Source organism: Pristiophorus japonicus, chromosome 20, assembly GCF_044704955.1.
Source record: "Pristiophorus japonicus isolate sPriJap1 chromosome 20, sPriJap1.hap1, whole genome shotgun sequence".
Taxonomy (NCBI): Eukaryota; Metazoa; Chordata; class Chondrichthyes; family Pristiophoridae; genus Pristiophorus; species Pristiophorus japonicus.
This window is the reverse complement of record NC_091996.1, coordinates 39,698,591-39,842,769: the sequence shown is the minus strand read 5'-3', so window position 1 is coordinate 39,842,769 and position 144,179 is coordinate 39,698,591. Positions and strand designations below refer to the sequence as shown.

Sequence of the window (144,179 nt, the reverse complement as noted above, 5' to 3'; positions counted from 1 at the left end):
CATTAAAATCAGAGGGAGCGTTAGACTCTATGGAGTGGCGAGAGATAGAGGAGCGGGAAGATGCGGCAGGTTTGGTCCCCTCCACCGGTACAGATGTTGCTGATGCTGGCAATTGGGGTTGGACTATTTGTGCGAGCCCCACAGTCGATGCAGCTCAGTGCATCTTGCATCATTTGCCCATTAAGTTGCTGCAGAAGCCCCACCCTGTTTGTTATTCATTACTTTTGAGCCCGATATCTCTTAGATACAATCAAAAGAAATAGATTTTCCGATCAATGAAAATCAATCTTAATTGATGGCGTTAATATTTTACAATATTAAAAAATGCATAATAATAAGGCGAGCCTCAGGGAATTGCTGTTAAAACCACGGGAGAAAGACTGGTTTTCTGATTGTTCACTCGATATTCTACTCATCCTTCAAGGTTTAAATGTTCTGTGCTTGTTTTCTTTTGGCTGTTCTCCATGGCAACCAGGAACGCAAACATTTTGATTTTAAGCTTCTGACAACAAAGGCAGAGACAGAGTTATGACCTACAATATCCCTCAGCACACAGGAACCTGAATATGCCGTAAAGAAAAAACTGAAGAACGAAACTCTATACATTAATATATCATCATCACAGGAGGTCCCTCGGAATCGAGTCCTCTTAAAAGTGAGTCCTTGGGTGGTTGAACAGCCCAATACGAGAACCACAGTCCCTGTCACAGGTGGGACAGATAGTCATTGAGGGAAAGGGTGGGTGGGACAGGTTTGCCGCATGCTCCTTCTGCTGCCTGCGCTTGGTTTCTGTATGCTCTCGGCGACGAGACTCGAGATGCTCAGCGCCCTCCCGGATGCACTTCCTCCACTTCGGGCGGTCTTTGGCCAGGGACTCCCAGGTGTCGGTGGGGATGTTGCGCTTTATCAAGAAGGTTTTCAGGGTGTCACGGTAATGTTTCCTCTGCCACCTTTGCCACGCTTGCCGTGAACGAGTTCCGAGAATCAGTGACGGGCAACTTCTCAACTATTGATTCCCTCAACTTTTCACCAAGCACACCTTATTCTCTTTAATTTCATTTCTGCTCCAGAACGTTTCCTTGTACGGGTTTCTTCCTTGCACCTTTCCTGCCTCGTGTTTCTCTGTTATGCATAAGTCTCACCTTATTCTTGTTTCTCCATCCGTGTTTCTTGACACTGCTCTTATGTCTGCCTTCTCTCTGTTTTTTTCATTTCTTTCTGTTGCACTTTGTGACTTTTCAATGGGAACCTATTTCAGCATAGGTTTCTGGAAAATATGTGAGCAGCAGATATAACCATGGAAAGAAGTTAGAAAGCCTGCTCTGGGAAGAGCGGGTTCCTGCACCTAGTGCTCCCAGACATAGAAACATAGAAACATAGAAAATAGGTGCAGGAGTAGGCCATTCGGCCCTTCAAGCCTGCACTAACATTCAATGAGTTCATGGCTGAACATGCAACTTCAGTACCCCATTTCTACTTTCTCGCCATACCCCTTGATCCCCCTAGTAGTAAGGATTACATCTAACTCCCTTTTGAATATATTTAGTGAATTGGCCTCAACAACTTTCTGTGGTAGAGAATTCCACAGGTTCACCACTCTCTGGGTGAAGAAGTTTCTCCTCATCTCGGTCCTAAATGGCTCACCCCTTATCCTTAGACTGTGACCCCTGGTTCTGGACTTCCCCAACATTGGGAACATTCTTCCTGCATCTAACCTGTCTAAACCCGTCAGAATTTTAAACGTTTCAATGAAATCCCCTCTCATTCTTCTGAACTCCAGTGAATACAAGCCCAGTTGATCCAGTCTTTCTTGATATGTCAGTCCCGCCATCCCGGGAATCAGTCTGGTGAACCTTCGCTGCACTCCCTCAATAGCAAGAACGTCCTTCCTCAAGTTAGGAGACCAAAACTGTACACAATACTCCAGGTGTGGCCTCACCAAGGCCCTGTACAACTGAAGTAACACCTCCCTGCCCCTGTACTCAAATCCCCTCGCTATGAAGGCCAACATGCCATTTGCTTTCTTAACCGCCTGCTGTACCTGCATGCCAACCTTCAATGACTGATGGACCATGACACCCAGGTCTCGTTGCACCTCCCCTTTTCCTAATCTGTCACCATTCAGATAATAGTCTGTCTCTCTGTTTTTACCACCAAAATAACAGCAGTGTAGAATACTCGATTCCTTTTTCAGAAGTTTGAAGATGTTAATCAGTCACATTGAAAGGCAGCTCATATAACATAATAATAGACCTGCTAATGTATATAGGTAACTGCAGGTAGACAGGTACTAAAATATTGATTAAATGCACATATTTATTTTTATGCAGCTAACATTGGTGTACAATTTTTACTTATAATGAATAACAAAATAAGTAAATGTTGAAAATTCCTGAGAATGTGTGACTTACGAAACCATAAAAACTCAAACTGTAATACTGCTGTCTTGGAATAAACGAGAACATAGAATTTTAAAGCACAGAAGGAGGCCCTTTGGCACATCAGAAAACTCTGAAACAGCTACCTTCCAAATTCCCCTGCCTCATACATATTTGAAAAATAAAAGTTTGGAAGTGTATTAAGTTTGCTTTTAAAAACTGTAATGGATTCTGCTTACACCACTCTATCTGGTAGGGCAATGCATGTCCTAATCTCTCCCCTCATTCTATTAGTGATAACCTGGCAATTATGATCTCTAGTTATAACCGATGGAAATAATTTTTCTCGATTTACCTTATTAAAGCCCTGCATACTTTCTTCATGACTAGCTAATATATGCCAATATATTACAAGCAGATTGTTCAAGATATGAATTACCCAGCATCAAAAGAAGTAAATATAAAACATAGGAGACTGCAGGGTGACTTGGACAGGTTAGGTGAGTGGGCAAATGCATGGCAGATGCAGTATAATGTGGATAAGTGTGAGGTTATCCACTTTGGTGGCAAAAACAGGAAGGCAGATTATTATCTGAATGGTGACAGATTAGGAAAAGGGGAGGTGCAACGAGACCTGGGTGTCATGGTACATCAGTCATTGAAGGTAGGCATGCAGGTACAGCAGAGAGTAAAGAAAGCAAATGGCAGGCTGGCCTACATAGCGAGAGGATTTGAGTACAGGGGCAGGGAGGTCTTACTGCAGTTGTACAGGGCCTTGGTGAGACCACACCTCGAGTATTGTGTGCTGTTTTGGTCTCCTAATCTGAGGAAGGACGTGCTTGCTATTGAGGGAGTGCGAAGGTTCACCAGACTGATACCCGGGATGGCAAGACTGACATATGAAGGAAGATTGGATCGACTAGGCTTATATTCACTGGAACTTAGAAGAATGAGAGGGGATCTCATAGAAACATAAAACATTCTGACGGGATTGGACAGGTTAGATGCAGGAAGAATGTTCCCGATGTTGGGGAAGTCCAGAACCAGGGGTCACAGTCTAAGGATAAGGGTTAAGCCATTTAGGACTGAGATGAGGAGAAACGTCTTCACTCAGAGAGTTGTTAACCTGTGGAATTCCCTACCACAGAGAGTTGTTGAGGCCAGTCAGTGAGTTGTTGATGCCAGTTCGTTAGATATATTCAAGAGGGAGTTACGGCTAAAGGCATCAAGGGGTATGGAGAAAATGCAGGAATGGGGTACTGAAGTTGCATGATCAGCCATGATCATATTGAGTGGTGGTGCAGGCTCAAAGGGCCAAATGGCTTACTCCTGCACCTACTTTATATAGAAAAAAATATAATGTTTTGTTGTTATTTATCCATTTCCTTTAAGATTGGTGTATAATTTATGCTTCAATACTCTGAGCTACTTTTTCTAGTGACAGTTCACATCAACATCATTTTATCCTAGTCTTGATATATTGCAGAGCCCACAGTAGCTGTTGTGATTCTGGTGCTGTCCCTCATTCTTACTGCTTTATTTTTATATGTTTTGTTGAGAATAGTAAAATGGCACATGAACAAGAAAGTACCATATCATACAGACATCAACTAGGAAATAGGAATAAACAGTTACTCAAAAAGAGCGACAAAGTGCAGTGGGAAGAGACTCTACAGGAATGAATTATATTTCCAGTGTGTCATGTATGTACTGTTGGGATCACTAGCCACTAGATGGCGTCACTGTTGGAGGCCATTGGGCTGCACGCACGTGTGTGCAGCCCAAGTATAAAAGACCAGCCATTTTGTATATGTGTCACTTTGGGCATTAATAAAGCAGATCCAAGGTCATACCTCTTGGAGTTAAACAGTACTCAGTCTAACAGTTATTGCATTTACAACATTTGGTGACGAGGCAACAAGAACCTTTGCATGCAAAATAAGCACAATTGGATTGTTGGAGCGATTTGTGGAAGGAGAAGATTGGGCAGACTTTGTGAGCTGTTTGAGCCAGTTCATCGTGGCCAACAAAATGGAGGAGGCCGGCGACGCAGATTGGTGCCAGACAGTGTTCCTCACGGTTTGCGGTCCAAAAATTTATGGTTTGATAAAGAATCTACTCCTGCCTGTGAGTCCAACAGAGAAGACATGTGAATAATTGTGTACACTGGTACAGGACCATCTTAAGCCAGACGAAGGCATCATCATCTCGAGATACAGATTTTATATGCACGTTCGCTCAGAGGGCCAGAATGTGGCGGAATTTGTTGCCGACCTGAGATATCTAGTGGGACCGTGTAAGTTCTGGGCTGTGTTGGCAGACATGCTGCGGGACTTCTTTATAATCAGCATCAACCACGAGGTGATCCTGTATAAACTACTGGCAGTGGAGACGTTGGACTTGAACAGGGCCATCATGATCGCTCAGTCATGCATGACGACGGATAGAAGTCTTAAAGCAGATATCAGTGAAAAATCGAAACTCGGTAAGTACTATAAATATGATTGATTCGGCATTGGGCACAGCGGCACATGGCAGGGCCTACCCGACTGCATATGCGAAACTTGTAGCTGCCCAAAGTCTGCCAGCGGGAATGCATCCGATTTCTCCATGTTGGTATTATGGGGTAAATGACCGGCACCAGCAGTGCTGATTTAAGCAATATAGTTGCATAGGCTGTCTGAGAGTGGGGCATCTCCAGCGCATGTGTCGACAGATGAGCAAGCGTGCTGCGACACACCACGTGGAGGGTGATGGTCAGACTAGCGCGGATCTGGATATGCAATCCGAGATACCAGAGGAGGAAGTATATGGACTATACTCGTTCCTAACTAAGAGCAAACTGATAATGATCAACTTGAAATTTAATGTGGTGCCTGTATCGATGGAACTGGACATGGGGGTGAGTCAATTGATAATGAGCCAGAGTGCATTCGACAAGCTGTGGGATACTAAGGCTGTGAGGCCCAGGCTGAGTCCTGTCAATGCCAAGTTGCGCACGTACACCAAACAACTCATAACAGTGATTGGCAGCACCACAATTAAAGTGTCGTATGACGGTGCAGTTTACGAGTTACCGCTAGGGATTGTCCCAGGCAATGGCCTAACGCTGTCCAGCAGAAACTGACTTGAAAAAAATCAGATGCGACTGGAACGACAGCGGAGGAAGATACATGTGCCCAAGTACTGAGCAAGTTCCCCTCGCTGTTCGAGCCAGGCATCGGCAATTTCATGGGAGCCAAGGTGCGGATTCACGTTGACTCGGATGCAAGACCCATCCATCATAAAGCCCAAGCAGTTCCGTATATGATGAGGGGGAAGGTCAACATCGAACTGGACAGACTCCAGTGTGAAGGGATCATATCACTGGTTGAATTTAATGAATGGGCCAGCCCCATTGTTTCTGTGCTGAAAAGTGATGGCACAGTCAGAATCTGTGGAGACTACAAGGCTACAATCAACAGGGTTTCGAAACAGGATCAGTACCCGTTACCAAAGGCTGATGACTTGTTTGCAATGCTAGCCGGAGGGAAGTCATTCACCAAACTGGGTTTGAGGTTGGCCTACATGACACAGGAGCTGGTCGAGACGTCGAAGAGACTTATGTGCAATAACACACATTAAGGACTGTTTATTTATCACAGGTTCCTTTTTGGAATTCGCTCGGCTGCAGCAATATTTCAGAGGAACATGGAGAGGCTACTGAAGTCCGTTCCCAGAACTGTCGTGTTCGAAGATGACATCCTGATCACAGGTCGTGACTCCGCGGAACATCTGAACAACCTGGAAGAGGTTCTATATCGTCTGGACAAAGTGGGACTCAAACTGAAACGCTCAAAGTGCGTCTTCATGGCACTAGAGTTCAAATTCCTGGAGAGGAAAATTGCTGCTGATGGCATCAGGCCCACGGACGCGAAAACCATCAAGAATGCACACAAGCCACAGAATGTGACGGACCTGCGTTAGTTCCTGGGTCTACTCAACTACTTCGGTAACTTCCTACCTAAATTGAACACCTTATTAGAACCACTGCACATGCTTCTAAGAAAAGGCAACAGCTGGGTGTGGGGTGCGTCTCAAGACAGAGCTTTTGAGGAAGCCACTAATCTGCTTTGCTCTAACAAGTTGCTGGTACATTATGACCCATGTAAATGTTTAGTTTTGGCTTGTGATGCTTCGTCATATGGAATTGGTTGCGTACTCCAACAAGCTAATGAGTCGGGTAAACTTCAACCTGTCCCGTATGCTTCAAAAAGTTTGTCTAAAGCGGAAAGAGCCTACAGCATGGTAGAGAAAGAAGCACGAGCCTGTGAGTATGGGGTTAAAAAGATGCATCAGTATCTGTTCTGTCTCCACTTCAAACCGAAGACCGATCACAAGCCGCTAATTTCACTGTTCTCTGAAAACAAAGGTATCAATACCAATGCTTCATCCCGCACCCAGAGGTGGGCGCTGACATTATCCGCTTATGATTATGTCATTCGCCATAGACCTGGCACTGAGAATTGTGCCGATGCTTTGAGCCGTCTGCCGTTGCCCACACTGGAGATGGAAATGCCACAACCGGCAGACCTATTGTTAGTTAGGGATGCTTTTGAGAGTGAAGGAACCCCTGTCACGGCTCAACAAGTTAAGACCTGGACCAGCCAGGACCTGATTTTATCAGTGGTGAAGAGTTGCATCCTCAAAGGTGATTGGTCTGCCATACTCAAGCAAATGTGCGAGGAGACCAAACCTTACATTTGTCGCAAAGACAAACTGTCTATTCAGTCAGATTGTATACTGTGGGGCAATCGTGTTGTTATGCCTAAGAAAAGGAGAGAGAAATTTGTATGTGAGCTACACAGCACACATAGCGTTATTGTGTCAAGTGATATTTCTGTAAATGATCCTATATATGTTCTGAATTATGGTCAGGGTCCCAAGTGGATCGCTGGTACTGTCATGGCCAAGGAGGGCAACAGAGTATTTATTGTCAAGCTCAAAAATGGGCAAACATGCAGGAAACATATGGATCAGACAAAGCTGCGGCACACAGACGAACTGTCAGAGGAAGAGACAATCGACAACCAACCAACCTACCCCAGTCATCAGAGGACTCAGTGGTCATCAGTGAATTGGGACTTTCAATCACTGACATGTTCAATGAAAATGGACTTTCAATCCCTGACATGGCCATTGCCACTCCCACCAGGCCAGCCACCCAGCCACCAGTCACAACAGACTCTGAACACTCACCCAAGGCTGGAATTGAACTGAGACGGTCAACCCGGGAGCGTAAAACACCGGACCGTCTCAATTTGTAAAAGACAGTGTTAATATCTCAGAGGGGTGTATTGTCATGTATGTACTTTTGGGATCACTAGCCACTAGATAGCGTCACCGTTGGAGGCCATTGGGCTGCATGCACGTGTGTACAGCCCAAGTATAAAAGGCCAGCCATTTTGTATATGAGTCACTTTGGGCCTTAACAAAACAGAGCCAAGATCATACCTCTTGGAGTTAAACAATGCTCAGTCTAACAGTTATCGCATACACAACACAGTGGATGGTTGAATTATAATTTCTCCCAAATGGAAAAAAAGCAAATGGTACTTGGGAACAGTTACAAGATCCCAGAGGTTGATACAATGTTAATGGGTTTAAATGAAGAACATAAGAATTAGGAGCAGGAGTAGGCCATTTGGCCCCTCGAGCCTGCTCCACCATTCAATGAGATTATGGCTGATCTTCTACCTCAACTCCACTTTCCTGCAATATCCCCATATCCCTTGATTCTCTTAATATACAAAAATCTTTCGATCTCTGTCTTGAATATACTCAAAGACTGAGCCTTCACAGCTCTCTGGAGCAGAGAATTCCAAAGATTCACCACCCCCTGAGTGAAGAAGCTTCTCCTCATCTCAGTCCTAAATGGCCGACCCCTTATTCTGAGACTGTGATCTCTGGTTCTAGACACCCCAGCCAGAGGATACATCCTCCCAACATCTACCCTGTCAAGAATTTTGTATGTTTCAATGAGATCACCTCTCATTCTTCTAAACTCTAGAGAATATAGGCCTAGTCTGCTCAATCTCTCCTCATAGGACAATCCCCCCATCCCAGGACTCAGTCTGCTGAACTTTCATTGCACTCCCTCTATGGATGTATATCCTTCCTTAGATAAGGAGACCCACACTGTGCACACTACTCCAGGTGTGGTCTCACTAGGGCCCTATATAATTGCAGTAAGACATCTTTACTCATACTCAAATCCTCTTGTAATAAAGGCCAACATACCAGTTCCTGTATCTGCATGTTAACTTTCAGTGATTCGTGTACAAGGACACCCAGGTCCCTCTGAACACCAACATTTCCCAATCTCTCACCATTTAAAAAAATACTCTAATTTTCTATTTTTCCTACCAAAGTGGATAACTTCACATTTCTCCACATTATATTCCATTTGTCATGTTCTTGCCCACACACTTAGCCTGTCTATATATCCCCTTGAAGCCCCTTTGCATCCTCCTCACAACTTACATTCCCACCTAGCTTTGTATCATCAGCAAACTTGGATATATTACATTTGGTCCCTTCATCTAAATCATTGATATAGATTGTGAATAGCTGGGGCCCCAGCACTGATCCTTGCAGTACCCCACTAGTTACAGCCTGCCAACCCGAAAATGATCGGTTTATTCCTACTCTCTGTGCTCTGTCCGTTAACCAATCCTCAATCCATGCTAGTATATTACCCTCAATCCCATGAGCCATAATTTTGTTCAATAACCTCTTGTCTGGCACCTTATCAAATGCCTTTGGAAAATGCAAATACACCACATCCATCATCACCCACGCCCTCCCCACCACACTTATCTATTCTGCGAGTTACAACCTCAAATAACTCTAACAGATTTGTCAACATGATTTCCCTTTCATAAATCCCTGTTGACTCTGCCCAATCCTATTATCATTTTCTAAGTGCCATGTTACCATATCCTTAATAATAGATTTTATCATCTTCCCTAATACTGATGTCAGGCTAACTGGTCTGTAGTTCTCCATTTTCTCTCTCCCTCTTTTCTTAAATAGCGAGGTTACATTTGCTACCTTCCAATCTGCGGGAACCGTTCTAGAATCTAAGAAATTTTGGAAGATGACAACCAATGCATCCACTATCGCTATAGCCACCTCCTTCAAAACCCTAAAATATAGCCCATCAGGTCCAGGGGATTTATCGGCTCTCAGTCCCATTAATTTCTCCAGTACTAATTTTTTACTAATACTAATTTCTTTCAGTTTCTTATTCTCATCAGACCCTTGGTTCCTCACTATTTCCGGGAGGTTTTTTGTGTCTTCTTCCGTGAAGACAGTCACAAAGTATTTGTTTAATTTCTCTGCCATTTCCTTATTCCCCATTATAATTTCTCCTCTCACAGCCTGCAGGGGACACACATTTACTTTTGCTAATCTTTTCCGTTTTACATATCTATTGAACATTTACAGTCTGTTTTTATGTCTCTCACCAGTTTACTCATATTCCATTTTCCCTTTCTTTATTAATTTCATGGCCATCCTGCAGATAGCAGATAGCAGTTAACGGATACAATGTGATTGGCATCACAGAGACATAGGTCCAGGGAGACAAGGCTGGGAACTCAACATCCAAGGGTATTCAGCATTTAGGAAGGATAGACAGAAAGGAAAAGGAGGCAGGGTGGCGTTGCTGGTTAAAGATGAAATCAATGCAATTGTAAGGAAGGACATTAGCCTGGATGATGTGGAATCAGTATGGGTGGAGCTGCGGAATTCCAAAGGGCAAAAACGCTAGTGGGTGTTGTGTATAGACCACCAAATAGTAGTAGTGAGGTTGGGGACAGCAACAAACAACAAATAAGGGATGTGTGCAATAAAGGTACAGCAGTAATCATGGGCGACTTTAATCTACACATTGATTGGGCTAATCTAACTGGTAGCAATGCGGTGGAGGAGGATTTCCTGGAGTGTATTAGGGATGGTTTTCCAGACTAATATGTCAAGGAACCAACCAGGGAGTTGGCCATCCTAGACTGGGTATTGTGTAATGAGAAGGGACTAATTAGCAATCTTGTTGTGCGAGGCCCCTTGGGGAAAAGTGACCATAATATGGTAGAATTCCTTATTAAGATGGAGAGTGACAAAGTTAATTCGGAAACTAGGGTCCTGAACTTAAGGAAAGGTAACTTCGACGGTATGAGGCGTGAATTGGCTAGAATAGACTGGCAAACGATACTAAAAGGGTTGACGGTGGATAAGCAATGGCAAACATTTAAAGATCACATGGATGAACTTTAGTAAATGTACATCCCTGTCTGGAGTAAAAATAAAACTGGGAAGGTGGCTCAACCATGGCTAACAAAGGAAATTAAGGATAGTGTTAAAGCCAAGGAAGAGGCATAAAAATTGGCCAGAAAAAGCAACAAACCTGAGGACTGGGAGAAATTTAGAATTCAACAGAGGAGGACTAAGGGTTTAATTAAGAGGGGGAAAATAGAGTACGAGAGGAAGCTTGCAGGGAATATAAAAACTGACTGCAAAAGCTTCTATCAATATGTGAAGAGAAAAATATTAGTAAAGTCAAACGTAGGTCCCTTGCAGTCGGATTCAGGTGAAATTATAATGGGGAACAAAGAAATGGCAGACCAATTGAACCAATACTTTGGTTCTGTCTTCACGAAGGAAGATACAAATAAGCTTCCGAAGGTACTAGGGGACAGTGGGTCTAGTGAGAAGGAGAAACTGAAGGATATCCTTATTAGGTGGGAAATTGTGTTCGGGAAATTGATGGGATTGAAGGCTGATAAATCCCCGGGGCCTGATAGTCTGCATCCCAGAGTGCTCAAGGAAGTGGCCCTAGAAATAGTGGATGCATTGGTAATCATTTTCCAACAGTCTATCGACTCTGGATCAGTTCCCAAGGACTGGAGGGTAGCTAATGTTACACCGCTTTTTAAAAAAGGAGGGAGAGAGAAAATGGGTAATTATAGACCGGTTAGCTTGACATCAGTTGTGGGGAAAATGTTGGAATCGATCATGAAAGACGAAATAGCAGCGCATTTGGAAAGCAGTGACAGGATCGGATCAAGTCAGCATGGATTTATGAAAGGTGCTTGACGAATCTTCTGGAATTTTTTGAGGATGTAACCAGCAGAATGGACAAGGGAGAACCAGTGGATGTGGTGTATTTGGACTTTCAGAAGGCTTTTGACAAGGTCCCGCACAAGAGATTGTTGTGCAAAATCAAAGCACATGGTATTGGGGGTAATATACTGACGTGGATAGGGACCTGTTGGCAGACAGGAAGCAGAGAGTTGGCATAAACGGGTCCTTTTCAGCATGGCAGGCAGTGACTAGTGGAGTGCCGCAGGGTTCAGTGCTGGGACCCCAGCTCTTTACAATATACATTAACGATTTGGATGAAGGAATAGAGTGTAATATCTCCAAGTTTGCAGATGACACTAAACTGGGTGGCGGAGAGAGCTGTGAGGAGGACGCTAAGAGGCTGCAGGGTGACTTGGACAGGTTAGGTGAGTGGGAAAATGCATGGCAGATGCAGTATAATGTGGATAAATGTGAGGTTATCCATTTTGGGAGCAAAAACACGAAGGCAGAATATTATCTGAATGGCGGCAGACTAGGAAAACGGGAGGTTCATCAGTCACTGAAAGTGGGCACGCAGGTACAGCAGGCGGTAAAGAAGGCAAATGGTATGTTGGCCTTCATAGCTAGGGGATTTGTAATTAGAAGCAGGGAGGTCTTACTGCAGTTGTACAGGGCCTTAGTGAGGCCTCACCTGGAATATTGTGTTCAGTTTTGGCCTCCCTAGTCTGAGGAAGGACATTCTTGCTATTGAGGGATTGCAGCGAAGGTTCACCAGACTGATTCCAGGGATGGCTGGGCTGTCATATGAGGAGAAACTAGATCAACTGGGCCTTTATTCACTGGTGTTTAGAAGGATGAGAGGGGATCTCATAGAAACATATAAGATTCTGTCGGGACTGGACAGGTTAGATGTGGGAAGAATGTTCCCGACATTGGGGAAGTCCAGAACCAGGGGACATAGTCTTAGGATAAGGGGTAGGCCATTTAGGACTGAGATGAGGAGAAACTTCTTCACTCAGAGAGTTGTTAACCTGTGGAATTCCCTGCAGCAGAGAGTTGTTGATGCCAGTTCACTGGATATATTCAAGAGGGAGTTAGTAATGGCTCTTACGGTTAAGGGGATCAAGGGGTATGGAGAGAAAGTAAGAAAGGGGTACTGAAGGAATGATCAGCCATGAGCTTATTGAATGGCGGTGCAGGCTCGAAGGGCTGAATGGCCTACTCCTGCATCTATTTTTCTATGTTTCTATGTTTCTATCCTTTGCTGAATTCTAAAATCTTCCCAATCCTCAGGCTTACTGCTCTTTTTGGTAACATTATAAGCCTCTTCCTTTGATTGAATACTATCTTTAACTTCTCTTGTGGGGTTTTTGTGCCTTAAAGGAATGTATGTTTGTTGTAAATTATGTATATTATGTATTAATTATTTAAATGCTAGCCATTGCTTGTCTACCATCATACCTTTAATGTAGTTTCCCAATGTACATTAGCCAATTCACCCCTCATATCTAGCTAGCTTGCTTTGTTTCGATTTAAGACCCTAGTTTCAGATTTAACTGAATCCCTTTCAAACTTAATATAAAATTCTATCATATTATGATCACTCTTCCCCAAGGGCTCCTTTACTACAAGGTTATTAATTAACCCTTTCTCATTGCACAATACTAGATCTAAAGTAGCTTGTTCTCTATTTGGTTCCCCAACATATTGATCTAAAAAACCATCTTGTATACAATCTATGAATTTGTCCTCCACACTATTACTGCAAATTTGGTTTGCCTAGTCTATATGTGGATTAAAGTCCCCCAGGATTATTGTATTACCTTTGTTACATTAACCTGTCACTTCCTGATTTATATTGTGCACTACATTACCACGATTATTTGGGGATCTATACACAACTCCCACCAATGTTTCCTGCCCCTTGCTGTTTCTTAGCTCTACCCAAACTGATTCTACTTCTTGATGTTCCGAGCTAAGATCCTTTCTCTCTATTGTCGTCATCGCATCCTTCATTATCAGGGCTACATCTCCTCCTTTTCCATTTTGCCCAACTCTTCTAAAAGTTAAGTATCCTGGAATATTTAGTTCCCAACCTTGGTCACTTTGCAACCACGTCTCCGTAATGGCTATTAGATCAAATCTATTTGCGCTATTAATTAATCTATTTTATTGCAAATGCTTAGCGCATTCAGATATAGTGCCTTTAGCTTTGACATTTTTGTATTTTTCCTTGGTGTCACCTTTGTTACTCTCTCTATCCCTTCCTCACCCACTCTGTTTATTTTTAGCCAAACTCGGCTCTGCTCCAGAGCCTTGGCATTTCTCTTGCTGCTTTTAGATTTACTCTTTCCTGAATCCTCCCCCCCCCCTCATTAGTTTAAAGCCCTGTCTACAATAGTTACACTGTTTTTACTGAGCTTCATATAGTTATTGAAACAGATCATGTAACAATTCAACTCTTAGTACTGTTATTCTGTGGACTTTGTTATAACTGTGGTGGATTGATTTGTTTAAAACCAAGACTTTGGGGGACAGTAAATAGTCATTAATCCCAAGAAGTTTGGACTTTTTAGTAGATCGCAAACCTTCAGCTGCCTTTTCACCATCCTCTCGGGGACAATTATCCCCAATAGCACTCCTGGCGCAGTCTCATCCACCAACATATGTCATGAAAATGAAGCACAGTGATGAGAATAGGAAAGGAGAAACAACATGAGAAATATGAACTAAATGATGATAGCCTACACAATATAACACGGTAAACTGTTTTGTGGGTATTGGTGGAAAGATCATTGAAGCCATTTATTATCAGTAACTAAGCAAACCAGATCTTGGATCGTGGAATAGAACACAAATCACAAGACATGAGGTCAAGCTATACAGGGCATTATTAGTTTGGAGTTCTGGTCACCATCTTCCAGGGAGGACATCATAGCACATGGAAAATGTGCAGCAAAGGACTACCCATCTGATACCTGCCAGCAGGCACCTGAACTACAATAAGAGTTTGTTCACACGAGGGAAGAGAAGATTGAGAGGGGATCCTGTCGCAGTATTCAAGATCTTTAAAGATATTAACAAACAAAATGCTGAGAAACTGTTCACCATGGCTCCAAGAACAAAGAACAGCAAGAGGCTTGTGATTACAAAATATTTATGCTGTTTTTACATTTCAACAAATATCGGCATGTTTTATATTTGCTGTGAAAAAACACAGTGACCCAGTTTTCTGTAGGAATGATTAATGTGCTGCATTATTGAGCCAAGATTCTTCAGTAAATGTAGCACATCAAATGATTTATTAATGCTATTGTAACCTGGCTCTGCTTTATTGTATCTACCATCTTTCTGACACTGGGGGTATTGAAGTGGATGGTAGATAGGTGGGTGGGGGGTGGGGGGGGGGAGGAATTATTCCATCATTTCTGAGACGGCCCCAAAGCACAATACTTTGGGCTGATACCAAGCCCACTACTGAACACTTCAACTATGGAAAATTCTCTTAGGACATTTATTGAGTCCTTGAACTCATGCAAGATCAGTCAGAACAATAATACCGGGTGTTTAATCAAGGGATTGGCAGCCTCTCAATGTATAATTATCATTTGGAGAATATTACACTCTCCACATGAGCATATGGTGTCATTACATTCTCAATGGTGCGCCCTTACAATGACAATTATTACATGATAGAGTGAGAGAAGGGTAGATGTGTATGTTAACAGCTGTACACAATACAGGAAGATAAAAGATTCAAGAGAGTTTGGTGCTAGACAGTTGAGAGTAGATCAAGTACTGAGAGATGGGACTCATCTCATGTACTAATGCTTTATATATTTTGGAATGGCAAATCACCGATGGCTTCAAGAAGAGGGTGTATCTGACCTGTCCTATGGTGCATTGTTTTATATCTGGACTCTTGGCCTACGGCTTGCGTTTGCTTTAATTTGGTAAATTGAACACGAATGAACAAGGACATTCAATAAAGTTGTGCAAGTAGAAGCTGCTTGCACCCTTTCAGTGCATTTATTGTACATGTCATGCCTTGTTATTATTTTTGGTGTTATGTTCCGTGCATTGAACATATCATAGAAACATAGAAATATAGAAAAGAGGTGCAGCAGTAGGCCATTCGGCCCTTTGAGCCTGCACCACCATTCAATAAGATCATGGCTGATCATTCCCTCAGTACCCCTTTCCTGTTTTCTCTCATACCCCTTGATCACTTTAGCTATAAGGGCCATATCTAACTCCCTCTTGAATATATCCAATGAACTGGCATCAACAACTCTCTGCAGTAGGGAATTCCACAGGTTAACAACTCGGTCCTAAATGGCCTACCCCTTATCCTTAGACTATGTCTCCTGGTTCTGGACTGCCCCAACATTGGAAACGTTCTTCCTGCATTTAACCTGTCCAGTCCCATCAGAATTTTATATGTTTCTATGAGATCCCCTCTCATCCCTCTAAACTCCAGTGAATACAGGCCCAGTCGATCCAGTCTCTCCTCATATGTCAGTCCTGCCATCCCGGGAATCAGTCTGGTGAACCTTTGCTGCACTCCCTCAATAGCAAGAATGTCCTTCCTCAGATTAGGAGAACAAAACTGAACACAATATTCCAGGTGGGGCCTCATCAAGGCCCTGTACAACTGCAGTAAGACCTCCCTGCTCCTGTACTCAAATTCCCTCACTATGAAGGCCAACATACCATTTGCCCTCTTCACTGCATGCTGTAGCTGCATGCCAACTTTCAATGACTGATGAACCATGACACCCAAGTCTCGTTGCATCTCCCCTTTTCCTAATCTGCCACCATTCAGATAATATTCTGCCTTTGTGTTTTTGCCACCAAAGTGGATAACCTCACATTTATCCACATTATACTGCATCTGCCACTTGTTTGCTCACTCACCTAACCTGTCCAAGTCGCCCTGCAACCTTTTAGCATCCTCCTCACAGCTCACACCGCCACCCAACTTAGTGTCATCTGCAAACCTGGAGATATTACACTCAATTCCCTCATTCAAATCAATAATGTATATTGTAAAGAGCTGGGGTCCCAGCACTGAGCCCTGCGGCACCCCACTAGTCACTGCCTGCCATTCTGAAAAGGACCCATTTATCCCGACTTTCTGCTTCCTGTCTGCCAACCAGTTCTCTATCCACGTCAGTACATTGCCCCCAATACCATCTGCTTTAATTTTGCACACCAATCTCTTGTGTGGGACCTTGTCAAAAGCCTTTTGAAAGTCCAAATACAGCACATCCACTGATTCTCCCTTGTCTACTCTACCCGTTACATCCTCAAAAAATTTTAGAAGATTTGTCAAACAGGATTTCCCTTTCATAAATCCATGCTGACTTGGACTGATCCCGTCACTGCTTTCCAAATGTGCTGCTATTTCATCTTTAATAATTGATTCCAACATTTTCCCTACTACTGATGTCAGGCTAACTGGTCTATAATTACCCATTTTCTCTCTCCCTCCTTTCTTAAAAAATGGTGTTACATTTGTTACCCTCCTGTCCATAGGAACCGATCCAGAATCGATAGACTGTTGGAAAATTATCACCAATGCATCCACTATTTCTAGGGCTATTTCCTTAAGTACTCTGGGATGCAGACTATCAGGCCCCGGGGATTTATCAGCCTTCAATCCCATCAATTTCCTTAACACAATTTCCCGCCTAATAAGGATTTCCTTCAATTCCTCCTTCTCACTAGACCCTTAGTCCCCTAGTATTTCTGGAAAGTTATTTGTGTCTTCCTTCGTGAAGACAGAACCGAAGTATTTGTTTAACTGGTCCGCTATTATAAATTCACCTGAATCTGACTGCAAGGGACCTACGTTTGTTTTCACAAATTTTTTTCTCTTCACATATCTATAGAAGCTTTTGCAGTCAGTTTTTATGTTCCCAGCAAGCTTCCTCTCATACTCTATTTTCCCCCTCCTTTGTCCTCCTCTGCTGTATTATAAAATTTTCCCAGTCCTCGAGTTTGCTGCTTTTTCTGGCCAATTTATATGCTTCTTGCTTGGATTTAACACTATCCTTAATTTCCCTTGTTAGCCACGGTTGAGCCACCTTCCCCGTTTTATTTTTACTCCAGACAGGGATGTACAATTGTTGAAGTTCATCCATGTGATCTTTAAATGTTTGCCATTGCCTATCCACCGTCAACCCTTTAAGTATCATTCACCAGTTTATTCTAGGCAATTCACGTCTCATACCATCGAAGTTACCCTTCTTTAAGTTCAGGACCTTAGTCTCTGAATTAACTGTGTCACTGCTTCATTGTGGCAATTTACAGAGGAGTGCAGTATATGCGCAAGAACTAGTTTAAAGGAAAATGTACCATTTTAAAACTTGGGATATATTTTTGTTTTAATCAATACAACCAGGTGATTGAATCAGTGTTTAAAGACAGCAAATTGTTACATTTTGCTAAACAAGAAAAACTAACTCTGGAAGTTGCAACACAGGCCCCAAAAGAGACTGTGCACAATGCACAAAAATAGCAACTTAAGGAGGTAGTGAGTTCAAGAAATGCATTTATTTTGTATCAGTTTTGTAATTTCCCCACAATGTATAATTTTTCTTAGTTTTAATTTTGTCAATTGCTTTTCCATGTGCCAAAACAGATAAGAAATAAACACACATGTTGGAGTTTATTTTTGGCACCAAATTAAAGGGTTATGAAGACATGTATTTGATTAAAAACAGTATTCACAAAGGAAAACTTTGATAGGCTAAGATGCTGTTTAAACCTATAATAAAGTGCCCTTATTAAATATTTGGGAACCCATTCAACTCCTTGAATTTTAAAGCTGACATTATCTTGGAAGTAAAACCACCACAATTGTATTTATGATAAGTTATGATTGTTTTATTAAAGTTATCAATCTTCATTAAGTGAGGTACTATTGTTTCAAATAAATCTACTTAAAAATATTACCTTAGCCTTTTTCATGTTATTAACACTAACTTTTGACTGATTTTCTTAATTTGTTTACTTTAGTGAAAATCAGGCGATTGGTTATGTAACTTCTTTATGTTGAGATGAACTGAACTTCGTTAGAATCTGCAAATAAAATATCTTCTTTATCTCTATGTCTATGTTAATGTCCAGCACCAGCATATTAGGCACCAGCCTTAGCTCAGTGGTAGCATTCTTCTGAGTCAGATGGTTGTGAGTTCAAGTCTCAATCCAGAGACTTGAACACATAATCTAGGCTGACACTCCAGTGCAGCACTGAGAGAGTGCTATACTGTCAGAGGTTATGTCTTTTAGATGAGACGTTAAACCTGCCCTTTCAGGTAGATGTAAAAGACGGGAGTTCTTTCTCAAACAGCATTACTAAAACAGATTTATCTGGTCATTATCTCACTGTTGATTAAGGGAGTTTGCTAAGCACAAATTAGCTGCCATGTTTCCTACCTTACAACAATGACTACACATCAAAAGTACTTCATAGCACTTTCGGGCATTCTGAGGTCTCAGGACACATGATATAAATGCAAGTTTTTATATTATATCCCAGTTTAACAGGATCAAGAGCAGAGAGTTGTTCCAGTGCTCCAGCAACTCAACTAAAGCGTTGTGCAAGGTTCAAGAGGACCAGAACTTGTCCAAATCAAAGCTGTGATACCCAGCATGAATGCATAGAATTATACTATGACTAAATTAAGAAGCGTGCTCCATTGAATGGATGATATGACAGTACCTTGTATTGTTGTGGAACTGGAATATAATTTGTTATGGGAAGGTCGTGTCTGATTAACTTACTTGAATTTTTTGAGGTGGTAACATGGAGGGTTGATGAGGGCAGTGCATATGATGTAGTGTATATGGATTTTAGCAAGACTTTTGATAAGGTCCCACATGGCAGACTGGTCATGAAAGTAAAAGCCCATGGGATCCAGGGCAAAGTGGCAAGTTGGATCCAAAATTGGCTCAGAGGCAGGAAACAAAGGGTAATGGTTGATGGGTGTTTTTGTGACTGGAAGGCTGTTTCCAGTGGGGTTCCGCAGGGCTCAGTGCTGGGTCCCTTGCTTTTTGTGGTATATATCAATGATTTAGACTTGAATGTAGGGGGTATGATTAAGTTTGCAGATGATACTAAAATCAGCTGTGTGGTTGATAATGAAGAAGAAAGCTGTAGATTTCAGGAAGATATCAATGAACTGGTCAGGTGAGCAGAACAGTGGCAAATGGAATTCAATCCGGAGAAGTGTGGGGTAATGCATTTGGGGAGGGCTAACAAGGCAAGGGAATACACATTAAATGGTAGGACACTGAGAAGTGTAGAGGAACAAAGGGACCTTGGAGTGCAGGTCCACAGATCGCTGAAGGTAACAGATCAGATAGAAAAGTTGGTTAAGACGGCTTACGGAATACTTGCCTTTATTAACCGAGGTATAGAATACAAGAGCAAGGAGGTTGTGCTTGAACTGTATAAAACACTGGTTAGGCCACAGCTATAGTACTGTGTGCAGTTCTGGTCACCATATTACAAGAAAGATGTGATTGCACTAGAGGGTACAAAGATTTACGAGGATGTTGCCTGGACTGGAGAATTTTAGCTATGAGGAAAAGATTGGATAGGCTGGGTTTGTTTCCTTTGGTACAGAGGAAGCTGAGGGGAGACCATATTGAGGTGTATAAAATTATGAGGAGCCTAGATAGAGTGGATATCAGTATAAATTATGTGCGCATCCCCACTTTTCATCTTTAAAAATCTTTTTACTCCCCATCATTTTCACCAAGCCATTGATCAGCTCTCCTAATTCACTCCTGGAGTCGGCTCCTTTATTTCTGATACACTTTTTTCTCCCCCTCTGTAAAGCACATTGGAACATAATTCTCAATAATGCACTGTTGAGTTTAAGGATGAATGTTACAGATTCCGACTTCCTGTTTGAATTTTTTCCTGGTTTACACAAGAAATTGCCAAAAGGTGCTGCATGTATCTTGGTCAAAAACCTGACCTCTTTACTCTAAGGATCAGTATGAGTAATCTGTGTCTACCCTGGGAGCTGAGCTGCTTACAGTAATGGTATTTACAGCACAGAAACAGAACATTCCGCCCAGCAGGTCTATGCAGATGTTTACGCTGCACACGAGCCATTCTCCCATCTCATCGACATATCCTTCTATTCTATCCTGCCTCCCTCATGCACTTATTATCTAGCTTCCCCTAAAAGGAATTAACGATGCATTAGAGAACTGTTTGTAAAGTACAAATAAATATTCAAGTGGAGCAGTATCCGCTTAACTCTATATTTCCTGATAAACAACTCCCGAGGAAAATGCAGATCTTATCAATCTATGTTATTGAAAGAAACGGATACGTGTGATTGTTCTTTGTTGGTTACATTCAGTGATCTGATTATAAGGTACAGTAAACCCAAGTTCTTTATCAGCTGAAGCATCTTGTACCTAGAAAAATGTAGCTCCTAAAAAATGATTCTCTTATTGAATATTCTCTGCAGTGGTACAGTCAGCAGTGTAATAGTACCCTGTATGTGAATTTACATGAAAACCACCTTAAATGTATTTGATTTCCATTCAGATTTTGTGCATTGCTGTTTAATGCCTACTGTTAAATGATGATGTTGATAGCCCTGAAATTTATGCTGCACATCATTCATTCACTGTATTTTCAATAGGCTTAGGATTTAATATTTATAACTGGCTAATTTGTTTTCACCCACCAAAGGCCTATCATTTAGATTCAGTTATGACCCACTAAAGCAAGGAACCATCACAAGGAAGAACACAAATACACTCTGGAACCAAAGGTATCTAGCAAACTATCAGAGTAAGGTGCTGGATTTTACTCACCTGTTCAGTGGCTCTCAGATCAAAAACAGTACTTACATGTATTAGTTTGTGCCCAATTAAAATTCAAAAGTTTGTTATTATTAATCAGGGTAATAATGTAAATAACACCAACGTTTCCACTATAAAGAATAATTCTGCAACGTGTAAACACATATATACTGTATGGTGTTGCAAATATAGAAGAGAATAGATATCCTTAGTGAATCTCAAGCCAGTCATCAGTAATCCACCCCACCACAGTAGAAACATCGAAACATAGAAAATAGGTGCAGGAGTAGGCCATTTGGCCCTTCGAGCCTGCACCACCATTCAATAAGATCATGGCTGATCATTCACCTCAGTAGCCCTTTAGTGCTTTCTCTCCATACTCCTTGATCCCTTTAGCCGTAAGTGCCATATCTAACCCCCTCTTGAATATATCCAATGAACTGGCATCAACAACTCTCTGTGGCAGAGAATTCCACAGGTTAACAACTTTCTGAGTGAAGAAGTTTCTCCTCATCTCAGTCCTAAATGGCTTTCCCCTTATTCTTAGACTGTGACCCCTGGTTCTGGAATTCCCCAACATCGGGAACATTCTTCCTGCATCTAACCTGTCCAGTCTCGTCAGAATGATATATGTTTCTATGAGATCCCCTCTCATCCTTCTAAACCCCAGTGAATACAGGCCCAGTTGATCCAGTCTCTCCTCATATGTCAGTCCTGCCATCCCGGGAATCAGTCTGGTGAACCTTCGCTGCACTCCCTCAATAGCAAGAATGTCCTTCCTCGGATTAGGAGACCAAAACTGAACACAATATTCCAGGTGAGGCCTCACAAAGGCCCTCACAACTGCAGTAAGACCTCCTGCTCCAATACTCAAATCCCCTACATATGAAGACCAACATGCCATTTGCCTTCTTCTCCACCTGCTGTACCTGCATGCCAACTTTCAATGACTGATGTACCATGACACCCAGGTCTCGTTGCACCTCCCCATTTCCTAATCTGCAGCCATTCAGATAATATTCTGCCTTCATGTTTTTGCCACCAAAGTGGATAACCTCACATTTATCCACATTATACAGCATCTGCTATGCATTTGCCCACTCGCCTAACCTGTCCAAGTCAGCCTGCAGCTTCTTAGAGTCCCCCCCCGCCCAGCTCACACTGCCATCCAGCTTAGTGTCATCTGCAAACCTGGAGATATTACACTCAATTCCTTCATCTAAAGCATTGATGTATATTGTAAAAAGCTGGGGTCCCAGCACTGAGCCCTGCGGCACCCCACTAGTCACTGCCTGCCATTCTGAAAAGGACCCGTTTATCCCGAGTGCGAGTAGCGGGGAGTCCGGCGAAGTCGGAGAGGCCGATAAAGGCCCAGCAGTTCGTGAGGCGGGAGTGCGAGCAGCGGAGAGTCCGAGGACGTCAGAGAGGACTATAAAGGCCCAGCAATTCGTGAGGCGGGAGTGCGAGCAATGGGGAGTCCAGGGATGTCGGAGAGGCCTATAAAGGCCCAGCAGTTCGTGAGGCGGGAGTGCGAGCAATGGGGAGTCCGGGGACGTCAGAGAGGACTATAAAGGCCCAGCAGTTCGTGAGGCGGGAGTGCGAGCAATGGGGAGTCCAGGGATGTCGGAGAGGCCTATAAAGGCCCAGCAGTTCGTGAGGCGGGAGTGCGAGCAGCGGGGAGTCCGGGGATGTCGGAGAGGCCTATAAAGGCCCAGCAGTTCGTGAGGCGGGAGTGCGAGCAGCGGGGAGTCCGGGGATGTCGGAGAGGCCTATAAAGGCCCAACCGGTGCAGCTGCAGCAGGGAGGCAAAAAGAAGTAGAAAGAAATCGAAAGGTGACGTCACAGCCAAGGGGGTAAGTGATTGGCTGGTGATTGGTAAGTAGTTTTTCTTTTTCTTTTCCATATCAGTAAGTAACATTTAACATTGTTGTTGCCAAATTAAGTTAATCTCGGGGTTAAGTCATGGCAGGATAGCTCGGCCAGGTGTTATGCCCCTCCTGTACTACGTGGGAAGTCAGGGACGCTTCCGGTGTCCCTGATGATTATGTGTGCGGGATGTGTATCCGCCTCCAGCTCCTGATGGACCGCATTGCGGCACTGGAGCTGCGGGTGGATTCACTCTGGAGCATGCACGATGTTGGGAATGACTTAAATAGCATGTTTAGCGAGTTGGTCTCACCGCAGGTAAAGGGTACACAGCCAGATAGTAAATGGGTGACCAACAGGAAGAGCAGTGGAGGCAAGGTAGTGCAGGGGTCCCCTGCGGTCATCCCCCTGCAAAACAGATACACCACTTTGGGTACTGTTGAGGGGGATGACTCATCAGGGGAGGGCAACAGCAGCCAAGTTCATGGCACTGTGGGTAGCTCTACTGCACAGGAGGGCAGTAAAAACATTGGGAGAGCTATAGTGACAGGGGATTCGATTGTAAGGGGAATAGATAGACGTTTCTGTGGCTGCAACCGAGACTCCAGGATGGTATGTTGCCTCCCTGGTGCAAGGGTCAAGGATGTCTCGGAGCGGGTGCAGGACATTCTGAAAAGGGAGGGTGAACAGCCAGTTGTCGTGGTGCATATAGGTACCAACGATATAGGTAATAAACGGGATGAGGTCCTACAAGTCGAATTTAGGGACCTAGGAGCTAAATTAAAAAGTAGGACCTCAAAATTAGGATTGCTACCAGTGCCACATGCCAGTCAGAATAGGAATCGCAGGATAGCTCAGATGAATATGTGGTTTGAGGAGTGGTGCAGAAGGGAGGGATTCAAATTCCTGGGACATTGGAACCAGTTCTGGGGGAGGTGGGACCAGTACAAACCGGATGGTCTGCACCTGGGCAGGACCGGAACCAATGTCCTAGGGGAAGTGTTTGTTCGTGCTGTTGGGGAGCAGTTAAACTAACATGGTAAGGGGGATGGGAACCTATGCAGGGAAACAGATGGAAATAAAATGGAGGCAGAAGCAAAAGATAGAAAGGAGAATAGTAAAAGTCGAGGGCAGAAAAACCCAAGGCAAAAAACAAAAAGGGCCACATTACAGCAAAATTCGAAAGGAGCACAGTGTGTTAAAAAGACAAGTCTGAAGGCTCTGTGCCTCAATGCGAGGAGTATTCAGAACAAGGTGGACGAATTAACTGCGCAGACAGCAGTTAACGGGTATGATGTAATTGGCATCACGGAGACATGGCTCCAGGGTGACCAAGGCTGGGAACTCAACATCCAGGGGTATTCAACATTTAGGAAGGATAGGCAGAGAGGAAAAGGAGGTAGGGTGGCGTTGCTGGTTAAAGAGGAAATTAATGCAATATTAAGGAGGGACATTAGCCTGGATGATGTGGAATTGGTATGGGTGGAGCTGCGTATTACCAAAGGGCAGAAAACGCTAGTGGGAGTTGTGTACAGACCACCAAACAGTAGTAGTGAGGTTGGGGACAGCTAAACAAGAAATAAGGGATGTGTGCAATAAAGGTACAGCAGTTATCTTGGGCGACTTTAATCTACATATTGATTGGGCTAACCAAACTGGTAGCAATGCGGTGGAGGAGGATTTCCTAGAATGTATTAGGGATGGTTTTCTCGACGAATATGTCTAGGAACCAACTAGAGAGTAGGCCATCCTAGACTGGGTGATTGCTAATTAGCAATCTTGTTGTGCGAGGCCCCTTGGGGAAGAGTGACCATAATATGGTAGAATTCTTTATTAAGGTGGCGAGTGACACAGTTAATTCGGAAACTAGGGTCCTGAACTTAAGGAAATGTAACTTCAACGGTATGAGGCGTGAACTGGCTAGAATAGACTGGCAAAGGATACTTAAAGGGTTGACAGTGGATCAGCAATGGCAAACATTTAAAGATCACATGGATGAACTTCAGCAATTGTACATCCCTGTCTGGAGTAAAAATAAAACGGGGAAAGTGGCTCAACCGTGGCTAACAAGGGAAATTAAGGATAGTGTTAAAACCAAGGAAGAGGCATATAAATTGGCTAGAAAAAGTAACAAACCTGAGGACTGGGAGAAATTTAGAATTCAACAGAGGAGGACTAAGGGTTTAATTAAGAGGGGGAAAATAGAGTACGAGAGGAAGCTTGCATGGAACATAAAAGCTGACTGCAAAAGCTTCTATCAATATGTGAAGAGAAAAAGATTAGTGAAGGCAAATGTAGGTCCCTTGCAGTCGGATTCAGGTGAATTCATAATGGGGAACAAAGAAATGGCAGACCAATTGAACAAATACTTCGGTTCTGACTTCATGAAGAAAGACACGAATAACCTACCAAATGTACTGACGGATATCCTTATTAAGTGGGAAATTGTGTTCGGGAAACTGATGGGATTGAAGGCTGATAAATCCCCAGGGCCTGATAGTCTGCATCCCAGAGTACTTAAGGAAGTGGCCCTAGAAATAGTGGATGCATTGGTGATAATTTTCTAACAGTTTATCGACTCTGGATCAGTTCCTATGGACTGGAGGATAGCTAATGTAATTTCACTTTTTAAAAAAGGAGAGAGAAAATGGGTAATTATAGAACGGTTAACCTGACATCAGTCGTGGGGAAAATGTTGGAATCAATCATTAAGGATGAAATAGCAGTGCATTTGGAAAGCAATGACAGGATCGGTCAAATTCAGCATGGATTTATGAAAGGGAAATCATGCTTGACGAATCTTCTGGAATTTTTTGAAGATGTAACTAGCAGAGTGGACAAGGGAGAACCAGTTGATCTGGCGTGTTTGGACTTTTGACAAGGTCCCGCACGAGAGATTGGTGTGCAACGTCAAAGCGCATCGTATTGGGGGTAATGTACTGACGTGGATAGAGAACTGGCTGGCAGAGAGGAAGCAGAGATAAACGGGTCCTTTTCAGAATGGCAGGCAGTGACTAGTGGAGTGCCGCAGGGCTCAGTGCTGGGACCTCAGCTCTTTATAATATACATTAATGATTTAGATGGAATTGAGTGTAATATCTCCAAGTTTGCAGATGACACTAAATTGGTGGCAGTGTGAGCTGTGAGGAGGACACTAAGAGGCTGCAGGGTGACTTGGACAGGTTAGGTGAGTGGGCAAATACAGGGGCAGATGCAGTATAATATGGATAAATGTGAGGTTATCCATTTTGGGGGCAAAAACACGAAGGCAAAATATTATCTGAATGGTGGCAGATTAGGAAAAGGGGACATGCAACGAGACCTGGGTGTCATGATTCATCAGTCATTGAAAGTTGGCATGCAGGTACAACAGGCGGTGAAGAAGGCAAATGGTATGTTGACCTTCATAGCTAGGGGATTTGAGTATAGGAGCAGGGAGGTCTTACTGCAGTTGTACAGGGCTTGGTGAGGCCTCACCTGGAATATTGTGTTCAGTTTTGCTCTCCTAATCTGAGGAAGGACGTTCTTGCTATTGAGGGAGTGCAGCGAAGGTTCACCAGACTGATTCCCGGGTTAGCTGGACTGTAATTTGAGGAGAGACTGGATCAACTGCGCCTTTATTCACTGGAGTTCAGGAGGATGAGAGGGATCTCATAGAAACATATAAGATTCTGACGGGACTGGACAGTTTAGATGCGGGAAGACTATTCCCGATGTTGGGGAAGTCCAGAACCAGGGGACATAGTCTTAGGAAAAGGAGTAGGCCATTTAGGACTGAGATGAAGAGAAACTTCTTCACTCAGAGTTGTTAACCTGTGGAATTCCCTGCCCCAGAGAGTTGTTGATACCAGTTCGTTAGATATATTCAAGAGGGAATTCGATATGGCCCTTACGGCTAAGGGGATCAAGAGGTATGGAGAGAAAGCAGGAAAGGGTTACTGAGGAAATGATCAGCCATGATCTTATTGAATGGCGGTGCAGGCGCGAAGGGCCGAATGGCCTACTCCTGCACCTATTTTCTATGTTTATATGACTCTCTGCTTCCTGTCTGGCAACCAGTTATCTATCCATGTCAATACATTACTCCCAATACCATCTGCTTTAATTTTGCACAACAATCTCTTGTGTGGGACCTTTCGAAAGCCTTCTGAAAGTCCAAATACACCACATCCACTGGTTCTCCCGTGTCCAAGCTACCAGTTACATCCTCAAAAAATTCTAGATTTGTCAAGCACGATTTCCTTTTCATAAATCCATGCTGACTTGGACCGATCCAGTCACTGCTTTCCAAATGCGCTGCTATTTCATCTTTAATAATTGATTCCAACATTTTCCCCACTACTGATGTCAGGCTAACCAGTCTATAATTACCCGTTTTCTCTCTCCCTCCTTTTTTAAAAAGTGGTGTTACATTAGCTACCCTCCAGTCCATAGGAACTGATCCAGAGTCGATAGACTGTTGGAAAATGATCAGCAATGCATCCACTATTTCTAGGACCACTTCCTTACGTACTCTGGAATGCAGACTATCAGGCCCCAGGGATTTATCGGCCTTCAATCCCATCAATTTCCCTAACACCATTTCCTGACTAATAAGGATATCCTTCAATTCCTCCTTCTCACTAGACCCTCGGTCCCCTAGTATTTCCGTAAGGTTATTTGTGTCTTCCTTCGTGAAGACAGAACCAAAGTATTTGTTCAATTGGTCTGCCATTTCTTTGTTCCCAGTTATAAATTCACCTGATTCTGACTGCAAGGGACCTATGTTTGTCTTCACTAATCTTTTTCCCTTCACATACTATAGAAGCTTTTGCAGTCAGTTTTTATGTTCCAGCAAGCTTCCTCTCATACTCTATTTTCCCCCTCCTAATTAAACCCTTTGTCCTCCTCTGCTGAATTCTAAATTTCTCCCAGTCCTCAGGTTTGCTGCTTTTTCTGGCCAATTTATATGCCTCTTCCTTGGATTTAACACTATCCTTAATTTCCCTTGTTAGCCACGGTTGAGCCACCTTCCCCGTTTTATTTTTACGCCGGACAGGGATGTACAATTGCTGAAGTTCATCCATATGATCTTTAAATGTTTGCCATTGTCTATCCACCGTCAACCCTTTTTAAGTATCATTCACCAGTCTATTCTAGCCAATTCACGTTTCATACCATCGAAGTTACCTTTCCTTAACTTCAGGACCCTCGTCTCTGAATTAACTATATCACTCTCCATCTTAATAACGAATTCTACCATATTATGGTCACTCTTCCCCAAGGGGCCTCGCACAACAAGATTGCTAATTAGTCCTTTCTCTTTACACATCTCCCAGTCTAGGATGGCCGGCCCTCTAGTTGGTTCCTCGACATATTGGTCTAGAAAGCCATCTCTAATACACTCCAGGAAATCCTCCTCCACCACATTGCTACCAGTTTGTTTAGCCCAATCTATATGTAGATTAGAGTGCCCCATGATAACTGCTGTACCTTTATTGTACGCATCCCTAATTTCTTGTTTGATGCTGTCCCCAACCTTACTACTACTGTTTGGTGGTCTGTACACAACTCCCACTAGCGTTTTCTGTCCTTTGGTATTCCGCAGCTCTATCCACAGATTCCATATCATCCAAGCTAATGTCCTTCCTTACTATTGTGTTAATTTCCTCTTTTACCAGCAACACTACCCCACCTGCTTTTCCTTTCTGACTATCCTTCTTGAACGTTGAATACCCCTAGATGTTGAGTTTCCAGCCTTGGTCACCCTGGAGCCGTGTCTCCGTAATCCCAATTATATCATATTCGTTAATAGCTGCCTGCGCAGTTAATTCGTCCACCTTATTCCGAATACTCCTCGCATTGAGGCACAGAGCTTTCAGGCTTGTCTTTTTAACACACTTTGCCCCTTTAGAATGTTGCTGTAATGTGGCCCTTTTTGATTTTTGCCTTGGGTTTCTCTGCCCTCCACTTTTACTTTTCTTCTTTCTATCTTTTGCTTCTGCCCCCATTCTACTTCCCTCTGTCTCCCTGCATAGGTTCCCATGCCCCTGCCATATTAGTTTAACCCCTCTCCAACAGCACTAGCAAACACTCCCCCAGGACATTGGTTCCCGTCCTGCCCAGATGCAGACTGTCCAGTTTGTACTGGTCTCACCTCCCCCAGAACCGGTTCTAATGTCCCAGGAATTTGAATCTCTCCCTGCTGCACCACTTAAGGAGCCTGCCACACCACCATAGTCCCAAGATATGGTTAGTGCCATAAATTCATTTTGAGTTATCTTATTTCTGACAGAAGCTAGTTAGTCTCCTTTTGAAATGAACTTTTTATAATCACTGTATAGTCCATTTGTTTGAAGTGGAGATTTTTTGATGATGTTCTAAGATGAAAGTGCCACTTGATTTCATGATGTACTGCATATTAAAGATAGCATATGATGAGGCCTGTAAGATTAGCATGTTATTAATAGTAAATTGTGGGAAAAACATGTTAATGTACAAATATTAAACTAAATAAACCATTACACTTCCCTGCATAACAAGTCGTACAACCTCGTGTGCATTTCAATTGATTCCCAACAAATCAGTATAATCAGTACCATTTTTATCAAATATATAGCATCAATTAAAATTGATCACAACAGAATAAAAAATGTGGAATTAAGGCTCAAATTTAAAAAAAACACCAGATCCGCATGGGGTGCAGATGATCAAACCCTCTGTATGGCAACACTCGCCCTGGTGTACTCTACAGCGGATTACTGTTCTCCGGCATAGCTATCCCGTCTGCATGTCAAATCTGTTGATGTCCAGCTGAACTCTATTATGACCATTATCACCAGTACGCGTTTATCGATATCCACACCTTGGCTCCCCGTGCTTGCAAACATCGCACCACACCTATGCCACGAATGTGCAGTCTCCAGAGAATACAACCACAACCTCACACATACACACTGAGAACTTGCAACAAACTCTTATTGCAGCTGTTGGAAACACATGACTGTTTTAAGAAAAGCTGTTTAGTTATTTATGACGGTTGTAGGATGACAGTTGTGTTCTTACTAAACTCAATTCTGGTTTGAAAATATACTTAATTACCATTGTGTTTAATATTTGACTTGTCGTCTTCTTTCTTTCGTACGGTAGTAGCAAAGCAAATCAGAATTCAATATCTAAGTCGGATATCCAGGTCAAAGCTTTCTGTGTAAAAGCGTGGATATCTTGTCCATTACCTGCGAATTCCCTCTGAGGGCAGTGCTCAATGATGTGCTCCAGGGTCTGATTAGGAGCCCCACAGTCGCATGATGGGGATGCTTTAATCTTCCACCTATGGAGAAGGTGGCAGCATCGACCGTGACCGGTTCTGAGGCGATTGATGGTTGTCCACTGTTGGCGCAGAAGGTTTGATCCTTCAGGTTGTACTGTGGGCTCCTCTTTAGGGAATCCATTCCGTATGTCACAGTTCTTCCATGCATTTCACCATCGGTCATCAAAGCTGAGCTGAGATCGCTGAAGGGCTTCGGCAATGGTCCTAAATGGCCTTCTAGATTTGGGACGGGTTGGTGGTAGGTTGTTGAAGTCGGCCTGGATTGGCATGTCTTTGCTGGTGTTGTGGTTGTATTCTCTGGAGACTGCACATTCGTGGCATAGGTGTGGTGGTGCGATGTTTGCAAGCACGGGGAGCCAAGGTGTGGATATCGATAAAAGCGTACTGGTGATAATGGTCATAATAGAGTTCAGCTGGACATCAACAGATTTGACATGCAGACGGGATAGCTATGCCGGAGAACAGTAATCCGCTGTAGAGTACACCAGGGCGAGTGTTGCCATACAGAGGGTTTGATCATCTGCACCCCATGCGGATCTGGTGAGTTTCTGGATCAAGTTGACCTACTCTTTAGGTTCTTCTCAAGGTTCTGGAGATGTTGTCTATATGGCAGCGTGCAATCAAGTGTGACTCCTAAATTGGAGGGGTTTTTGACATGGTTTACCTCTGCGCCGCAAAAGGAGACTTTCAAAGCTTGTTTGCTTGATGGATGTTGAGGTAGAATGGCAAGATGACAGTCTTTTGCAGGTTTGGTCGGAGACGTCATTGGCAGAAATAGGCCTCCAGCCTCTGCAAATCATTGGTAGAGGTCTCTTCGGTGATGAACAGATTCGTGTTTTGCGTGGCCAAGGCAACATCATCAGAGTATACAAACTTGCGGGACTCTGTTTCGGGCAGATCACTGATAATTTGACTTGTAAGTGTTTAACGTACCGCTGGATTTGTATTAAACATTTCTTTTGTATGCTATACATCTGTCAAATTTGTGCCACTTACAGCCATAGCAGCAAACCATTAGGTTTATCGTGTCTGAGATACACTTTGTTTCACAATATTAATTTGTTCTATTAAGTCCAGAAGATGATCACTGACAAAATTAAGCTAGAGTGCCCCATAGAATTAGTGTACATTTATTTTTATTATGATCATTACGTTCCTAAAATAAAATGGCCTTTAATGCAAGCCAAAGTAAAATGAAGGTAACTATGAAGAAACCACGTAAAAGATATATGTACGACAGTACAGAAAAGATAGAGCCAGAACACTATTCAAATTAAATGCAACAGCAGGATTAGGTGGTATAGGTTGAAGCTTGTGAATGGTAAAATTAAGGACTGATCTCAGGAAGTTCTTGATGCAAAGATGGTCAGCACTTGGAATGGTTTCCAGGTACAATAGTGGAGACAAAAACCTTGGAATCAGTTAAAAAGTAGCAGTATGCTGTGAGAAAGGCGACTATATTTTCTAGATGGATAAGCAAAGGTGAACTCAATGGTCTTTCTGCTCTGTATTTATTTGATGATCTTGACATTAGGATCTTGAAAAACAGCTCCATTATTCCCAAGTCGACATATGCACTCTGACAAGAGAAGCTTTATACAAGTCCCCTTAGGTTGATACCTTCCAGTTACCATTAGCTGGGGAAGGAAAGAGGCGTGAAGACAATAATTAACAGTTTCAAATGCTCCACACGTCAAGACAATAAACTGCACCACATCAGAAACACGCAGATAAAAAGGGCCGCAGCAGGAAGCTGTAAAAAGGGGAATGGAAGCCCAGTAGAAATTGAACCAGTTGAGCTAGATGAACCTAATCATTAAATGATTAGCTGTCAATCTGTCAGTCATGAAAAAAAACAGGAGTGACAGTATAATTGAAAAGAAAGACTTGAATTTATATAGCGCCTTTCACGAACACCGGACGTCTCAAAGCGCTTTACAGCCAATGAAGTACTTTTGGAGTGTACCCAATTTGCGCACAGCAAGCTCCCACAAACAGCAATGTGATAATGATCAGATAATCTGTTTCCATTATGTTGATTGAGGGATCAATATGGGCCAGGACACCAGGTATAACTCCCCTGCTCTTCTTCAAAATAGTACCATGGGATCTTTTACGTCCACCTGAGAGCAGGCGGGATCTCGGTTTAACGACTCATCCGAAAGACAGCACCTCCAACAATGCAGCACTCCCTCAGCACTGCACTGGCGTATCAGCTTAGATTTATGCTCAAGTCCCTGGAATGGGACTCAAACCCACATCCTTCTGACTCCGAGGCAAGTGTGCTGCCCACTGAGCCACAGCTGACGGCTGTGGTAGGGCAAGAATGTGGTTTGCAGTTAAATGTTAGTGAAATTAGGTTAATTCAATGATGAAACATGCCCCCTTTACAACTACATTTTTGGAGGGGAGCGTCAGAGATTTTTCTGATCAAGGTCAGCGCTGAGGAACAGAACATTTATCAATTTTATCACCCAGGACCAAGATCAATCATTCACAGGTCATACTGTGACAATCAAACATAGAGCAACATTTCCTTCACGCTCAAGATTCTCTCCCTCAATAATATGCCTTAGCCTGAAGCACAGAATATCAGCCTCTACTGCACCAGTCGGACACTCCATTTCCCATACTTCCATTCTTGCAGCCTCTCCAAATGAGACTGAATTTTGTTAACTTCACTTTTCTGTGGGAATGAGATATTCTGCTAATAGTTGTCTCACTATCTATGGTAGAAATGTAAAATATAGTCAGAAACCCAGTGGGCAGTAAGAAATCCCCCCCAAAAATGTATTCCAATACTTTTTATGGGTTAAGAATGACCACTATTGTAATGAAAGAAAACAAGGATTATCTGGTCATTTACTTCATTACTGTTTGTGGGAGCTTGCTGTGCGCAAATTGGCTGCCGCGCTTCCGACATTACAACAGTGACTACACTTCAAAAGTACATGATTGCTTGTAAAGCGCTTTGGGACGATCTAAAGTCATGGAAGGTACTATGTAAATGCAAATTCTTTATTTTCCTTGTGTGAAATGAAATAAAAAGAAAAATTACTTTAAGAACTGAAAGCATTGTAAAAATAATTTTTGGTACTTTCTAAAACAGAACTGGAAGTTAGTCACCAAATGACTCAATTTTCAGCATTTTGTGATTAGTGTACCTTTGTGACACAGAGAAAGAGCGCCACACATAACAACAACAACTTTTATTTATATAGCGCCTTTAACAGTGAAACGTCCCAAGGCGCTTCACAGGAGTATTATAAAATAAACAATTTGACACGGAGCCGCAGAAGGAGAAATTAGCACAGGTGACTAAAAGCTTGGTCAAAGAGGTGGGTTTTAACGAGCGTCTTCAAGGAGGAAAGAGAGGCGGAGAGGTTTAGGCAGGGAGTTCCAGAGCTTGGGGCCCAGGCAACAGAATGCACGGCCACCAATGGTTAAGCGATTATAATCAGGGATGCTCAAGAGGGTAGAATTAGAGGAGCGTAGACATCTCGGCGGGGGGGGGGGGGGGGGGGGGGGGGGGGGTGGGGAGTTGTGGGGCTGGAGATTACGAAGATAGGGAGGGGCGAGGCCACGGAAGGTTTTGAAAATAAGGATGAGAATTTTGAAATCGAGGCGTTGCTTAACCGGAAGTCAATGTAGGTCAGTGATTGCAGGGGGTGATGGGTGAGCAGGGTATGATTTGGTGACCATTAAAGAAACGTGGTTGCAGGGTGGCCAAGACTGGGAATTAAACATACAGGGGTATCTGACAATTCGGAAGGATAGACAAGGGAAAGGAGGTGGGGTAGCTCTGTTAATAAAGGATGATATCAGGGCAGTTGTGAGAGATGATATTGGCTCGAATGAACAAAATGTTGAATCATTGTGGGTGGAGATTAGAGATAGCAAGGGGAAAAAGTCACTGGTGGGCATAGTTTATAGGCCCCCAAATAATAACTTCACGGTGGGGCGGACAATAATCAAGGGAATAATGGAGGCATGTGAAAAAGGAACGGCAGTAATCATGGGGGATTTTAACCTACATATCGATTGGTCAAATCAAATCGCACGGGGCAGCCTTGAGGAGGAATTCATAGAATGCATACGGGATTGTTTCTTAGAACAGTATGTTACAGAACCTACAAGGGAGCAAGCTATCTTAGATCTGGTCCTGTGTAATGAGACAGGAATAATAAACGATCTCCTAGTAAAAGATCCTCTCGAAATGAGTGATCACAGTATGGTTGAATTTGTAATACAGATTGAGGGTGAGGAAGTAATGTCTCAAACGAGCGTACTATGCTTAAACAAAGGGGACTACAGTGGGATGAGGGCAGAGTTAGCTAAAGTAGTCTACTTTAGCTAACTCAGATTAAACGGTGGCACAATTGAGGAACAGTGGAGGACTTTTAAGGAGCTCTTTCATAATGCTCAACAAAAATATATTCCAGTGAAAAAGAAGGGCGGTAAGAGAAGGGATAAGCAGCCGTGGATAACCAAGGAAATAAAGGAGAGTATCAAATTAAAAACCAATGCATATAAGGTGGCCAAGGTTAGTGGGAAACTAGAAGATTGGGAAAATTTTAAACGACAGCAAAGAATGACTAAGAAAGCAATAAAGGAAGGAAAGATAGATTACGAAAGTAAACTTGCACAAAACATAACAGATAGTAAAAGCTTTTACCGATATATAAAACGGAAGAGAGTGACTAAAGCAAATGTTGGTCCCTTAGAAGATGAGAAGGGGAATTTAATAATGAGAAATGTGGAAATGGCTGAGACCTTAAACAATTATTTTGCTTTGGACTTCACATGGAAGACACAAAAACCATGCCAAAAATTGCTGGTCACGGGAATGTGGGAAGGGAGGACATTGAGATAATCACTATCACTAGGGAGGTAGTGCTAGACAGGCTAATGGGACTCAAGGTAGACAAGTCCCCTGGTCCTGATGAAATGCATCTCAGGGTATTAAAAGAGATGGCGGAAGTTATAGCAGATGCATTGCGAGAGGGATGGAGTTCAAAAGCGGGGAGGTCCTGCTGCAACTGTACAGGGTATTGGTGAGGTCGCACCTGGAGTACTGCGTGCAGTTTTGGTCACCTTACTTAAGGAAGGATATACTAGCCTTGGAGGGGGTACAGAGACGATTCACTAGGCTGATTCCGGAGTTGAGGGGGTTACCTTATGATGATAGATTGAGTAGACTGGGTCTTTACTCATTGGAGTTCAGAAGGATGAGGAGTGATCTTATAGAAACATTTAAAATAATGAAAGGGATAGACAAGATAGAGGCAGAGAGGTTGTTTCCACTGGTCGGGGAGACTAGAACTAGGGGGCACAGCCTCAAAATACGGGGGAGCCAATTTAAAACCGAGTTGAGAAGGAATTTCTTCTCCTAGAGGGTTGTGAATCTGTGGAATTCTCTGCCCAAGGAAGCAGTTGAGGCTAGCTCATTGAATGTATTCAAATCACAGATAGATAGATGTTTAACCAGTAAGGAAATTAAGGGTTATGGGGAGCGGGCGGGTAAGTGGAGCTGAGTCCACGGCCAGATCAGCCATGATCTTTTTGAATGACGGAGCAGGCCCGAGGGGCTAGATGGCCTACTCCTGTTCCCAATTCTTATGTTCTTATGACTTGGTGCAAGTTAGGACATGAGCAGCCGAGTTTTGGATTACCTTTAGTTTACGTAGGGTAGAATGTGGAAGGCCAGCCAGGAGTGTGTTAGAATGGTCAAGTGTAGAAGTAACAAAGGCATTGTTGAAGGCTTCAGCAGTGGATGAGCTGAGGCAAGGTCAGAGATGGGCAATGTTACGGATGTGGAAATTGGCAGTCTTAGTTATGCCGTGGATATGTGGTCGAAAGCTCATTTCAGGGTCAAATATGAGACCAAGTTGCGAACAGTGTGGTTCAGCCTCAGAGGTTGGGGAGAGGGATGGAGTCAGTGGCTGGGGAACAGATTAAGGTGGCACATTAACTGAGATCAGCCTGGGGCTAATGGGGAAATTTAAACTGTGGCTCTTGATCTGCAGATTGCTAATTAGTGCTAAGTCAAGATGCTCCAGAAATGAAGCCAATTGCAGTCGATTTACCAGTTTACTTGATCTTGCAATAAAACAAATCTAGTTATTGAAATTACGCTGTATTTCTAACGCTTTAAAATACTTTAAAATGTTTGCAACTAGTAAAATCTTAATTTATTCTTCAGCAGGTTCAAATTAGTTGCAATAATTTTCGGTGTTTCTCTTATTTGTTGAGGATGCAAGCAACACCGGAAAAGCCACATTTCCTGCACTTCCCGAGCTGTTGCTGCTGCTCCCACAATGCTTTTGAATGTTGTTACTCCAAGATAATCAGGTCTTAAATAGTTTTTCTTACTGCAGAGTTCTACAATTGCAGGTCATTATATTCATCGGAAATAGAAAGCAGTTTTTACAGATATTACAACAAAACTCATCATTTGGCGAAAGCCCATCCCGTATCTTCAACACTTCACCAACAAGAACTTGCATATAGAACGCCTTTAACGTGGTAAAATGTCCCGAAGTGCTTCATAGGAGCGTTAACAAACAGAATTTGACACTGAGCCACGTGAGGAGATATTAGGACAGGTGACCAAAAGTTTAGTCAACAAGGTAGGTTTTGAGGAGAGAGAGAAGTAGGCAGGTGGAGAGGTTTAGCGAGGGAATGCCCGAGTTTAAGGCAAAGGTTAAATACAGACCACTTGTTACAGTTGTCTGACCCTGTCAGCCAAGCTGTAATGATATTAGCATATGGGATTGTTTCTCTTCCGCTACTAAACCTCACAGCACAGGCGACAAAAATATCCCGATATCCCATTCCCCTAATTGTTTCTACATCAACAATACTAGTTAACAGGACAACGCTGGCTCCATTGTAACTTTCTTTCACTGTCGACATATTAATAGCTGCACGATCACGGAGTGGAACTCTTCATCTAAGCAGGGAGAAGGAAAACCTGACCGTCCGCGTTCCACCCTCCAGGCGCATACCCCTTCCAGGCACAACACGACTCACCATCCTGCCTTTGCAGTAGTACGGTGACAGTGAGGGATCGAACAGGGGCTTTGGTGAACGTACAATTATAAAAAAAAACCACTTCCAAACCAATGTGATTAACCACGTTGTGGATGAGAACCATATTTTCCAAGTAATGTGCAAACAACATCAGAATGCCAATATTTAAACTTTATTTTTTTTTTAAAAAGTAATACAAAGTTTTTAGCCCCTATCTTTTTGTTGCTTTGTTAAATAAGAATTGAAAGATTGGGACACACTTTTTTGAGCTGATCATGTTGAAACAAATACATTTACAATCATTTGTTAAACATTCTATTGTTTGTAAACCATTGGGTCCATGTAATGCAGTACAGCACACAATGTTTCTCGCTTTACTGCTCCGATCCTGAAAGTGACTCCTGTTACTGTACCAGTAAAACAAAATAACTGAACGATCCTTTGTTAAAACAATGTTTTAAAAGATCTAAGATCTTGAATCTGTGCAGTTTCCGAACCGTCCTCTGGTCAGCAAATGAACTACTCCTCTGGGCTGCTAACTCCTAGCAGGATAAACCAAATAGTATTTGTAATGGAGAGACAATGTCATTAATAGTAAAAACAGTTGCAACTTGCATCAAAAGAGAATTGCAGTGATAATAACCTTCAGTAATTCAGCTATAGTTCTTTGAAGTTTGTTATTTGTACTTTGGCAGTTTTGCTACTGTAAGTATTAATCTGCAGCGTATCGCACAGCTATGTGCCCAACATGTAATGCTGCAGCCCAATGGAACAGTTCATTTCAATTTATTTTGTGACAAACGGGAAGAACATAAATTTTAGCAATCGAGTGTACTATGCAGGACTGCTATTTTATGAATACGCATAAGGGTTGACATAACTGAAAAGTATGCAGTTACTGTGCTTCGTGATTCACCTTCAAACAGCAAACACATTTGGTCAATCTCTAACGCACAATAATGCTTCAATCCAAGTAGTAAGCTGGATCTATCAGATGGCAGCTGGTGTAGAGACAGTCCGCAATGGCAGTTCCAGTGGCGGGGTGTCCGCTGTTTGCACAGGGCTCTGTTTAAGGCTTTCTATCTTTTCAGCAAGTTGTGTATACAAGTCCTTCACTGCTTCCGCGCTCTGTGCACAAAGTTAAAATGGAATAGTCATGTAAGTGTCAAGCCAAATATTAATTTTTTTTCTGAACACAAGGTCTATCACGTCCCCTTTTGAAACTCATCCTCTGGTACTAAACTATCCCAAGTCAGGTTCCAATAGCAATTTGAATGTTTTTGTCTCTACCACCCTATCAGGTAGCTGATTCCAAGCATTTATCAGTCTGAGTAAGGACATCTTTTTCCACTCATTTAAATTTGCATTCTCTTTCAAACTTCACAAGCCTACCAGCCTGGCCATAAACCTGTGACGTATACACATTTACACAGCACCTTCCCTTTAGTAACAGATTTGGCTGTCTTATGGCACTGAAAAATGACAGCACCAGCTATTACAATCCAATCAACATTTGTCCCAAAGTTAACCTAGCCAAGCTTGGTTAGACTTGAGCAGTCAGACGTTAAACTTGCTTGAATATCTTGCTCATGCTTAGATATTAATGCTCCTTGTATAATTAACTGAAAAAAATACTATTTATTCATAGTACTGATCTTATCTCATGTCCACTCCCCTCCAATATCCCCTCCTTGCATCACACTTCTAACCTTTATAGAAACGGGCACCTCACCTGTTTGGTAGGTTCCAGTGTCTTCTGTAGTGAAGCCATTTTTGAAGGGATCACTTTATGGTGAAGATGTAGCAGCAGACGAAGGATATGTCTGTGAACATTTTCTTTACTGTAATAGAACGTGAATCAGGACATTATCATTAAAGAGAAATGGAAAATGAAAAGTGGTGTTGCCATTTCAAGAAGCATGGATCTGTATTACCTAAAAATCAACATCACATCTGTTAATTATTTCTGCTGTTTGTGGGAGCTTGCTGTGTGCAAACTGGCTGCCGCGTTTCCCTACATTACAACAGTGACTACACTTCAGAAATACTTCATGGGCTGTAAAGCACTTTGGGGCATCCTGGGGTCATGAGAAGCACTATATCAATGCAAGATTCTTTTTCCTGAAGGATTGTGTACAGCAATCCAATTGTTTGGATGACCTGACGCTGAACACCATTTGTACAAGAGAACTTCAAAAAAAGTACTGCTGCTTAACCCAAGTTGCTGACAAAAAGTACAGAAGCAGAACCTGTTTACTGTCACATCAGCATCCTTGGATTAAATTACATTTTATTGTACTATCGGCCATTTTTGTTTTTACTTTACCAGTTATCTCTCCTTATTTAGTTCATTGATAAAAATTCAAAATATCACCAGAAATATAGTGACCCAGTTTCTCGATTCGTCTCGCTACATTTACCTGGATATTGGGCAGGTAAAGGCACTTTCTGGTTCATGGGGGACTTGAGGTCCTCTTATTGAAATCACTGGTGATGCTGAACCCCAGGAAAATATCTAGTGTAAAAAGCCAAATGCCTAACAGGTGGGTAGGTTAATAAAACAGCACCAATCTGGCTGGCTAGAAGAGGAATATGTGTTAAAAGTTTACTTTCTAATAAGCTCATATTTTACCAAATAACACCTACATTCTTAGAAGATAAAAACTGCTATCACAAATTCATTCCAAGAATGTTTTACATTTCACAGACTTGAATCGATCTGCACAGCTACTAATATAACTGTTCCAGCATATTGTTAGCTACAAGTCAAAATACAGAGTTAACTTTACAATAGGACAAAATGGTTGAACTATCTAAATTAGACAGGCGGTGAAAAATAAGGGTTGAGCAGTGTTGATTTTTAGTCACTAGATTGTATTCAAACACTTGGTTAATACCAAGCTTGCCAAGAACATCTGGTTCAGAAACCTGAACCACACAAATCTTTTCTCACCTCACTCCTGGAACACACTGAAATTGAACACAGGAGTCCTGAATGGATTCAGTTTCAGAACGTGAGATCTATTTGCGCATTTACCAGAATACAAACTTGAGCTAATTGTTCACCTCATTAAATATCCTTAAACATTCATTCATAGCTACAGCCCTTCTTACAATGCATTCAATACAGGGACCGGATGTTCATTTTTTTACCTGGAGAATGTTGTAAGGACAAAACCATCAAATAGTGCAGTACAGAACTCCTCTGTAGCAAATTCCTCCATCAATAATGTTAAGTGGCTGGTGAATAGGTGCAAGAAAATATCACTAAACGCCATATCATTATAGGTTTCCACTGCAAAGAAATACAAAGGACCATTTTGATTCACACTGGAATTTTTTTTTTTTTTTTTTTTAAATGCAGCATTTTCAAAGTCAGGAAGAAACGAGAATCTACATACACAAAATACCAATGACTCTAATTTTTGTTTTAAAAGTCATCAAAAATTCTAAATTATAATAATTCCATGAGCTCTGATATGAATTTAGACAATGACAGTGCAAGTTTCATGATCCACCTTCCTTCCTGTGAATAATGGAAATTGTCACATCAACATTTACACTCGTGTTGCAAAGCTACAGCAAGTCTGGCTTTGCTGTCCAATTCATTGGTGAATGCAAGTCGCCTAATAAATTCAAATTAGAAAGTTAAAAACTCCCATCCCTTTCCCTTAGATTTGAGTTTACTAAGATACAAACTTAATCCTGTTAATACTTGAAAATAAGGATAGCACAAATTATACTTTAAAAATCAACTTTAACACAAGCTCTCACAATTAAAAAGTTTAAAAAATCTTTTGAGGTCTTGCAATGTGTAAAGGCACTCGCCAATATAGCACAAAGCCACAGGGTCTGGATGATCACAGGTTGAATTCCTGGTCTCACCTTGGCCAATGGTTGGGCTGTTCAAATTGGCGCCAGTTCCTGAGATATGGATGAGGGACAAAAAAAAAAAAATCAGCCAGATTTCCACCCTTGAGCAACATCCAGTGTCCGCCTTGGAAAAGTGTGCAAGTATGGACACTGGATGAGAGCAGGTTGGTGGCGAGGTCCTTCATGGTTCAATAGCCTGCCAAGATTTACTGTCGCAGCTCATACATGAGGAACAGAAACTGGTCATGGTGCTCGATGGTGCCAGTGGAACTGTACTGCAGTACGAGTCAGCACCTTTAAAAAAACTGGGAATAGGGTAACCATATCCACCATTAAAATATCCTTCCGTTCCCAATATATTTCTATGCCATTTCTGTCCCTGCATTGTATCTAAAGACTCCATTCTGCATGTTCATCTCTATTACTGAGACTTTAACATCACTAATAGATCTCCAGTCACTTTGTCCAGGGAAAATCTGGATTCAGCAAATTTGGTTCAGAGTAGAATTGTGATGCTGGGTATAGTCATGGGGCTGTGCAGCTTCTGGAACTTGTTGAAACTCTAATGAGACATGTGTGCAGCAGCAGGCATGAGCATCACAGCATGGTACAGATAAACTATCTATATAGGAAATGCATATCATGCAATGCACTGAAACCATGATTTATTTTATCCGCTATTTTAGATGACTGCTAATCTGTGTGCATATAAATTTCTCATGAATTAATTACACTGGGAAAATATTGCTTCTGCGTGCCAAGTGCAGCATATAAAGATGTAGTTTCATAAAGAACAGTTCTATGATTTTGCTAAACCTAGCACACAGCAGAAATTTTCCCCCATCGTTCTTAATTGTCTGTGCACAAATTAGCATGTATACAGATGAATTACTGCCGCATGTACAATGTTACTGCTGCACAAAATAAATGTACTGTGAACAGATGTGTTCTTTTAGAGGGATATCAGTGTTCCCAATGGATTTTGAAACATAGAAAATAGGTGCAGGAGTAGGCCATTCGGCCGCTCGAGTCTGCACCACCATTCGATAAGATCATGGCTGATCATTCCCTCAGTACCCCTTTCCTGTTTTCTCTCCATATCCCTTGATCCCTTTAGCCGTAAGAGCAATATCTAACTCCCTCTTGAATATATCCAATGAACTGGCATCAACAACTCGTTGCGGTAGAGAATTCTATAGGTTAACAACTCTGAGTGAAGATGTTTCTCCTCATCTCAGTCCTAAATGGCCTACCCCTTGTCCCAAGACTGTGTCCCCGGGTTCTGGACTTCCCCATCATCGGGAACACTCTTCCCGCATCTAACCTGTCCAGTCCCGTCAGAATCTTAAGTTTCTGAGATCCACTCTCATCCTTCTAAACTCGTATATAAAGGCCCAGGTGATCCAGTCTCTCCTCATATGTCAGTCCCGCCATCCCCTGAATCAGTCTGGTGAACCTTCGCTGCACTCCCTCAATAGCAAGAACGTCCTTCCTCAGATTAGGAGAGCAAAACTAAACACAATATTCCAGGTGAGGCCCTGTACAACTGCAGTAAGACCTCCCTGCTCCTATACTCAAATTCCCTAGCTATGAAGGCCAACATACCATTTGCCGCTTTCACCGCCTGCTGTACCTGCATGCCAACTTTCAATGACTGACGAACCATGACACCCAGGTCTCGCTGCACCTCCTCCTTTCCTAATCTGTCGCCATTCAGATAATATTCTGCCTTCGTGTTTTTGCCACCAAAGTGGATAACCTCACATTTATCCATATTATATGGCATCTGCCACGCATTTGCCCACTCACCTAACCTGTCCAAGTCACCCTGCAGCCTTTTAGCGACCTCCTCACAGCTCACACTGTCACCCAGTTTAGTGTCATCTGCAAACTTGGAGATATTACACTCAATTCTTTCATCTAAATCATTCATGTATATTGTAAAGAACTGGGGTCCCAGCACTGAGCCCTGCGGCACCCCACTAGTCACTGCCTGCCATTCTGAAAAGGACCCGTTTATCCCGACTCTCTGCTTCCTGTCTGCCAACTAGTTCTCTATCCACGTCAGTACATTACCCCCAATACCATATGCTTTGATTTTGCACACCAATCTCTTGTGTGGGACCTTGTCAAAAGCCTTTTGAAAGTCCAAATACACCACATTCAATGGTTCTCCCTTATCCACTCTGCTAGTTACATCCTCAAAAAATTCCAGTAGATTTGTCAAGCATTATTTCCCTTTCATAAATCTATGCTGACTTGGACCGATCCTGTCACTGCTTTCCAAATGCGTGCTATTTCATCTTTAATAATTGATTCCAACATTTTCCCCACCACTGATGTCAGGCTAACCGGTCTATAATTACCCGTTTTCTCTCTCCCTCCTTTTTTAAAAAGTGATGTTACATTAGCTACCCTCCAGTCCATAGAAACCGATCCAGAGTCGATAGACTGTTTGAAAATGATCACCAATGCATCCACTATTTCTATGTCTACTTCCTTAAGTACTCTGGGATGCAGACTATCAGGCCCTGGGGATTTATCAGCCTTCAATCCCATCAATTTCCCTAACACAACTTCCCGCTTTATAAGGATATCCTTCATTTCCTCCTTCTCACTAGACCCTCGGTCCCCTAGTATTTCTGGAAGGTTATTTGTGTCTTCCTTCGTGAAAACAGAACCAAAGTATTTGTTTAACTGGTCCGCCATTTCTTTGTTCCTCATTATAAATTTACCTGAATCTGACTGCAAGGGACCTACATTTGTTTTCACTAATCTTTTTCTCTTCACATATCTATAGAAGCTTTTGCAGTCAGTTTTTATGTTCCCAGCAAGCTTCCTCTCATACTCTATTTTCCCCCTCCTAATTAAACCCTTTGTCCTCCTCTACTGTATTACAAAATTCTCCCAGTCCTCAGGTTTGCTGCTTTTTCTGGCCAATTTACATGCCTCTCCCTTGGATTTAACACTATCCTTAATTTCCCTTGTTAGCCACGGTTGAGCCACCTTCCACCGTTTTATTTTTACTCCAGACAGGGATGTACAATTGTTGAAGTTCATCCATATGATCTTTAAATGTTTGCCATTGCCTATCCACCGTCAACCCTTTAATTATCACTCGCCAGTCTATTCTAGCCAATTCACGTCTCATACCATCGAAGTTACCTTTCCCCAAGTTCAGGACCCGAGTCTCTGAATTAAATGTGTCACGCTCCATCTTAATAAAGAATTCTACCATATTATGTAATTGCTACAGCTCCATTAAAATAATGTGCAAACATACTCTGAAAGGTAACACAGAAAAATATACAGCACCAGTGTTGCCATTAAGCATATTTTGGTACCAATGTGCTATACCGGGAGAAAATCATGTTGTATGACGGTGTTAGCTCGTCGCCTCAAGTTTCTCCCACCTGTACTTCAACTCGATGTTATACAGCTCAAAATACTCTTTGCCCACACCTCTGCCTGAACCATATCCCCGTACTTCCAGAACCACAATGGGGAACCCCTTGTCCTCACCTTCCACCCAGGCAGCCTCCACATTCAACGGATCATCCTCCATCATCTCCAGCGTGATGCCTCCAGCAAACACATCTTCCCCTCCCATCCCCTTTCAGCATTCCGAAGGGACTGTTCTCTCCATGATACCATGGTCCACTCACATTACCCACAACATCCATTCCCCTTCCCATGAAAATGCAGGAAATGCAACAGCTGCCCTTTCACCACCTCCCTTCTCACTGGCTAGGGCCCCAAACACTCCTTCCAGGTGAAACTGTGCTTTACTTGTACTTCTTTCAATTTAGTATACTGTATTCGCTGCTCATGATGCAGTCTCCTGTATATTGGGGAGACCAAACGCAGATTAGGTGATCCCTTTGATGAACACCTCCAATCAGTCCGTAAGCGTGACCGAGCTTCCGATCGCCTGCCATTCTGACCTCTCTGTCCCTGGCCTCCTACACTGTTCCAACAAAGTTCAACGGAAGCTCGAGGAACAGCACCTCATCTTTCTGTTAGGCACTTTCCAACCTTCCGGACTTAACACTGATTCCAGTAAGTTCAGATCATAACTAATGCTCCCATTATTTCAGATAGCAGGTGCTGATAATGGTTCTAATGTTGCCATTAACAGCTCCACTCGAGACATATTTTGTTTATTTACTTGTTCAATTACCACCCACTTTTGCCTTGCAGCATTATCCTTTTTGCCATTTAATCATTCCTGCCTTCCAACCCAACACAGATCTTCCCTTTAATACTTTCCTCCCCTCCTTTCCCTACCTTTATACTTGCTTGAAAAGTTACATCTCCAACTTCTGTCAGTTCTGACGAAAGCTCATTGACCTGAAACGTTAACTGCTTCTCTCTCCATACATGCTGCTGAACCTGCTGAGTATTTCCAGCATTTTCTGTTCTTATTTCAAAGTGCTCTCTATAGACACATCAATTTTGAAAAGAGAGCGCCTATTTTACTGTTGGGTGCTTTTCCATAGCTGGACTGGACATCCACCCACCATTATACTTTACTTGTAAGCTTTGCAAATATAATAATTCACAATTCATCCCAAGTATTAAAACTCTGAACATTGCAGATGAAGTAAAAGCAATTATTTGGGAGTCTACTACAGTACAGTAATAGCATGGGTACTGAGAGAATAACAAGTCGACACTCGGCCCCTGTCTCTCTGAATCACGTGCACTTGATACAAATCAGGACCCACATATCAAACATCCATTGTTTTAGGTATTCATTTTGTATATCATTAACAAAATAGTGTGGTAGAGCTAAGGAATTTAAAAAAAAAAACTTCCCCAAATAATTGCCCAGTTGTCAGTGCTGGTACTCACCCAATGAAGGTAGTAAACGGAGAATTGCATTCTTGTTCCTTTGTTTCGTAATATGCAGTACGTAGTATAGTGCGATTTCACAAGCTACACGATTCTCCAGAATGAACCTAGCAACGGGAGAAACTTGAAAGTTAGGTTTGACATCCAGTTATTTTGATTAGAATACAGCATGCGTGAGCTGCAGTACTGATAGTTTATCAGAGTTTCTCAACTTCTGTGTCTCAGAAAAAAAATTAATTTTTCAAAACTCTGTATATCTTGTGCTCATAATGGGCCCAGGTTTCCGATGCTGGAGAAAAAGGCACACCTCCGAGATTTACGTGACCTGTCTGGGATAAAAAGCGCGCCGAAATCCTACCGGGGAATTCTCCGGTCATCCTGGAGTGTGGCGTGGCGTGGCGCAGCAGAGTCTCCCTGGGGCGGAGCAAGTCGATCCCAGACTGCAGGGGGGCAGGGCAAAGGCCCTGCGTGTTTTTCAGTCAGCACCTTTGCGCGTGTGCGTTACAGCGTGCGCGCATGCGCAATGGCTCAGCAGGGCGTTTTTCCATGGGGGTGTTTTTCTTTTCAAAATGATGGCTACTCCTTTTGTGGAAGCATCCTTTCACTGGTGAATGTATTTTCACTGGTTTCTGTAGCATACAGTGTAGTATTGAATTCTAGTAATCAGTTCTGCAGTATTGTTTTTCCCCCAGTCTGTCTTTGAATGGTGTGGGGACCGGGGAGGTGATCGGTGGGGGAAAAGCATGGGAAGGGATGGAGGAGCGTGGGTTGGGGGGCACTCGAAATGATCGGTGGGCCGGAGGAGAGAGCAGGGGTGCCTATACCAATTGGGGGGCCGGAGGAGCGAGGGTCCGGGGTTACTGCATATTACAGTAATCATTTGTTCAGCCTCCGTCCAGTCTCTCTCCCCCGCCATCTCCTCTTCAGCCCCTTCCCCCTCCACCCCTGCATCCCCTCACTTTCAGAAACAGAGAGACACACGGAGAGAGAGAGAGAGAGAGAGAGAGAGAGAGAGAGAGAGAGAGACACGGAGAGAGAGAGAGAGAGAAAGACACGGAGAGAGAGAGAGAGAGAGAGAGAGAGAGAGAGAGAGAGAGAGAGAGAAAGACACGGAGAGAGAGAGAGAAAGACACGGAGAGAGAGAGAGAAAGACAGAGAGAGAGAGAGAGAGAGAAAGACACGGAGAGAGAGAGAGAGAGAAAGACACAGAGAGAGAGAGAGAGAAAGACACGGAGAGAGAGAGAGAGAGAGAGAGAGAGAGAGAAAGGCACGGAGAGAGAGAGAGAGAGAGAAAGACACGGAGAGAGAGAAAGGCACGGAGAGAGAGAGAGAGAGAAAGGCACGGAGAGAGAGAGAAAGGCACGGAGAGAGAGAGAAAGAGAGAGAGAAAGGCACGGAGAGAGAGAGAGAGAGAGAGAGAAAGGCACGGAGAGAGAGAGAGAGAGAGAGAGACACGGGGGCGAGAGAAAGAGAGAGACACGGAGAGAGAGACACACACAGAGAGAGAGAGACACACAGAGAGAGACACACGGAGAGGCTGACAGAAACACCTTCCCTTCACATAAAGGTAGGACTTCTATTTTTTTTTAATTTGTTATTGATTGGTTGCTTATTACTTTAGTCTTGGTGCTTTAAGTGCAGAGTTCCTTCTATTTTTTATTAACTGCTTATTACTTTTTGTGCTTCGTTTAATGCTTTGTGCTTTAAATGTACTTTGCTTCGTTAATGTTGTTGTGAAGGTGTTTAGTACTTTGGAAAATCCTCTAACTTCCCTCCCCCCTCCCCCCGTTGTGATGTTAATGTGTCCTTTGTGTTTAATGCCCCTCCCCCCCCGACCCCCGTGTCTGGCTGTGCCTGCACTGAACTTAACTCTCGGTAAGGTTTTTCAGAACTTACAAAAGTGGACACTTACTCCATTCTAAGTTAGTTTGGAGTAAGTTTTCGCTGCTGAAACTTGCAAAACAGGCCTAAGTGGCTGGACACACCCCCTTTTGAAAAAAAATACCTGAACTAAAACAAACCTAAACTAACTCACTAGAACTGGAGCAAACTAAGTGCCGAGAATTGCAATTTCTAAGATACTCCAAACTAAACTAGTTGCTCTAACTCCATCCAAAACTTGGGCCCTATTTAGCAGACACTATGGCCACATATTGGTCCAAAATTTGCGATGCGAGTGGAGGAAATCTAACTGCAACTGCAACTTCTGGAATTTGCACACGCGCAGTTAAAAGCGGAAATTCAGAAGTTGCAATCAGAGGTACTGTGCTCCTCCATAGGGTGGATGGTTGCAGCTCTCGCCGATAGACTAGGCATTGAAATTGCTGCAATGGCATGAACTTGCTGCACTTGCCCACTAGTTCCACACTAAAAATCACTGAAATAGTTAGGGCTGGTGCATTCAGAAGTGCATTTTTTAAACAGTGTGGTAAGTGATAATTACTGCTGACGAATTTCTCTGGCCCTAAAAAATTAATTTTACAAGTGTGGAGTCTCATTCACTCAGAGGAAAATTAGAGTTGGAGATTAAACAATAACTTTTGTTTGTCTCTTTTATCTCTCTCCCTTAATCCCATCTGTATGTTCCAATGTTTATTTTGCTTCCTGTACATCATTTAAATCTAATTTATATTTCCTGCTTTATACTTCCTGGTTTAATCTCTGCGTGACTCAGTGAGGATGCTTCAATCAGATTGGTTGAAGAACCTCTTTGTTTCTTGTCCTGCTCACAGACGCCACAGATCCCCTGTAGAGGGCGCCGAGCTGGAATAGATGCCGGACGAGAGGAAATTTCTGCCGACAAGCCCATGAAAAGTCTGTGGCCACCTGTCAGTGAGGTGAGCGCCGTTCCTTCGCCACTGAGAGCAAAATGTAGGCCAGTACTTCACAAGAGATTTGTAAGGATTATATATGTTAAGTACTATTAGTATTAATGCTCACTTTTTTCTAAAGATGAAAATCCATGCTAGAGATTTTCTCCTCCTTCACTAGTCAGGGAGGGAATCCACCAGTGTCTTCAATCCCATTTATTGAACTGTCATTTGGTGACTAGAAAACAACCATAATTTAACTTCATGCTTTGTTAACTCTGTAACTTGGAACCAAGAAGCTAAATCCAATTTCTCTACATTATTCTGCCCAAATCCTCTGTAAATACAATGAAATACTTTAAGCAGCAACGGTTCTCAGAGATAATAAATGTATTTCTAAAATTCAAAAGGTAAATTTGACACCGGAACAAAGACATACTTGATAAAAGGTTCTGGGAGGTTGGTGGGATACAAGTTGGCAGCCTTCTCTTCAGACGGCAGTTTTTGGTCCACATTGAAGCTGTGATCATCTACCACAAATGCCATCAAATTAGGCAAGAACCTGGTGATCAGTTCTATCTCCTACAGAAAGAAGTGTATTATACTTATGAAGTAACTTCTTATTCTTTGAACATGAATACGACTGTTTTCGACTCTACACACGTTATTTGTCCACCCATACATTTTCATATTTGAAACTATTATAGAAATTACAGGCAATGAATATTATCCCAAGTCTATACATATTGCTGTTGAGGACACCAACATCTTGTACTGTTACTGAGGCTTTTATTTGTCCTGAATGCAAACTGAGGCAGAAGATATTTAGCACCTTATCGTCACAATATAAAGGTTACACTGTGATAAGTAAAATACACTAAATGGCGTGCCACAAAGCTGTGGACTCTCAGCCAGAAAAGTGCGGGAACAACAATTGACCTGTTACCAAGTTAAGAAACACGCAAAAAAATGTCATTTGGTTTGGGTCAATCAGCAAACCCCGCTGGAAGCCTGTGTGTACACGCTGGGCGATGAGAGTCAGGCTTGGATGCCATGGCTCCCAGGGTTTCACGGTTAGCTGGCCAACAATCACCGAGATGCTATACTGGATTTCCCCTGTAATACTGGGTTAGGAAGGACAATCAGAGAAAGGCAAGGATTAAACAAAATGGTAATCTCTGATGAAAACGCTGTCAGATCTGTGCCAGATATTTAGCGGCAATAAAACAAAAAATATGTTTTGAACATAATAATTGTCAAGGCTCCGATGTTGAGCCTTGTAAATCTATTTCCTCTACAAACAGTTGTGCAGACTTGCTGAGTTCACACCGCCCAAGGGAATTCACCTGCAGCATCGGCTTTTTATCATCAATAGATGTTCAGACCAAAAGGGAACAGTCACCTTTTCGAAATCTTACCTCTACTAAAATGTAGATGAAGTTTAATGGAAATGAAGAATTTTAAAAAATAATAAAAAGGAAAACAATTGCATGCTGTCAATCAGTTGGAGGCACTGACTTGAATGGCAGCAACCTGACTTACTAAAGCTGGATCTTGACTGATGGCACCAGAGGGGTCTCATCACCTTTCCTATGAACATTTATTTTTTAAAAATATATATTCATTGTCTACAAATATGGAGAGCTATATGACCAAAGACATCGGTGTATCTCGCTCTCTCTCTCTCTCTCTGTTTTTCAATTCTTTTAGTGTGTCCGGGCATCTGCTGCGCCGATTCCTTAACTCTCCAGAAGGTTTTTTTTGGAGAGGCCACATACGCTGGGCTAAGCACAACTGGGGTAACTCTCAGCTGGCCAAACTTCCCTAAATGGCCAGAATTGGCGCAGGTGGCTGGTTACGCCCCCTTTGCATGAAAAAAAAACTGACCTAAAAAAATCGTAGCTGACTGAGTTACGCTGGTGCAAATTGATCGGGGAAACTAGTTTTTCAACTTATGCCAAAAAGAGCAGCCTGCTCAAAAAACACAGCAAATCACCGGGGAAATTAAGCCCATTAATTTCTGCTCATCTATGGAAGGCATTCAATTCTTTCCTGGAGGCTAAATAATGAAAAATAACAGCTACCATAATCAAGTTGTACACACATGGCAAGTAAAATATAATTCAACTTGTGCATAGAAATATATTTTTCCCAATTAAACCACATTCAAGGTCATTTTAGACAGTTCATCACAAGAAATGCCCTTTCAGCTGCTTTTGATCATCATCATCATAGGCAGTCCCGCGGGGTCGAGGATGACTTGCTTCCACTCGAAAATTGAGTACTCAGGTGACTGATGAACTCATTTTAAATGGTGGAAGATGCCTGTGCGTGAATTGTTTTAACGTGGGGTGGCCGTTGCACACCAGCCACCACACAGGCTTGACGGAGCAAGGTCTTGGTCCAGTGGCAAGGGGGTCCAAGACGACTGGAGAGCAGGTTCCGCTGCCTGTGCCAATACATACACAAAGACTCAAACATACTCCTAATGTCCTCCTTCCTTCCTATAGTACGCAATGTGAGCCTCACAGCCTCGCTATTGGCCGTGCTGCACCTTCCCGTGGTCTTGCCCATGCTGTTCCACCACTTCGCTTCTCCGTGTCTCGTCCGTCCTCTCCTCTTCCGATCTCTGGACCTCGCCCGACCCGGCCTCACCCGCCACAACCTCACCCGTCCCCCGCTCCTCGCCCATCCGACCAACCCACCTCACCCGTCCCGACCTCCGCTCCTCGCCCGCCCCGACCTCCGCTAAACTATCATTTAGCAACTGCATTTCAGCACCTACCATTGATCCAGTAAAGGTAGGGCAGATAAGTAGGATAATTTATACAGAACAAGGTAGTGATATCTGCCCTTGATCTACAGACACTTTTTCTCACCTTCCATAACTGATAACAAACCAATGAATTGGTACTGCAGTGAAGCATCTGCTTGTTAATTGGTTGTTTGACTTAAACTCTTCATTTAGAATAGTCTTGATGATATTAATAAGACCCAGTATTACAATTTTAACCAATCAAACCACTTTGGGTTACAGTAAATCAAAGAGCGATTATAAAATAAATTATAATGCATACATCTTCATATATTTTGAATTTCGCTGTTATGCAGTACACTGCTCCATTTAATCTTCAGATTAATTGAATGTTTATTCTGTACCAGTCCAAGGCTAGAGTAGACACACCTCAGAACATTAATATTCAAATCTTTTAGAGGCATCTGTGGAGATGTTAAGTATTCAAGATAATCAAGACAAGTTTGATGAATGAATTGCAATAAAAGGATGTAATGTGAGAAAAGCAGTCATTTCAGATCAAGTCAGCTAGTCACAAAGAACTTCAATAATCTGTTTCTGTGCAGAATATTAGTGACTAATATCAGAAAACAATGGATTAGGTTTCAGAACTTACCATTTTTGGCTCCTTGAACACCTGGCTGTCAATCATATCCCAGGCCCCCTGACCCAGCGACAGCATACGCAGCAGGAGGAGGAGGTCTGGACTGTCCTGTTGAATGCCACAAATACCAGTCTTCAGTAATACCAGTCTCAAGATAACTTCATTTAATGAAAAGTAGATTTTTGAGAAACATGCATCTTTAAAAAAATAATATGGTACCAAATCATATCAAATACTGCAAGAACACAAAGCAGTATGGAATAATGCAGCCTCTATCTGTAGCAAACAACAAGAATATGAATGTTTGCACATTGCAACAACTTGGTCAAAGAGGTAGGTTTTAAACAGGGTCTTAAAGGAAAGACGGAGAAGTTTAGGAAGGGAATTACAGAGCTTAGAGCCTAGACACAACAAAATCCCCATTGTGAATTAGCACTTTGAATATTAGGGAAATGTTTTGGTCGCTCAGTAAAGAGCTCAAAAGTAACAAGCCTTCACAATTTCTTTAATCAGAGATAAAAATGTGCCTGAAATTACACAAATGGGAATATTATAAATTAGCCACAAAATGGTTCTGAAAAACACATATTTTACTTTACAAGCTAATGTTATGACTACTAGGGTAAATGCAGTGAATACTTTTTGACAACACAATGGACTCAATTTTCCCCAATGCCGTTTTTTGGCGTATTTCAAGTGTTACACCCAGTTCTTTTGGCTCCAACTACTCCAAAAAAATAACTTGCATGTTTCCCCGTTCTAATTTTTGAAACTGGCGCCACGCAGGCTGTCCTTTAGCTTCAGGGGGTGGAGCCTAATATCTGCACCAAAAAAACGATGCCCCCATTTCTGCGCATGCGCGAAAAAAAAATGAAGTTTTTTATGTGACTGCTATGGGCGCGCATGCCCAGTACACCTCCCGGTCTGCATTCAGCCATTTTTATAGAGTCAGTTGTGTGCGAGAACTTTAATTCTCAGCAGAAAAATCAGAGCTGCAATATGCAACGCAGCTCAAGGACCAGGAATTTCTCACAGGATGAAGTGGAGGCACTAGTTACTGTAATTGAGGACAGATGGCACGAGCTGGACACCAGCAGAGGTCACATAAAAGTTACACCAAAAGAAATGAAGAAATGCTGGAACCAACTTGCAGAAGATTACTGTGCAATGGTGACCACCCCGAGGTCTGGAGGCCAGTGCAAAAGGAAGTGGCAGGACCTTGGTCAAGTAGTTAGTGCAAGTAATATTTTCATTTATTCACTGGAATTGCAATTGTAAATGTGACCATCTGTATATGTCCCATCCAGCAGAAAGACACCCTCTCAAAAAAGTTATATTTTCATCTTTGCAGAGGAAGATGGCACATAACAAAAGAGAGAGAACTCGAACAGGAGGAGGCCCGGCAAATCTGCACCCACTGACACCCGTGGAAGACAGGGTCGCTGCTTTGATGGGACCTGGCTGGAGAAAAGCAACCCCACTGCACAAGCTGGGTCTATACTTGAGGGAGAGGGTAAGTCCTGCAAATTCCAGAGTCTGGCTTTGCTAAAAGTCAAGCACTGCGTGGGTTAGCCATGCTTCAGTTCAAGGGGATGTCTCCGTCAGCTACGCTTCAGATGATGCAATGTGCTATCATTCATCGTGTTCCTTCAACTGAGCCTGCTGTCTGCGCTGTGTGAACCTACTCATGCCACCCACCCTGCCCCCTCCTCTGCTGCTAACCATTTGTCTGTTCGGTTATATTTTGCACTTGAGGCCAGCCCCGACGATGCAGAAGAAGATTCAGAAGCGGACGAGCATGAAGAGGAGAACACTTTCCAATCCCACCTTCCAGGCGAAGAGCATGGGGGCGAGGGGGAGAGGGAGGATGAAGCCTCCACTGTTATACTCACCCTGGAGGAGGTGCAGGTGCTGCCCATTGAGGTGCCAGCACCTGAGTGGTACGAGTGTTGTTGGGACATTCCATGGTTTCGCACCGTCCCAGGCTGCAGGTCCCAGAGATGTGGTGCAACGAGGCACACTCAGGGCCCTACCGTCCGAGGCTGCGGATTCCAGTGGGATGCAGCGAGGCACACCCAGAGCCCCACAGTCTGAGGCTGCAGGTCCCAGTGAACAACTCCCAGGGTGAGGAGGGGAAGGAAAGCTCGACAGCGCTCTCCTGAGGTGCAGGATGTAAAAGATGTGGTTCAGATGATGGCAATGAGTGCCGAGAGCATTGACCTTACCCGATCACTCCAGGACACCATCAGTGGGGTGGGTAATGAGGTATCGGGACTGTCAGAAGAATTAACATTCTCACGAGAAATGGGAACACGTCAGTGAACATGAGGGAGGGAAATGTTGGAGTTAGCAGCTGCAATAAAGGAACATGCCCAGACCCCACGCCCATTGACAGAATCAACTGTCACTCCCACTCCAATCCCCAGACCAGCCTCTGAAGAGGCCCAAGCCAGGCCTTCCACATTACTGCCTGCCCACGCCCCCCCATCAAGAAGTGCGCATTACCCGAGATGCTCGAAAGAATAAGCTTGGTGCCAACCCGAGAAATGCTGCCACACCGCCTGCGGGCAGGAGTGGAGTCACCAAGACTAAGTGTAGCGGCGGTCTTAGAATAAGGTGGAGGAGAGATGGGTGCAGTCTTCCTTTGCTGCTGCTGTTATTATTATTGTTGTTACTGTTGTAACTGTTCTCAAATTAAAAGTTTTTTGTAAGTGATATAAATTTACAAGTTTAAAACTTTGTAAGTGATCTTAAAGTTTGTAAGTGATCTTAACTGAAAACTTTAAAGTTTAATATAATTTTTTTATCAAAGTTAAGTACAAACAAATATTAAACTTTTGAATAAAATATATAAATTAATAATAACTGAATCATTTCCATTATTTGTTGCATTATTAACACAATTTTTTGAAATTAACAAGAATCATTTCCATCATTCGTTCCATTAACACAACACAACATTACGGAACAGATCCGAACAGTAAACATGGTCCATGTGGAATAGTTGTCGCTGAGCCTTCAGGCAGCAAAGCATTCACGGATGAGCTGCTGGTGCAAGGCTCGAGCAATCGTTAAAGGGGCATGATGGCCCACTCTCCTCCGCCATCGTGCTCCGGGTTCAGGTAGTTGCATGGCTTCCTCGTCCTCGTCCTCATCCTCATCTGCGTCTTCCTCCTCATCATCAGCCATTCTCACCGCAGGTGGGTCTTCTACTACCAGCTGCTGCTGCCTCATGATAGCTAAGTTATACAACAGTGAACAGACCAACAATCTCAGGGGAGTATAGCAAGTAGCCTCTGGAATGGTCCAGGCATCGGAAACGCTGTTTCAAGATGCCAATGGTCCTCTCTATTATGCTGCGTGTCGCAATGTGCGACATGTTGTATTCCGCTCAACTTCCGTCCGGGTTACGTGTAGGGGCATCGTGAGTCAGGTGGCGAGGTCGTACCCTTTGTCTCCCAGTAGCCAGCTCTGCCCTTCTGGCTGCTGCTGAAACATGGCAGATTTTGCGCTCTCGCATAGGATGAACGCATCATGGGTGCTCCCAGGGTATCTTGCATCAACTGACATGATGCGATGCATATCGTCACAGACGAGTTTCACATTAACGGAGTTGAAGCCTTTTCTGTTCCTGTATATCTCGGAATCCTGCAACGGTGCTTGCAAGGCGATGTGGGTACAATCAATGTAGCCCTGTACCTTTGGGAAGTCAGCAATCCTGGAGAAGCCTACAGCCCTTTCACGTATTGGCTGGACGGTCATGGAGAACTTTATGTAGTCATTCCTCCGGGCATATAGTGCAGCAGTCACCTGCCAAATGCAGATATGTGTTGCATGTTGAGAAATGGCGCACGCATCCCCAGTTATGGCCTGGAATGATCCAGATGCATAGATTGAAAGTGCAGCTGTAACCTTTACTTCAACTGACAAAGCAGTCCTCCTGACGCTTCTAGGTTGTAGGTCTGCTTTTACTAACTCACAGATCTTGGTTACAACTTATTTTTGGAAACGCAGCCTTCTCACACAGTCTGCATCATTCAGGTACAGGTACAGACACCCGTCTCGATATACCAAACGTGGGTAAGGCCTCCTGCCCATCATCCTTCGTGCTCGGAGGTTCCTCATGTGATGACGTTGAATCAATTGTCTCGTTCGCAGCACCATCATGCAGAAGCCTTGCACGAGGTATGGCATCGTCAATATTGCCTCCATAATAAAATTGTAGCTTTGCAAGCTCAAAATAGCAGGGCAAAGCCCTCAAACCTTCTTTCCTCTCCCTCTCCCCCCAAAGTTGACACCCTAGAATGGACCACAACCTGGTCTGCGCATGCGCAATAGGCTTGCTTAGAACAGGAAGCTTGGCATTCAATGAAGACATTTGGGGCAATGACGTCTAATGCAATTCTTTGAATTTTTTTCAAAGTACCACCCCACCACCGACCGAACATCTCCTTACTGGGATCGAGGGTCGGCCAGCAGAATCACTCCCTCACCCGGAGCTCGACGTCCACCTCCCACCCCCCCCCCCCCCCCCACCCCCACACGCATCTTTGGAAGCTGCTGTATAGTCTAAGGGTTCTCATCCCTTCAGTTCAGATTCCAGCCCACCACACCCCACACCCATGGGCTTCTTTTGAAGCCGAGCTCCGAGCCCGTGTCCGGGCGAGGGAGCGATTCTGCCGGCCAACGTTCTGACCCTCGAGCCCGATGAGGAGACGTTCGGTGGTGGCATGGTACTTTGAAAAAAATCTAAAATTAAAGAATTGCAATAAACTTCCATTTTCTCCCTTTTGACTCCCTCCAAAATTGCGCCTAAAAACAATGGCGTCTTTCTGCGCTGATTTTTTAATGTGCGCTGGTTTTTTTTTTAAGTGCCCAGAAGGTTTTTTGGAAGAGGTCATATACGCTGTCCGAGGAAAAATGTAAGTTGGCCAAACTTGCTTAAGTGTGAAAAACTGGCGCAGACATCAGGTTATTAGGATGCAAAAAAAACTAACCTAAAAAACTCGTACCTAACTAAGTTACGCTGGCGCAGAAACTTTGGGGAAACTTGGGATATTTTAATTTATGCCAAAAAAATGGCGCACACCAAAAAAACAGTGCAGATAACTGGGGAAAATTGAGCCCACTGAAAGTAAAAGTTACAACTGTTAAAAAAAATATAAATATTTTTTTAAAGATCAGGTTACTTTGTTTACAGGGCTTTTATCTTTCAGTTTTTGCATTTTATCTGTTGATGTCTCACTCTTAGGCATCTTTTAAAATGTCAAATAATTACAAAGAATGATAAGTAACTTCATGTTTTTCAATAACTATTTAAACACGTGTCCACTATCACAGGGCAGCTACTTTGGATGAATTTCTGAGTTCAATAGTAGAAGATTGAATTGACACATTTGGACTGAAATCACTGTTTAAGTATGTTGTGTAAATTGCTGCCAGACGGGATGTTAATTACACGCTCGGGCTCTGGAATCCCACCAAGCTCGTTCTAGTACTATTTAAACAAAAATAATGGCGTGGTGGGGGAGGTGGGGTGGGAAGGAGGAATGGAAAGCAGAAGGATGTTCAAATTCTGCAGTTTTGCCAAGGGTTGAATTTTAAAAGATGATGGTTTATCACACAACAGGATGCAGAAGTATTTTACACACAAAATATAGTAAAGTACATTCTCTGCTTAAATATAAGAAAACCATCACCAACAAGGAGAGTGTAATCTGTACTGCCGATAGGAAAGGTCAGAAAAAATAACATCAGGCTTTTTACACCTGCTGTCTCGTCCATTCTTCGAAGATATGTATATTCTATTTACCATTTTTTCTACATTTGTTTCTCAAATAGTTAATTCCACCTGATAACCAACATATTAAATCAAAAGTAACACCAGACATACCTTGAACACTACATAATGCCCAGTTGCATTTTGCAATTTGGCCAAAGCCAAACCTTTGGGGTTTCATATTATCTGAAGTTATGCTTTCGTGAGAGAATTGACTGAAAACATTCCAAAGCTTAGATCACAGTTCTGTATCAGAAACTGAATGATGTCAAAAGTTGCATGTCAACTTTGAGCATTGCACTCCCCTGATCAAATCTGTTCAGAAAACTAACTGGGTGGAATTGTGTGCTGAGTTATGAGCTTTAAGTTCAAATGAAACAGTGGTGAAATAGGGCACGAGCTTTCAGAAATTAGCCTTAAGTACTTACTCTGGGTAATGCATCCTGGCTGACCAACTCCTGCAGATTTTTCACAGTACTCAGAGCCAGAGTATTTATTGCAAAGGGGTCGCAAAGGATCATTGAGAGGTCACTGAAAAGAGATAGTGTTACTCCAAAACAATAAAGCAGATTGTACCCATATAAAGAAAAGAGGATTGTTCACTGGGAGCTCACTCACCCCAACACCTGCTCCTGTCCCTTTTTAACTCCATCCAAGAAACCCTGCAATTCTCGAGCTCTCTTTGCATCTACAAATCTCTCTCGAATGCAAGCATCAAGGCACCAGGTAAACTGTAAACAGAGAAGTCCATTTTTTACTTTCAATTTCTGGTTTTAAGATGGTTGTTTAAATTGTATCTATTGTAAAACAGTTTGAAAAGATATTAACAGTGAATAAAATTTAAGTCTTATTTGTTATGAACAATCATATTGTTCCATTTATCCACTGATACTCAAACCTGTGAGGACAGCAATAAAAACAGAATTTAAAAATATTCGGTGCTTTCATATATTAGAAAAGAAATCCTGGCCGGCTGCTTCCCGTGGGCGATCGGGTAAAAAAGTTTAAAAAGATGTGCAGTTACCTGAACCTGCCGTGCCCATGAAGGATCCCGTCGGAGCGTGTGCACGTCAGGACGTCCGCAGGGCTGGAGCTGCAGTCACATGGCTCTGGGCAGCCAATCCAAGTATTTTCTCATTCATAATAATGGGAACTCCGTAAGTTGGAGATCCCACTATTATGATTGAGAAACCCCCCACAAACACAAAAAAATAGAAAAAATACACCACATTTTTATTAATTTAAATTAAAGTTATTTATGTACGATAAAAAAATATATATTTTTCCGATTTTTGTTCAAAGTTTTTTTAAATTATGGTTTAAAATAAACTTACCATAGAGGGGAGGGCTTTTAACAATAAACGGTGTTTTTTAAATTTTATTTTATTATGTTTTTGTGCATTTTAAAACACTTACGCCTGCAACAGTAGGCTATGCGCTTGCTTTTATCAGGCGCAAGAGTTTTGAGCACATCCGCTGGGCAAGATATGGGTAAATCCCACAATCTTGCCCATGCGAATGTCCTCGCTCCCGAGATACAGAAGATCTGTCAGGCTCCAGATGGATTGGAAAAGCCTCTTTTCAGCGCATGCGCATTTGTGTGCTGAAAACTGGCTTTTGCGATGCCTTCCCGGGTCTGTACACACTCCATACCGACCCGGGAGGTCGGAATTTCTGGGCCAACATCTCCAGTTCTTCCTTCGCACTATCTAGCATGAGACAATTACATGGAATAATTTGAGAGATGTTCAAAGATAAAACTGCAGAGTATATCCAGTATTCAAATAGTTAATGCAACAAGACCGTGTGGAGAATCATTTCCTAGTCGGTAGCTCGTGTATTGAAGGATTTTTAAAACAATGACACATCACTGAAACTACTGAAGGTAAAGATGCCTCTTGGATTTGGCAGTGGAGGTGGTGGGAGAACACAGTAACTGTAGACAAGCATTACCAGTTTGTCAGGCTCCCTGCCTCCTCACTGTTAACACCATCAGTTTCCCTTCAATTCCAAGGCATTGGCGTTATACTGCGGCAATGTGAATGTACAATGGCTTAACACATTTGTATAAAATTGTTTTGCTTGCTATTTTGCACCTAGACATTAATCCATTTAAAACTGACTCCCTTAAAGCAGGAAAAAGAATTTCACATGAACATATTAAGCATTTGTAATCTAATGTCCCAAGAGAGTAATTTCAAGGTCTAAGAATTCAACAGGAACGATCACTGGCCACCTGGGATAGTCTCAACCTTGCAGATCTCAAGACTCAGAGCCCACAAGAGACTTTTCACTGCGACAAGTTTTGGCATGTAAATAGAGAAAAGGTTAAATGGCTTTAATATAAAATCTGTCTTCATTGAGTGGAGTTCAAATTTCTTTTGATATTCACTGTGTAGTTCCACATTAAGAACTGAAAAAAAGTGAATGAATAATGTAGTGTGATCAAATAGACTTTCACTGTTCACCAAACATGCAGCTGGCAAACTGAAATTCCACAGGTAGGCACCGACGTGCCCAGCCACGTGGGTGGGTGTGCTCAGTTTGCCCCATGTAAAGAGGGTACCCTTTCAATGTCAATGAAAACTCCAACAGGCTCAGCACTGAAAGGAACGATCCCTGCAAAACGGCTGGGATCGCACCCAGAGGAATTTATCGGCCAAGATCTCTTTATATGAGGTATCCACATGTTCTGGACTTCAAAAGCATTAAAATAATTGGTTAAGACACAGACAAAAAGTTATTGTTATCTGCTTCCCGATCACCAGCCCTCACATTAAAAAACAATATGGAAGCAAAAGGGATGAAAGATCTAATTTCCAATATGAAGTGCATGTGTCATGCACATCGAAGTGTTACTGTACCTTGTGGCAAGGATCCACAGAACAAATTTCACTGATATCTAGATCATGCAAAGACATCAATAGTTCTGCCCGCAGAGTGCAGTAATGGACGTTCCTTGTCCGCAGGAACAGAGTGCGCAGGAACTGGAGAACCATGTCATACAACTTCACGTTTTTCCCAATCATGTTGGTTAATTTCTGGACAACCTAGACATACAAAGGAAACAGAATCATGAAAATATTACAAGCAAAGCAGGTTATCGTCAAATATGCAATGACACTTTGAAGTTTTGCAAAAGAAAAAATATGCAATTGACTATTATAGTTACAAGTCCAGACTGAAATAACTTCTCGCTAGTTGGCTTGTAGTAACTCAACCAAAGTGGTCATTTTCATGCTATAGCAGGGTATTGGTAGACTACTTGACAATGAGCGGCATTGCCTTTGTCCAATCTAGTCTTCAACTGGCATTTGCACAGGAATACTTGCAGCGTGGCTCGCTGGGTGTCATCAGGAGCAGGAATTTGCTCTACCTCAAGGATACCAAGATGAAATATAGAATCCCTATCAGATGTAACAGTTTATCACTCAGTATACCCCACCATCATGCCCATATGTATGTTTTTTCTCAGAACCCACGAATATATGTATTTTCCAAAGACAATAGGTCAAAGTTATTGCAAAGGGTGGGGGAGGGGGGGGGGGGAGAAGCAACCTTATCGTCCCCTCGTTAGTCCTCCCCTTTCTTATCATGGCACCACGCCCTATGGCAAAACTTGTAATGCTAAATCCACAAGAAGCAACAAAAATAGGAAAAACAAAGTGAAGAATATTTATATCATCATCATTATAGGCGGTCCCTCGAGCGAGGATGACTTGCTTCCATGAGTTCATTGGTGTTTTGATGAAGGACCCGATGTTCCAGTCCTGAACTCCAATTGAGGGGGTGGAAGATGCCTGTGCGTGGATTTTTTTAACGTGTGGTGACCGTTGTACACCAGCCACCACAGGGGCTTGACAGAGCTAGGTCTTGGTCCAATGGCAAGGATTAACCAAGACGACTGGAGACCAGCTCTGCTGCACGGACCTAGTGCGCACACATATCGCAGTGTGGGCTGACCCATGCTGCCCCTGGGCCCTCAGCTCTTCTGGGCCCCGTACCCTCATCTGTCGCACCTCCGCCATGATCTCCCGCCGCTCCTCCGCCATAAACATTCACCGCATCTCGCCACAAACACTCGCCGCTCATCCGCCCCGACGTTCCCACTCTTCTGTACCTGGGCCCTGCCGACATTCCTGCCCACGATCCAAAACGGCGACCGGGGTTTTGAGCCCGACCCGCAGAGCTGTTCTCTTGCAGTTCGGGAGGCCACAATTTATATAATAGATAGCTGGAACGCTGGTTTATGGTGCAGAACAGTCTCACGGTTTAGATCGCTCTCAGTTTATGAAGTCACCTGCAGCCCTCAAGCACATTCATTACGTTACACATCACACCTTTGCTACTTATCTCTATACAGTTTTATATAGTTCTGCAATTTTGATTACATAGAATATACAGCATAAAAACAACCCACTCGGCCCATCTAGTCCAAGCCGGCATTTATGCTCCACCCGAGCCTCCTCATCTATCAGTGTAACCCTCTATTCCCTTCTCCTTCATAAGCTTATCTAGCCTCCCCTTAAAAGCATCTGTACTAGCCACCTCAACCACTCCTTGTGGTAGTGAGTTCCACATTCTCACCACTCTCTGGGGAACGAAGTTTCTTCCAAATTCCCTACTGGATTGGAAAAGGAGTTTAAAGGTTTTCTGCAATTGTACAAAAAAAAAGGAAAACTATAGGCAATAGTAGGGGTGAAAACTTGTTTCATCAACTGGACATTCTCATGCATGCCAAGTGTCATTCTCACAAAAAAATCAGATTGTTTGCCAAACACTTAACTAAATATGCTCAGCAATCTCTCTCAAACTTCCTGCCAAATCCTTGCTCCCTCCCAGCCACTGCAGTAGCCGAACCTCTGACTCGCCACCAGCAACACCATGGCAGATCCATCCATACCACACATTTTCAACTGGCACATGGGGAAGTGGGAGGCAGATCTCAGGACTCTATAAGGTCTTCCGATTTCTATATGTAATTATCAAATTTCTGCAAGTTTTTGTACTTGCTGAGCAGCAAACCTGAGGAAAAAGCAGCATACCTGAGGACTGGGAGAAATTTAGAATTCAGTGGAGGAGGACAAAGGGTTTAATTAGAGTACGAGAGGAAGCTTGCCGGGAACATAAAAACTGATTGCAAAAGCTTCTATAGATATGTGAAGAGAAAAAGGTTAGTGAAGACAAATGTAGGTCCCTTGCAGTCGGACTCAGGTGAATTAATAATGGGAAACAAAGAAATGGCACACCAATTGAACAAATACTTTGGTTCTGTCTTCACGAAGGAAGACACAAATGACCTTCAGGGTGTACTAGGGGACCGAGGGTCTAGTGAGGAGGAACAACTGAAGGATATCCTTATTAGGCGGGAAATTGTGTTAGGGAAATTGATGGGATTGAAGGCCGATAAATCCCCGGGGCCTGATTGTCTGCATCCCAGAGTACTTAAGGAGGTGGCCCTAGAAATAGTGGATGCATTGGTGATCATTTTCCAACAGTCTATCGACTCTGGATCAGTTCCTATGCAATGGAGAGGAGCAAATGTAACACCACTTTTTTAAAAAAAGAGGGAGAGAGAAAAAGGGTAATTATAGACCAGTTAGTCTGACATCATTAGTGAGGAAAATGTTGGAATCAATTATTAAGGATGAAATAGCAGCGCATTTCGAAAGCAGTGACAGGATCGGTCCAAGTCAGCATGGATTTGTGAAAGGGAAATCATGCTTGACAAATCTACTGGAATTTTTTGAGGATGTAACCAGCAGAGTGGACAAGGGAGAACCAGTGGATGTGGTGTATTTGGACTTTCAAAAGGCCTTTGACAAGGTCCCACATAAGAGATTGGTGTGCAAAATTAAAGCACATGGTATTGGGGGTAATGTACTGGCGTGGATAGAGAATTGGTTGGCAGATAGGAAGCAGAGAGTCAGGATAAATGGGTCCTTATCTGAATGGGAGGCAGTGACTAGTGGAGTGCCGCAGGACTCAGTGCTGGGACCCCAGCTCTTTACATTATATATTAATGATTCGGATAAAGGAATTGAGTGTAATATCTCCAAGTTTGCAGATGACACTAAACTGGATGGTGGTGTGAGCTGTGAGGAGGATGCTAAGAGGCTGCAGGGTGATTTGGACAGCTTAGGTGAGTGGGCAAATGCATGGCAGATGCAGTATAATGTGGATAAATGTGAGGTTATCCACTTTGGTGGCAAAAACACGAAGGCAGAATATTATCTGAATGGTGGCAGATTAGGTAAAGGGGAGGTGCAACGAGACCTGGGTGTCATGGTATATCAGTCATTGAAAGCTGGCATGCCGGTACAGCAGGCGGTGAAGAAGGCAAATGGTATGTTGGCCTTCATAGCTAGGGGATTTGAGTATAGGAGCAGGGAGGTCTTACTGCAATTGTACAGGGCCTTGGTGAGGCCTCACATGGAATATTGTGTTCAGTTTTGGTCTCCTAATCTGAGAAAGGACGTTCTTGCTATTGAGGGAGTGCAGCGAAGATTCACCAGACTGATTCCAGGGATGGCTAGACTGACATATGAGGAGAGACTGGATCAACTGGGCCTTTATACACTGGAGTTTAGAAGGATGAGAGGGGATCTCATAGAAACGTATAAGATTCTGACAGGACGGGACAGGTTAGATGTGAGAAGAATGTTCCCGATGTTGGGAAGTCCAGAACCAGGGGACACAGTCTTCGGATAAGGGGTAGGCCATTTAGGACTGAGGTGAGGAGGAATTTCTTCACTCAGAGAATTGTTAACCTGTGGAATTCCCTGCCACAGAGAGTCGTTGATGCCAGTTCATTGGATATATTCAAGAGGGAATTAGATATGGCCCTTATGGCTGAAGAGATCAAGGGGTATGGAGAGAAAGCGGGAAAGGGGTACTGAGGTGAATGATCAGCCATGATCATATTGAATGGTGGTGCAGGCTCAAAGGGCCGAATGGCCTACTTCTGCACCTATTTTCTATGTTTGACTTATTACCACATGACTTATATTGTTGTACAGGATACAGCACGTTATTTGACAAGTTGATACCGTCTTTCAGAAGATAAGGTTTTGTATCAAGATTTTTAGGGGTCTCTGGGAATGTGAATATTTACTGAGGTCCCTCCAACAGAGAAAAGTTTGAAACCCATTGTTATACAAAGCCTGTTATACGGAGTTCAATAATACAGAAACATATCCCTGAGCCATTGATACTGTATCTGCCTGCTAAGTTGCAAAGAGCATTAAAAGACTAGTGAGAAATTGTGACCATTTCTGGAAGTAGTGTGAAGGGATTTGCTTGAAGAACCATTCCGTGTACAAGACAAAGGATGTGAGACTCTGACATTTGTGAAATACTCCCTCTGTACCTCTGATAACAAGCTGACCTGATCCATACCTCTCCCTGGCGTCTGGTTTTGGGGGACGCTGAGAAGAAGTTGTGCAGGACCGACAGCTCACTGCTGAAGAGGGCATTTTCTTTCTCAACGATGTACTGTTTCAACAATGGCGAGACCTCGTCTCCAAACAGCGCCTGGTTATCCTGCCAGATTTGACGTTTCACTTCGGTGGCACAGATTTTGTACAGCTCCTTATCTGCCATCACCAGCTTTAGCTTCTCTTCTGGTACCTGTATAAAAGTATGCAACGTACCACCATTATGTTAGTGCAAATAAAAATTAGATGGGCAAAGCTAATGGAGGGAAGAACATTGGACATACCAGCATGAGGCAACTCCAATGAACTTTTTAATATTAAAATCTTGATCAAGATTTTATCATTTGACGAAAAATCTCAAGCTCATATTGGACTATAATACTAACTTGTCACTTTTTCCAACACTGTGCTACTGACCTTAGGTAAGTGTTTCATCACACACATCACAACGGGTTGTATCGACGGCACTTTAACCAATGGAAAACATTTTCCCAGCAGATCTTCCAGCTTGTTGTACCTGAGGAAAAATGTTCAGAAAAAACCCCACCAAATGGCAGCAATAATATATGCACAAGAAGACTTATATAAGAAACTGTTAATCAAAACAAATCTAATTACAATTAAAGTTACTTGTATCATAACAGAGTTCCAAACTGCCAGATAATTCCGAGTGCTTTCGAGCTCATTGCTGAACTGTATCTTTCAGCATCAGAATTGTATTAAACATGATTTAATAGTGGAATAGATTTATAGTTAAATACTCCAAAAGGAATTCAGCACTAAATAGTATAACTGCAAAATAAATAGAGTTTTTAACGAGGAACAAACTTGATGAGTAAGTATCTGGATCAAGGAAGTACCTCGACTTATTTAAAATAATTACATAATGTATTTGGCCTGAACCTCATTCCTATAGACAAATCTAATTTTTTTTTGATTTGACAAATTGAGAAGTGATTTGGAAATGGTCAGAGTAACTTTACGCATCTTCATAGGCGGTCCCTCGAAGCGAGGATGACTTGCTTCCATGCCAAAAAGGGATGAGTTCACAGGTGTTTCACTGAAGGACCTAATATTCCAGGTCCCGAACTACATCCTGTGCGTGGATTTATTTAACGTGTGGTGACCATTGCACATATGCTGTATGTGTAAATGTTCTGTGCTTGAATGTTAACTTGTTAAGTTTTTCCATCAATAAAGTGGATTTGAACTTGAGGGCTTTTCCCCTCTTGACATTAGAAACCCTGGAAAATGTGACCCTGAACACCTACTTACTGCAATAAACCGGATGTTACCGAATTTTATCTAGAATTAAAAATGATTTTTCTCTCTTCAGAAAACAGGATAGATTTTGAGGTGGAAACTTTCAGTCTTGTGTGTGTGTGGGATTACAACTCAACATTGGGCTAAACTGCAGTACTGCCAGACAAATGTTCGCAAAACATACACTCTAAAAAGCCTACATATTATGCTTACTGCACAACCTGACACAATGTGTATGAGAAAGAGACACTTATTCTTGAAGTGTTGATAAGGGAAAGAAACTTACAAATCAAGTTGAATATTCAGAAAAGTATTTTTGAAGTTATAAAACGGTTATCATTTAGGGATACATAAACTGCACTACAAGCCATTTACCTCAAGCATAGTTCGTGAAGGAAATTTAAAAAAAAAAGGTAACCCCCATAATTGTTAACGCTTGACACTGCATCAAGTTTCTCCGAACAAATGTTAACTCTAGTCATTTACTGTCAGTGATTATTCTAACATTTCATAATCAGATTTTAGGTGACTAGCCTTAATCATTATAAAACCTGGAGAAAAAAACCTAATGAATGGTTTATGTAACTCTACCTGTCTCCATCTTTGCCCTCTGATGCTATGGTAGCGACTTTATCCAGCAGTTTTTCACGTAGTTCATCAAATACAGACTGGTGGAACTCCAGCCTAGGAATACTGTGCAGGTCCAAGAACGGTAACGCTGACTGCAGGGATGGCAGTAGGATTCCATTTTCAATCTGAATTTTAAAAAAAACAACAAGTCAAGTAGTATATAATATACAATAGCAAACAGCTAGGATACACAGTCAGCAGCCCATTGGAGGATGTTGGGAGATCTCCGCAGGGAGGTGTCTGAAGAATGGGTAACATAGGGTTCAATCGCTCCTGATCCCATTCCGTTTTTGGTTGAAATGTGATGATGCTGACCCTTTAAACACGTCCATTAGATGGGGAAAAGGTTTCCAACTCATCCACAACCAGGTTTCTAATAGTTGTTATGCTTTTATGTGATGGCTGCAATATTTTAATCTTGCCCTCTTGAAGCAGAATCCCAAAACGTATATATAGGATGGCAGGCTCCCTCGGCTCCTCCAACATGCACTCAATCCTTTTCCCAAAGTCACAGCTGGAGTGCATCAGAGTTAACATTGGTTTGTAAGCAGTGCATGACATTATACTCTAATCATGGAGCAAGCAAGATCAACTCATTTGTTTCAGCATCATATTCAAGGAAACAAGGATCACCCATGTATTTAACAGTTCCTCAGATTTGGATGTAAATATAACCATTCTGCTCCCGATGTGGCCTATATGGGACTCCAGACCCACAGCAATGTGATTGACTCTTAAATGGCCTCTGGCAACAACAACAGGAGTGTTGTGAGATTTTAAAAGATCGACACCGAGCTACATGAGACATTAAGGCATAATGACCAAAAACTTGGTCAAAGAGGTAGGTTTTTAAGAGCGTCTTGAAGGAGGAAAGAGAGGTAGAGAAGCAAGCCATTCAAGGGCAATTAGGGATGGGCAATAAATGCGGGCCTTGCCAGTGATGCCCACATCCCGAGAATGAATGAAAAGAGGTGGGCTCTGGGGGTGCGGGAGAGCCGGTCTCTGGAAAAAGAAAAGACTTGCATTTATATAGTGCCTTTCATGACCACCGGACGTCTCAAAGCGCTTTTGGAGTATAGTCACTGTTGTAATGTGGGAAACGCGGCAGCCAACTTGTGCACAGCAAGCTCCCACACACAGCAATGTGATAATGACCAGATAATCTGGTTTTGTGATGTTGATTGAGGGATAAATATTGGCCCCAGGACACCGAGGATAAGTCCCCTGCTCTTCTTCAAAATAGTGCCGTGGGATCTTTTACATCCACCTGAGAGAGCAGACTGGGCCTCGGTTTAACGTCTCATCCGAAAGACAGCACCTCCGACAGTGCGGCGCTCCCTCAGTACCGCACACAGTGTGGGCCGGGTTAATGAGCTCAGTCCCGGGGGGGCGAGGCCGCCCTCGTAACCGTGCCCCCTCCCTTTGCCCCAGGGGCCCCCGGGTTAGGCCTCCAGGCCCCACGCCCCCACCCTTTGCCCCGGGTTAGGCCCCCGGGCCCCTCGGTCACCTGGAACTGGTCGATGGCCTTCAGTGGCTCGGTGCAGTTGGTCAGAGTCTCCTTCAGGTCGTCCCCGCTCGCGATCGACAGTTCCTGCAGCCCCGAGAACATGGCGCCGGGGCCGGACCGCAAGTCGGCGGCCGGAAGCCGCTCACTGGGGGACCGGGTTCGCCCGCGCACCGCTCCGCCTGGAACCCCGCGCTCCCGCTCCAGTTCCAGTTCCCCACAAACTTTCACTCTCACTGCTTCCGCTGTGCTCAATAAAGTTGTTTCCTTCTCATTCACACAAGCTCCTCGCCACCAGTAACTCTAGAAAATCGAATGTTGCCAACTGTTAGTGAATTAAAGGAGCCTCTCCGTACCCCACATGCCAACCCTCATCTTTTAAAGATGACAATCTTTCACCACCAGCTTTTTTACCCTAACTATTGGAGGCTGTCAGCATAAAGCAATCACCCAGTTGAAAGGAGAACCAAGAGCTAGTAGAATAAGTGTTTTTCCCCAGTAATGGTTTCACATAAAATTGAGACAAAGGTTGGTAAAATAATGGTTGCAGAACATCACGTCTACATGTGTTTATATAGTGCAATTATATAGTCACCATCATGGGCAGCCCCTCGCACTCGAGGAAGCTCAACCTTTACCGCCTCCAGGCTAAATCCAAGGTTGTCCCATCCTCCGGTAACGAACTACAGTACGCAGACGACGATTGCGTCTACGCACACTCTGAGGCCGAACTCCAAACCATCAACAACACCTTCACCGAGGCACACGGAAGCATAGGCCTTACGCTAAACATCCGAAGATAAAGATCCTCCACCAACCTGCCCCCGCTAAACAGCACTGCCCCCCCCCCCCCCCCCCCCCCCCTCATCAAAAGACACAGTGCGGCCTTGTACAACGTGGACCATTTTCCATACTTCAGGAGCCTACTGGCAGCTAGAGCAGACATCGATGACAAGGTCCAACAGCACCTCGAGTGTACCAGCGCAACCTTCAGTCGTCTGAGGATTTATATAGTGCCTTTAATGTGGTACAACATCCCACACAACTTCAGGAGAGCCGAGGGTAAAACAGATACCAAGCCAAAGGGGAGCCAAAGTTTAGTCAAAGAAATGGGTTTTCAAGAGGACAGAGAGTTGATGATGTTTAGAAACATAGAAAATAGGTGCAGGAGTAGGCCATTCGGCCGTTCAAGCCTGCACCACCATTCAACAAGATCATGGCTGATCACCCACCCCAGCACCTCCACACCCCCCACCACCCCCTCCACACACCCCCACACCCAAGGACCACATCTAACTCCCTCCCGAAAACATCCAATGAACTGGCATCAACAACTCTCCGCAGCAGGGAACCCCACAGGCCAACAACTCCGAGTGAAGAAGTCTCTCCCAATCCCAACCCCAAACAGCCCACCCCCCCCATCCCAAGAGCGTGCCTGCCCACCCCCCCCAAGCTCCGGACCCACCAACACCGGGAACACCCCCCCCGCACCCAACTCGCCCCGTCCCGTCAGAATCCTTCCCAAATGCCAAACACCCCCGGATGTCGAGCCCCCAGCCCCGGCCACCCCGGAGCCACGCCCCCCCCGACGCCAACCACACCACATCCACCAACCGCCATCTGCGCAATCAACCCGTCCACCCCACTCCGAACACTCCCCGCACCGAGGCACAGAGCCCCCAGGCCCACCCCTCCCACACACTTTGCCCCCCCACCCAGACTTCCGCTGCAATGTGGCTCCTGTCCCTCACCCTGGGTTTCTCCGCCCCCCACCTCCACCACTCTCCCCTCCATCCCCCACCTCCCCTCAACTTCCCTCTGCCTCCCTGCACAGGCTCCCATTTTGGGGGCGGTAACCTTTGGGGCCTGGAATTTTAGCCCACAGTGTGGAAGTCCTGCTCCTGCCGCAGACTTGGCCTTACCACCCCTCAATGGAAGCGGAGTGCAATTTCCCACACTCCACTTCCTTTGGGGGCAGTTACCGGGGCACGGCTGGATGCTCCTGTGACAGTTTGAACTGGTGCTCTCCATTCTCCTGTCCTGCGACAGTTTGAACTGATTCTCAACTCACTGTCCTGTGACAATTAGAACTGGTGCTCTCCACTCTCTTCCTCCTGCGACAGTTTGAACTGGTGCTCTCCACTCTTTGCAACAGAACTATTTCCAGACAGTGAATGGTTTTGGTTGCCTATGGTGGGGCAAGAGGGGGGAAATGCACAAGACTAGAGTCAGATGGTCAGAGAAGTCAGTAGGTTATATAGGGCCTTGTTGGGGCCTCACCTGGAATATTGTGTTCAGTTTTGGTCTCCTAATCTGAGGAAGGATTCTTGCTATTGAGGGAGTGCAGCGAAGGTTCACCAGACTGATTCCAGGGATGGCTGGACTGACATATGACGAGAGACTGGATCAACTGGGCCTTTATACACTGGAGTTTAGAAGGATGAGAGGGGATCTCATAGAAACGTATAAGATTCTGACGGGACGGGACAGGTTAGATGCGGGTAGAATGTTCCCGATGTTGGGAAAGTCCAGAACCAGGGGACACAGTCTTAGGGTAAGGGGTAGGCCATTTAGGACTGAGATAAGGAGGAACTTCTTCACTCAGAGTTGTTAACCTGTGGTATTCCCTGCCGCAGAGAGTCGTTGATGCCAGTTCATTGGATATATTCAAGAGGGAATTAGATATGGGCCTTACAGCTAAAGGGATCAAGGTATGGACAGAAAGCAGGAAAGGGGTACTGAGGTGAATGATCAGCCATGATCATATTGAATGGCGGTGCAGACTCGAAGGGCCGAATGGCTTACTCCTGCATCTATTTTCTATGTTTCTATGAAAGAGGCAAAGCCATGGAGGGATTTTAAAACAAGGATAAGAAATGTAATTTTGAGATGTTGGGTGAACCAGTACCCAATCTAAGAGACAGGGTACGTGGACGATAGGACATGAGCAGTAGTTGAAGCTGCATGAACTGAAGCTTATGACGGGCTTATGGAAGGTGAAACATGACATGCCCTCAAGAAGAGTATTTGAATAATCAAGTCAGGAGGTGAAGGCAGCACACATTTCAGTGACAGATGGTTTGAAGTCAGGTTGAAAAGTGAGAGATATTACAGAGGCAGAAGTAGATGGCCCTTGTAATGGAGTGGAAATAGGATTGGAAGCTCAGGTGAGGTTGAATCAAAGGCCAAGTTGCAAACAGTCTTGTTCAACTTGATGACTTTAATTGGTAAAAGTCAGGTGCATATCTATGTTTTCCTGTACTGGGACAATAGAACCATTTACACTGCAAAGGAAAGAAATCAAGTGAACAAATTCATCCAGCTGCAGTTAAGCAACTGCTGTTTCAATAGAGTTTCATTTACCAAAAAGAGTTTCAATAACATCTTTTTGACTGCAGCTTGACTCTATAGAATGATGGCAAAGTGGCACACAGGACATTTTATCCTACTGTCAAACATATTTAAAATCTGGTTAATATTTAACTTGTAGAGGTCACAAGTTTGTTTCTAGGCACATTTTTCTCCAGACCTCCAAAAGAAATACATCACCAGTTGCGTTACTTGAAAAATTTGAACATCCTTTCACACCTTCATGTATTTAGGTTATTTTTCCATCAGTACAAGTGAAGGAATATTGTGTATCCCTATCACTTATAAAACCCATCAACTCTTTTCTTAACAGTCAACTTTTTTGAAGAGGTTAATCACCTGCAAGTTTTCCTCCAAGTTACACACCATACTGACTTGGAAATATATCGTCATTCCTGCTCCGTCGCTGGGTCACAATCCTGGAACTCTAACAGCACTGTGGGAGTTTCTTCACCACACAGACTGCAATGGTTCAAGAGGGCAGCTCACCACCACCTTCTCAAGGGCAATTAGGGATGGGCAATAAATGCCAGCCTTACCAGCAACGCCCACATCCCATGAACGAATAATAAAAATAAATTAAGTGTTACAAATTCAGGGACTCGCCTTAGATATTCTCTCGGGTACAGCGCCCTTTATAGAAAAACATCCCAAGGCACCAAGGAATGTAATCAGACAGAACCCAAAGGAGGAGTGACAAAGCTTGGTTAAAGGAGTAGTGAGATCTGCAGGGGAAGACAGGTTTAGGGAGGGAGTTCCAGAGCTCAGGTCCTAGATAGCTGAAGGAACGATTGCTAATGGTGGGCCAGAGGGGTACGGGGGGTTGGTAGTTGCATTAGGGAACCACAGTTGTAGAAATATTGTGTCCGAAATTGTCCCACACTGGGTTTGGGGTGCATCATTTGAATTATCAGAATTTTTAATCAGCAGCTGGCAGCAGCTCGCAGGAGCCCCGCAATTGGCCACTTGGACGTTTCAAACTGATGCTGGTGCTTCTGGTGGCTGGAGCGGGACGCTGTGAGCCAACCGGTGCAACGTCCTTCCCCCTCTCTCAAAGGGGAGGGACGCTGCGAAGCCTAGGGCCGGCTCCGTGGCGGACACTGGGCCAAGGAGGGTTTGGCTGGACCAGCGGGTCCCCCATGAATCTGTCAGTTGCATCGCCCGGCATTGACCGCACTCCCGCGGGGTGCAACGGGGTCGGCGCGCACAGTGCTGACATCATCGGCGTGTGCGCCGCCGCCGCCCAGGGCACCAACTACGCAGAGTGGCGCAAAGCCATTTCCGCCCACGGCAACCCGGGGGGATTGCCGGCTGGGCTGCTTCTGTCGCCTGCCCCCGGGCGCAAATCACTTATCATCTCGTTAGCGCAGACCGGAGGCGCCAACGGGCCTTGCGCAAAAAGGCCATTTCGACCCAGAAAGTTCTTGAGGGGTTATAGGGCTGGAGGAGGTTAGAATGATACGGAGGGGGTGAGTCAATGCAGGGATTTCAACAAGGATGAGAATTTTAAATTCAAGGCATTGGTGGACTGGAGGCCAACACGGGTCCCGAAACACCGGGGTGATGGGTGAGCGGGACTTGGTGCGGATTAGGATTCAGAGAACAGTTTTAGATGAGCTGAAGTTTATGGAGGCTCACGATGCAGTAATATATCCTGATGTGATCTAAACTAGCAATCCTGGCATTGCATGCACTCCCAGGTGTACCTCTGCATACCTTTTGAAGATAAAGAGAAAACATTGGATAAGACAAAGGCAGATACAAATCCTGAAACAGCTATATATTTTTTTTTAAATGAACAAAGAGAAGCAATTCTGATCAGAATCTCATTTCAATCATAACAATTTATCATGTGGAAGAACATAAAATGATGAATATGTTATACTTCCCCACATCACTGGATCATCTTGTTCAATTTAAACAAAATAACCTCCAACTCATTTTGCCAAATAAAAGCTTGCCTTCACAGCTTTCTCTAAGAACCTGAGTGAGCTTGGAGTTTGCACTGGACCTTACCGAGCTCACGGCCTTGGCTAAACCAGTTTTGGTTTCAAAAACCGTGGAGTGACGGTATCTTTTTTTTTAATAAATCTACCTCAACAACCAGAGGGCTTAAGACAGACAACCCTTTCCAAGCACCTGGGACCAGGAATTTTTGAATATAATGGATGTGAGGTGTTTATGATTACCAAGACAAGCTAATGCTTTGCCATTGTTTACAATCTTTAGGGAAATTACCTATTAGCATTTTAACCACTTTTTGACTTGGTCCCTTTATTTAACAAAAACAAATACACGTTGCTTTAAAACACAACCCTTAAATTAAAGTCTTATTTCCCAATTCTTTTGGTTGGAAAAATGCTCAGGAAATTCTGAAATGTGGTGGTAAGTTTTTGCTAGTTTACTAAGTACCATGCACATAAAACACTTCCCCTCAACCTCTGCCCAAAACGCATAGAATTCAAGTACCAACCTATAAAATCTGAACAGCGTTATGACACACTGGGCAATGGGACACAGTTGTAGCTATAAATAACATCCCTTTGCTGTGTTGGAGAAAATAAACCTGAAGGGGAGATACAAGTGTTGATGATACAAGTATTTTCCCTAAGGAGGGTCTGAAATCATCCTAATCGGGGCTCGAGGGTTCAAAATTTTGAATTTTTTTTTACACTTCATTGGGGTAATAGTATAAGAGTCTACAATAAATACTTTTATATTTTATTGAAAGAGGAAAAAACAGCCTCAATTTTATTGAAAACTATTGTCTATGTGCCATGTTGGAATTATTTTCATTTACATTTCATAACTATTTTTCTCCCAGTAGATGATCTATTTCTTGGAGGAAAAAATGTAAATTCATTTTCTTCCAAAAAAAAAATCTAATGCCAATTGAAGTTTCAAACCTATGCTTAATTCACCATAGGATCATTCAAGTCAGGGCTGTAGGCAGCAAACTTTCATTACACACCCATCCCCAATCTCTGGAATCCAGCCCAACCACCCGCACAAACTCGTTTTTTTTACTTCAGCCTCCGAATTCGCCCACCAACCTCCAACTCTCACACCCCATCTTCAAAAGCACTCAACATCGACCGCTTTTGCCGTGATTTCAATGCAATATTTGCTCAATGTCCAATTACACACAGATGGTGTATAGGAGACTTCCTAGGCTGGTACCAGAGATAGAAGACTTCAGTCATGAACAGGATCTGAGGTTGTTCTCTAAAGCAGAGAAGGTTAAGGGAGATTTGATGACGTAAATAAAGAGCTGTTTCCAGCAGCAGGGTCGCTAATCAGATTTAAGGTAATTGGCAAAAGAACCAGAAGCAACATGAGGAACTGTTTTTTTTTTAAAAACGTAGTTAGTGCAATTAGGAGATGGGCAATAAATGCTGGCCTTGCCAGCGACACCCACATCCATGAACAAATAAAAATAAGCTGTGATCTGGAATGCACGGTTTGAAAGGGTGGTGGAAGCAGATTCAATAATAACTTTCAAAAAAAGAAAATTGGATAATTACTTGAAGGGGAAAATTGCAGGGCTATGGGGAAAGAACAAGAAGTGGAACTAATTGGTAACTCTTAAAAAGCCAGTACAGGCACGATGGGCTAAATGGCCTCCTGTTATCCTGCATCATTCTATGAATTAAGATTTTCATTGAATTTTGATTAAAAGCAGATGTCTCACATCCTGGTCTGCCAATCACATTTTGGACTTGGCACAAGATGAAACCACCCCCCATGCATCACACATTTATAAGTACTCCTGATGATCTACATTAAATATTTTCATTTCATGATAACGATGTGGGCTTTGGTAAGTTTCCTGAATGAGAGCAGGAGGAGTGAGCAGATACATTTAGAGATACGGGTCAGATGAGCAGGGTAGGGAGCAAAGGCTGCAATCATGGAGGGGGATACAAAAAGGATATATATGCAAGTACAACCACCTCCAAACATACACAACATACTTCTATGGGAGCAGGATCTCCCTCTTACCCTCAACCTGGTATTTTTTTCCTCCTTCCCCCTCTGCAGTTGTACACATATGCCTAGAAGCTCTGCCATGATTGCAACCAATGATCATGCCCAGAACATTGTCACTTTTCTGGCACAAATTAGATAAATTTAGAGCTCTTACTGCATTCTATTCAGCACTTCCCAATTAAGGCCATGAATATCTGCTGGTTAGGTAACGCAAGTGTCTTCTGCCGGTTGATCAATGTTTCCATGGTCACTATGATTTGAAACAGCTGCCGATGTTTTATTTTACCCCAATTTTTTCTCCTCCAGATAGTGACACTTGCTGGGGTATCTTTCCAGAGGCGGATCATCCATTGTCTTCATGTGTGAGCCTCAACAGTCAATGCCAACAGTCTAGTAAATTACAAAGGTATCTCAGCTCATCCTGTGATCACCAACATTTATGTACATGCATTTTTCAACAGGGATCACTGGATAGAAAACAGAACTTGTACTGATTTTTATTTTCCATCTTAGGAGCACTGCTGTGTGGCTGAAAGCTATCAACTTAGAGACCAGGAATCGAACATGCGACTTGCTGGTCAGTACAGCAGATGACACCACCATTAGGCCATCAAGCAAGTTAAACTCAGGATTCTATTGTTCTGGAAGCCACACCTTGCTGAAATGTGATCACCTTTAAAACAAGGATGCAAACTTTGAAATAAATTACCTAAAGCTCCATCAAAGGCAATACTATTCTTTAACAGTCAACACACAAGGGTATGGTAGCATAGTGGTTATGATATTGGACTAGTAATCCAGAGGCCTGGACTAATGATCTGCAGACACAAGTTCAAATCCCATGGCTCTGGGGGAATTAAAACATTCAATTAAATAAACCTGGAATAAAAAAGCTAGTATCAGTAATGGTGACCGTGAAACTACCAGATTGTTGTAAAAACCCAACTGGTTCACTAATGTTCTTTAGGGAAGAAAACCTGCCACCTTCCCGGTCTGGCCTATATATGACTCCAGACCCACAGCAATGTGATCTCTGTGAAATGTGAACTGCCCTCTGAAATGACAAGCCACGCCGTTATACCAAACCGCGACGACAAAGTCAGCACTGTGGAGTACCTTCACTACAAGGGCTGCTGCAACAGTAACACGGCTCACCATCACCTCCTCAAAGGAATTAGGGATGAGCAATAAATGCCAGCGATGCCCACATCCCATGAACAAATAAATTTTAAAAAAACAAGCCCAAACACCACGTTCACCCAGCGTTGCTTACATATAATACACAATTAATGCACAAAACACATATATATAGATTTCCTTGACAAATTTGTATTGGCCCTGCCAAGCTTATACTGTACAATTACAAAGAGTGTAGATGCATTAAATTTGTCCATCATGAATCGACAGCTATACAACATCTTAGCTCACATCTAATAATAATTAGAGTACATGAGACTTATAAAACACATTTGACTATTAAAGCAGTGAGACAGTACTGGATTTCATGTGAACCACTCTGGTTACCGCAAAAAACTTCAAAAACATTTGCATTGTTCCTCAGTTATTAGCTTCTGCCTACACTTCAAAAGGGGACTGGATTTGTTTTAAATGCAAGATTTTTAACATGGCATCCAGATCTTTCTTGATATACAAACACTGCAAGTTGCAGATTATATCTTGGACAGGTTTCAGAAGCATTGTGTTTTTGAATTGTAGTCAATAAGCAGTACTGCCTCTTAATTTTTAATCCTGCAACTCACTTATCAATGTCAAATGTTCCAAAATGAGGTACAATTACAGAATGTAAATGAACAATATTTCTTGACCTTGCACAATGTTGAAAGCACCATTTTGGAGAGAGTAATTAAACAATTCTGTCCTGAGAAGGAGGTGGTCACGTGTCAACACTGATACAATACTGGCAAGTGCTTCTCATAATTGGTTTGCAATTTATATGAAAAACACCTTAGCCCTCCAATTTAAAATGAAAATCAGTTTCACGGTGACTGGATGTTATTTATTATACTTTTCACTCAGCATCAAGACACAAGCATTTATAAAAAGGTCATCATTTGTGCACATTCTTTACTGTCAATGTACCCCAATCAAAATTAAAACTACCATGAGGCACCATATATAGATGAAAACATTCATAGATTCTCTGGAGCATTGAAATGTGATTCAACTCCCTTGAAAATTCACTTTAAAATGTAGACAGTTATATAAAAAGACATTTATTTTATATAATTCAGCAACAATTACACAAGGTAAACGCTTTAAAGTTTTGCAAGTCTACCCATTAACTGTTCAATTTTGCACTCAGTTCCCATTAAGATTTTGAAATGTTAAATGTCCATACTCAGGTTATTTTAGTTTTTAAGCTGATAGACTGCCATTAGTTACTGTGCCAATTATTGCTTTTTTGAAGCCATTAAAATATAGATCATTTTTGTATAAAACATAGCTTGTGGCTAATTTTATCTGCCCATTTTCTATTAATAGGCAAAAGAAAATCCAATTTTGTTAAGTTCAACCAGATGTGAAAATAGCATGCTTATTTTAATTACATATTTTAATAGCAAAACTTGGGAGTAGCATACTGACTTTAGTTAAATGTCCTCATAATTCTCAGGTATAACAGGAGGTTGAGAATCTCAGGAAGAAAGTATAGGCAAAGGAGGTTAGCCTAAGCTGGAGGGTGATAAACTTGTTTAAATGCTAGTTAACTAGGCTAGTCAAATTGGTTTTACAGCCAAATGATTGTGGTTATGCATAAAAAGGTGCACTATTAAAACTTTGGCAAAACATTTCACAAATGGCAATTTAAACTCAAACAGTACGATTGCAACCGATTAGTGTGCTGAATTATTCACCAAAATGAAACTGTTAAACACTGGGTAATACATGCCTTTTCCTGGATCTGTGTAAAGTTGTGGTCTTCAAGCTTACAGCAAGACAAAGGCTATTTCTATTATGGATTTCTCCACTCATGTTTCTGGAATGTGCAAAGTGAGCCTTACAATGATTTCAGAGTGGCATCCCTTCAATTCATGCTTGAAATAGCCCGTGTGTTGTAAACACAACAATAAAATATTTAATCTACTCAACGGTTTTTACAATATGGCTGTGTTGCAACACTAAAGTATTTGCCATTTCAATTTTACACAGTTCCTCTCCTTATCAAGGCACTCAATCTCCCTTTCAAATTCCTCAGTATTCATAACTTCTCTTAACTAATGTAAAAAGTGCTGCAATAAGTACTTCGTGTTATACAAGCTGTTAAACAGCACAATTCCAGCACTGCGAAAACTCACCTTGGAACTGCAGCTACAGCATAAAAGACAGAATCTCGTTTAATATTTTAATCTCAACACAATGAATCTTATTAATGCCAAATGTGAGTTCGACTCAATTATAAAGAGTCAGGACCTAACTTATTATCTTTGAAATTACATTAATAAATGTGCAATTACAGCATTTTCTAACTACTCCAGAGTTTCGGATTTACGAGAACCATGTCCCTACCTTCATTAGAAAGTGATTCATCTCCAAACATTCAACAGGCTGTTTCCATCACTCACAAATACTCAAGTTTACATTTTTCTTCCCTCCCCACCCCCCACCAAAAAAATGTACAATAAGGGCAATTTAAATGTAGTTTTCCAGTCAGTACACTCAACCAGACTGTGCATCTACTTTATCTCCGATTCACCTGCAAATTTATTGTTGTTGCTCAAACTGGCCAAGATAACAGTAAATTAATGACACGATTTAGATGTCAGACTTGGCTCAATATCAGAAGGTTGAGAGTTCAAGTACCATCTCCAGAGATTTGAGCACATAATCTAGGCTGACACTTTGGAGGTACAGTCTTTCGGATGAGATGCTAAACAGAGGTCCAGTCTGCCTTCTCAGGTGGACATAATTACAGCACTATTTGAGGAGCAGGGAAGTTATCCTTCAACCAACACTAATAAAATAATGGTCTGGTCCTTTATCTCGCTCAGTCAAAATCCTGAAACTCCCTACCCAAGAGCATTGTGGGAGGAAGCGCACCAGCTCCTTCTGAAGGGTAACTCGGGATGGATGATAAATGCTGGCTTTGCCAGCGAATAAAGTAAAACAAAATTCTCATTGCTGCTTGTGGGACCTTGCTGTGCACAAATTAGCTACCGCGTTTCCTACATTACAACAGTAACTATTAAAAAATCATTAACTGGCTACAGAGAGCTTTGGGACATCCTGAGGTCTTGAAAGAATCGATATAAATGCAAGTTCTTTCTTTTCTTTAAGAGTAAATATACTTAATCCATTAAAGTTGGCCAGAAATTATTCTAAACTAAGCCTAAAATACTATTTTCACAAGTCAATTCATTTTGGCACTACATAAATTTACATAGACTCGTTAAAAAAAAACAGGCCATACATTTAGGAACAATGCTTTTAACAGGCTTTCTGTCCAAAAATAAAAGTGGTCTCTCAAAACCACAACCTCAATTGTTAACCTGAAAACGCTTTAATGCAGAAATTATATCACTCTATGATAACGGCCAATAATATTCTTGGTATATATATATATATATTATATATACATACACACACACATATATTAGATAATTAGATATTCTCAAACACTGCAGATTAAAAGTTTATGTATTGCGTGTAAATTAATCTCGGTATGCACATCAGATCGTTACCTCCAAACTGCTCCTGACCTAGAAGTGAATACGGGTTTGAACCTCCCTTATCCGAACCCTCGGGACCCAGCCTGTTCTGGATAAGGAATGGTCACGTTAAATTGGATGGTACAGGTACTGAGCAAGGGGATATCAGGGCTGGCTTAGGGCTGGGAGTGCGGCAGAGAGATCATGGGGGGGGGGGGGGGGAAGTCGGTGGATCGCGGGGTGAGGCTAGCGATTGCTGGAGTCATCAGTGAGGAAGGACTTCGATTTGTTCATGTCGGATTGGCTGGGAATGGTCCTGGATAAGGGAGGTTCAACCTGTATAATGTAATGAACACTATAAACCTATTTCAAGTACTATATAGTGTTGGCCTGCAGTAGGCATCAATTTTACCTCCAATATATCTGAAGAATTAAACTGCATCATTAAAAATGTCCTTTACTCTCGATGGATTAGAATAGTCTGCCGGATATTGCTGGTGAACATGCCTTGCATCTTAGAAATAAATTTAGTTGAATGCCAGTTATATGAAGCACCTTTTAAGCCAATACATATTAAAAGTAAAAAAGAGTCAGCAATGGAGCCATCAAAATACTACACCTGACTAAAGGATAAGTAAAAATATTAAAATTGGAAATTGTAACTGCAGCCCAGCACTAGCTGCATTTACACAAAATAAAATAAGTTATATAAGCATAGTGATGATGACCATCAATTAAAAAAAGGCAAATAAGCAATGTGAGTACTAAAATAAAAATTAATTGCCCAAGAATTAGAATACATGGTAATTAAGATTACCAAATCTCCTCCCCTCTTTCTCTGCCAACTCCCCTCTACTGAAGAAGCAACGATTACCACAGAAAAAGATGTGGCTGTTTCAGAAAATAATACAATGATGAAAGCAATCCTATTGTTAAATTCTCCTTCCGGAAATTAGTAAACATAGTTCTTAACTTAAGCTCCAAAGCAAATTATTAAAAATGACACTTATAAATTGAACTATTTAGAAATGTGGGTTTTGAGAGTGAAGGATATATTGAATATGAACATTTAAAATAAACATTGCATTATAATATACCATATACAGCATGCATCGGAGGAAATCATAACATTTCATTAATACAAATAAGTTTAAATTAAAAACCACTTTGAATATTATATAGCTAGTAAACATTACATTTGAATACTTAAAAGATTCTCCTGCCCGAGGAGTTGGTTACTGTAAAGAATATTGAAGAAAATCATTTTAAAAAAGGGCCAAAACTTCAACTGCTATTTCAACATAAAAACTAACATTTATTCCTGCCTTGAAAGAAAAAAAATAAGCAAATGATAATTGGATCTCATTGTTTTACTCTGATTTAAGACCCCATGGTCCAGACTTGCTTTAAAGTAAAGTTCTAGCATGAGATTTCTGCATTTCCGAGCACAATATATAGACACAGAAATAAGCAGCATTGAAAACGCAGCAACTGATAGGAGACAGGTAAATACCAGATGCTATGTTCTGCACTAATCTCAGTCTAACAATGGAACTCTGCATCCGTGCTTTGACATGTGCACGAAGATCTGCTCTATCCTCCACTGATTTTTGTTATTAGAACACGGGAGAAAGTGTCACTTTGTCCGAACACAGAATTGATGGAAAGTTTTAAAAAGGCAGTTACAATTGACTATTAAAGTGCCGCTTTATACTGGCATAGAGTTATACAGCAGCCAAGACAAACTCGTACTAGTGCGATGGCTCCTACAGGAAGTTTCATATTTAATGCACTGGGCATTGGATCAGGGCCCGACATCCAAAATTATAAATATATTTTTTCTCAATGTATACCTGAAACAACTTTGCATCAAAGTGAACAAGGCCGTGTATCTGTAGCCATACATTTGCTGATTGCTTCATTTTATAATGGAACTGAGTGTTCTAACGAGCAAAACTCACTTACAAAGTCTAGTTAAATTGTGTTAGTGTTTAAGTTACTGATACGACAAGGTTAGATTAGCAAGCATGCACTTAATGCTATAATTTAATGCCTCTTTCACCTTCCCTCAACTCTTAGTTGTGGGGATTTAAAAATCAATTCAGTTCAGCCATGAACTCATTGAATGGCGGTGCAGGCTCGAAGGGTCGAATGGCCTACTCCTGCACCTATTTTCTATGTTTCTATGTTTCCAAAGCTGCTCCTAATGTTTTTTCAAAATATTCCAGCAAATGACCAAAAGATTGGGTGTTCTTTAAGCTGTTTGGAGGTAGGTCATACCCTGGCTGATGCAGATTTGCACCAGATTCTTTCCCAGCTTGTGTATTTTTGGCCTTGCCTTGATGAATTCTAGCTGTGTGACGACCAATATTTATAATTGCACTGATTCGGACTGAGGACTGCTCTGAGTTTGGCTGGTCAAATGGATTTACAAAAAAAACTCTCCTCCATCAACCAAAAAGAGGTTAGCTATGCAATTTCAAATATTCAGAAATTGGCAACAGATTTCCATATTTTACTACTTTTTCTTAGATAGTATCAAAGATTTAATTTTAATAAGCTTCAGTATTTGAGCATCATGTATTAAAAATTCATTCATGTCCATTGGGAAAAAACAAAACTGACAGCCCATAAACCAAATATACTTCAAAGTCCCTGAGTGACGAATCACTACCTGTGCACAGTTTAAATCTGCAGACACTGGATGAACATTTTCATATAAAGGACCTACAAATCTTCTCAGTAACATGTTTACACAATCTACATGGTCACCAGTTTCAATATTTGTATATAAAAAGTTAAAATGGAAATAATTGACTATTATTTATTGCTAGTCTGAAAATGCCGTTCGATTTTGAACCATGCCAGTGTTTCAGAAATCACAAGTAGATTGAAGGGTTTTCATTGATACAACTGCCAGTATTGGGAAATGATGCTTTGCTGAAATAGGTCAATTTCAGCAGGCACATGTCAAGCCTGAACTGAAATCACTGAAACACGTGGTCCACTCTCCATTTATGATACACATGTTTACTACCAGTGTGCATAAAATGGATAGCAGCAGTACCAGGAAGTTATTATAAATATCTCATTCCTATTGCATTGTGATAGACTTTAGGCTAAAATTCATTGCATTGCTTTAGAGGAAGCAATCTTCAAAATACTCACTTCAGTGAGTACCATCTGTGAACTGCGATACTCTGTCGACTGTAGTCCCCAATAATTGTACCACGACAGGCATCATTCCAGTTTCCTAAATTATTCCATTCAGCTCTGCCTATGTATTTGGAAGCTTTCCTAAAAATATGGTCATTTGTCACCTTCAAATATTGGGAAAGCTCCATCACCTTCAAAATAAATTAAAAGCATATGTACATCAGTTAAGGCATTTTCCCTCCCAAAAATCAGAGCTCACTTCCTTAGTCCTGGAGGACTGGTCCAGAAAACTGGCAACAAATGGTGGAATTCTAGATTTAATATAAAGCAGCAAGGTTTTGAAAAATCTAGGATTGCACAATCCTTCTGAATTTAAACAGAGTTGTACAAGATGGAACCTTTTGTTTTGGAAAGAAAGCAGTATTTAAAGCTCATCCTTGTTGGTTCCTTCAAAAGCATCCATTTCTTCCCTCCAGTCCAATGGTGCAGATGTGTGGTCTTCAGTCTCTTCCTGTTTTGCAGCAACTTCCTGACTTTGTGCTTCTCGAAGTCTGTCTGCGTTCTCATCTGAATGCTCCGCTGACTCTGGTCCTGGACAACTCTGTGAGCTAATGCCAAGTTCTAATTGGGCAACCTGTGGATCCACAGAGTCAACTTGGATATGGATCGTTATTTCTGCAATAGTTCTTTCCTCGTCTTTGTTTTCTGAAATAAATTGCAATTTAACAATGGAATTACTACCCGAACTAGTAACATTTACATCATTATTTCTATTAGGGAATAAACTAGCAAAATTGACCATTGAAACACAATGTAAACGCAACATGAACACGTCAGGACATATTTGCTCTGGTCAAAGGTCAGACCTTGCTTGATCATTTCACCAAATGTACGTCTCTCTGACCAAACCATCTGAAGAACAAAGTAAAACTCCACCCTGCCACCACAAACCACCTCCTTGGATCTCCAACCCCCGTGCTCTCAATCCACGCTTCAAATATTTGAGCTTTTCGACTACATTGTTTCGAAAACAGAAACCAGCAACTCAGGTGCCCTGCAAGGTGATGGTGATGGAACTTTCCTAATATCTAAAGGTGACAGATACCCTTTGGACCCAGCTTGTGACTACCCAACTTCCCCATCTCAGCCCTGTGCTTGCCTACTTTAGTAACCGCCCCTTATCCTCCGATATCTTTCTAGGCTTTATAAAACTATCATCCCCCTCCTTAAAAAAGCTCCTGCATGACTCCTCTGTTTTCTTAAACTATCCCCAATTTCTAGCCTGCTGCTTCTCTATATTACTCTTAGTATGCACTTCCAATCCACCCAAAGCAATAGTGTAGCCTGCATGACTGACTATGGCTCTTTGTTCCTTTGTGACACTTTAAACAGATTAACAACTACAGAAACAGAATTTTAAAAGACTTCAGTTATAAACACATGATACAAAAAAAAATCATCCTAGTAAGAATTAACTAAACATAAATACTTTTTAAAAAAACAGACCTTGCCCCAGCTGCTTGGATTTTTCCATTAACAGCACATCCACATTCTGGTTTTCATTCAAAGCATCCAGTAGGATCGTGCCCTCCTTGTGGAAGAGGAAGAGGAGGGGTATGGTGATATCAGTGGTGTTCTCTCCATCACCCGCCATCTGGAACACAGGGGAGGCACCACTGCTACTACCTTCCACGTTATCTGAAGAATGGAATGCAAAAGAATTGAACAACAGACAAATTGAAACACAATTCTGTGACAAATAAAATACAATTCAAACATCTAGCTTTTGGAAACAGATACAAACACCCTTTCTACAAAATACCCCTTGTGTAGCTATTACATGTCTCGAAAGGCATAAAATAATCTAGCATCATACGATTCATTCTGAAAGAAAAAGTTACTCAAATCCTCTGGATTCTGTAAGGTTCTAGTCAAGATAACACACAAGGTTATCATGAAGTCAAATCTTTATTTTGTAAAATAGAACCTACAGCAATTCTTTCACTTTAAAATAAAAAGTAAATTATGCCAACATGTACCTATATTCAAAATAAACAAGAATACCCACCAATAATGACAGCACCAATGGCTCCGACCTTTTGCAAATTCCTTGCCTTATTTGTAAACATACAGTCTCCACGTTGTGCGAGGACAATTTTACCAAAGACCTCATCTGAGTTAGTTACATCCAAGCAGGCTGTGTACGGGATGGCTTTAGTCAGGCTACCCTTAACCTGCAAAAGAACAAAACAGCTACTAAAGTGCCAACTCAGCATTTACGGACACATTGCAGAAGAGTGATAAAGTGATTGCAGGGAGCAATGTGACAAGAGGATTGTGGCCCTGATCTGCAGGTGATCAGTTCTTAAACTTGGTTGGCCTCTATTGGGAAGCACTAATGGAGGGCAGCCACTTTGTCAAAGGAGGAAAGAATAAAAAATAAATAGGGTCGAGAAATACCATGGAGACTCTTACAGCTCCTAGTTTTGGAGGTACAGCAGTAGATTTATAGGAGCAAGCAACATATCTGCCCGAGGATGTGTCTCACCCTCAACAAAACAAAAAATGCAACTAAGGTGCACAGAGTGGTTACAAAATTGATGGCCAAAAGGAGTCATCTCTCAAATCAAAGGAAGTTATGATTAAAGGTTTAAGCTACCAAGAAATGAAAACGACTGCATGCGAAAGTAAGTGAGTTACAGACCACTGAATGAATGTTCACACTGATGACTCAGCAAATCAGATTTGGAACCCAACGGTCAATAATAATTTAAAAAAAAATCATAACTGGATTTGTCTACACTGAATTAAGTACTAAGAATGAGGTTGTCTGACTAACAGTACAGCTTTATGCGCTGCACAAGTTGCACTACAACCCTTTTTCTCTCCTTTATTAAAAAATAAAACCCACTAAGCTGTGTTTCCAAACACATTTCACAAGAACATGCCACTCACCCAGTGTTCCTGTTTAGTGAGATCCATTCCAAAATGAGCCGGACCTGCAGCTAGAACCACTTGTCCCAGAAATGGAGGAGATATGATCTGTACAGCAAACGATGCCATCTCTGCTTTCGTCTGAGCTTGAGCCAGTTCAATGATTTCTGCAATAAATTTTAGGCCATGCTGGCCATTTTGTGAACTTGCAGCCTGAGAAAGACATGCCATAAGTCATTAAACCAAACACTTATATTGCAGTGTTTTTAAATATATGCCTTTTGCTGAAGTTTCAGCATCATCTACTCAAGGAAAAAAATCAGTTAATAAGCAAATATAAGACAAACACATAATAAACAGGCAGATCTTTCCTTTCTTCCCAACTGTACAACATAAAATACAATGAACAGTTAAAAGAAGTTAAAAGGGTTATTAATTGCATTACAAATGGGCATATGCAGAAACCGCTTGCAAATTAGTTACTAACATGTTCCTACCACTCAGAACATTTGAACAGTTACTCAACGGGCAGGCCATTCTCCTTCCCTGCTCCATAGGCTCCATTTCCTCCCTTCACCCATCCAATCCACCTTGACAAACGAGCATGCAAAAGCTGTTTAGAAAACATTCCAATTTGAAACTGAGGCTATTCTAGCTGCCAGCTAACTCGGAGTGACCCATTATCAATTCAGCTTAAGGCTAATTTCAGATTTCGAGAGGGGTTCAGTTAACCTCACCACAGTTGCATATCTGCTGTTGAAGCTGGTTATTTTGTCCAGGTGTATCACTACAAAAAGTAAAAGCAGGAAAGAGCAGCATTCTGTTCGTGATGGACCGAATGGCCTACTGCTGTGTCATCATTTTTCTATGATTCTAACAATTAAATGGGATAAGGCAGAGGGTGGTAGGAGGGTCCGGGGAAAAGAGTAGGAGAACAAGTCCAAATACACATTGGGTGCAGGGGAAACATTTATCCAGAGACTGAATCCTGGAGTTTAAATGTCACTGCATAATCTAGGATACAGATCACAATCCAAACCTGAAACAGGAGGCACATTTCAACTCTCTGATTTACTCAAATTTAGGGCAATATTCATAATTGTATTAAAGTCATTAATTCAAGTAGACAAGATAGGCATCCAAAGCTACTTAATGCCTACTTTCCCAGCGGTATGTTTTTTTTTAAAAGCGCCATCTTGCTCATGTATTAACATGGCCAGATTGCAAAGAGAAAACGTAATAAGTGACTAATATACAAATACAGAACAATGTAAAACAGACACTGTACTAACAGCATCATTCTTGCTTTTACGTTGTTGAACCCAGTTAATATTTATCTCATCCTCTGTCCAACACCACTCCAGCTACTGACCTGATCAGGTGTATGTGTCAGCTGGATACGTCCATCATTTGTTGACACTACAGTGAACCCCATTTGTTTCAGGATTTCCACATGTTCCATACCACTAGAAACAAAATCTTTTGCCTGAAGTGAAGAGAGTTCTGAAGGCCTGGAAGGTTCCATACACTTTTCCCTGCAACAGAGTGGAAACACATGCATAGAAAAAACATACATTAATTGCATGTGTATATTCAGGGGACCAATCTTTCAGGACCTATATTTCAGCACCAACGTTAGCGTCCTCGACCAGGCCAACATCCCCAGCATTGAAGCACTAACCACACTTGATCAGCTCTGCTGGGCGGGCCACATTGTTAGCATGCCCGACAGGAGAGTTCCAAAGCAAGCGTTCTACTTGGAACTCCTTCACGGTATACGAGCCAAAGGTGGGCAGAGGAAAAGTTACAAGGACACCCTCAAAGCCTTCCTGATAAAGTGCAACATCCCCATCGACACCTGGGAGTCCCTGGCCAAAGACTGCTCTAAGTGGAAGAGGTGCAATGGGAGGGCGCTGAGCACCTCGAGTCTCGTTGCCGAGAGCATGCAGAAATCAAGCGAAGGCAGCGGAAAGAGCGTGCGGCAAACCTGTCCCACCCACCCTTTCCCTCAACGACTATCTGTCCCACCTGTGACAGGGACTGTGGTTCTCGTATTGGGCTGTTCAGCCACCTAAGGACTTATTTTAAGAGTGGAAGCAAGTCTTCCTCGATTCCGAGGGACTGCCGATGATGATGATGATATCATTGAACATAAATCTAAGTAAGCCACCTTGTGATACTTAAAATACTTTGCATTCCTTCGTGCCTTCAGTGACCGAGGTCCTAAGCTCGTCCTAATTCCGTCAGCCTCTCTTTCCTTCTTTAAGTCCCAAGCTTTTGGACACCTACCCTAACATCTCCTTATATGGCACGGTGTCAATTTATTTTTATAACACTCCTGTGAAGCACCTTGGGACTTTTTATTACGTTAAAGGCACTATATAAATACAGGTTGCTGTTGTTGAACATCTAGAAAATATATTTCAGAAGGTGCTAATACAGCTTGGTGATTAATACAAGAAGCCAAAAATAAGCATAATCACAGGGCCATACATAACAAAGGGAAGTTTCCAAGTGTTGTTAAGCTGCACAGTTTTAGCTCATTAAACCTGAACAGCACCTCTGCATTTACATGTTCCTAAATCTTTGAGTCTTGCCAATCGGTGCATAAGATTGCTGTGATTGGGTAAGTGGGTTATATTCCTACAGGGACAGCGTGTGCATATTTAACAAACAAAACTTTACTGGCTTGGACGTTACTAGTATCTTGGGTTAGGGACTATTAAACAAGGCTATAGGTGTCCATATCAGGTCACCAACTGACCAAACGCATTTAATGTTCATGAGGGGAGCTTTAGGAATGACAAGGAGCCATGAACGCAAGGGTTGCAAGGATAAATCTCAGACTAGGGAACAGTCCATTTAGTTTTGAAAGAGAGCCCAGATTACATTTGTGATAACTGAAAATTCGACAGTAAAGACTGATACTTCAACTCCAAGTGAGCATCTGGCTGAGCTCAAGGGATTCCTCATTTTATACTGCAGCTCACAGTGGGTCAGGTCTCTCAGTGCATGTCACACATTTTGGATCCATCAACATTGCATTTTTTTTTAAACTGAGATGTAGGTATAAATCACTAAAGTACAATAATGTCCATTCTCACTGGTGTTCCATCCTTTTAAAAATTGCCAGGTTGAACGAACAGCAGACAATAACTTGCCCAATTGGCACTAATGTTACTGTGCAATTGGATGCTGGGAGATTTGGAACAGCAGCCCCAATTCAAGATTTTTTAAATCAGGAAAGCATCGGAACACCTCCCTAGATGACCCATTTGAAACTGGAAACTTATAATCGTTAACACGCTGTGCTCAGTAAATCTTATTGAGCCACCTGACTATCTTCACTCTCCATTTATAAACATCCTACCTCCATGGTAGTTTCCTGAACAAAATAAATGTAAAGGGCCAAAAGCGTTGTTTTTAAATAAGTAGCAGACAGATTGAGCAGCTTGAAGTACAGCTCGTGCAGACTGATAAATGTACTTTAATCTTGTTGTCCAAGGCATACTTGAGTGATGAAAGATAGCACTGACCAGCTCTTACAATGTCAGGTTACTTGGTCAAGTGCAACAAGGTCAGAGTATTCTTTATGTACGTAAATCTCACAATAATCTCAAACCACAAATAAGGCAGGCAAGATAGGATATCATTCTCAAAAGCATTGCCAGATCGTTTTGCCCTATACCATCAAGTCTTTGTTTTTACATTTATTCTCCCAGTTCCAAGCATATGGCTCAGAAGGTACACTAATTCTTCTGCAAATGCTGCACTAAAAACTATCTGGGACAGTAACCAAGGGAAAAACCGTTTCCAACTGCCCCCTCCGCACCATCAATGGGAGGCATTTATTCTTGGCTTGATTGATAGATACACCATTATGGCAACAATCTAAATTTTATAGACAGACTAGTGAACCAACCCCTTCCCCCAGGCCAACAAACTTGGAAGTGCAGATGCCAACTTCATAGACATTGTTGTACCTGCTGTTTTCCATCTTGTAGAAACATAGAAAGTAGGTGCAGGAGCAGGCCATTCGGTCCTTCGAGCCTGCACCACCATTCAATAAGACCATGGCTGATCATTCACCTCAGTACCCCCCCCCTTTCCTGCTTTCTCTCGATACCTGTTGATCCCTTTAGCCGCAAGGGCCCATATCGAACTCCCTCTTGAATATATCCAATGAACTGGCATCAACAACTCTCTGCGGCAGGGAATTCCACAGGTTAACATCTCTGAGTGAAGAAGTTTCTCTTCATCTCAGTTCTAAATGGCTTACCCCTTATCCTTAGGCTGTGTCCCCTGGTTCTGGACTTCCTCAACATCGGGAACATTATTCCTATATCTAACCTGTCCAGTCACGTCAGAATTTTATGTTTCTCTGAGATCCCCTCTCATCCTTCTAAACACCAGTGAATACAGGCCCAGTCGATCCAGTCTCTTCTCATATGTCAGTCCTGCCATCCCGGGAATCAATCTGGTAAACCTTCACTGCACTCCCTCAATAGCAAGAACGTCTTTCCTCAGATTAGGAAAGCAAAACTGAACACAATATTCCAGGTGAGGCCTCACCAAGGCCCTGCACAACTGCAGTAAGACCTCCCTGCTCCTACACTCAAATCCCCTAGCTATGAAGGCCAAGGTACCATTTTCCTTCTTCACCGCCTGCTATACCTGAATGCCAACTTTCAATGACTGATGTAACATGACACCCAGGTCTCGTTGCACCTCCCCTTTTTCTAATCTGCCGCCATTCAGATAATATTCTGCCTTCGTATTTTTGCCACTAAAGTGGATAACCTCACACTTATCCACATTATACTGCATCTGCCATGTATTTGCCCACTCACCTAACCTGTCCAAGTCACCCTGCAACCTCTTAGCATCCTCCTCACAGCTCACACCGCCACCCAGCTTAGTGTCATCTGCAAACTTGGAGATATTACACTCAATTCCTTCATCTAAATCATTAATGCATATTGTAAATAGCTGGGGTCCCAGCACTGAGCCCTGCGGCACCCCACGAGTCACTGCCTGCCATTCTGAAAAGGACCCATTTATCCCGACTCTCTGCTTCCTTACTGCCAACCAGTTCTCTATCCACGTCAGTACATTACCCCCAATACCATGCGCTTTAATTTTGCACACCAATCTCTTATGTGGGACCTTGTCAAAAGCCTTTGAAACTCCAAATACACTACATCCACTGGTTCTCCCTTGTCCACTCTGCTAGTTACATCCTCAAAAAATTCCAGATTTGTCAAGCATGATTTCCCTTTCATAAATCCATGTTGACTTGGATCGATCCCGTCACTGCTTTCCAAATGCGCTGCTATTTCATCTTTAATAATTGATTCCAACATTTTCCCCACAACTGATGTCAGGCTAACCGGTCTATAATTCCCCGTTTTCTCTCTCCCTCCTTTTTAAAAAAAAGTGTTACACTAGCTACCCTCCAATCTATAGGAACTGATCCAGAGTCGATAGACTGTTGGAAAATGATCACCAATGCATCCACTATTTCTAGGGCCACTTCCTTAAGTGCTCTGGGATGCAGACTATCAGGCCCCGGGGATTTATCGGCCTTCAATCCCATCAATTTCCTTAACACAATTTCCCGCCTAATAAGGATATCCTTCAGTTCCTCCTTCTCTCACTAGACCCTCGGTCCCCTAGTATTTCCGGAAGGTTATTTGGTTCTGTCTTCATGAAGGAAGACACAAAGTATTTGTTCAATTGGTCTGCCATTTCTTTGTTCCCCATTATAAATTCGCCTGATGCTGACTGCAAGGGACCTACGTTTGTCTTCACTAATCTTTTTCTCTTCACGTATCTATAGAAGCTTTTGCAGTCAGTTTTTATGTTCCCAGCAAGCTTCCTCTCATATTCTATTTTCTCCCTCCTAATTAAACCCTTTGTCCTCCTCTGCTGAATTCTAAATTTCTCCCAGTCCTCAGGTTTGCTGCTTTTTCTGGCCAATTTATATGTCTCTTCCTTGGATTTAACACTATCCTTAATTTCCCTTGTTAGCCACGGTTGAGCCACCTTCCCAGTTTTATTTTTACTCCAGACAGGCTGTACAATTGTTGAAGTTGATCCATGTGATCTTTAAATGTTTGCCATTGCCTACCCACCGTCAACCCTTTAAGTATCATTCGCCAGTCTATTCTAGTCAATTCACATCTCATACCATTGAAGTTACCTTTCCTTAAGTTCAGGACCCTAGTCTCTGAATTAACTGAGTCACTCTCCATCTTAATAAGGAATTCTACCATATTATGGTCACTCTTCCCCAAGGGGCCTTGCACAACAAGATTGCTAATTAATCCCTTCTCATTACACATCACCCAGTCTAGGATGGCCAGCCCTCTAGTTGGTTCCTCGACATACTGGTCTAGAAAACTATCCGTAATACACTCCAGGAAATCCTTCTCCAGCGCATTGCTACCAGTTTGGTTAGTCCAATCTATATGTAGAATAAAGTCGCCCATGATAACTGCTGTACCTTTATTGCACATTTCTTGTTTGATGCTGTCCCCAACCTCACTACTACTGTTTGGTGGTCTGTACACAACTCCCACTAGCGTTTTCTGCCCTTTAGTATTCTGCAGCTCAACCCATACAGATTCCACATCATCCAAGCTAATGTCCCTCCTTACTATTGCATTAATTTCCTCTTTAACCAGCAACACTACCCCACCTCCTTTTCCCTTCTGTCTATCCTTTTTGAATGTTGAATACCCCTGGATGTTGAGTTCCCAGCCTTGGTCACCCTGGAGCCATGTCTCCGTAATCTCAATTATATCATATTCGTTAACCCTTAGATTACTTAATTTGGCAACAATGTCCAAGGTTACCTACTGATAATGAAATAAAAAGAAGAAAAAAAGGGTTGTGCAAAATTATAGCCCACATCCTTTATACAGGGTTAAACGTTTTTTTTAAAATTCTATGAGGATATCATATTAAAAACATCAGAGCCTCTTCAATGTTAATTGCTTGAAAAGGTGGCTCTCTGAATATTATCACACAAATGCTTTCAATGTCTAAAAATTATTTTCTATGCTTTTTCAATAAAGATATTAATGCATTTAAAAATATATATTTGTTTTACTTGTTCTTGGACATCCTGGAGAGATGCATGGGCAATTTGGGGAGTTAAGTGTAACAGTCGAACTTCTTTGGATCTTGGAGCAACAGGCTTTCCAGTGTAAACAGGAAGACTGAAGTGTCTTGAAAGGAATGCATAGCTTGTCTTTTGATATGTAAAGTGCTTGCACAAAGAAATAAGTGTGAGTAATGATATCAGCCATGAGTGATTAAAGTGTAACTCTAGGGTAATAAAACATAGATAGAGGTATTTATGAGCAATAGTATAGAAAGATAACAGTTGGTAAAGCTTATTCTTCAAAGATGTTAGTAACTGCTACATCAGAAGGTCTTGTTTAAGGGAAGTAGCTTTTAAGTAAACAGCTACAAGTGTTTACAGTAATAGTCTTTTTTCAAAGGATTTGGGAATACATACATCATGAGGTCTTTTCAATAACATTTACCTTTGATATGGTACACAAAGGAGCATAGTTTTCAGCAGTTCTTTGGAGAGCTCAAAAGATACAGAAACCAAAAAGCCACACTCTGTATAGTTAGGCTGATCACCTGTACTGTGCATCAATAAAGTTTGTTCCATATGCTACACTATGAAGTGTCTCGTGCTTACTCGAAATGTGTTGTTGTGAACCAGAGGAGGAAGGAGGTCGACTCTAACATTTGTCAATAACACGAACCATGTGATTTCATATGATTAAATTGCAAAACCTGTAGAAAGAACATACCTTTCTGCGGAGGTCCACAGGCTTGCATCTGGAACTATATCTCTGTAGGTTTCTCTTATTTTCCGTGCATAGGATGGGTTATTAGGAAACAAGGTTTGAGCACTGGGGCAAGTATGGGAAAGGATGCCACGGTCTTTGCTTTCCAATTCCATACTCTGGGTAAAAGGAAAAATCCCAGAATAAATTGAATGCAATTGTTCATGCAGAATACTTTATATTGCAAGTTATGGTTACATCATGTGAACAATTAAATTATATTTGTGCTTAATGGCTGAAAAACTACACACTGACATGGTCACACCATTTAGCCAAATTCATTTCTTGACACTAAATGGACTGAAAATAACTTTTTTTTTTTTATAAAGTATCTTTATTAATATATGGAAGTCACAAATATGCTGTCCATTCCCTTCTATTATTGGAAACATGCTCGGGCTCATATATATTTCACTTTCTCATCAAATGCAAGTAGATGTTTCATCAGACTGACATTTCCCCATCGTTGGTGTACCCGTCGCTCCTAAAATCAAATTCAAGGATTCCCCAGTTAGATACTCCAAGCTCCACCTCGCAACACTCATGTTCCTGATACCTTGAAATGTTTGTTTTACAATAAACAGAGTTGCTTGTATGGACTATGGAGATAAATTATACCATACTTCAAGCAGCTGGTTTCCGATACCGAGGGATTCTCTCAGACTTTAAAAAGGGACCGCTGGAGGCCGCCATCTAAAGGCAAGTTTAAAAACAAACAACTTACCTGAATATGGAGCCCCAGCTCCACATTGAACCTACAGGCCCGTGCCAGCAAGTGCTCACCCCTCTCCCAATTCTCTCACCTTGGGTCCTCTGCAGTATTGCAGCTGGCTAATCGAGCTGCCTCAGAGGCTGCAACTGCCACCTACAGCTTTTGCTGGTGCCAAATTAATGAGGCCGGGGGGAAATCTGCCGTGGTCCTGCCGCCAGTCTCATTAGCCACATGTAGTGCGCAGCGATCCAATTCTAATTGGAGCGATCCAACTTATAAGCCAAAGTCTTAACAATTTCAATGTACTGAGGTACAAGAACATATGACAAATAAATTGTTTAATACGGTGCTAAAAAAGGCAATGACGCCATAACGACCTACCGTTATATTCTTACTGCACGTTTGACAGACCGTGGCTAATGCAAGAGGCAGCAAGTGAGCCTCGGTGGTAAAAACATAGTCATCAATGTTAAAGGGCAGCTCACTCTTCTCAGCAAACAACAAGTACAGGTACTTGAACATCTCAGCCAGAAAGAATGAATCCATCCTGGAAAAAAAACAACTGGCTAATCTAATACACAGAACAGTATTTCAGACATTCCCGTAGCTTTGTCAGCTATTCAAAATTTCCATTAAAAAAAAAAATCACAATACCTGACCTAGATTTCAGATTGATGATGGCAAATTATTAACTGCTTCAAAGTAGACCGACATTCCATTTGTGTAACCGAGATAGTAATCTCATTCAGTTTGGGACAAGCATGCCCCAGAACTGAATACAATCACACATTAATTTAGAACAAAATAGGCATTCTCTCTTAGGCCCTGTTTGTTTAACTTAAGTTATTTCTCTATATTATCCCTTGACCTGTCTAACAGGTGCATTCAGTTTGCCAAGAATGAAGTTCAGTTGGAGATTTGCATCACCTGTTCACACCAGCCAAATACCAATGTCAAGATTTACCATGCACATCCGCACAGAGGGAAGGGCATGGAAGTTTTGATCAGAAGGAAATTACTCGATTTCTATTTGAAGAATCTTGGTTAAACAATGGAAAATGAGAAAAGCGGTGAAGCCGGCGAAAGTTCACTCATTCATTGTTAATTTTTGTAGTCAGTTTATTGCACTGAGGTACTGAGAACCAGTCACTACAATAATCTGCAAAAACGCAGCAAATATTTACTGTTGATTGTCAAGACCTTATGGAAGTTTTTTTTTAAATCAATAGAGAAAGAACTTAAGGTAAACAAACAGGGCCGAAGAAAGAATGCCTATTTTGTTCTAAATTAAAGGCCCCAAAAAGAGTCACTGAAATGTGTAACTGAAACACATGTTTTTTGAGAATATGCTTTCAACCCAAGACATTTATTATTGAGGAAAACAGATAGTTACCCATTTTTATTAAAAGAGGATTCCATCTTTGGATTTGTGCTATATAAGTTATAACCCCCACCCCCCTCCCCCCAAAGCCTTGTATAAATTGAGTCAAGGGATAAGCTATCTCTGCAGAGGAACACAAGTAGGCCATTTAGTCACTAGAGCCTGTTACCATTTGATGAGATCATGACCATTACGATTAATTTTCTACCCATTAAAGGTTGTTCCATCAAGATTAATTTTCTATACTCCAATTGTTTTAAGAGTACATGATGGCAATTTTCTACTAGCTGCTTTTATTCAATTTAAAGTGGACTAAAATCAATCTCATCCTTTGAGCTGCCATGTACTGTAACAGGATGGTCAGTCAGACCGTTCTGACCCCATGGTGAATTGTTGCACGAAATGTTACAAGTTATACTGCACTCCTGGTGCCAATGTACCTGTCCTCATGATTGCCAGTTCGAACATCTTGCACAGCAGCAAATCCACAAGGCACCCGTGCATGCTGGTTCAAACTGTCCACAACAGATTTACCAACGTGTAGATAATAAGGATCTTTGGTGGCCTGATAACAAAAAAAATACAAAGCAAATTAGATGCAGTAATAGGAAGGATAGCTAGGAAACTGCATTTTCTACCTTATAGACTGAAGGAAAACAATTCTGCTTGAACAGCTTCTAATAATCCCACTGGAACAAATAAATGGCAATTACTGGTTTGGAAACAATGTGCAATCATCACAATATTAAATAGAGAAATGTTAGTGAGAAGTCATGTTGCCAATGTCCACATCATCAGATTTTCTGATTATTAGTTAGGAAATAAGAACATAAGAAATAGGAGCAGGAGTAGGCCATTCTGCCCCTCGAGCCTGCTCCGCCATTTAATATCATGGCTGACCTGATCATGGACTCAGCTCCACTTCCTTGCCCGTTCCCCATAACCCTGTATTCCCTTTGTTATGTCTTTAGATGCTCTGATAATGACTCCACGAGGCAAAGTATTGCACTTGCACTGTAGTGACCTTAGTCCATTTAATATAACTCCTGAGTGAAGATCACACATGGTGGCCTGCTTTTTATACTAGGCCTGGCACACCTGTACAGGTAACCTACAAGTCTCCCACTGCAGTGCCCTCTGGTGGCACTTCATATGTAATAGTGAACATGTCTGGATACACGACACCCTTATCACTCAAAAATCTTACACCTAGTAAGGAAAAACACGAGACATACAAGGTGGTCATCTTGGTATTGTGGTATTCTCTGCTCTACAGGCTTTCTGCAGACGGAATGAAAATATGAAAGATTCAAGAATAGTAAGGGAGAAGAGAAGAAAACACAGTTATGAGAGATTTTACGCCAAAGAAACTGACTGTAAATGGTACCAGATAATAAATCTGACAGTATGCAGAATTTCTGCTTTTTTTGGCTGCCGAATATGTTGGCTACTTAAAAATTCTACATCAGGAATTTGTGGTAAATGAAGCTTACTAACCTTATAAAGAAAATAAGTGCTTTCAATGAATTCTGGTCGTAAAGGATGTTGAGCCCAATGGACTGCAAACTCAGTGGTAAAAGCCTATGAAAAACATAATAAAGGTAAACATTTTTAAATCATAAGCTACGCCATTGGGAAGCAAAATGAAATCTTGTACATATGCAAACTCTACCTCTCCACCAATTCTCTTACTGCTTCAGAGATGTGCTACCAGACTGACTGCTTAATATGAAGTCATGGATGAGCCAGAATTTGCAGCAATTTATTAGGAAAATTGAAGGCACCGTTTCGAACCTCTGCTAAAAACTACAGGTCCTTGCTGCCAACTTCCTGGATGCATACTCAGATTGTACAGAATCTTGGTTGTGGTATCGACCCGGAGTTGGGCATGAAGCCTTATACATCACCAAGCCTGCGTTCTTTCAGCTTCGCAATATTGGCCATCCCCAACATTGCTCCATCTCGACTAATGCCAAAACCATTATCCAGCCTTGTCCACTTCTACAATCGATTGCTCCAATGTCCTCTATACCAACTTCCCCCAAAATGTTACTGCCCATATCTTGTCCTGCATTCAGCTTGCTCGACCGTCAGCTATGTCACTGCTGACCTACAATGGCTTCCTGTCTCCCAATGCAAATTTTAAATCCTTGTCCCGATGTAAAATCCCTCCAGTCGTGTGCCCTCTCCCATGCCTTCGGTTTTTGACTTCGACTTCCTTCGTACCACTCTTCAACTGTCTCAGTTCGACTCTCTGGAACTTCCTGCTTAACCCCTCTGCCCCTCTGCCTCTCTACCTCCCTCTCCATCTTTAAGAACCTTCAAGACCCAGCTCTTCAACGAAGCCTTCACTCATCTTTCCTAGATCTCCCACAAAGGCTCAGCTGCTGTTCTCCTCCTCTTTTCGAACGTGCCTTGTGGTGTTCTCCAATGTTAAATGCTCAATAAATATTCAAGTTGCTGTAGTAGTTAGTTGGGTTTAACTGATTTAGTGTCCATTAAAGCAACCATTGACTATGTACTACTGCAGAATATACCAATTATAGAAAATAATTCAGTTTTAAAATGGAAATACAGTCTATAATGGGAATTAAAAAAACAAAGTCTGACAGCATAGGTTCATTTCTCATTTTACATCTACAAATAGGACAAACAACTGACCCCAATGAATTCGGATTTCAGTATTTTCTCAACATCTTTTTCCTCCATCCCTCACTCAGAGACCCAAGTACAAACATGAATGCAGGAAAAATAGGAGTGCGCAAAAGATGACAGGCAAGTGTGAAAATTCATCAACTACTCCTCTAAGGAACTGGTGATAACTTGGCAGTATTAGATATAGCTGTTCCTAGATGTTGCTGGGTTTTACTATTAAAGGTTAGTCTGCTAAAGACTGCTAGTGGCATATAAAAAGGATATTGCAGTAACATTTTAAAAGCTGACCATCAGGAAAACCCTTTCCACACAGTGATTTAACGAAACATTAGTTTAGGAAGAAAGGAAAGGAAGTAAGTCATAAATGAGGGAGAAACATCTGAAAATTCATATATTGTACGAGATTTGATCTAGTTTGCGATATCCAAGAGGGTCAGAAGGTGGTGGGGAGGGGAGAATGGAAGCGATTTTGAAATAGAAAAACGTTAGCAGAATTTTAACTAGAGTAGACTTTGTAGTGTATGAATAAAGAGTCTGACCAGATACTGTGAGCTCAAAGCAAAGTGTGACCCTAGTTTTTTATTGCAGGTCTCCACAGTGCCTCTCCAGCCTCCTTAAGTACAGGTGCTCCCAAGGGATTGTGGGATCCCTTGGCACTCCAGGGGATGAGCCCTCTGGTGGTTAAACAAGGTATTTACAGGTTTACATATACAACAGACTTTATGCATTAATACTTAAACCTCTTTATGCAATGAACTTCATCAATCTCCTTACCTCTGGTAGAAATTTGTGTCGCTGTGTAACCTGGTATAACATTTCATGAGTTTCTATCGCAGGTTGCAAGTCCCCTTTTAGTACCTAAAGACAATATGTAGTGGAGATTTTGATCAGAGTGCCATTTGGATAAAGAGACCTAAATGCATAAGCAGAACAAATGGAAATTCGTTTTCCTCAAATTGTTTTTCATTTATTCTGTTCCACGATTGTCACTGTAGGTGAAGAGGTTCTGTGACATCAAATTGTGATATTGGTTATTGTTTTAAGCTGGTTGTAACTTGGTTGAGTAAAGTCATGACAGAAGTCTGAATTAGGAACTGGATGCAAAAACACAACATTCTAGTCAGATTTTTAGGTTTAGTTTTACAAGCATCAGAAGTGCTTTATAAATTTTGATATATGTACAGGAACTGGTTTTTCTTCAACACTGAATATTTCAACTTGTCTTCATGCTCAGTCTCATGTGACCCTCGCAGATTCAGAAATGGCAAAAAAATAATGCAAACTAATCTAAAATATTTAATCCCAAGTGGACACATGTGGATGAGCCACTGATTTTATTATACCAAAGGTGAATGTGTGCAACTCAAAACTATAACATAGTAACAAAGGAAAAGGTGATGCACTTAAACAAGAAAAAGGCCAAGACAATCATGTGATAAAAATATGTATAAACATGCTTTTCACTGTAATTGATCTTTACACCCAACTACTTCCTGTGGTAAAGAATTGCATGTTCGAACAACTTTCTGCTAAAGAAATGTAGAAAAATGTTTGAATCAGAGAATGCTGCAGGACTATACAAGAGAGCAGGGCAGTGGGATTAGCTTTGGATTATTCTAGCAAAGAGCCAGCAGAGACACGATGATCTGAATGACCTTCTGCACTGTAAACTTATGGTTTTAGGATGAATTCTTTAAAAAAAATAGAAGGAAAAGCTGGGAGTAGCGTGTTCTTTTAAAAAAAAAGTTCCTTTCATAAGCATGTGGGGAAAAAAAAAGAAAACTTGAGACACCGTCTATTCTGTGTGAAATATATTTGGTTTTATCACTCGTCCTCCCATGGAGACCGACTTGAGTTTCTGCCTACTCCTGGTCTGATGACATACATCTTGGATCGCCTGTATTCATTTAAAACTGCGTACTATCATTTACTCAGCTTCAGAATCAACTTTCAGGCCAGTCTGAGGTGCCAATCATAATTTAACAAAATAAATGGAGCTGTTCTAGAACACGAGAGGTGCTCCATTTTATATATGAGAGTATGGATGCAAGTCTTCATGGAACTGACTCATGAAAATCAAGATATGTTCAATTTTGTGTCATACACACACCTTTCCTTGAAGGCTGGCATAAGAATATTTAAGAAGATTAAAGCCTATAAATTAGAACCATCAGCAAAGTTAGATTTTCTTAAAGAAAATGCATAATTTAAGATATAATGGGCCTGAAATTGCGGTCGGAGGCTTTCTTCATACGAACGCCTCTGACCCGAAAAAAAATCTGCAAAAGTACCTGGTGGTCTCGGAGAAACGCAAGATCGCAGACGGAGGCCTAGATGCGCCGCGCAATGCATGGGAAGATGCCTTTCAGGTACGGAAGTCCCAGCTGGAGTCACATGTTACTGGACAACCAATCACAATGTAGTATTCTCATTGATAAAAATGGAAACTCCGTTTGTACGAGTTCCCATTACAATCAATGAGAAAAAAACCCTAAAACACAGCATAATAAAATAAATAAATAAATAGAACCCCTCACATTTTTTTTATGTGTTTCAATAGTACCCTTCTCCCGGGAATGCGGAGGATCTGTCGAGAGAAATCTTGGCAGATTGGAAAGCCGGTTTTCGGCGCATGTGCACTGCGCCCCGAGAACCGGCTTTTGCGAGGCCTCGCCGGGTCCATGCGCACTTCATACAGACCCGGCGAGGCCGGCATTTTAGGCACATTGGGCTAAAAATTAGTCGACCTAGCAACCGTTTTTGACGAAAAATGGTTAGGCGAGAAATTCGGAGAAGTCTTTTGGCGGCGCGTTTCAAATACCGCTGGAGAGAGGAACAAGACGCGAACTATCGCTTTCGCCAAAATTTGGCTCTGAGCGCATCCGTATTTAGGACAGAAAAAGCTACGTTACAGCTCTTGGATCAGCAGCAAGTATGAAGACCTGCAAAAAAGGTAAGTTAAAGATTTTATTTTTTAATTCTTTTGCCGTTTCTTGTGAATGTTTTGTGATTTTTTATTTTTTGGTGTTTTTCCCCCTCCCTTGGCCCATCTTGCAGCGGTATCGACCTCGGAGTAAAGTTGGCGAGGATCGCGGTTTGCGCCACGAATCCTCGTGCAACGATGAGTTTTACCGCTGCGCAAATTGAAGCTCGAATTTACTGCCTCTTAGCCAGTGTTGCCATAATGATAGTTTGTCTCAAAAAATACAATTATCGCCGAGAAGCGAATTTCTAGCCCATAGTTTAACAAACCATAATTAATTTTTGACACTAAATCCATATATATGCCAATGACCTCAAGCAAATAAATGCATTCTCTACCTGTAAGCCTGGAAAAAAGGCAAGTAGTGAGTCCATCCATTTTCTGGCATTAATTGTAGGGTTATGCATATGAACATCGAGAAGGAGAGGAGGCTGACTAATGTACTTCATAATGGCTGCATAGTGCTAGATGAAACACAAGAAAGTAGAAATGTTCACTTTAAAGTTTCGCTCAGAGTGTGAAATTAAAGATCTGTTTAAAACATTGTACTCAGAGCATTATCACCTATAATATATTAGAAGTCTTGTGTGTAGCTCATACCTCCTGTTTCTCATGTGTCACAGATTCCTTTGTTCATAATTTGGTCATGCTTAGGTATTACTGGTGTTTGTAGCTAAAACTTCACACCCCGTCCCACTCACATAGCAGTTTTCCATTGGCCTACTCTGCTCATGTGACCAAGTTCCTCCTTGGCTTTGGCTACATTTTTGAGCCTTTTCTACCCATAGCTAAACAGAAAATCCTGTTGGTTAATATTTTTTTAAGTTACTGGACTTATCCTATGCCTTTATAAAGGTTCATCTGATCTTGTGAGTAAATAGAGCATCATACTTTTAAAGTGTTTTATAGGTTTCAAGCCATTAGCAAATTTATTTAACTGAAGATGAATAAGTCATATATACAGATAGATATATTTGTATATTGCATACATCCTTCCATCAAACTCAAGTGAACAAAATAATAAGATTGAAACTCTTAATAACCAAGATAAGATGCGAAAGTTTCTTTTTCTGGAATTTCTTACAATTCTAGGAGTCCAATTATTCTAAACTGCTTCCTGGGAATTCAAAACAACGTTTCCCTCGATTTTCAAACTGAATCTGCTTCTTCTCTCAGTTCTAAGTTGGCTCCTTGATTTAAACAGGACCATCTTTTATTTATCTCAAAATAGCTAGAGGGACTTCCTGGATTTTGAATATCCATCTTTGGAACAGTCACATACAAACTGAACCAATCACACAGTATTGTTTAATTTGAATTATTCCTCCCTCTCAAGTAAACAAATTAAAAATTCTAAAATCTAACCCTAATACAAACATATTGAATGAGTAATGCACAGCATACATTTTAGGGATAACAGTAGGCATTAAACAGAAATACACAGAATCTAAATGGAAATCAAATACATTTCACATGGTTTTCATGTCAATTCACGTACGATTACAGTGCTGACCACATCACTGGAGAATATTCAACATTCCGGCACAATGGGCCTAATGGCTGCCTTGTGTGCTGTAAATTTCTATGATTCAAAGAAAATCATTTTTATGGGGCTACATTTTTCTAGGTACAAGTGGTTTCAGCGGATTAAAAAAAAAAAACTTGTGTCGACTGTACCCTGTGCACAGTGACCTGATGCAATGTTGTTAGATCAATGAATGTAGCCAGAAAAAGATCAAATAGATCAGTTTTCTTCAATAACACAGATTGCTAAGATTTGAATTTTCCTAGTCTTAAGATCAGGAAAGATATTGGGGAAACATCTGGCAGAGTTAAATGGCAACTGCTGCATTCATGACTTTCAATATTTAATTGTTACTTTACGAACAGTTCTTTATTGCATCAGGAATGCATTTAAGGGGAAGCTAGCCAAGTGCGTGAAGGAGAAAGGAATAGAAGGATATGTTGATTGAGTGAGATGGAGTAAGGTGGGTGGAGCATAAAAGATCTCCTGGGCCAAAGGCCTGTTTCTGTGCTGTAAATATGTAACTACTGACATTTGCAACTCTTCATTGAAATCAGCTTGGTACAGGGATAGTTTCATTTTTGTTTGTTTTTTAATTGACTGAACTTTAAGATCAGCCATTACATTAAAAATCCCTCATGTTGATCACCGTCCTCCTACAAGCTTCTCCCAATTCTGTTCAGACCTAGCTTTCCTGATCAAACACTACTTATTGTTGGAATGCTGCACATTATAGTAAACCGTTTACCTGGATAGGTTTTATTTCCAATTGATTTAAAACAAATTACCTGTACTACTTTCTTCCTCACGTCCACATTAGTTTGCCCACTCCTGCTCTGGGCCAGGTCCATTTTCATTTAGCTAATGAACTGCTTGGAATGCCATTTTTCTCAATCTATTATAAATTAATTGACATTTTAGTAGCCAATTTGCAACAGCATTTTGTGCTTTCAGACTTCTTTGTCTGTGGGATCAAATGGTGCTTTGATTTTATAAATTCATTTGAAAAGTTAGCTTTATTTAAATTCATTCGGTGGAAGAAAAGCCAGGGCCCATGCTTGTTCTTTGTCTAAAGAAGTGAACCCTGTTTTGATTTTATTTCTGTATACGCAAGAAGGCAATCGCATTCAATGGCTACTTATTTTATAAATTTGGACACATTGTGGAGGCCCATTAGTAAATGGCAAACTCGATTGCTGCTGCTTTGCTTTCATCAATACATTTTGAGGGAAGTCCATCGAATAACCTCTGCTTTTATTTTTAATTAATAAACTTGGGGAACCCCATGCCCTCTGCTTTTATATAATTAATACGTTTGGCAAAACCCACTAAATTACATGGCCAAGGCTTTTATTTTGTTAAAACATTATGGTGAACTCTTATTACATTTAATAGTTGCAACTTTTATTTATTTAAGAATTTGGAGAAGCCCATTCGATCAATTGCCAGTGTTATTATTTGAACAATAACTTTTGGCAGAAGCCCAACTTTTCTTGCATTAAGAAATTTGGAATAAGCCTGTTCCATTAAATGGGAAATCCAAATTGGCGACTCGCTAAAATGTTTTGGGAGCATATTGTAACTATTCACTGCAATAATGTTTTGTTCCTGTCTATTCCATTATTGCTGCTGTTGGCTGAAGGATGGATACTTGTCAGTACACTTGGAGAACTCCATGCTTTTCTTCATATAACAAGTATTTATACGTCTTTAACATAGTGAAACGTCCAAAGGTGCTTCACAGGAGTATTATGAGATTAAAAACATTTATATAGGTAGTACATATATAGTATAGTGTAAAATATATAGTACAATATTATGTTTCAGATGTAATTTTAACCAGTGAAAACAGAACTAATGAGTGGTTAGTAGGTCATCATCCTATTTGGTACATACTTTGTGCAAGTGTCATACTTACAACCTGCAACACTTAACCGTGACACACTTTTAACTCACTCTGAACAATGCCATGGGAGCTCTGCTTGTTTGTAAAATTTTTCAATTCCTTTTAGGTCCCTGTGTAACACACACTATTCTTTAGCCAGAGGATAGACATGTGACCCACTTGAAGGCCTTTGGTCAATGCCCTACAGTTACCAGTATTCCACTTATCTGTGCGGTGTAAAGTCTGTCCTCTGCTCACAGACAGCACAAATCCAGCTGATTTAGGGTCAGTACAGGAACCCAAGTCTTATCTCTGATGCGTCACTTGCTACACTAACGCGCCATGTCTCTCGGCCACACAGTAACAGATTTTTCCTTTAGTATCTCAAGATCATAGGACCGAATACCTTTTTAAAAAAAAAGAAAAAAATACACAAGACTTACTGTATTAAATCTCTCCAAATACACATCATCTCCCAGCAGGATGTAGGCCTTCAACAAATATTCGTAGTACGAGTCTATTCCAGCACCCACTCCACTGTCTTACAATACAATGGCATCAGTCAGTGACAACTCACGTAGTTGGGAAAATATCATGAATTGGTATTATTGATTGTTAACTAGAGCATCTCAGTAATACAGACAGTGATATACATTAAAACAGTGACAAAAGGAGCTGTGCACACCCCTACTTCAACATGTGCAGCTAATTTATAATGTTAGGAGTGAATATGTGGTTTCTCCCAACATGAAAATCACCATCATCATCATCATCATCATAGGCAGTCCCTCGGAATCGAGGAAGACTTGCTTCCACTCCTCAAGTGAGTTCTTTGGTGGCTGAACAGTCCAATACGAGAGCCACAGACTCTGTCACAGGTGGGACAGACAGTCGTTGAGGGTAAGGGTGAGTGGGACAGATTTGCCGCACGGTCCTTCCGCTGCCTGCGCGTGACCTCTTCAGGCTCTCGGCGAGGAGACTCAAGGTGCTCAGCGCCCTCCCGGATGTACTTTCTCCACTTAGGGCGGTCTTTGGCCAGGGATTCCCAGGTGTCAGTGGGGATGTTGCACTTCATCAGGGAAGCTTTGAGGGTGTCCTTGTAACGTTTCCTCTGCCCATCTTTGGCTTGTTTGCCGTGAAGGAGCTCCACATAGAGCACTTGTTTTGGGAGTCTCGTGTCTGGCATGCGAACTGTGGCCTGCCCAGCAAAGCTGATCAAGTGTGGTCAGTGCTTCAATGCTGGGGATTTTAGCCTGGACGAGGACACTGATATTGGTGCGCCTGTCCTCCCAGGGGATTTGCAGGATCTTGTGAAGACATCGTTGGTGATATATCTCCAGTGACTCAAGGTGTCTTCTGTACAGCGTCCATGCCTCTGAGCCATACAGGAGGGCGGGTATTACTACAGCCCTGTAGACCATGAGCTTGGTGGTAGATTTGAGGGCCTGGTCTTCGAACACTTTTCCTCAGGCAGCCGAAGGCTGCACTGATGCACTGGAGGCGGTGTTGAATCTCTGCATCAATGTCTGCTTTTGTTGACATGAGGCTCCAGAGGTATGGGAAATGGTCCACGTTGTCGAGGGCCGCGCCGTGGATCTTGATGATTGGAGGGCAGTGCTGTGTGGCGACGACAGGCTGGTGGAGGACCTTTGTTTTACAAATGTTTAGCGTAAGGCCCAGGCTTTCATGTGCATCGACTATATCCTGGAGTTCAGCCTCAGAATGTGCGCAGACGCAGGCATCGTCCACGTACTGTAGCTCAACGACAGGTTGGGGTGATCTTGGACCTGGCCTGGAGACGGCGTAGGTTAAACAGCTTCCCACTGGTTCTGTAGTTTAGTTCCACTTCAGTGGGGAGCTTGTTGACTGCGAGGTGGAGCATGGCAGCGAGGAAGATTGAGAAGAGAGTTGGAGCGATGACGCAGCCCTGCTTGACCCCGGTCCGGACGTGGATTGGGTCTGTAATGGATCCGTTGGTAAGGATCACGGCCTGCACGTCGTCGTGGAGCAGGCAAAGGATGTTGACAAACTTTTCGGGGTACCGGAAACGGAGGAAGGTGCTCCATAAACCCTCACAGTTGACAGAGTCAAAGGCCTTTGTAAGGTCGAAAAAGGCCATGTAAAAGGTCTGGCGCTGCTCCCTGCATTTTTCCTGCAGTTGTCACGCTGCAAAGATCATGTCCGTAGGGGATGAAATCCGCACTGTGACTCTGGGAGGAGCTCCTCGGCCACAGTGAGAAGACGGTTGAGGAGAACTCTTGCGACAATTTTCCCAGTGGCTGACAGCAGGGAGATTCCCCTGTAGTTGCCGCAGTCGTACTGGTCCCCTTTTTTAAAGATGGTCACGATCACTGCATCGCAGATCTCCCAGCATGCTCTCCTCCCTTCAGATGAGAGAGATGAGGTCATGTATCCACGCCAACAGCGCCTCTCCGCCATACTTTAGCACCTCAGCAGGAATTCCATCCGCACCCGTAGCCTTATTATTCTTGAGCTGGTTTATGGCTTTGCCTACCTCGTGCAACGTTGGGGTTTCACTGAGGTGGTGCCGGGTCACATGCGGCGGGATGGAGTTCAGAACACTCGAGTCAAAGGCAGAGTCTCGATTGAGGAGATCTTCCGAAGTGCTCCTTCCAGTGGTCCCTGACAGCCTCGGTGTCTTTGATGAGTGTTTCCCAGTTCTTGGCCAGCAGTGGTGTGGGGTCTTGGGAGTTTGGACCGTAGGTGGCCTTGACCAAGATGAAGAATACTCACATATCGTGGCAAGTTTATAAAGTGACAAGGAATAACGGAACATCCGAGCACTAATAAAATGCTTCTGTATTTCAGCTGCACCTGGTCTGAGACAGCCTCGCAGAGGGTGGGTCTCACACTGCTTGGTGCTGGATCACTTGGGAGTCAGTCTGCAAAGTTACACCGAGTATTTCCAGCATTTTCTGTTTTTATTTCAGATTTCCAGTATCCACAGTATTTTGCTTTTGCTAAAGTTATACCAGTTTTTTCCCCATTAATGCACATCCGAGGCCACTTTGCATCAAAATGCAAGTGGCAGCAGAACTGCAGCCTAGAAAGGTTTCTATTGCCAGGTAAGGTTAACATAGGGTATATGCACATGGATTCCTGCTAGTCAGTCTATTGGCAGACAGATATTTGGTATTCCAACACTGACATTTAGGCGAGTGTTACAGACGAAGGGACAGGATGAGGACCAAGTTATACAAACACACGTTTGCAAAGTACAGTTGGGCTGTGAAATGTGCGTGTGCTGTAAGGGTGCACCACTCATTTCCTCAGTGATGCAAATCATTTATACAAGATTTAAATAGTGCAAAAGAATTGAAGTGCAATTTGCATCTGTAGCCTGGAGACAAAGTTAGTTAAGCCACGATGCTTACCCCGCCTGATCCAGGCACCATTGTGGATGTTGATCACGGTCCCCACAAGATCACTGCCTCTCTGTCTTTTCTCCCACAGAAAATCCATTGCCCTCCTTGCATATTCCTACCGGGAAAAAAATGGATTACTACATACTGTGAAATAGACAGCAAAAACAAAAACATAAGTAAGCACGTGTAAGAATCCAAAATATTTTCAAGCACAAAAGAATCCCAGTGCTCAGGACAACTGGCATCAGATTAGTTAGCTTGCTAATTCAATGTGTAAATGGGAAAATATTGACATAATACTAACATTGACATACCAATGAATTCATCCAAAATGTCCTAGCTCACCCTATACCTGGATATACTGAACAAATTTCAGGGGGGTGTCATTAAACGGCATCATCAAAGATGGACCAAATATTTCATTGGGATCAGACAAGATCCACATTAACATGCAAGATGACACATTCAAAATACCTCTTGATCCCAGCCATACTTCCCAACTGGCCCCCTCAGATTTGTATTTACATAACCTATTCTTCACACACCCCCATCTCCAAGAGTCACCTGAACGTCATTATAAAACACAAACAAAAGAGGAATGGTGAGAACAAGGCAAGCTGATGCTCATGACCATATGTAGCAGAATGAGGGGGTAACTCAAAAGCACACAATAAAAGATCACAACATTAGGAACAGCTGTCCCTTTTTGAAAGAACAGAACAAGGGGTGCATTTATGAATGCATACATTCTGGTTGTTTCAATCCCGAGAAACTACATGCACGACGACTGGCCTCTTGTATCGCCTCACCTCGTTCACAGACCCATCTCCATACCTGGGTAATGTACTGCTCGGAGGACAGGAGATGCAACACAGCACCAGGGAAATACAATTCTTCTTACAGGGGAAATATGCTGTGGTGCAGCTGGCTCCCAAGAAAATAGGGGTCCTGTAGATGTTCCAACTAGAACTATTTGAACAGCCAATACTTAGGCCCCACCTGCGGCTGTACCAAGTAGTCTGGATTCTATATTTGGGAGCACCCCAACCTCATTTATCAACGGGAATGACTGAACCCAAAAATCAAAGTGTGTGTGAATACCTTGCAGCATTTCTCAATCTACCCCACACTTCAATAACATAAATTATTGCCAACCAATATAACATGACACAACATCCAGTTTCCCACAAACCCTTCCACACATCCCTCTCAAATGATCTTTGCCAAGTCTATAGTGTATCAACAGCTTTGCCCTCAAATTCACATCCATTAAAGGGGTCTCAAATGTTTCAATATGTACCACAACGTCACAAAATGATCTGGCTAGTAAACCAGGAATGAAAACAGCTTATGGCCAGTTTATAGTTTCAGCCCAAGTTATTATTTTCTATTCTGGTTTGAATAAAGTGCCTGTAATCCACAGGTTTATACTGAAGGCAGCCCTGTAGGTTCATTCCTGTGGAGGGAGCTACCAAATTACATGTTAAATACATGTTATGATATTTACCTCATCAAAAGCTGGAAGAAAATCTGCAAATGTATAGACTAATTGAAGTGCAGAGAACATGCTGCATTTCACCTCGGGGGCAAAATTGTAGTCTGAACTACAATTAGAATAGATCCATGCTATTTTTAGCAGGTCTTTAAAGTTGATTTGCATCTAGAAATTAATCATTCTGCAGCAGTATTCGGAAAGAGTGGAAATTTGCTGAAAACCCTCACGGTTATGGAGTGCTGTCAACACAGCACAGGTTCAAAAAAGCAACAACATAGTTATGTAGTGCTTTTAATATAGTAAAATGTCTCAAGGCACTTAACAAGAGTGATAAAGGTAAAAAAAGACACGCAAGTCAAAAAGAAACAGAACAGCAAAGCACTAAAAGAGACTCAAGATTTTAAACAAACCACAACGTTTTATTTGAAGAAAAAACAGTTAGAGAGAATCATTGGAGGCAGTTCAGAAACAAAGTGCCATTAAAAGTTCAAAACAAGTTATTCACAGCAATGAAAATACTTGTGTCAGTAAACATGAGGATCCGAAAAATACACTTTTGTGCACTCTTAAATTATTAGACCAAGTACATGGATGCTTATAATCAAATGATGCTGTACTAGGGATTAGTTGGGAGATGGGGAGAGAAAATTGAAGCCATCAGCTTCAAAATCCCTTGAAACTGAACTCACTCCATTGAACCAAAATAGATTCGAGCTGGTCAGTTTTCCATGGGGTGGCCTAATAGAGCAGACTTCAGGTGAAGCGATAATTGATCACGGTGTGTATGCACATGATTTGTAATAAGAGACAGATCCTGAAACAGGCAATTTGAGGCAATTCATTTATCTGGATCTACAAGCCACTAGGAATCAGCATCAGTCAGCAAGCACTGAACATAGGTCCTACATTCAAATAGGAATCAGATATGGTGCTCGCAAAAATGAAATACTACTTTACTAATGACTCCAATAAAATAATTCAAAATTAATTCAGCACTTTAATAAACTTGCATTACCTCAAAAATAGATTCACCCGTCAGGCGGCTGAGAGCAGCAAATTCCAGAATCATGGTTCCAGCACAAGCTGTACAAGTGTCTGACTCTGTGCCTGTTCGGGACAGAGGGCTCAATATTCCATGCTTCAGATTGACCTATAATTAAAAATAATTTTTAAAACTTTTCACTAATCCATCACAAATGCTTTAAAAGTATTGCAGAAAGTTATTTTCTGTAGTATACCAAGATTCAGCCCATCAGAGAACATAGGCAATAAAAAGCAAGTGTAAAAAGATGTCTTATGTATGTAAACATTACCAATGTGTCAGACTTGCCACCAGGGGGCGCAACTGTGGGAGACCCAAGGGTCACCTCCACACCCTGGGCAAGTAGGTATAAAAGGCAGTCTACCATGCTGCTTCCTCACTCTGGAGTTACAATAGAGACACCAAGGTCACAACAGTTTGAGCTTAAGATATAGAGTCTTGTGGAATTATTCTAAACGTAACAAACCACGAACTTTCACGCAGTTATGGCTGCCGTTGGTATTCTTGAGGTTTGTTAATGGTGATGATTGGAAAGCCTTCGTTGAGCGTCTTGACCAGTACTTCGTGGCCAACGAGCTGGAAAAGGCAGAAACGGGAGCAAGTCGGTCAGTTATGAGCCAGAAGGCTTTTGAGAAACTGTGGGGCAACAAGGCACAAAGGCCAAAACTAAGTCCGACCCACACCAAGCTGCGCACTTACACTAAAGAGCTCATACCAGTCATTGGTAGTGTGGCAATGAAGGTATCGTATGATGGAGCTGTGCATGATTTGTCACTATGCATTGTACCAGGTGATGGCCCAACGCTGTTCAGCAGAAGCTGGCTAGGAAAGATCCGATGGAACTGGGACATCAAAGCACTGTCTTCAGAGGATGACACCTTGTGTGCCCAAGTGCTAAACAAATTCCCATCATTATTTGAGCCAGGTATCGGCAACTTCACAGGTGCCAAAGTGCAGATCCATCTAGTCCCTGATGCACGACCCAATCACAAGGCCCGAGCGGTTCCATACATGATGCGAGAGAAAGTCGAGATCGAGCTGGACAGACTTCAACGAGAGGGGATCATATCGCCAGTCGAGTTCAACGAGTGGGCCAGTCCAATTGTTCCGGTGTTGAAGAGCGATGGGACAGTCAGAGTCTGCGGGGACTACAAGGTAACGATCAACCGAGTCTCGTTACAGGACCAGTATCCACTACCCAAAGCGGATGACCTGTTTGCAACGCTAGCAGTGGGGGGGGGGGGGGGAAAGTCGTTCACCAAGCTGGATCTAACCTCTGCTTACATGACACAGGAGCTGGCTGAACCTTCGAAAAAATTGACGTGCATCAACACGTACAGAGGACTGTTCATATGCCACAGATGCCCTTTTGGGATTCGTTCAGCGACGGCCATCTTCCAGAGGAACATGGAGAGTCTGCTGAAATCGGTTCCGTGCACCGTGGTGTTCCAAGACGACATCTTGATCACTGGCCGCAACACCACCGAACAGTTGCACAACCTGGAAGAGGTTCTCAAGCGACTGGACAGAGTGGGACTCAGGTTGAAATGCTCCAAGTGTGTTTTCCTGGCGCCAGAGGTCGAATTTCTGGGAAGAAAGATTGCGGCGGACGGCATCAGACCCACGGACTCCAAGACGGAGGCCATCAAGAATGCATCCAGACCACAGAATATGACGGAGCTGCGTTCGTTCCTCGGATTCCTCAACTATTTTGGTAACTTTCTACCTGGGTTGAGCACTTTGCTGGAACCATTGCATTTATTGCTACGCAAGGGTGACGACTGGGTTTGGGGTAAAGCTCAAGAGACAGCCTTTATCAAGGCCAGAAACCTGCTATGTTCCAACAAGTTACTTGTATTTTATGACCCGTGTAAACGTTTAGTACTAGCTTCAAGAGGGAGTTAGATATGGCCCCTATGGCTAAGGGGATCAAGGAGTATGGAGAGAAAGCAGGAAAGGGGTACTGAGGGAATGATCAGCCATGATCTGATTGAATGGCGATGCAGGCTCGAAGGGCTGAATGGCCTACTCCTGCACCTATTTTCTAAGTTTCAAGGTGATGCATCTTCTTACGGGGTCGGTTGTGTGTTACAGCAAGCCAATGAGTCAGGCAAACTGCAACCGGTTGCATATGCATCCAGAAGCTTATCCAAGGCTGAAAGAGCCTACAGTATGGTTGAAAAAGAAGCATTAGCATACTTATACGGGTTAAGAAAATGCACTAATACCTATTTGGGCTCGTGTTCGAGCTCGAAAACGACCACAAGCCACTCATTTCACTGTTCTCAGAAAGCAAAGGTAGTACCACCAATGCTTCGTCCCGCATCCAAAGATGGGCACTAACGTTATCTGTGCATGATTATGTAATCCGCCACAGACCAGGCATGGAGAACTATGTGGATGCCCTCAGTCGGTTACCATTGCCCACCACCGGGGTGGAAATGGCGCATCCCGCAGACTTAATTATGGCCATGGTCCCAAATGGGTTGCTGACACAGAAGGCTGCAAAGAGATTTAGATAGGTTAAGCAAATGGGCGAAGGTTTGGCAGATGGAATACAATGTCGGAAAATGTGAGGTCATCCACCTTGGGGAAAAAAAACAGTAAAAGGGAATATTATTTGAATGGGGAAAAATTACAACATACTGCGTGCAGAGGGACCTGGGGGTCCTTGTGCATGAATCCCAAAAAGTTAGTTGCAGGTGCAGCAGGTAATCAGGAAGGCGAATGGAATGTTGGCTTTCATTGCGAGAGGGATGGAGTACAAAAGCAGGGAGGTCCTGCTGCAACTGTATAGGGTATTGGTGAGGCCGCACCTGGAGTACTGCGTGCAGTTTTGGTCACCTTACTTAAGGAAGGATATACTAGCTTTGGAGGGGGTACAGAGATGATTCACTAGGCTGATTCCGGAGATGAGGGGGTTACCTTATGATGATAGATTGAGTAGACTGGGTCTTTACTCGTTGGGAGTTCAGAAGGATGAGGGGTGATCTTATAGAAACATTTAAAATCATGAAAGGGATAGACAAGATAGAGGCAGAGAGGTTGTTTCCACTGGTCGGGGAGACTAGAACTAGGGGGCGCAGCCTCAAAATACGGGGGGGGGGCCAATTTAAAATCGAGTTGAGAAGGAATTTCTTCTCCCAGAGGGTTGTGAATCTGTGAAATTCTCTGCCCAAGGAAGCAGTTGAAGCTAGCTCATTGAATGTATTCAAATCACAGATAGATAGATTTTTAACCAATAAGGTAATTAAGGGTTACGGGGAGCAGGCGGGTAAGTGGAGCTGAGTCCACGACCAGATCAGCCAAGATCTTGTTGAATGGCGGAGCAGGCTCGAGGGGCTAGATGGCCTACTCCTGTTCCTAATTCTTATGTTCTTATGTTCGCCAAGGAGGGGAATAGAGTGTTTGTTGTCAAATTTTTGAATGGACAAACGTGCAGAAAGCACTTGGATCAGACCAAACTGTGGTTCACTGACAACCAAGAACAGTTTGAAGAGGATATTACTATCATTGATCCACCCACACACACCTAACCAGCAACCGAGCTCGCGGTCAACCACGAGGATGAACCCACCATGCCAGACTGTCCGATCAGACCAGCCACACCACAGTGCAACAATGATCCGACCGACTCACCCATGCCAGGACTTCAACTCAGGCGATCAATCCGGGAACGCAGAGCCCCGGATTGCCTCAACTTGTATCTAAGACTTTGAGGGGGAATGATGTTATGTATATAAACATTACCAATGTGTAAGACTTGCCACCAGGGGGCGCACCTGTGGGAGACCCAAGGGTCACCTGCACACCCTGGGCAAGCAGGTATAAAAGGTAGTCTACCATGCTGCCTCCTCACTCTGGAGTTACAATAAAGAGACCAAGGTCACAACAGTTTGAGCTTAAGATATACAGTCTTGTGGCGTTATTCTAAACGTAACAAGATGCTTGCTTTGTCTTGCTATTTACCTTACTACCTGTGGTATTAAACCTGACAAGGCACATCATAATTACACCTGGGTGCTTCTAATTAAAAAAAATGTATTCAGATTAAATGGCTCCAAGATCAGAAGTGGATTTTGTACTTACCCTGGGGTACGGTAGTCCACTTGTGGTGTTAAAAGCTGGCAGTAGTCGATATCCTATGTCTTTAGCCATGTATAGGAGTTGATCTTTATACCAATGCATCTTCTTCCCATGGTTTTTCAACATGGTTGCCATCACATGACCTCCCAACAACCCACTGCAGAAAAAGTAAATAATACTCTTAATAACAAGTATTAAAGAAATTGAGTTACAGTCTTGTAATAAATGAGTCATTGTACAATAATGGGCCAGAATTTGCAGTCTCCGATAGTATCATAATCCATTAGAATGGTACCACAACTTTGCATGTGCGAAATCCGGAACTTGCGATCTACATACGCAGTCAACATAAGCAGTATTGCTGGCGCAGAGTTGGGCTATTTTCCCAACAACTGCCAAGCAATTGCACATGACACTTGTAGGGCTGGTAAAATATTTTAAAATAAAAAATTATGCACACATACTTTAAATTAGTTTATGCAAATATTGGCCCGGATTAAGCTGTTTAAAATTATTTATCAAAAAATTACATTTTTATTGAGGTTGGTGCAATGCAGGGACTTATGAATTAAATTCAAATTAAGTACATTTACATTTATTAGAATTGTGTAAATTATTTAATTATATGGGATCCCATTGCATATCATTGGGGATTCACTTCGTAAATGACTGCAATGGAATCCTCCTTTGTGATTGGAGGACTGGGCTCATAGGGACTCTGCTGAACCAACTGTTTCTCTGGGATCCGTGCGCCTTTAAGATGACATTTGCCAGGAGGGCCGAGACCAGCACTCCCCGCAGCTTAGACCCATGGAGGTAGGTTCGGATGTGTTTCGCAGATCGGAGGCGGATTCCAGACTTCAAATTCTACCCCAATGATTCCTTTCATGCTGGGAGTTCAGGTTTCCTTTAAATACCCCATTATGGACTTTTAATTTTCTATTAGCATTTGTAAGTACTTCATCTTATTGGTGGTACATGTCCTATTTAATGAAATTAGAATTCTAATAGCTAGATGCTTCCACTTCTACGCTCATTAGCCTGTGATTGTTCCACCCATTAAAAGTGAATGGGTGCATTGTGGGTTGATGAGCACATGTAAAAGCCCAATGTACAGGTATTGGGGAAATGCAGACTTAAAGATGCGAGTCACAGAATTTCTGTATGCATGAAAAGCAAGTGCTAGCACACAGGCACTACTATATGACTGGGTTATAGCAAGTCAGTTTGTGGGTTGAATAATTTGCATATTTAATGTTTGCTCAACCAAAACCGTATTAGAACCATACAAAATGCTGCTAAATTGCTTCCATCCAATTTGCTACTCTATTTTAATTTGTTTCTTGTGCTACATATTAGACTAAACAACAAGATTCTCCCGGCCAAGATCAGTCTGTAGCTAAGGACTATGAAGTGTACTGAGTGGCTTTAGCCAACTTTGGGAAAGGGATGAAGTCTTAGCTTCATGCCTCCTCCAATGAACTGTTTGAGATTAGGAGCATATTGTGCAGAAATTGTGAAGCCACATCCTAACACTTTTTAATGATGTAACATGTAATGACATCAATGTGCTATGCCATCGAGCCATTTGTTTTCCCTTTTAAAAAAAAATGCTGACGCTTTTAGTGGTCTGTTGTTTAATGATTCAAAGTGGTGCTATTAAAGGCTGTATTTATTAATCGCTGTTACACAGTAGATTACAAGGTCCCCTTTCTCTCCCTATCTTAAAGTTCAAACACCCTGAAGGAGAGAGGCAGCCCTATTCACTACATTAGCCTTTGCCAATGCTATAAGATGAGTAACAATAGTCCAAGGTGATTTGTCCAAGAATTTTCCCTCCCTCTAGCTAAACAGTTTGGGAGCCCATTAAATAGGAAACCCGGATATCAATCTCTCTTAGCACTATGTGGCAATGGGTTGTCGGTTGCCACACAACCTTAGAAAGGGAAGCTGAGAAATGCACTATGAAAGATGGCACTTTAATGAAGGCATCGTCACTGCGAGAACTGGACAATTCTGCAAATTCAGAAAAATGGTGATCTGCTGAGTTTTACTCACCCCAACACACGGATATTGGTTTCAAACACCGAGACCACAATGTCATTATCGAATTGGACGTTCAGGATCACTTTTCTCACTGCATCTTCAAATTCATCCAGTTTGTTCAGTACCTTTGAAGTAAATTGAATAAAATACTACTACATCTAATGTTCAGAAATGACAGCTTGCGAGAAGTAACGTACATGGCAAAAGGAGACGCATAAAATAAAAACTTGTAGAAAAAATACAAATTTAAAATTAGATGGGGACGAGGACGGAGGGGGGGGGGGGGGGGGGGGAAGTCATCTCCAGCTCACTATTGCTACTCATCGGCACTAATGGAAGCCTGTGAGCTGGTCACCTGTCCTCTTAGCCCCAGTATAGCCCAGGCAGAAAACAAAAGGGATTTTGTAGAATCAAAATAAAAATGGTTCTCAACTAGAGTACTGCTCCTTCTCCAGCTTGCACTCTTAGAACTCAACATGGGAGATACAGCATGAAGAGGACTATTAAACTTCATGTGACCATTTTGACAAAACCACACTAATAAATGTGTAATATGTTTATTTATTTGACCTTTCTTTTGCATTATTCCTGAGTTTAACATTCCTCACTTTTTATTATTTAAAATTAAGAATTGATTTATTGCAACACACCATGTAGTTTCTCCCCTCACCCCCAACTTAAAAAAGCAAAACTTCTTCCTGAAGCTAAAGGAAAAATAACTAAACATCTTCCAATGGACGCAAATTTAAATTAATTGCTCATTATCAATTGGCATGAATTATGTCAATTAGTACAAAAAGAATTACGGTTAGAGAAATCTCACTGCAAAAATCTGTTACACGTGTGTGTCTAGTACCAACAATAATTATAGCATTTGGCTATTAGTTTACACCGAACTCAAATAAAGCCAGCAGCCCAACAGTCTTGTGTATAGGCTTCAACTGAAAAATATTTAAATTGGTCAAAGACAACAAGCATGGAGGAAACCGCTTCGCTTTCCCCTTCCCCACCGTGAAAGCAAAACAAGTCACAATACTTACAACAAGTGTATCTAATGTATCAATAAGAGTGAGTGAAAACCTGGAAATCAAAACATAATTAAAATGATAAAGGTGAAAAAATAGTTTAGCATGGATAAAAATTTCAATTGTTTTATTTTAAACTTCCAGCTTTCTTTCTCTGCTATCAGTGAACCTTCATTTTAAATTAGAATATAAATAAACCAAAACTTTAGCTCGACTGCTGTAACCCAGGTTATCCTGTCTGATGCAAATGGGTTCTGCACCAGCCCTTGGCCTTGTTTTAATCAACACTCAACTATTTTAAGGCAACAGATCTCAGTTGAGGTTAATAGTCTTTGCAAACTTATAGTAGAGCACTAATTGGAACATAGCCCAAGGTGTTAAATCTTTCAATTCAGCCAATAAATATGTTCACAATAATGTTCAACAAATGTTCTCGCAAGAGTAGCACTTAAAATATAAAATAAACTACATTACATAAAGGAGAGCCTTGTCAAGGGATTCAAAATCGTCACTTTAAATCAGCTTTGTATTTCTCAATACAAACTTCAGATCCCGTGTTAAAAACAGGTAACTTCAGGAATTTGCAGCTGCAACATCGGTGTACAAAAGGCTGAAGTTATACCTTTCTGAACCAGTCACTGGGAGTCAGATCAATTCAGAATATTTTCATTTTAGATTTGAAACGTTAAAATTCCTCCAATCATTCAAAAAAAAATTCATTTACCGACAACCCAAATGCAAACTTTGAAAGGTTGATTTTATGAATGAAATCAAAGAAAAATATTTTCCCCAAAAAGATGTTTTTAGGTCGCACAGTAATTCATCAATAGAAGAGCTCTTTTCAAGGAAAACTTGGCATTTATATGTTTAGAACATGGCTGTTATATACCTCCATCAAATCAATCATCTAAGTATTCTGAAGTAACTACCTTAGTGCAACACATTGCTGTAAACATTTGTGCAAATGGTTGCATTTAATGCAGAAAGGAAACTGAAAATATTGACCATCAGATGCAGTGGCTGGAATAAAACATGTTTGTTTGAGTATTATATTTTCAATATGCATGGATACTAAATATGGAGTTACTTAAAAAAGGAGCTTTGAGGAGACAAAGTCCAAGTGGAGGCCGAGGTTTACATACCTAAAATTTAGTGCATGGTCAACAGATATTATTTTGGCCGGAGTCAAATTTCCCATTCTAATTGGCATATTAAATGTTTCCAATATCAAAGGAAATGTAAGTTCACATTTTCAGTCTTCAATGCCTTTTTGACTGAAGTCAAGCATTTTACACTCTGTTCACCTGTATCTGATAGTCAACATTTTCAAAAGGTCCAACTCAAATTAAGAGAAACCACACCACGTTTAAGATGATGTCTTGCCAGATCATATGTGGGCCTTTGTAAATTAAATCTGAGCTCTGGATTATCAGAAGCTGTTTCTGCGCTCAGATTACAGTCCGGAACATTCAAATCTACAGACAAAAATAAGGTAGCCACTATGGTCAGTCTTTGTTTGCAAAGAACAGAATTTTGGGGTCATTGGTTAAGGTTCAAGTTTTGAAAGCCATGGATGAATAGCAATAGCCATTATTACTTAATACCTAACTAATATTGCTTCATCCACCATAAATGGTAGGACTACTCTTTTCATTATGTTCTATGAAGTTTATGTAGCATTTACTCAATCTTAGCAGCTTAGTGTAGATGACCTGGATTTAAGAAGAACTTGCATTTATATCTATTATTATACCAGATTTAATACATTACAACAGTGACTACACTCCAAAAGTACTTCATTGGCTGTAAAACACAGACATCTGGTGATCGTGATAGCCGCTGTATAAATGCAAGTCTTTCTTTATATAGCACCTTGCATGACCTCAGGACATCCTAAAACATTTACAACCAATGAATTACTTTTACAGTGTAGTCATTCACATAATGTAGTGACATATGCAGCCAATTTGCACACAGCAAAGCCCCAAAAACAGCAATGAGATAAATGATCAGATAATGGGCCGTTATTTGCAGCCCCCTATTGCTGCGTACAAGGTGCATGCATGAAAACCCGGAACTTGCGATCTGTCAAGAATCTCTTTAAAGTGAAGACTTTAAGCTGCTAAGATACAGTAAATGTTGCATGAACTCCATAGGACACAATAAAGAAAAGAGTCATCCTACCATTTGTATTGGATGAAGCAATATTAATTAGGTATTAAGTCTCTTGACAGATCCACTGCTTCCCTGGGAAAAGGGCCGCCGCGGGCGGAGAGTTGGGCTATTTGCCCAGCGAATGCCCGTGAAATTCTTATACCTGGCAAAAGGCGGCTCAAGGCCTGCTTTCACTTGCGTAAGAGTTTTTAAAAAATCAAAAATATGTTTTTTCATTCATTTAAACTTTAAAACACATGTACAATACGGTAAGGTTATTTTTAGTCCCTTTACAACATTTAAATGTATTTTTCAAAACATTAAGCTTGTTTTAATTGTTTAATTATATTGTTTATTAATTAATTTTAAATATGTAATTTATGTTATGTTAAATGCATTTATGTATGTGATCCCCATTCATGCTTATGGAGATTCTGTATGTACGGAAACCCCACAAGTATGAATGGGGATCTCCTTCTTTGATTGGTTGAGCAGCCCACGTGATCCCAAGGGTGCCTGCGAACCACATGTGCCCCAACATACGCAAACCTCTATGCAGGTCTACATGTAGAGATTCAGCAGTGCAAGTCTCCATGGATCCCGAGGCAAAAGGCAAGTTCGTAGATTTTCTGCTGATCGGAAGCCTCCGACCGCAAATTCAGCCCCAATGTGTTTTAGTGGTGCCGTTTGAGGAATAATGTTGGCCAAGGCAACAGGACAATTCCCCTGCTCTTTTGAATACCATAATAGGATATTTTACGTCCACCCAATAGAGCAGAGGGGGGTCTCTTTAACCCGTCGTCCAATGGCATCTGCAACAGTGCAGCACTCCCTCACTACTACCAATGTCGGCCTAAATCATGTACACAGGTCTCGGGAGCGAGGCTTGAACATACGGTTTTCTGACGGGGATGAGAATGGTAACACTGAGCCAAAGCTGACAGCAATAGAACAGGAACTTTGAGCAACATTAAGTTATTAACAGGATACCCTGAGTAAAGTTTTTGCCAAATATTGTTTATAGTCATTTAGCAATACAGGGGTAAGTACCACCAAAGGAAGTGCACGGAAGACACATTTACACACGAAATATGGAAAATTGTTTCAGTTGTCTCTTTATGCCCAGAAGATAATCGCAAGATAAACTTTTGTAGTGCACACATTTAATGGGTATATTTAACTTGTATAGTAACCTTCATTTATAGCTCAATAAAGTGAAGCCAAGTGTAACATACTCACTATTCTTATGCAGTTTAATATTTTAACAGCCACAGAACAGTATTTATGAATGTGCAATTCTAGAACGTACTTTCCTAAGGCATCATCAACATCCCCACGACTTGGCTCTAATCCACGAACTCTTCCTCGACAGCTCAGTGGCATCAACTCATCTGCAGGGTACGCATGCTCCTAATGAGACAGGTGAATGAAACAAACTGAAAGCCAAACACCACAATTTTATTCTCAACAAGTTTCAGAAATTGCATGAAGTACTAGAGGGTTCATAGCAGCCAAGTAATATCTTTATGTTAATGAATACGAGGGAATCAGTGCTTGTGAATGGAACACCTAGCACTGAATGCAATCAAAACTCAGGTCAACTACACCAGTTCACATGCAAAGTGAAACTCCACGACTTTGTCCCAGCATGGTGGTGTGAATTCCCCTCTCCCCCCCAACTATCTATGTAGTCTCTTGGGACTGCCAAGTGAATTTTGGCCAGTTTTATGCTATGGGTTCATACTCACTGAGAACAGAGTTTATGTGGTCACATTCATTTCATACATGCCTGTAATTTGCAGTTAGCAGCCTTTGCCACTGTTCCCAAAGCAAGCTTCTAACAAAGATCTCACGATCTCTGCGGTGAGAAGTTTGGTTTTTCCGACGCATAACTGAAATCAACGCAAGTTAATGGGAAATCCTGAACACAAGCTGCTGTGACATCAGAATTCAGAATTCACAGACAGTGAGCCAGGAAGTGGATACGCTCCCTATGATTTTAACTTTTTAAAAATGTTAGAGAGAGCAAAACAAAGATTAGGGCTCTCACATGGAGAAAAAGAAAACCTGAAAGTATGAACAAACTTTAAAAAAATAATGTAAAAAAAATTTTAAAATTAAAATGGATAAATTAAACATGCCACGAAATTAAAATTCTTTTCTCAGAGCCAGAACCTTTGTTTAGCATCAATATGCTGTTAAAACTCCAGTTACACCTGATCCAAAAGGGTCTAACTTTTAATGAAGTTTCTGCCAGTTTCACTGATGACACTACTTGCCGGCTATGGGGTGGGGGCACGACGCAGCCAGTGTTGGAGCAGTGCACGACTGATTGCAACTTCAGCATTTCCGTGTTAGCATGCGCATGCTCTACATCCTGAAGTTGCGGTCAGTTTCAAAGGGGTAATGACAGCGAACACGCTTGCTGTTATTATCCACCGCAAATTCCGGGCCATTATCTCCTTTCAGCTAACTGAGTCCTCTATCTTGCATCAAGTACAAGTCCCAGAAGTTGAAAGATAGCAACACTAATCCCTGCTCTACACTACCTGGTTCCAAACTCCTTTTTTGAAATCTATGTATTATATTACATTGCAATGTCAAGGACTTCCCGTGTACACAAAAGTAAACGCCTCAGCTGTGATGCTAAGCTGAAAGGAGCAAGTACAACACAGACAGCAAACAAGGGCATCATAGTTAATGTAACCACGTAAGTACAGCCATTCACATACGTTTAATAACTGCAATACACTTCCATCAAACCAAGCTCTCTTTCTGCAGGAATGGTTTGTACAATTACAGTGGGTCATTCATAAGTGCACTGCGTGAGACAAGTGTTGTGATTGATCAGAACATTTGATGGCAAGTTAAAAGAAGCTCCTTTGTTGAAATCAATTTAACAGCATCTTTCAGATAGCAGGTTGGTGACATAAAATCCCATGAAAATCAAACTAAGCATTTCTACAAATGTTCTCATTCAGTTATTAGAATTGTACATGTGTAAAATCCAGAGAGAGAGAGAGAGAGAGAGATTTATACAAGCACAACATTTATACAAGTTGTGTATTATGTACAACTTAAAAGGCTACTTTTAATCGCAGGAAAAATGTGTTTCTCCTTTCTGAGCATAATCAAACAGAAAATGGGGTAAAGGATATTTTGTTGTGAAATAAGAATTGCGCACAGGAAGGATTAAGGATAGTATGTACCTAAACACACAACATACAGAAACATATTGGCCTGGATGTTGAGGTAGAAATAACGGTGAGGCTAACAACGCTCACTGTTATTGAGGAGTAAATCTGAAAGTTAACTTTTACAGGTGTGGAGTCTTATTCCTTCAGATTTTAATTATTGTTGGAGATTTTTTTTTAAGTAATTTATTTTAAACTTTTTCTTTGTCTCTTATTTCCATCTTTCTTTCACTTTCTGGAAATGATGGGCATGAAATTAACAATTCTAACTTGCACTTCCTGGTTCAGATTTTCTGGCCTCGGGAAGGATTTTTCAATCTGATTAGTTAAGGAGATACACAGTTGCTTGCCGTGTTCACATAGGTCCCAGATTCCCTGTCTTGGCTTGCTAATCACATGGAGTTCCAGTGCAAAAGCCCATAGAAAATCTGTAGGCAAGTGCAAATGTAATGAACGGCTGGTTCCATTCATTTGCCACTGACCACAAAATCTGGGCCATACGGTAGAGTTGGCTTATTTGTAACGCATTTAAGAAATGGTAACCAGCAGCATTCAGAAATTGCTTTCCCCATTTCAAAAAGGTGACCCAAACACCCTACTCTGAATAAACACAATTAGTTAAATCTTTTTGAAGGCAGGGAATTGTGCTCAGCAGTGTGAAATTGTGTATGCTAGCACAGCTAGATGCCCGTATTTAGAAAAGAATGGATCCTTGTTTTGTGTCGATAAAGTTAAGTGGACATGAAAGTGGCCAGGAAATATATTGTAGACAATATAGGGAGAATTTTATATCTGCGCAGCCAATGGGGAGTTTTGCCTCCCAGCACCGCACATTGGGAAATCAGTCATGTCCTGCCCATGATTTTTTGACCATTATGAATGGAAAATGATAGGCCACACATGCTCATATTGCAAATATACATGACCAGCTGGCAAATCAGCAACATAGATTTGTAAAATGACCTCGTATATGCTTACATCCTCATTAGTATTCCACAGGATTATCGTCACAATATCGTGTTTTAATATTAAGAGTGCAATAGAATTAAAAAAGGTATAAAACAAAAAGAATCTTGTTCACTAGCTTTGATAGTGGCTGGTATCAGTTGCGATCAATAAAACGCGGAGCAGTGAGGCTCATTAGGTATTGAGGTCTGACATGGAATTAAAGGACAACAGTAAGACGAGATCCTGTTCACCAAACGACATATGTTTAGTCCCAAGAAACTGTTCCATTTCAAGAAATTGTAAGAGAAGCTGGAGTTATTTTGCTGCACTCCTTATTGTCACATGGGGACAGGAATTGCTACTCAAGTAGTCTGGCTTTTTATTGGCCTTTGCTGACTTGAACACTTCACGACTCTCATTCTGAAAGGAGCAAAGTAAAAATGAAAACATCGCACAACAAACAAAGGCAATTGAAAAATGAATAAATGCTTACCATATAGTTGCTGTATGCATGCTCAAACATTTCAACAACTTGGTTCCTGTAAATAAAAAATATGCAAGATAAGGCAAAGTCAAAACCCATGTCAAAATACTGCTCCAGCAGACAAAACCAATCGTCCACACTGCTCGCCCAAAGAAAATCACCAAACCAAAAGGATGCTGGATCAGATAAAAGTACCAGATCACGTCTGAGTTATGAAAACCCTTTTGCAATTAAGTTATGCATATGAATATTCAATAACCAAACATCTAGCAAGTGATTTACTGTAATATTTTACTAATGATGTTTTTGAAATTGATGTATTGTATCAAAAAGCAGTAAGAGTGCACAGTGCAGTAATCCATGAATGAACTTGTACGTTAGCAATGAGAATCATATTCTCTTATAATTGCCCTGAAGAATTTCAGAAATTAAAGAAAGTGCACACTAGTTTGGGTTTGGAGCATGTCTTACCAGCACAGCCGAACTTTGGGAGGGAATGCAGTTTGGCAGAGAGAAAAAAAATGTCAAATAACATTTGAACTCAATGGTAAAAAGGTTACTGGAATTCAGCTTACAGCTGCCAGATCTGGGTCATTTTTATATCGTAAAAGTCCTTGAGACAAGTCATGGTGACTGTGTTATCGTTTAACACAAAATAAAACCAGATTTTATCATATTGACATTAAGGTTATCTAGAGGTTAGCAGTTAAACTACTGCGAATTAGGGGGCCAGAAACTCTATTTTAAAAAATATAGTTATACTCTAAGTACATTGATCTAAAGTTGAATTAAATGCCATGAATGGCAGTGATTTCTGAGCACCGTAATTTGTGCTGATCATTATTGACATTGAACAGATTGGACTAACACTTCAGAACTGGTCAAATTTCAGCTTGCTGTACATATCAACTCTGACACAAGAGCTGATCCTTGGCAATAGTTTCAGACATCTCGTAATCTCCTAGTCTCTCCAACTGACAGATAAGTAATAGTCTGACAGACCAAATATCTCAGGCTACAAAATACAAATCAGGTTTATTGAGTAAAATTAAACAGAAGCAAAAGACAGAACAGATTTACAGAAGAACATAAGAAATAGGAGCAGGAGTCGGCCATTTGGCCCCTCAAGCTTGCTCCACCATTTAATAAGATCATGGCTGACCTGTCCTTGGCCTCAACTCCACTTCTCCCCCCAACCCCACCCCGCTCCTCTCCCACACCCGCTCCCCTCAGAGAAGAAATTCTTCCTAATTTCCGTTTCAAATGGACGACCCCTTATTCTGAAATTCTGCCCCCTAGTTCTAGATTTCCCCACATGGGGAAACAGCCTCTCTGCATCTATCCTGTCAAGCCGCCTCAGAATCTTATACGTTTCAATAAGATCACCTCTCATTCTTCTAAACTCCAATGAGTATAGGCCCAACCTGCTCAACCTTTCTTCATATGACAACCCCTTCATCTCAGGAATCAACCTCATGAACCTTCTCTGAACTGCCTCCAATACTAGTATATCCTTCCTTAAATGAGACCAAAACTGTACACAGTTCTCCAGGTGTGGTCTTACCAATGCCCTGTTCAGTTATAGGAGTACTTTTGTACTCCATCCCTGTTGCAATAAAGGCCAACATTCTACTTGCCTTCCTGATTACTTGCTGTACCTGCATATTAACTTTGAGTTTCATGTACAAGGACCACCAGGTCCCTCTGTACTGCAGCACTTTGTAATCTCTCCCCATTTAAATAATAATTTGCTTTTTTATTTTTCCTACCAAATTGGATAACCTCACATTTTCCCACATTAAGGGCCCAAGTTTCCACAGGATAAAAAACGGGCGCCCCTCCGAGTTGGTTTTTCGGCGCCAGAAAAAAAACGCGCTATTCTCGAGAGCTTTGCAGCTCCTTGTCTGTTTGGCGTGGCGCCCAGGGGGGGCGGAGCCTACACTCGCGCCGATTTTGTAAGTGGGAGGGGGCGGGTACTATTTAAATTAGTTTTTTTCCTGCCGGCAACGCTGCGCGTGCGCGTTGGAGCGTTCGCGCATGCTCAGTGTGAAAAAAAACATTGGCACTCGGCCATTTTTGTAGTTCTTTGTAGCTGTTTAATTTTTGAACATTTTTTAATAAAATCACATTGCCATCAGCACTGAGGCTTCCCTTCTCACGGTCTCCTTCCCCTCCCTCCCCTCCGCGGCAACAAACGGCTGTCTCCTTCCCCTCCCTCCCCTTCGCGGCAACAAGCCGCTGTCTCCTTCCCCTCCCTCCACGGCAACAAGCCGCTGTCTCCTTCCCCTCCCTCCCCTCCCTCCACGTAAACAAGCCGCTGTCTCCTTCCCCTCCCTCCCCTGCACGGTAACAAGCCGCTGTCTCCTTCCCCTCCCTCCCCTGCGCAGCAACAAGCCGCTGCCTCCTTCCCCTCCCTCCCCTCCCTCCACGGCAACAAGCCGCTGTCTCCTTCCCCCCCCTCCCCTGCGCGGCAACAAACGGCGGTTTCCTTCGAACGATGGCTGAAGCACTTTCACACAGGTAGGAAGATGGTTTATTTAATCTTTTCTTTGCTTATAAATGTTTATTCAGGTTGGATTTATTTGTATAATATTTGTAGAAGTATAAATAAGGATTGATTGTAGAATTTAATGAGTTCCCTTTCCCCCCCCCCTCCCCCCCCACCTCGTTCTGGACGCCTAATTTGTAACCTGTGCCTGATTTTTTAATGTGTAGAACAGATTTTTTCAGTTCTACAAAAATCTTCACTTGGAGTACGTTTTCACTGAGGAAACTTTGAAATCAGGCGTCAGTGGCCGGACACGCCCCCTTTTGAAGAAAAAATTCTGTTCTAAAGTAGAACTGTTCTACCTCACTAGAACTGCAGAAAAAAAAATGTGGAGAATTGCGATTTCTAAGATAGTCCGTTCTCCACCAGTTGCTCCTAAAAATCAGGCGCAAATCATGTGGAAACTTGGGCCCTATATTCCATCTGTCAAATTTTTGCCCACTCACTTAGCCTGTCTATATCCCTTTGTAGATTCTTTGTGCCCTCCTCACAACTTACTTTCCCACCTATCTTTTTATCAGCAAATTTGGCTACATTGCACTCGGTCCCTTCATCCAAGTCATTAATATAGATTGTAAATAGTTGAGGACCCAGCACCGATCCCTGTGGCACCACACTAGTTACTGTTTGCTAACCTGAAAATGACCCATTTATCCTGACTCTCTGTTTTCTGTTAGCATGGATAGAGGATTGGCTAACTAATATATTACCCCCAACCCAGTGAGCTCTTATCTTGTGCAGTAAACTTTTATGTGGCATCTTATCAAATGTTTTCTGGAAATCCAAATACACCACATCAACTGGTTCCCCTGTATCCACCCTGCACGTTACATCTTGGTCAAATATGATTTCCCTTTAATAAAACCATGCTGACTCTGTTTGACTGCATTATGATTTTCTAAATGTCCTGCTACTGCTTCCTTAATAATGGACTCCAGCATTTTCCCAATGACAGATGTTAGGCTAACTGGTCTATAGTTTCCTGCTTTCTGTCTCCCTCCTTTCTTAAACAGGGGCGTTACATTTGCAGTTTTCCAATCCGCTGGGCTCTCTCCAGAATCCAGGGAATTTTGGTAGATTACAACCAATGCATCCACTATCTCTGCAGCCACCTCTTAAGACCTTAGAATGTAAGCAGTCAGGTCCAGGGGACTTGTCCGCCTTTAGTCCCATTAGTTTGCCTAGTACATTTTCTCTAGTTATAGTGATTGTTTTAAGTTCCCCCACCCCCAATAGCCCCTTGATTATTATTGGGATGCTTTTAGTGTCTTCTATTGTGAAGACCAATACAAAATATTTGTTCAAAGTCGCTGCCATTTCCCAGTTTTTCATTATTAATTCCCCAGTCTCATCCTCTAAGGGACCAATGTTTACTTTAGCTACTTGCTTCCTTTTTATATGCCTGTAGAAGCACTTGCTGTCTGTTTTTATATTTCTTGCTAGTTTACTCTTTCAAGCTATCTTCTCTCTCTCTCTCATATTTTTTTTTTAGTTGTCCTTTGCTGGTTTCTAAAAATTTCCCAATCCTCTGGCCTTCCACTGTTCTTTGCAACATTTTAATGTCTTTGTTTTCAATTTGATACTATCCTTTATTTCCTTAGTTAGCCACGGACGGTTCACCCTTCTCTTAGTCTTTCTTTCTCACTAGAATATAACTTTGCTGAGAGATATGAAATATCTCATAACATAAGAAATAGGAGCAGTAGGCGGCAATTTGGCACCCTGAGCCTGCTCTGCCATTCAATAAGAACATGGCTGATCTGATCTTGGGCTCAGCTCCACTTCTCTGCCCGCTCACCATAACCCTTCATCCCCTTATCGCTCAAAAATCTGTCCATCTCCACCTTAAATATACTCAAATGACCCAGCCCCCACAACTCTGGTTCATTCTCTGGTTGGCGACCAGTAACTAGTGGGGTGCCGCAGGGATCAGTGCTGGGATCTCAACTATTTACAATCTATATTAATGACTTGGAAGAAGGGACTGAGTGTAACGTAGCCAAGTTTGCTGACAATACAAAGATGGGAGGAAAAGCAATGTGTGAGGAGGACACAAAAAATCTGCAAAAGGACATAGACAGGCTAAGTGAGTGGGCAAAAATTTGGCAGATGGAGTATAATGTCGGAAAGTGTGAGGTCATGCACTTCGGCAGAAAAAAAATCAAAGAGCAAGTTACTATTTAAATGGAGAAAGATTGCAAAGTGCCACAGTACAGCGGGACCTGGGGTACTTGTGCATGAAACACAAAAGGTTAGTATGCAGGTACAGCAAGTTATCAGGAAGGCCAATGGTATCGTGGCCTTTATTACAAAGGGGATGGAGTTTAAAGCAGGGAAGTCTTGCTACAGCTATATAAAGGTATTGGTGAGGCCACACCTGGGATACTGTGTGCAGTTTTGGTTTCCATATTTACGAAAGGATATACTTGCTTTGGAGGGATTTCACAGAAGGTTCACGAGATTGATTCTGGGGATGAGGGGGTTGACTTATGAGGAAAGGTTGAGTAGGTTGGGCATCTACTCACTGGAATTCAGAAGAATGAGAGGTGATCTTATCGAAACGTATAAGATTATGAAGGGGCTTGACAAGGTGGATGCAGAGAGGATGTTTCCACTGATGGGGGAGACTAGAACTAGGGGGCATCATCTTAGAATAAGGGGCCGCCCATTTAAAACTGAGATGAGGAGAAATTTCTTCTCTTGGAGGGTTGTAAGTCTGTGGAATTCATTACCTCAGAGAGCTGTGGAAGCTGGGACATTGAATAAATTTAAGTCAGAAATAGACGGTTTCTTAACCGATAAGGGGATAAGGGGCTATGAGGAGCGGGCGGGGAAGTGGAGCTGAGTCCATGATCAGATCAGCCATGATCTTATTGAATGGCAGAGCAGGCTCGAGGGGCCGTATGGCCTACTCGTGTTCCTATTTCTTATGTTGTTATGTTCTTATAACTTTCTGGGGCAGAGAATTCCACAGATTTACAACCCTCTGAAAAGAAAAAATTCCTCATCTCAGTTCTAAATGGACGAACCCTTATTCTGAAACTATGCCCCCTAGTTCTAGATTCCCCCACAAGGGGAAACATCTTCTCTGCATCCACCTTGTTCACTTCTCATTTTTCTGAACACCAATGAGTATAGACACAACCTGCTCAATGTTTCTTCTTCTCAGGAATTAACCTTCTCTGAACTGCCTCCAATGCAAGTATATCCCTCCTTAAATAAGGAGACCAAAACTGTACGCAGCACTCTAGGTGTGGCCTCACCAATATCCTGTACAGTTGTAGCAGGACTTCTCTGCTTTTATATTCCATCCCCTTTGCATTAAAGGCCAACATTCCATTTGCCTTCCTGATTACTTGCTGTATCTGTATACTAACTTTTTCTCCTTAAATATTTGCCACTGCTTTTCTACAGTCTTAACCTTTAATATATTTTCCTAGTCCACTTTAACCAACTCTGCCTTCATACTTTTTTTTTTTTATTACGTTTATTTAAGTTCAGGACACTAGTTTAAAACTTAGCTTTCTCACCCCCAAACTGAATTTGAAATTCTACCATGTTATGATTACTCTTCCCAAGAGGATCCTTCACCATGAGATCATTAATTAATCCAGCCACATTACACATTTCACTAGATTATAGTACTTCACACAATCTCCCAGTGTCTCTATCAAAACAATGAAAGGTAAGAACATTTTAGTTATTTGCGGTAGATTTGTGGGATCGGGGGTAACAGTTGATTACAACACAGTAAATAGTTGTCAGCTGCTCGGATTTTATACGAGCTTCATTATTTTTGTTTCCTCGTTCCCACTGCTTCAATACGGACCAAAGGTTCCACTCCATATCGGCCCTGGCCTCATTGACCCAATATTGGATCTCAGTCCCCCAATGCCTCAGATTTAAATTGCTCATCCTGTTTAAATCCCTTCATGTCCTTGTCCCTCCCCATCGCTAACCTCCTCCAGACCTACAACCCTTGTCCACCCCCTCAACTCTACTCCTCTGACTCTAGCCTTTTATGCGCCCGCTCTTCCTGCTCCCCACCATTGGTGGCCGTGGGTCCCACACTCTGGAATCCCCTTCCTAAACCTCTGCCTTTTCAACTCCCTCTCCTCAGCTGTGGCTCAGTTGGCAGAAGGTTGTGGGTTCAAGTCCCACTCCAGGGACTTGCGCACAAAATCTAAGCTGGCACTCTAGTGCACTACTGAGGGAGTGCTGCACTGTCAGAGGTGTTGTCTTTTGGATGAGACATTAAACCGAGGCCCCGTCTGCCCCCTCAGGTGGACTAATCTCAAATACATTTTGCACTAGAGCTTACTTCCTCCATCAAAAACTTTGAACTTTGAACATTGCCACTGCAAATGTATTTGAGTAACCATCCCACCACGCCTATAAGACAACTCATGGAATATCAGGTGTAGTTGCAGCCTTCACGTGCTACTGCACTCCCAATGTACCTTTGAGGCCACTGGGCTTCTAATTTTGAATTGTGAAATGTGATCTCAAAACACTGGGAGAAATTTTGAAATCCAATGCACTAAAAAGAAATGCAACTTATTCAGTTGCCTTGAAACAGTCGCCTTTGGTCATAGGCCTCAATTCAAGGCTACTTTCCCGTTGTATAATTTTTTGAGCAATTAGCTTTTGAGGTTAACATAATCTGGGTCATTGTAAACATTCCATTGTTAAACAGGTCTTGATATGAAGCAGTTTACACCTGTCTGAGAGCTTGTCTCCCTTTTGGAAATCCCATTAGCAAGGACTAAAGATATTATTAACTCGCAGGTAGAGCCCCAATCACTTGTGATATGGAGATTGCACTGAGCACTATTTTTGACAACTTGGTTGGCATGCTAGTGTAAAATTTGTGTGCACTCAAAATATTGTTAATCATTTACACTATTGCATGGAAAAAATAAAATCAACCTACAGCATTATAATCTAATGTGACAATCTTAATTCAACACTTCAAATTGTTGTCACTAGTAAAACTTCATAGTGTGACATTCTACTGCTCAAAATACTCTCTCCAGACAACACATGTTCAGATAGAAGCAATATATAATAGAACTATTGTGGTTTTTATAGTCCAAATGGATAGAACATGGAAAGTTCACCTGTCCACCATTACGCTTCATTAACATCCTTGTCACATCACTCCGCTCCTTGAATCAAACAACTACGCAACACCTGGTTTATTCAGAGGAACTGTAGATAGAAAAAGGCCAAGCTCCAACTAGTTTGACTTCGACCATCCTGGCAGTCAGCTGATACAGACTAATTATAGCAATCAATCTCCAGCAATTAGACTACCACAGACTCAGACTATGACGTGAGGAAAACCCCTGTGGTCAAACGCACTGCTTTCTCGACCAAACCGCTTGGATTTATAGTGTTGGCAGTTGCGGAACATAGAAAGTTGGGGGAAAGGCAACAACCATGTTCTTGCTTTGGTGTTTCTGTGCCTGCAAAAATAAAATCTTAATGTAACAAAGAAGCACCCAAAAATACCACATTCAAAATGCCCCACATGTACTGACTTTTGGTTTTACAAATTTAGTTATCAGCATTTAGTTTGAAGTGTCAGTTGCCATGAAAGAAGCAGTGAAGTACAGAAATAGGATGCTCACAGGATGAGCTATTGTGATGAAGCAGTTGGAGCTTGGGCAATAATTTGCAGTGGAGACTCCCTAGCAGTTTATAACGGTTGAAGGCCTTAAGCTTTCCAATCCACCCAGAGCTGGCATAACCTTCATTTGAAGGGACAAATAAGAAATATCTTAATTACTTTACATATTGCCTTGTTGCATCCTCAGGTCATCCTAAAGTACTTTATAACCAATAGATTTATTTTGAAGTTCAGTCACTGTTGTTTCAATGGCAAATTCAGCAGTTAATTCATAATCAGCAAGGAGTCACAAACAGCAAATAAATGAATGACCAGATAATGTTTTTGGTGGTGCTGGTTGAAAGAACAATGTTGACAAGGATATCAGCAGAACTCCCCATTTTTCAATGAATGCTAAAGCCCATCATATTTCCACACAGTTTCCATGTGCCACTATAAATTAGAACTATGAAAAATGTCAACAGTGCAGTCATTTAAATTTTTGCTACACTGGAATATTTTCCTCAAAATGGCCACATAATACCCCAGTGTCTTGCATTTGCCTCCAAAATCAAGGATGAGCAGGTAAAAAACTGGCAAAACATCCATTTAGGGGAGACAAGTTTCATTCAATTGTTGCCTACTCCTATTTCTTATGTTTACAAATCAATAGTGTTATCTGCAGTAGACACAATGTGTGATACACACACATTAGATGCAGATGAAGGAAACAGGAAATTAAATCTATGAGGCCATGGTGGTCTACTTTGTAGTACTAGTGACTCCAACTTGAATTATGAAGCACAGCTTGGTTATATATTAACTATTGATTGTAAACATAGGTGTAGGCCATACAGCCCTTTGAGCTTCCTCTGCCATTCAATCAGATCATGGCTTATCTTGCTAGACAAATAAACATACCATTGATAATGAGTTGTAGGTACAGGTTTACTGAAAACCAACAATGGCTCTAAGCTGACAGTTTATTTCATTTTACAACACTTAAATTATCATACTTGTATTTAGGCACTGAATTTATTTTTTAAAAAGCATATCAACTCACTCGGATTTGTACTGATGCACCAAATCTCGAAGCATTTTTTTTGTACATGCATTTACTTATGAGTATTTTTCAAATGCACAAGCACAAAAAGCAGACAAAAAAATTAGTCTGGTTTAGACACATACACATTTACATAATCAAAATGTTCATTTTCTGTCACAAACTGTTGTAGATGAAAGGGCAAAGGAAAAGACCAACAGATCATTAAGATCACACAGAGCAAAAAACACAGCAGTATCCAACAAGGAAAAACGTATCACCAAACTTATGACAGCGGGCAGTTTAATTGGAGAAGTATGACAAATGTATATTACACTAGACCGAAAGAACTTCCCAGATGTTTAGCTTCAAGTTACTTTTAGTGACAATACCAATTTTCATTTGGCTCAAAACTAAATTCTCAACTAAAAGCATGACCACTGGGATGGGCAAAGTGCAGCACTAGAGACCCAGACAACACATTTTAAAATTCATACCTGACTGATCCTTGTTGTTGCTTGGTCATCGCCAGCACCAGCTGCAGGCAGAACCAGCTGTAGGGGAGGCCCGCCAGCAGCCCGAGGGGGAAGGCCATGGTGCTAGAGTGGGGGATGTGGGGATGTGGGGAGAGGAGACAAGGCCTGCAGCTCTGCCCCCAGCACACACCCAGCTACCCCCAGTCACAGTCACTTCTCCCACACCCCACACCCAGCTACCCCGAGTCACAGTCACTTCTCCCACACCCCACACACAGCTACCCCCAGTCACAGTCACTTCTCCCACACCCCACACACAGCTACCCCCAGTCACAGTCACTTCTCCCACACACCACACCCAGCTACCCCCAGTCACAGTCACTTCTCCCACACCCCACACACAGCTACCCCCAGTCACAGTCACTTCTCCCACACCCCACACACAGCTACCCCCAGTCACAGTCACTTCTCACACACCCCACACACACCCAGCTACCCCCAGTCAGTCACTTCTCCCACACACCACACACAGCTACCCTAGTGTCAGAGTCACTGCTTCCCCCTCACACCCCTCACACACTCTGTCCTGTCCTCGCTGCCAGACCGCCCTCGGGGAGCGGGGAGCAGGCGGTGGGTGAGGGCGGCGGGGGTCCCTCCTTCTCTAACTCCCTCACCCTCAGGGAGCAGGCGGCGGTGCTCGCTAAACTCACTCCCTTACTCCCGGCCGCCACATTCTGACCATCGACACCCGGCCTGTGGGCGGGCGGCGCTCGCTAGACCCTCCCTCCTTCACTCACTCCCGGCCTGCCCCTTTCCCCACCGCGGCCCCTAGACTGTGCGATGCTGACCCCCGGGCTGTGTGTGATGCCGACCCCCGGTGTTTAAGGCCCGTGTGTACCGGAGCTCCCTCACTGCCCGGCGCCTGTCAGGGAGCTAGACTACAACTACCAGCACACCCCGCGCAGCTGCGGAAGTGAGAGCACAAAGCATGCTGGGATTGTAGTCTTTCCGCTCATGGCCCACTGACGTCATTTCCATTGCCCAATCACCTTCTTTAAACTCTCTGACTTCAATCCCCAGTTTATTTTTGTTGCTGAAAACAAAATAATTCCTGTGGGGAAATAACATGCTCTATCCTATTACAATTATCATCATCATCATAGGCGGTCCCTCGGATCGAGGATGACTTGCTTCCGCCGAAAAAGAATGAGTTCACAGCTGTTTCAACGAAGGACCTAATATTCCGGATCCCGAACTACAACCTGAAGGGTGGAAGATGCCTGTGCGTGGAGTTTTTTAACGTGGGATGGCCGTTGCACACCAGCCACCACAAGGGCTTGACAGAGCGAGGTCTTGGTCCAGTGGCAAGGGTTACCCAGTACGACTGGAGACCAGCTCTGCTGCACGGACCCAGTGCGCACACATATCGCAGTGTGGGCTGGCCCGTACTGCCCCTGGGCTCTCACCTCTTCTGGGCCCCGATCACATCGCTCCACGGTCTCTCGCCGCTCCTGCTGTATTTGCCCACGCTCCAATCAGCCACCTGCATCTTGGTGACATCCAATTCAGTCACCCTCTTCACAGCCGTCGCTCTCCAGCACACGCTGTACCTTGAAGTGGTATGCTCCATGCTGCTCCTTTGTAGGCCCCGACCTGCTGATGGTCCTTGCAGGTCGGGACCGCCGCGCTGGAATTAACAACTGTTTAGGCACCATCCTATCAGTGGGAACATGGCAGAGTTAGGTCAGTCGGGAGAAGCAATTTAGTCAAAAAGATAAATTGTTGACTACTGATTGTGCCTCAGCTATTGCACTTCTATAAGCTGCTAGATTTTTACAGTAACAGGAGAATTATGGTCAGCGTCATTATAATTTTGGCGTTCACTTTGTCACCCAGTGACTCAGATGGTAGCATCTATGCCTCTGAGTCAGAAGGTTCAAGTTGCACTCCAGAGACTTAAGCACAAAATCTCAGCTGACACTCCAGTGCAGTACTAAGGGAATACTGCACTGTCGGAGGTGCCATCTTTTGGATGAGGCGTTAAACCAAAGCCCCATCTGCTCTCTCAGGTGGACGTAAAAGTTCCTATGGCATTATTTCAAAGAAGAGAAGGTATTATCCCCAGTGTCCTGGCCAATATTTATCCCTCAATCAAAATCACTAAAATATATTATCTGGTCATTATCACATTGCTGTTCATGGAAGCTTGCTCTGTGCAAATTGACTGTCGTATTTCATACATTACAACAAGTGTTTACACTTCAAAAAGTACTTCATTGGCTGTAAAGCGCTTTGGAATGTCTGGTAGTTGTGAAAGATGCGAGATCAATGCAATCTTTCTTTAAACTAACTAGCCACCAGCCCAGATGAACTGCCTTTGGCCTCACAGGACTCCACAGATAGTAGAACAAAAAATAATTTTGAAAGCTATACTTAAGTACAATTGAATCACATCAACTTCCACATTACATTATAAATAAGAAAATGGCCTGCAGTTTCTAGTATTTTGTCATACAGTATGTGGGTCCAAATAATAAAGAAAAGAATGAACTTTCATTTATATAGCACCTTATCACATCTCTCAGGCAGGGTTGCCCCCAGGTTGTCCTGAAGTCTCCAAAGATAAAGTTTAATCTCCCAGACACGGCTGTAAGTAACCCGGGAGAAAATTCATAGGGGCATTAAAAAATGGAATGTTTTTAAAATATTTTCTTTGAACATTTGTATTTATTAGTTATATAAACTATTGGAAATGGGGAGAAGTCTGTTAGACAGAATCATCCAATTGGGTAATAAAGAGTCTGTTTGCTTTCCAGTTGATGTGGGGAGGTGAGACACTGCGAGGATGCATTCCTGCCCATGTCCTAAATCTCACCAAGTCCCGTTCACCCATCGCCTTTTTAGTGTATGGAGAAAGGGTCAGACTGAACACTGTGAGCTCAAAGTAAAGTGTGACCTTTGTCTTTTATTGCAGGTATCCAGAGTGCCTCTCCAACCTGTGAAGCCTCCTTAAATGCCTGTCCTCCCACGTGATTATGGGATCCCTTGGGACTCTAGGGTATGAGCCCTCTGGTGGCTGTACAGAGTAACTAAAAGTCCACATATATAACAACACTCCCCCCTAAAGTCAATAGTGTAACTATTTACAATGTGAGTCGATCTGGGGCCCTTCTTGCCCTGGTTGATCGTCTCGGTGTGAAAGCTGGTGTTGTTGAATCATTTGTTGGGCCCTCGCTGGGCTGCTGTGCAGCTGGCCTTGCTGGGCTGCCTGGTGTATTGGGCCCTGCAGGGCTGCTGTGGATGATGGGTTCTGCTTCGTGGTCAACCGTGGTGCCGGTTGCTACTGGTGTGTATGTTGGGGGCATCAAAAAAGGTAGGGTCCAAGGTGGGTTGCTCAGGATAGTCCGTAAATCTGAGTTTGATTTGGTCCAAGTGTTTCTGGAGAATGAGTCCATTTGAAAGTTTGACCTGAAACACCCTGCTCCTCTCTTTGGCCACGACAGTGCCTGGAAGTCACTTGGGACCTTGTCCATAATTCAATACAAATACAGGATCATTGATTTCAATCTCGCATGACACATTTGCGCTATCATGGTATGCACTTTGTTGAAGCCGCCTGCTCTCTACCTGTTCATGTAGATCAGAGTGAACTGACGACAGCCTTGTCTTAAGTGCTCTTTTCATGAGCAGTTCAGCAGGTGGGATCCCAGTGAGTGAGTGGGGTCTCGTGCGGTAGCTAAGCAGGACTCGGGATAGGCGAGTCTGCAGTGAGCCTTCAGTTACCCTCTTCAAGCCTTGCTTGGTAGTTTGCACTGCTCTCTCTGCCTGACCATTGGATGCCTGTTTAAACGGGGCAGATGTGACATGTTTGATCCCGTTACGGGTCCCGAATTTTTTGAACTCAGCACTGGTAAAACATGGCCCATTGTCGCTCACCAGGACATCTGGTAAGCCGTGAGTGGCAAACATGGCCCACAGGTTTTCAGTAGTGGCAGCGGACGTGCTAGCCGACATTATCTCACATTCAATTCGCTTGGAGTACGCGGCTACAACCACAAGGAATATTTTACCCAAAAACGGGCCTGCATAGTCGACGTGTACCCTAGACCACGGTTTGGAGGGCCAAGACCATAAACTTAGCGGCGCCTCCCTGGGTACATTGCTTAACTGCGAGCATGTATTACATCTGTGAACGCAGGACTCTAATTCCGCATCGATACCGGGCTACCACACGTGGGATCTGGCTATCGCTTTCATCATTATGATGCCTAGGTGGGTACTGTGGAGGTCACTGATGAAGGTGTCTCTGCCCTTCTTGGGGATCACTACTCGATTGCCCCACAGAAGGCAGTCTGCCTATATAGACATTTCATCTTTGTGCTGGAACGGCTTTATCTCTTCCCGCATTTCCACCGGGGCAGTAGACCAGCTCCCATGAAGCACACAGCTTTTGACTAGAGATAATAAGGGGTTCTGGCTTGTCCAGGTTTTGATCTGCCAGGCAGTGACGGGTGATTGCGCACTCTCAAATGCTTCCATAACCATGGCTAGATCTGTGGGCCTCGCCATTTCCACCCCCGTGATGGGCAATGGCAGCCTACTGAGAGCATCGGCGCAGTTTTCTGTGCCTGGCCTGTGGCGGATGGCGTAGTTGTATGCGGACAACATGAGCGCCCATCTCTGGATGCGAGCCGATGCATTGGTATTTATCCCTTTACTCTTGGAAAACAGGGATATAAATGGCTTATGGTCAGTTTCCAATTCGAATTTTAGCCCAAACAGATATTGATGCATTTTCTTTACCCCATAGACACACGCTAGCACTTCTTTTTCAATCATGCTGTAGGCTCTCTCAGCCTTAGAGAGACTCCTGGATGCATAAGCAACTGGTTGCAGTTTCACAAAATCATTAGCTTGTTGCAATACACACCTGACGCCATATGATGATGCATCACATGCTAGTACCAAATGCTTACATGGATCATACAACACAAGCAATTTGTTTGAGCATAACAATTTTCTCGTTTTTACAAAGACATTTTCTTGGCTTTTGCCCCAAACCCATTCGCCCCCTTTTCGTAGTAAGACATGCAGTGGTTCTTGCAGTGTGCTGAGACCCGGTAAGAAATTACCAAAGTAGTTCAAGAGTCCCAGAAACGACCGCAGCTCCGTCACGTTCTATGGCCTCGGTGCGTTCTCGATTGCCTCCGTCTTAGCGTTGTTGGGCCTGATGCCATCCGCCGCAATCCTCCTTCTCAAGAACTCCACTTCAGGCACCAGGAAAACGCACTTCGAGCATTTTAACCTGAGCCCCACGCAGTTGAGTCGACTAAGAACCTCCTACAGGTTCTGCAAATGCTCGACTGTGTTCCCACCTGTGACCAAGATGTCGTCCTGGAAGACCACGGTGTGCGGGACTGACTTCAGTAAACTTTCCATGTTTCTCTGGAATATCGCCGCCGCTGATCGGATTCAAAACGAACATCTGTTGTAAACAAAAAGACCTTTGTGCATGTTGATGCAGGTGAGGGCCTTCAGTGATTCCTCCAGTTCCTGCGTCATGTAGGCTGAAGTCAGATCCAGCTTCATGAATGTCTTTCCTCCCGCCAGCGTTGCAAAGAGTTTGTCAGCCTTTGGTAGTGGGTATTGGTCCTGTAGAGAGGACCGATTGATAGTTACTTTGTAATCGCCACAGATTCTGACGGTGCCGTCTCCCTTGAGGACTGGGACAATAGGACTGGCCCACTCGCTGAACTCGATCGGTAAAATTATGCCCTCTCTTTGCAGCCGGTCTAGCTTGATCTCTACCCTTTCTCTCATCATGTACGGTACTGCTCTCCCCTTTGATGGATGGGTCGCGCTCCCAGAATTAGGTGAATTTCCCGATGCCTGGTTCAAACAGCGAAGGAAATTTGTTTAAGACCTGGGCACATGAAGTGTCGTCAGTGGGTGATAGTGCTCGGATGTCATCCCAGTTCCAGCGTATCTTGCCCAGCCAGCTCCTGCCGAGCAGTGTGGGACCATCGCCCGGTACCACCCAGAGTGGTAGCTTGTGCACCGCTCCATCGTAGGAGACCTTTATGGAAGCACTGCCAATTACAGTGTAAGTTCTTAGTTTCGTGCAAACTGGAGTAAAGACTGGCCTTGAGGCCTTGTTGTACCACAACCTTTCGAAAGTCTTTTTGCCCATGATGGACTGGCTCGTGCCCATGTCCAGCTCCATTGACACCGGGAGTCCATTTAGTTCAACATTCAGCATTATCGGGGGACAATTCGTGGTGAATGTGTGCACCCCATGTACCTCTGTCTCCTCTATCGGAGGCTCTGGTTCGTTGTGATCCTCCGTGGATCTGTCCTTGTCTGCAACATGGTGGTTTGCAGGTTTAACAGGCTTAGCAGGTCACTTGCACACTTGTTGGAGGTGTCCCATTGTTCCACAGCCCTTGCAAACATACCCTTTGAATCGGCATGAATGGAAACGATGATCACCCCCGCAACGCCAACAAGTTGTTAATGGCCTTGCATTCATCACCCTTGATGGTGGACTCTGAGTCATCTGGGGACGTGTAGCTACAGGTATGTATGACCTACCCTGTACGTTATGATTCGAAAACAACATCACTTTGTTCACAGTACTTGTAGCAGCACTTGTATGCTGAGAGATTTGCTTCATATCGTCACTGGTGGCAATGAACGCATGGGCTATCGCTTTGGCCTTACTCAAGGTTGGAGTCTCTACAGTCAAAAGTTTGCAAAGTATGGTTTCGTGGCCAATGCCAAGTACGAAAATGTCTCTGAGCATGTGCTCCAAATGTCGTTCAAATTCACAATGTCCTGCAAGGTGCCTTAGCTTGGCGACATAACTCGCCACTTCCTGGCCTTCAGACCTTTTGTAAGTGTAGAACCGGCACCTCGCTATCAGAACACTTTCCTTCAGGTTCAAATGCTCTCGGACCAGTGTGCACAAATCGTTGTACGATTTCTCCGTGGGTTTCGCTGGAATGAACAGATTCTTCATGAGGCCATACATTGGTGCCCCACAGACGATGAGGAGGATCGCTTTTCATTTGGCAGTGCTCTCTTCCCCATCTAGCTCGTTGGCCACAAAGTATTGGTCGAATCGCTCCACAAAAGTTTCCCAATCATCTCCCTCCGAAAATTTCTCCAGGATGCCCACTTTTCTCTGCATCTTTGAGTTCGCTATCTGTATCTCATCGCCAGTTGTAGTGTATGGAGAAAGAGTCAGACTGAACACTGTGAGCTCAAAGTAAAGTGTGACCTTAGTCTTTTATTGCAGGTCTCCAGAGTGCCTCTCCAACCTGTGAAGCCTCCTTAAATACCTGTGTTCCCAAGGGATTATGGGATCTCTTGGAACTCCAGGGGATGAGCCCTCTGGTGGTTGTACAAAGTAAATACAAGTCCACATATATAATAGCCTTTGTGCTCGCTGACCTACATTGGCTCCTGGTGAAGCAATGCCTCAATTTTAAAATTCTTATCCTTGTTTTCAAATTCCTCCATAGCCCCTCCCCTCCCCACCTCTTTAGTCTCCATCAGCCCCACAATCTTCCGAGATAGCTGCGCTTCTCTAATTCTGGCCTCTTGAGCAGCCCCGATTTTAATCGCTCCACCATTAGTGGCCATGCCTTCAGCTGCCACGGCCCGAAGCTCTGGAATTCCCTTCCTGAAATTCTTCACCTCTCTTTACTTCTTTATGACGCTCCTATAACCTACATCTTTGACCAAGCTTTTGGTCATCTGTCCAAATATCGCCTTATTTGGTTTTGGTGTCAAATTTTGTTTTATTATGCTCCTGTGAATATCCTTGCACATTTTACTAGGTTAAACGTGCTAAATAATTACAAATCGTGGTTGAGAATAGATGTGCCAGGTGGCCAATGGCGGGAGCGTGGGGGTGGGATGGTTGGAGGCGGAAGGTCATGTGATGAAATCGCCAGGAATACATCCGACCAACCCTACTCTCAGAAAATTCCAAAGCAATTCACCTGCAATGAATTCCTTTTAAGTGTAACAATGTAGGTGAACAAAGCAGGCAAAATTTCATACAGCACAGTCCCATAACAGCAACAAGATAAATTGACTAGTTAATGTATTTTTTTGGAGTTGGTTGAGGGAAAAATGTTGTGCAGGACAGCAGGAAGTTTCCTGCTCTTTTTCAATAGCATACTTTGGTTCTGTCTTCACGAAGGAAGACACAAATAACCTTCCAGAAATACTAGGGGCCGAGGGTCTAGCGAGAAGAAGGAACTGAAGGAAATCCTTATTAGTCAGGAAATTGTGTTAGGGAAATTGATGGGATTGAAGGCCGATAAATCCCCGGGGCCTGATAGTCTGCATCCCAGAGTATTTAAGGAAGTGGACCTAGAAATAATGGATGCATTGGTGGTCATTTTCCAACATTCTATAG

The 144,179-nt window shown here is 42.4% G+C and overlaps 2 protein-coding genes across 5 annotated transcripts; both read right to left on the bottom strand.

The window, feature by feature from the left end:
* Window positions 1–37,707: 37,707 nt before the first annotated feature.
* Window positions 37,708–69,259, bottom strand: nelfb (negative elongation factor complex member B). Its single transcript, XM_070862793.1, has 13 exons — window positions 69,096–69,259; window positions 67,550–67,713; window positions 66,113–66,212; window positions 65,658–65,888; window positions 61,124–61,309; window positions 58,878–58,990; window positions 58,688–58,790; window positions 52,493–52,588; window positions 49,522–49,664; window positions 46,273–46,379; window positions 40,699–40,840; window positions 39,278–39,386; window positions 37,708–38,673 (listed from the first exon to the last, which is right to left on the bottom strand). Exons 1-13 carry the CDS (start codon window positions 69,195–69,197, stop codon window positions 38,536–38,538), a joined length of 1,734 nt encoding a protein of 577 aa, XP_070718894.1. The 5' UTR covers window positions 69,198–69,259; the 3' UTR covers window positions 37,708–38,535.
* Window positions 69,260–69,359: 100 nt separating this feature from the next.
* On the bottom strand, window positions 69,360–136,026 carry LOC139232491 (ER degradation-enhancing alpha-mannosidase-like protein 3). 4 transcript variants are annotated; one of them, XR_011588017.1, is made up of 21 exons: window positions 135,773–136,026; window positions 126,084–126,129; window positions 122,758–122,858; window positions 119,310–119,349; window positions 118,282–118,394; window positions 116,227–116,380; window positions 112,111–112,245; window positions 109,610–109,715; window positions 106,658–106,755; window positions 103,143–103,268; window positions 100,596–100,679; window positions 98,664–98,747; window positions 97,607–97,731; window positions 96,167–96,332; window positions 95,038–95,192; window positions 88,578–88,740; window positions 87,227–87,418; window positions 86,340–86,505; window positions 85,778–85,969; window positions 84,284–84,976; window positions 69,360–69,395 (listed from the first exon to the last, which is right to left on the bottom strand). XR_011588017.1 is itself a non-coding variant. In XM_070862792.1 (21 exons), the coding sequence occupies exons 2-21, from the start codon at window positions 133,751–133,753 to the stop codon at window positions 84,696–84,698; spliced, it is 2,538 nt and encodes an 845-aa protein (XP_070718893.1). In that variant the 5' UTR covers window positions 133,754–134,090; window positions 135,773–135,848; the 3' UTR covers window positions 82,129–84,695. The 4 variants fall into 4 exon arrangements, 2 of the variants coding, with proteins under 2 accessions (XP_070718893.1, XP_070718891.1); XR_011588018.1 differs by lacking the exon at window positions 69,360–69,395 and adding an exon at window positions 76,823–76,841; XM_070862792.1 differs by lacking the exon at window positions 69,360–69,395 and adding an exon at window positions 133,743–134,090 and having other exon boundaries at window positions 82,129–84,976; window positions 135,773–135,848.
* Window positions 136,027–144,179: the final 8,153 nt, after the last annotated feature.

What these genes read in the sequence shown, in the direction of transcription:
- nelfb (XM_070862793.1), bottom strand. Translation starts at nt 69,197, where the DNA reads ATGTTCTCGGGGCTGCAGGAACTGTCGATCGCGAGCGGGGACGACCTG. An exon ending in TGTTCAAGGAGCCAAAAATG is followed by an intron (nt 49,665 to 52,492) that starts GTAAGTTCTGAA and finishes TTCTTTCTGTAG; the next exon opens with GAGATAGAACTGATCACCAG. An exon ending in CCGTTTACTACCTTCATTGG is followed by an intron (nt 40,841 to 46,272) that starts GTGAGTACCAGC and finishes ATTTCTTTGCAG; the next exon opens with TGGAAACCTATAATGATATG.
- LOC139232491 (XM_070862790.1), bottom strand. Translation starts at nt 135,870, where the DNA reads ATGGCCTTCCCCCTCGGGCTGCTGGCGGGCCTCCCCTACAGCTGGTTC. An exon ending in GTTGATGATGCCTTAGGAAA is followed by an intron (nt 119,350 to 122,757) that starts GTACGTTCTAGA and finishes TTTGATTTCCAG; the next exon opens with GTTTTCACTCACTCTTATTG. An exon ending in CGGGTGAATCTATTTTTGAG is followed by an intron (nt 109,716 to 112,110) that starts GTAATGCAAGTT and finishes TTTTCCCGGTAG; the next exon opens with GAATATGCAAGGAGGGCAAT.